The following is a 144,179-nucleotide window of genomic DNA, read 5'->3' as shown; positions in this document are numbered from 1 at the left end:
GTGTTCTCATTATAGTCCTCCGGTCGTTCCGTGAGACAGTCAGCAAGGAATGTCGGGAAGTGGACACTCCTCGTCTCGTCGGCTGTGTAAATACCCACCCGAGTCGCAAGCTCTATCACGTTGCATTCCCGGCTCACTCCTCCCAGTCTGAAAGCAAAGGCTGTCCTGTCATTGAGTACCTTCCTAGGATCATAGGAAACTGTAGCGTAGAACTCCAGCAAAAACTCCCGATACACAGGCTCCTGGATCCTGAACAAACGCGCCCATCCCTGACACACAAACAATTCCACACCACTCGTGTCCGAGTGTGTGTATTGCAAAAATTCCTGGATCAATGCATCAAGTCCTGTCCTGGTAGCCAACTCCCAGTCGAATGAGGGTGCAATATCAATCTCCTTGGTGAGAAGCAAGCTTAAGTTGGTGACCTAACGCGACCGGGTAGCATCGTTCAGCGTTTGTGGAAATTGTAAAAAACGATGGTCGGTCACATCCTCGGGAGGGTTGGTTCTTTGTGTCCTTCGAGCCATAATTTGTGTGTTGGATTTAACAAGAAACACAAAAAAATCGAGGATCTTGGAGGCTTCTTCCGTCCACAGCGTATGCGATAAAGGAGATGGGTTTGAAAATAACAGCGAAGTCAAAGGGTCAAGATATATTTACCTGGTCGCTTATGTACGTGGGGCGTAACACAAGGGTACGCGGGGCGTACCTCAACCCCCTGAAATGTTCATTCGCGAACCGGGCACATTACGCATGGCGTAAAATAACTTACGCGGGGCGTAACGTTTAAATGAAAATTTCCTTCTTTCTTTTAATTTGAATTTCCTTTTCTTTTTAAACATTTAATCTAGGGACTTAAAACTTATTTATTTATTCCTTTTTAATTTCTTAAGCTAATGATGACTTCACGATGAGTGATAAAAAAAAAGGAGATGTCATAATCACTTATCTTTGTCAAGATCAAACAACAATGGTTGATCAAAAACCTTTGCATGCAAGAATTGGTTTGCGAAAACACCCACTTTCGGGACCCGTTAGAATATTTCCTTTGTTTTCCTTGCACCTTTAACTAAAAGCGGAACAAGAAGTGACCTAACTAGTCAAGAACAGCAAGAGCTCGGTCTTCCACTTAACCACCACAATACGCCTTGCTATACTACGCCTCATGGATTGAGTTGGACAAATCAACAAAGTAGTAGGCTAAGCAGGTCAAGAATTCCCTAGTCGCTTTCATTCCCGAAACCCATGCAAAAAGTAACGTCAAGCAATGTGTACAATCCCAAATTCCTGCAAAATAAAAACAAGAACCTTCCCGACAAGTGAAATGATATCATCGAAAATCAAATAAAAACTAAAAACTAACTAAAAACACATAACGAATAATCAAATAAAATAAATTAATGACAAGCCGTTCCCCGGCAACGGCGCCAAAAACTTGATGTGCACAAAAGTACCCACTAATTTTAATATTTATAACCTAACAAACTTAGACTATCTATGCACTTATAGGCAGTGTACCTAGTCAGATTACAGTATAGCTTAGGTAAGTCGGGTGTCGATCACAGGGAACAGTGGATTAATTTAATATATTTGATTATAGGTTACAGGTCACACGAAAAGAATTAAGAAATAGTTTAATAAATCTCAAACTAACAATTAATTAACAACTCTCGATAAACTAATAGGAAAGCAAATCTCTTCAGGTACTTTGGTTTAGATAAATTACACCTTAATATCATAGACAATTGCATACACAAATTCATTTATTCAATGTTCACCGATTCCTAAAATGATTAGATTCATGTTCACTATAACTAATCCTTTAGCAAACAAGTCAATTCAAACAGTGATCAGTTGATTAAACTAACATGCTTCCTAGTATTCAGTTCGTATCAAGCAAGACTTGTAAATATAGTTAACTAATGTAAACATTTAATTAACCTCTTGTTGATGGTCATCAAACAAGGCTCACACATTAACTTACTTTATTCTCAAATTAATCCTAGTTTCACATTCGTTATTTCTAGTCTTATATTCTCGATGGTCATCAATAATCATAAGAGACAAGCAAATCAAGCAGATGTTCGAGCAACTTAATTCACTTAACAATTAACAGAAAATAATCATCATTAACACATGAGGATTTTTAAAGAAGCTTAGCAAGATAAATTAAACACAAATAAACTATTTAATATAGCAATTAGTCTAATAATCAAAGCTTCATTCAATCATAAACACAAAGTAAAAGGTTTTTACACCCAAATCAGAAACTAAATACAAAAAAGTACCACAATGGAATGCTAAACATGGTCACGTCAACAATCCATATGATTACCGACATGTATCCGCTCTCCAACCCTTCCGATCTCTGCTCCCATTAGCTTAACGGCCTTCCGGCCGCCTTCTAGACCCTCAAAACAGCTTAACAGAAGTTAATTGTCGACTAAATTAGGTTAGAAGTCGAATCCCCCCTCCTGGTTAGCTAAAAATCGACATTTATAGTCTTTGTGGCCGACCTAAGTACGCTGGGCGTACTTAGGATTACGCAGCGCGTACTCAAGATAACCACGCGATCAAGTCTATCCGGTGCAAAGGTGTACGCGGCGCGTACTATTACCTTACGTGGGGTGTAAGTCGCTTTCTCAGCATTCTTTTCTTTCTTTTAGCTTCGAAGTCCGGTTTCCGCTTCAGTCTTTTCTTTTGTGCTTTATCGACAACAAATAGCTGCAAAACATAATTCAAAGTATTATGAGTACTTTTTAGTTCTAAAATAGAATAAATAAGGCCAAATTATTAAGATAAAGTGTATAAAAATATATATAAAAATACACATATCAATCTTCTTGTCTCACTTAATGATATCAGCCAAGAAATACCCTTAAGGATTCAACGTGATCATCCGATCGAAAACATCATTGGTCAGTTGGGCGACGACGTTAAAACCAAAAGTCAGAGTGGAGATGTCAATACCTGTCTTTACTCTTGCTTTATCTCTCAAAAAGAGCCCAAGAATGTTGAAATGGCTCTGAATGAGCCCAGCTGGGTAGATGCAATGCATGAAGAATTACATCAATTTGAAAAACTCGGGGTTTGGAAGTTGGTTGAGTTGCCAAAGGGCAAAAAGTCTCTTAACACACAATGGGTCTATCGAAACAAGCAGGATGATTTAGGTGTTATAGTGCGAAATAAAGTTAGATTAGTGGTTCGCGGGTTTCGACAAGTCGAGGGTCTTGATTACACTGAAGTTTATGCTCCAGTAGCTCGCTTAGAGGCTATTCGTATCTTCCTTGCATATGCCTCTTACTTGAACTTCACTGTTTACCAAATGGACGTCAAGACTGCCTTCTTGTATGGAAAGGTGAAGGAAGAAATCTATGTTGATCAGCCTCCTGTGTTCGTTGACTCTAAGTTTCCTAATCATGACTACAAGTTGGACAAGGCATTGTATGGGTTACATCAAGCTCCTCGACCATGGTGTGCAACCCTAACAAAGCATTTGCTCGAGCATGGATACTCTCGTGGCACTATCAATTAAACTTTGTTTATCAAGCATGTCGGTACTGATCAGATTCTGGTTCAAATCTATGTTGACGACATTATCTTTGGGTCGACCAGTCCACAGCTTTGCAAGGAATTCGAAGGTGTTATGAGAAAGAGGTTCGAAATGAGTTCATTGGGGGAAATGACCCATTTTTTGGGGCTTCAGGTCAAACAAAATTCAACCGGAATACTGCTACATCAAGCCAAGTATGTGGAAGATATTCTTGACAAGTTCGTGTTTCACGACGCTAAATCTGCATCGACGCCAATGGCTGAAAGACCTCTTATGACTCCAGATCCTGATGGCGAATCCGTAGATCAGATACACTACAGATCGATGATCGGATCGTTGATGTATCTTACTGCAAGCCGACCTGACATCATGTTTGCAGTTTGTCAATGCACACATTGTTAGGCTAATCCTAAACTTTCACATCTTATTGCTGTCAAAAGAACTTTCTGGTATATCAAAGGTAGCCCAAAATTGGGTCTTTGGTATCCGAAGAATTCTGAATTTGATTTATGTGCTTTTTCTGATAGTAATTGTGGAGGCTGTGAGGTTGATAGGAAATCTACTTCAGGAGGGTGTCAATATCTTGGTGATAGACTAGTGTCATGGCAGTGCAAAAAGCAACACGCTGTCTCAACCTCATAAGCGGAGGCGGAATACGTTGCTGCATTTGCCTGTTGCTCTCAAGTTATCTGGATCAGCCCTCAGCTATTGGACTACGATTTGAATTACATAGAAACCCCCATTTACTATGATAATGAGGCCGCAAATTGAAATTGCCAAAAATCCAGTCCAACATTCTAAAACCAAGCACATCGATATTAAAATTCATTTCATCAGAGATTGTTATGAACGTTCACTAATCCGGCTGCAACAGGTTCCCACTGCTAATAATGTTGCGGATTTGTTCACTAAGCCTTTTAACAAATCTCGTTTCGATGTGCTTGTGGGGTTTCTGAAAATGATTCATTTTGAGGATTAAGTTTTTCTGTTTTATTTTTTCTTTTCTTTTCTTAATTCTTCTAAATTTTTAAATTTATTTTTGTTAATAGTAGGTAGGTTAGTTTAAATTTGCGCATTTTATTTTCTTTTATTTTTATTCTCACCCATGCACAAATTTAGGGGGAGAAATAATCAAAAATCCAAAAACAATAAGAATTTCAAAAATCCAAAAACAATAAAAGTTTCAAAAATCCAAAAACAATAAAGAAATCCAAAAAATTAAAAATATTGTTGATAGTTTTGTTTGCAGGTGTTGTGACGGGAAATGATATTAGCAAGTGATAACGGGCAATCTAAATCCATGTAACGTACCTAAATTGAATTGTCTACGCTCTGTGCTCGATGCGCTGGTAGGCACAAAAGATTATAAATGGACTTGGCTAGGGAGAGTTGAACTTAAGTAATTCAAGGACTTTAAAACATTGACCTAGTTAGATCCGTTTAGCCTGACATTACGATGCTCGGATAGGTTGAGTAGGGAGATATACACGGGAATCTACTGGTCTCACTAACGAACTCGTATCTAGAACTCTGGATTCACTTTTCCTTGATGTGCGAATTCTGTCCTTAATTCTGATTTTGATGGGGTGACCGGGCAATTCCGATAAACTAGGTCTGTAGAAGATTATTTTCTTGCTTTCTGTCTGTTAGTCATATGTTGCCTCCTATGCGTGGTTGAAAGATCTGACCTGGACTACGACATATGCAATTCTATCTCTCTGCATCTTCTCTCTATGCAATTCTTTCTATCTGTTAGCCATATATTGTCTCCTCCGCGTAAGTCATAATCCAACCTGGTACACAGTATATGCATCATTATCTTCTCAACCCCACTAAAACTTTAGTTAGTCATATGTTTCATCCTCTACGTGATTATAAGAGATCTGACCTGGATGTATAGTATATGCACTCTAAATCTATTTTCTCTCCTAATAATTGTCTGCTCACCCGGTGTAAGGAGTATTCTGGAAGTCCTTGATGGTTGGAGCATGTCAGGAAGCGGGAAACACGTTCTAGTACAATTAAAATTTGAACACATACAGATTGTCTGTAGATCTCACTGCTCAATTTAGGTGGACAACAATATCCCTGGTTGTAGTCAGTTAAATGGCCACAAGCAAATTTATTTAAGAATATGGGCTAAAAATGTCATGTTATTAGTAAATTGTCCAAATTCCGTCATAAATGTTTTGTGCTTAAGTGGACCACAATACTGGCGATCAATCAAATGAAGACGTGAAAATAAGGGTACCGACAAGTGGAATAGGGTTGTCCAACAACTTTGATCCCAGTGTCATAAATTTATTATCAATAATTAAATTCTTGTGTTTTGTTGTAACTCATTTGATTTTATTTAATCTTATTTTTATTTTTATTTTTATTTTTATTTTTATTTTTTCATTTTATTTTATTAATTGTGAAAATTTAACTGTTAATTTTTAATTTTTAAACTTTGCAAATTAATTTTATTTTATTTTACTTTATTTTATTTTATTTTTAATTTTAATCCTCAAAAAGGTTTGTTTTTGAAATTTTTTGAAAAACATGGACTTTGTCTTACACTGTGTGGCCAGCAGGTAAAGGGTTCTTGGGTATTTAAGGAGTTTACAGCCGGAATCCTCCTCACTTTTTGATTTTTGGCCGCAAACTCCTCTCTCTCTCTCTCTCTCTCTCTCTCTCTCTCTCTCTCTTTTCGATATTTTTTTCTTGTTTGTAGTGAAATTGCTCGGATAGCTTCAAAGGTATCATGATTTCGATCGTGAATATGTGTTTCTTTCAGTGATTGAACGGTTTTTGAGCCTAAAATCAACGAAAAAGGGTTCGTCAGAGTTTACGGCCCAAGCTTACGGTTGTATGGAGCTTACGACCATAAACTCAGTTTGCTGCCACAGGCATGCGGTCATGAATTTACGGCCGTAAACTCGCGTTGACCGTAAACTTTCCGTTGACCGTGAACTCCCCATTGACTTGAAATTTAATTTAAAAAAAATTGATAATTCACTCTTGGGCTGAAAATTAAATTATTTAAAATATTATTTGCTCAAGTTTCTCTCTTGTCTTACTTGGTGTGTTTTAGTGTAAATAAAATGGCAGCATTGAAATTTGCAAATATGCACAACCTGGCTATGGTTCTTGATGATCCTTCGTTGGCACATGGGGACTTCAAATCGATGATTCACAGATTACGAGAATGCTGTCTGGCCTCTGCCATCACTATGAACACTGTTGTCTACCAGAAAATCATTCGGGAATTCTAGTAGACTGCCAAAATGACAAGGGACGATGATGGAGCTGTGACTGTGAATGAGAACGTTCAAGGATGCAAGATTGTTATTAATGAGACCTTTGTAAGAGAGACCCTGCTGATCAATGACCTTCTGAGCTTCACCATGGAGATTGGTATTGAATATGCTCAGAGGATATTAAGGAAGATGGGGTACGAAGGTGATTCTCCACCAACAATGAAGAAACTTCTGCCGCCCTATTGGAGATTTCTAGCCCACGTGTTCGTGAGCTACATCTCTGGCAGAAGGTCCGGTGCAGATATGATATCCCTGAGAAACAATGGCTCTATTGTTTCTCTCGCTGCGGGGATTGGCTTCAACTTTTCTAGGTTTATCCTGGACGAGTTTGTAGTCAACATTAATGCCACCACTCGGGATACCTTCTTAATGTACCCACGGTTTGTTCAGCTCTTCATAAATAAATAATTTCCCGACTTGGTGAAGGAGGGAGAAACTCTCGATATGAAGTCCTTGGGTCCATACCCCATTGGGCTCATTAAACAAAATCGCAAGCGGATGGTGATATTTCAAAGGTTGTATCCTTTGGTTATGTTCGGACGATTTGCGGAACCGAATGAAGCCACCGAGTCACATGGATCTTCAGATAAGATATCATCGGAGCACACTTCGTTAGAAAAGGTGATATCAGAAGGAGATGTGATCACCGTGTCAGATCAAGAAGGAGAAGAGACTGTTTCTCCTTCTGTGTCAGTAGCAGAGGAGCATGACCTACAAACAGTTCAAGTTGAAGGAGATTACAATGAAGGGTCTTCCAAGAGTACTACTGGGCCTACTCAATATGAAGACCTTGATCTCACAGGTTTCGATAGAGATGAGATTCCAACTAATTTTGGAACTAATGATGATTTTTTTTCAAACGTCAACCTCAACTCGCTGCTAGATAATCTCAGTGACGTTGCTCACATGGCAACGGAGAGTAGGGATACGGAAGACGCGCTCGAATCAACACCCATAACTACAGAACAAGTGGTTGTTTCTTCAATTCCAATGGTGACAGTATCAGGGATTCCTCCCCTTGATGTTGCCTCGCCTACATCTGAACCACTTCAGGGTGATTTTTAAACAGACCAGACTTCGCAGCCTCCATCCAAAAGAAGACGACAGGATCATAGGTTCGGGCATCTGGACTCTAGTTTGTCTTAGGGCTTTCCATTTACTCCAACTACCACTCCTGCTATGGTAACTACAGAACCTTTACGTGAAGGCCCTAGCACATTCTTTGAAGCCGATGGCTGCTCTGTTCCACCAGGATTCTCTCCGCCAAGAACAGATCTCGATGCGGCCTCTGTACGTTTGGCCTAGCATCTTGCTCAGGAACAAGCTGTCGCACCTTCGTCAAAGGGCAAAGGAATTGCTTTAGAAGAAGGTCAGTCAAGAGAAGATGACTCCGTGATTGGCGAGCTTCAGAAAAGAGTGAATGTGCTGGATCTGAAAAATATTGAGCTCAACATTCGTGTTGAAGATCTCTTGAGTGAGAATACAAATTTGAAGATTCAAGTTTCTGATCTCCAAGAAGATAAAGCAATAAAGTCCAGGCAAATCTCTGAGCTCTAATATCATTTCAACCTTCTGACCTCCAATTACTTTAATCTCAAGAAAAAGCTTGAAGAAGACTTTGGTGATAAGTATAAGACATCTGCAGATGAGCATAAAATCGATCTTCACTCTCAGGCTCATCCTATTGCCATGCCAACTACTCAGACTTCTTAAGTGGTGAATCATTTTGAAGAAGAGCCTGCTCATGCTCCACATGTTGTAGAGATTATTCGAGATAAACAAGACAAAGCCGCCAAGAAGGGACCACTCTTGTTCAAGAGGAGTTCCGACAAGAATGCACAAGGAAATCATTCCACAATCACTATTCTGGATCTCGAAGCCGTAAGGTTTAGAGACACATATGGTGATCGGTTAGGAATCGTATCTTGGGGTTTTCATGATCCCCTGAAAATATGGATTGTTCATAGAAAGAGCGGAAATATGGAGCTTTACAAAGATTGTCATGATTTTAAGTCTTGGACCAGGGTGGATCTTTTAGAGCTATCTTAATCTCCGTTTTCAAACCCAATGGATAATCAGCAAGCAACTAACTTCAAGCACTTTCAGGAAGATCAAGTAAAGAAGGGTTTTCCAGCTATGAAGACTGCTGAATCTATAATAATGGATCATCCTAACGTCATTGATCCCAAAACTGGTAATCCACTCCAGGTCGTGATGTGGCCTGCTGCAAATCAGGTCAAACAAATTACCATGCTTCAAGATTACCCAGATGGATCCTTAAGCTTTATGCTCTACTGGGTATTTGATGAAACCACAGCATCTGCTGTCATCAAACTAAAGGATTCCTTTTAAGAGGAAGCATCAACTTTGGCCCTATTTTTGGTTTGGGGGGAGATGTTTTTCGTTTAGTTGCTTGCTTTTTCTTGCCACCAGTCAAGACTGGTTTGACCATATCTGAGGGTTGTTCAACAGAGACTAGGGTAGACTGTGTTGGGTCATACACAATCAAAGTCTCTAAATGATATTTCAAGAAAACAAAATCAGTTGGTAGAGTGGCCAACATGTGTTGTGGCAGTCTAATTATGGTCCCAAAAGCTGATTGGTTCGAAAGTCTATAAGTTTTTATAGCGTTAAAGGAGAGAAATACCTATTTCGGTTCTGTGTTGATCGGAATTGGCTCTTGTCTCTCTCAGTAGAGTTGCTGAAGTGTAAGAGCCCGGAACCTCGGACTATAAATTTCTTGTGGATTTCTCTTCATGGAAAACTTCTGAAAGTCTTACCAGAGGACCTCAGTCAAATCTATTGCATTCGTCCTTCCTGAGAAGATGTTGTAAACCACATAGAGCCAGTCTTTGCTAATTGTATCAGTACCTCCATGTTTGCCTAAAAGACCTCGAAGAATGAGGTGCATGAGTATTGTCTAAAGGCCAGGAACAACTAATTTCTTGAATTTATTGGCCTTAAACTCCTCTCTATACCCGATTTCACTAAGAAATGTCTGGAACTCTTCAGTCTTTGGTTCTTACACTGTAAAACCCTTGGGGTTTTCTAGTATTCCAATCACCTTGAGGAAGGTTTTCTTTGACACAAGAACAATGCGATTGCCTGTGATTTTTGTTTCCAAAACTCCATCTTGGATCTTAATCCTCTCAAAGTCAGTATGAATGATTTGAAGAGAAATTTGGGGATTTGGGATTTTAGTGAGACGGATGGAGATGGTGTGGTGTGAGATGAACTCAATCATCACTCGAATGGATTCATCATAATCCATTCGACCAAGTGAGAATAGTTTAGTGGTTTCACAAATAATAGGTTCAGTTAACGAAGATAAGGCAGAACCTTTTGAGGATTTCTTTTTTGGGACTGATTTTGGAGTTTCTGGGGCATTTTGTAAGGACGCCATTGTTGCAGGTATAAAGTCCAAAGAATAGGTTTGCAGAGAGAGTATTAGAGAAGATGAAGACTAGAGAGTAAAAAGCAACAATTAGGATTTGAAATCTTTATATAGTTTGGAAATTTGGGTCGGGTTGTGAAAAAGCATAATGATTATACCTGATTGGTAGATGGATCGCGTTTAATGTGTTGCCAAAAATGGCATGCGTTTGACCTACAAGGAAGAAAGATGCAATGGCAATGCGTGCGAAATTGAAAACCATCTTTTCCGTTTGAGATGGTGTGCACTTTATCGAGACGTGTGCAAAAAGCATGATTCTTTAGGAATTAAGGATAATCATTAGAAAAAGAACCGTTAAGTCATTTAAGAAAATATTTTGAAAAAAAACTTTAATGAATAACCTTTGAACATCTCTTGAAACGGGTGATCTCGGAATAAGGAAATTATGAGATAGATTGTCATACGGTGCTTCAAGGACAAAATGAGAACACTTTTACATGATATAGAGATCGAGATTGCATAGAATCAAACTTAATACCAGATGTAAAATGTATGAAGATCTTAGACGTCATTTTTTAAACAGATTTGAGATTCCAAGACATAAAGAGTCAGAGCTTGGACAGAGGTCAGAGGTAAATGAAAATTACCGTTTCGGATTGGAATTCCAAGGTGAACTTCATAACACACTTTGAGATAGATTTTGAGGTGACATCAATGAAAAATGCCAATGCGACTATATTGGTCATGAACTTCAAAAGATATGGAAAGGTGTACAACTTAAAACTAAAATAAGAGGTTAGACGAAAAGACATGTAAAATGATCCTATTTATTCCAGCAGGAAATGATTCTAAGATGAAAAAGATTTTGACTTCAGAATTAATTCACTTTCTGGTGTTCCCATCAGAGAGTACAAGCTTCTTGGAAGAATTGAGGATCAAGATCCATCATACCCATATTGTTCTAAATCCACGCATGCAAACCAAAATATATGGTCTAGCTATCAGATAATCACTAAAAGTCTGAAGCTTGCTTCTATGCATGGCCTTTTTGGGCTCAAAAGGCCATAAATACTTCTTTAGCACTTGCAATAGGACTCCAAGGGCATAAAGTTTGCACCTTTATGTCTTCACGGACTCTCAAGGCACTAGATCTGGAACAGTAACTCATGGATCAATCGTTAATCACAAGTTAGCAAATCTTGAACCAAAAACCCTCAAAAGAGGTCATAAGTAGATCTAAGGAGAGAATGATCAAGTTTGAGGCTTTATTACCAGAAAATGTAGCTAAAGGAATGAACCTTATGGATCGACAGTCTTTCTCTTGATTCCTCCAACTTCTTCTTCTTCTTTCACAAACTTCAAAAGGAACAAATAACACTCAAAAGTGGCTCACAAACTCAAAAAGCACTCTAGGGTTTCGTTTTTAAGGGTTTGGGACAAGGAGGCTACAAATGAGGCTAAGGGGTGGGGATTAAGGTGTTTAAATAGGTGGAAAACCCTGAAATTATTATTTCACCCTGACTGAGCTACTCGCCGAGTCAAGGACTTGACTTACCGAGTAGACAGCTTAAACTCCACGCACAGTCTGCCTTCTACTTGACGAGTTAGGGCTACCAACTCATCAAGTCCTTCTCTCAGAATAAATAAATAATTAAATGAAATGTGTACCAGGGAACTGGGTGTTACAATTCTGCCCCACTTGTCTTAGACTTCATCCTCGAAGTCTGCTGCATCTGAAAATAACTTCGGGCTGTGCTCCCTCATCCCCTCCTCGTGCTCCCAAGTCCACTCCAAGCCCTTGTGGTGCTACCACTGTACCTTCACTAGCTTAACCCTCTTGTTTCTTAGCTCCTACGTCTTGCGATCCAGAATCTCCACCAGTCTCTCAATGTAATTAAGGCTGTCATCAACCTGAATATCCTCTAAGGGCACAACTGTCGTGTCATCCACTAATCACTTCCATAGATGGGAAACATGGAAGGTGTTGTGGATCTGTCTGAGCTCAGCGGAAGATCCAGTCTGTATGCTACCTTGCCCACCCGGGCTATGAATCTAAAGGGGCCGATATACCTAAGGCCCAACTTTCCCCGTTTCTGGAACCGTATGACACCCTTCCAAGGCGACACCCTCAGGAGGACAATGTTGCTCACTTGGAACTCTAAGTCCCAATGCCTCTTGTCGATGTAGCTCTTCTGCTGACTCTGAGCAGTCTAAAGCCTGCTCCGGACCTGCTGGATCTGCTCTGTGCTCTTGAGTACTACTTTAGTACTCCCCATAACTCTCTAACCAATCTCACCCTAACAGATTGGGGTCATACACTTCCTCCCGTAGAGCATCTCAAAGGGAGGTCAGTCTATGCTGGCATGGTAACTGTTGTTATACAAAAATTCTGCTAACGGAAGATACGTATCGCAACTACCACCGAAATCTAACATGTATGCACGTAGCATATCCTCGAGAGTCTGTATCGTCATCTCACTCTATCCATCTGTCTGAGGGTGGAATGCGGTGCTGAAGTAGAGACGAGTACCCATCTCCTCATGAAACCGCTTCCCAACCCTGGAAGTGAAACGAATCTCTCGGTCTGACACCACCGAGACAGGCACCCCATGTCATACCACTATCTCACGCACATAAATCTCAGCCAACTTATCGGCCGATATGCTCTCCTAGATCGGGATAAATGAGTGCTCTTGGTCAACCGATCCACGATGACCCATATCAAATCTACTCCACATGCGGTCCTGGGAAACTTGATAATGAAATCCATGGTGATATCCTCCCATACCCACACAGGAATGTCTAGCGGTCGCATCTTGTCGTACGGTCTTTAGTGCTCGGCCTTGACTTTCCTCCAGGTCAAGCACCTCTCAACATACCGTGCTACGTCCCGATTTATGCAGGGGCAACGGTAATTAGGGCAAACATCTCGGTACATCTTCGTCGCCTCGGGATAGATGGAGAACCTCGACTTATGGGCCTCATCTATTAGAACCTGCCGTACTCCACCCCAGTATAGAACCCAGACCCTCCCATGTAGGTTCACAACCCTCGGTTGTCATAATAAAATGAGTTCACTCTTCCCACAATCCTCTCGCACTTCGGGCACTCCTCCTTCACACCCTCAACGTGTGCCTCCCTAATCTGCTCCAATAGTGGAGTGATCATAGTCATCCTCAGACATAAATCTCTGATCGGAACCGCCACCACCTTGTGGATCAGGGCGTCAGCCACCACATTGGCCATGCCCAGGTGGTAAAAGATCTCACGATCATAATCCTTTACCACATCTAACCCCCAACACTGCCTCATGTTTAGATTCGGCTGATCCATGAGGTACCTCAAAATCTTGTGGTCCATGTAAATGGTACAACGGACCCCATAGAGGTAGTGTCGCCAAATCTTGAGGGTGAATACCATAGCTCCCAACTCTAAACCATGCGTCGGATATTTAGCCTCGTGACGTTTCAGCTGCCTCGAGGCATAAGCGATCACATGACCCCGTTGTATTAACATTGCTCCCATGCCTGTGATCGAAGCATCACAATACACTACGAAGTCATCTACACCATCTGGCAGAGTGAGAATCAGTGTGTAACATCCCGAAATATCAAGAGTAGAGTTGAAGGGCTAAAAGAGTAAATTGGGAAAGAGCGACTCGGCGACTCCATGGGTGGACTCGGCGAGTAGAGTCGCGACTTGGTCGCGTGTTAAGTAGCCGACTCGGCGAGTCAGTAATATGGACTCGGCGAGTAGGCGCTGAATAGAGAAAACCCTAATTCTCGGGGTTGAGCCCTATATAAAGAACATAACATCCATTCCCCCAGCCTCTTTACTCATCCTCAAGTCCAGAAACCCTAACCTTCGTATGTGAGTGGATCATGTTGCATTTCGAAGCTTGGAGAAGCAATTGTTGAGGAAATCGTGAAGAAGAAGAGGCTTGGAGCAAGGGGCTTTACTTGGATTCGAGTTCCATTGCAGTTGGGGCGTTCTTTTGAGGTAATATCTCGTCCTTGGGCTGTTACTCTTATGGATTCATTATTTTGGGGTTTGTGGGGAGCTTATCTTGGTATGTTTTGGAGTTTGGAAGTTAGATCTGAGGTTGCTACCTCAGATCTGGAGTGGTGATGGTCCTAATGTGCATAAAGTCCTTGTGTTGAGTGTTGGGTGAAGCTATCATGTCCCAAACTTTAGCCCTAATGTGCAAAATGCATAGATCTCTTTGGATTCATGTAAAGTTTGCCACTTTACGTGATGGATGGGTAGTAGGAGTCTAGATCTATGTTTTGGATCAATTGCATGGCCTGGAATGTTTATGTATGGATTCAGACCGATGGTACTCGGCGAGTCACATGGGTGGACTCGACGAGTTGCTTGAAGATGAGCTGCAACTCGATGAGTTGGAAGAACAATCGGCAAGTTGGATGAAGATGGCCTGGAACTCGGCGAGTTGTATGAACAACTCGGCGAGTAGGTTGAAGATAGCCTTAGACTCGGCGAGTCTTGTCGAAGAGTCCCAATATTTTCTGGTTGAGTCGAGAATCGGCGAGTCAAGGGATGATTCGGTGAGTTGTGGGCGAGTGGACTCAGAGTTGTTCGACTCGACGAGTCTTGGGGTGACTCGGCGTGTTAGGTCGCGGATTAAGGGAAGTTCTGAGTATGGGGACTCGGTGAGTCATTGGGTTGACTCGGCGAGTAGAGTCAGTCAGGGGTTGACTTTGACCTTGTCCAAAGGTTGACCAGTTGTCTTTCAGGGGTATTTTGGTAATTAAGGGTATTTATTGAGTTGAGTGTGTTGGTGTTCAGTGGAGGAGTTCGTGTCGGAGCTTGGAGCAGCGGGATCTTATCCTTTCAGTCGGCAGTTTCGAGGTGAGTTATCCTCACTATATCAACAGGGTCTAAGGCACCAAGGCTGGCCCTTATCGGATTGAGATCCGGGTAGTTGTTGTTATGTTGTTGCTGTGATATGTTTGCATCCTGAGAGCTAGGATGGTATATGTTAGAGACCTAATTAAGATCGGTATCCTGAGAGATAAGGAGATGCTATGCTAGTGACCTGTTAGGTCGGTATCCTGGTTAGGATGATGATATGTTATGTGATCTGTTTGATCTTCTTGTTGACTGTGAATTGCTATATGATTGTATGTATATGTGCACATGGTTGTTTGGAATGGAGTTGGGTTGAGGCGGGTCCTGCTTTGTGCTGTAGGCCAAGATACCCAGGGCGGACGGGTTGTTCCGAAGGCCCAGCGAGCGGTCCAGATAGGCTGTAGGCCCCAAGAGGGCGGACCAGACGTGCCGAGGCTTGGAGAGTGGACCAGGCAGACTGAAGGCCCGGTGTGGGCAGACCAGTCATACTGTAGACTCAGAGAGTGGACCAGGTGGATTGAAGGCCCGGTGCGAGCGGACCAATCACACTGTAGACTCGAGGTTTATGGCTAGACTCAAAGGGTGGACCAGGTGGACTGTAGGCCGGTGCGGCGGACCAGTCACACAGTACACCCGAAGTGCATGGCTGTTCTGTGATCAGATATGTTGTGGCATGTTATGCGTGTATGGTGTATGTGGTTGGTATTTTGGGGATATCTCACTAAGCTTTCGGGCTTACAGTTGTGGTTTTATGTTTTTCAGGTTCTTCCGGAGACCGTGGCAAGGCGAAGGCATGATCGTACCTCTCCTCATGATTTTGTAGTAATGTGATTCTAGGAATACGTTAAATGTTTTGTATTGAAAACCTTTTTGTAAGGATTTAATGGAATAGAGCTGTTTTTTGAAAAACTTAAAAGTTGTTGTATTTTTCGGTCGTTACAAGTTGGTATCAGAGCCTTGGTTTGAGTGAATTGGAGGAACATTCGTGTGACTCCAGTCTCAAATCAAGGAGAGTTTTCAAAAGAGTATTTAAAATGGTTTTCAAAATGAGTATGGGAGGACGCGAAGGTACGATCAGCTGGAGCCAGTAAGTAACCTCAAAATACCATGCATGTTATTTGTTTTTGAGATTTGATAGAACAGCATGCTAGTGATAGGCTAGGGATCTTCAGGATTTCATGATAATGTTGCCTGATTTGTGATGCTTATAGCCTAGGGTTCGTTATGGGAGATTTTCAGTGTTCCTCTAGTGGTGAGGGTTGAGCGTTGTTATGCATGTTTCTCTAGGGTGTTGTGGTAGTACTTCATACAAATATGGGTAGGTGTGGAAGGTAGTATGGCCCGTACTACTGAAAGCAAAGGACCCATACGCGTATTAGGGAAACCATGATCTCTAGGGTTGGGTTGAGAGAGTTGGATCCCAAGATAGTGGGAAGAGTCTGAGATTTTGTGTGGTGTTTTTCAGTATGGAGATTCCGAGGCATGATGAGGGTGGATCCGGATCAGGATCGGGAGCAGAAGAGGGAGTTCCGAGCGGGTCAGTACCGCCCGAGGTTATCAGTCAGATGAGCACGTGTGAGTTGGATGTGAGGATTCGTGAGATCCTGCGTGATGAGATTGATGAGTTGTTCCGGGCTGAGTTGCCGGAGCTGTTTGGGTCGACCAAGACCGACATGGTTGAGTATTTTGATGAGAGCTATGCAGCTCTCACAGAGACAGTTGCCGCGACGGCTACAGCGGCTGTAGCGGCGGCAGGGGGAGGAGCTGGTCGGGGCTTTCAGTATCGGGACTTCGATAATACGAAGCCTCCCACCTTCGATGGAGTTCAGGACCCGGTCGTCGCTATGAGATGGTTATCAGACATGGAGGGGTGTTTCTTCACGTGTTCATGTCCTGCTGATCAGAGGGTGAGGTGTGCTCTGAACCTGTTGAGGCTCGGGGCGAAGGATTGGTGGAGATTGACCACGGGGTCATATTCGGATGCGCAGAGGGCTGCGGTTTCATGGGATCAGTTCAGAGAAATGTTCAACACTCGTTATGTTCCGCAAGTTGAGAGGGAGAGATTGGCTTAGGAGTTCCTTGAGCTGAAGCAGGGTTCGGAGTCGGTGACTGAGATCACCAGGATGTTCACTGAGAGGGCGATGTTTTGCCCAGAGTTCACCTCGGAGCAGGCTCAGATGTCTCGATATCTGAGCATGCTCAAGAGGGACATCAGACAGTTTGTGTCTGCGCAGAGGTGCGAGACCTTGTTGGAGTTGCAGGAGGCCGCTAGGCGGCGTGAGTTAGAGATTGAGTTGCAGTTGCGTGAGCTGAGGCAGGCTCCAGTGCAGTCGCAGCCGGCGCCGAAACGGTCCAAGACCGTTGATGTTAGAGTAGGGGATCTGAGAAACCACACTTATGGGAAGTGTGGGAGGGGTCACACCAAAGTTTGTAGGTCCGGTGGTGCATGCCGCAAGTGCGGAAAGGAGGGGAACTATGCGAGGGATTGTCGGCAGTCAGTGCCGGTTCGGGAATTGAGGATTTGTTATCATTGTCATCAGATTGGACATTTGAGGGTCAACTGTCCACAACTTGCTGCAGGACCGGTACAGGCTCTAGCACCGGCCACTTTGAGGATTACATGTGGAGGTCACGGTGGAGCGGAGCCCCCAAGGGCTCAGGGTCGTGCTTATCAGCTTGCGGCAGAGGAGGTCAGAGCAGTGCCGAATGCAGCTGCGGGTATGTTTCTTTCTTGATATCTTGTTATCTTGTGATTATTGTGGTGTATTGTTTATGTAATGGTATCTTTGTGTGGTTTTTGATGTGGTATTTGTCGTTTTGAGGGTTATGGTTTGGTTATGGGTTATTGTTTTGGGAATTTCGTTGGTTATCATCCATGAGAGTTATTAATGGGAACCTGGCATTGGTTTGAAGGCCGGGTAGCATCTGCTTTCTGAGGAGTGGTTAGATGCAGATTGAGTTTCTTTCGAGCGGGTTAATCGATGTTGATGTGAGATCTCGTTAAGGTTGTTTATGCCTGCGGGAAGCAGTCCGCATGTAAGTGTTTTCTTTGTGCAGAGTTGTTCTAGGAGGTCGATGAAGGGGACCGGTGGTTGTTAATCAGTGCTACAAATGGGGGAGAATTGGAGAATTCTCCGGGAGATCGATGAGTATTTCAGGGTGCTTATATGTTGGGATTCAGCAGTGTTCTGTCAGCCCAGAGTATAGGCTGATAGGAGCAAGTGTCGGGCAAGCGGGGCAGGATACAGACCTAGGGCATTTGATTGTGGATGGCTGGGGAGCAAGCCGGGATCGAGCATGTGCGATTGAGACAGAGTTCGTAACCCTTAAAGGGCTAGAACAGTACGCATAGGAGGATTTCCGGGAGTGATAGCTCGGAATGATGAATGCTAGTTGAGCGGTCCGGATAGACTGAAGGCCGGTAGGCGTACCAATCAGGCCGAAGGGTCGGAGAACGGTCCAGCCAAACTGAAGGCACTAAGAGCGGTCCAGATTGGCTGAAGGTTTTGAGAGTGGTCCAGATTGGCTGAAGGCCTGGTGAGGCGGTCCAGTCATGCTGAAGACTCTGCAGGTATTGTTGGATCGGTTCGAGGATATGGATTGTGTATGTTGCAGTGTGATTGCATTAGAAGGTCTGGCCCCGGGTAGTGATCTTGATTAGTTGAGATAGTGCATGGTCTTGAGAGTCCCTGCGATGAGAGTCAGAGTATGTGTGTTGGATGGATAGCTGATACGCTATAAAAGGGTGAGACTTGTCGGAGTGACAATGTGGCCAAGTGGATTCCTTGGTAAAGGAAAAAGAGATGTGTGTAACTCCGAGAGGGAGTGCAAGTTCACGGAAGTGAAAGCGGCAGAGCAGAGTTATAATTAGAGTATTTCGAGTATGGTTATTGAGCAGCGTGTTTGCGAAAGTGGAATAGAAGCTCATCCGGTTTGAGATGTCTGCTGAGGTCGTGGAGGGAATTTCGCAGGTGTAGAGCCAAGAGGCTCGGAAGGGATGCAGGGACAGAGTCTTGGGCTCTCAGTGTGATTCTGATCAGGGTATTGGGTATGTATTAGTGGTTCATCCTGGAGGATGTTTGAGGATATCATCAGTGTATCGAGTTTTCCCAACCTGAGGGTGCTAGAGCTAGTTCAGCATGTGTATGTGATTGCAAGAGGAGAACTCGTGGGAGTTGCTCTAAGATTGAAGAATGGGTCTTTCCGTCAACATGGAATGGATAGAGTGGGATTCGGATCGGGGATCCGATGGTTCATGGTGTTCTAGCGCATATGGGTCGAGTGATTGTTGAGATTTGGAGCAGTGATGCATCATGGGTAATTCTCAGTTGTGGAGTGTGATTATCAGAAGGTACAGCCGGTTCCCGGCTCAACACGGTGGTCAGGACACCGTAAGGAAGGAGAAAACGAGTTTCTGGTTCTATGGTTGTGTTGTGAGAAACCTGGTTGGATTAATGCCAGGTGGTGCTTGACAGGAGTATTTCTAAGAGTTGTGTTTCCGTAGGCTTCGAGGACGAAGCCTAATTTAAGTGGGGGAGAATTGTAACATCCCAAAATATCAAGAGTAGAGTTGAAGGGCTAAAAGAGGAAATTGGGAAAGAGCGACTCGGCGAGTCCATGGGTGGACTCGGCGAGTAGAGTCACGACTTGGTCGCGTGTTAAGTAGCCAACTCGGCGAGTCAGTAAGATGTACTCGGCGTGCAGGCGCTGAGTGGAGAAAACCCTAATTCTCAGGGTTGAGCCCTATATAAAGAACATAACATCCATTCCCCCAGCCTCTTTACTCATCCTCAAGTTCAGAAACCCTAACCTTCGTATGTGAGTGGATCAAGTTGCATTTGGAAGCTTGGAAAAGCAATTGTTGAGGAAATCTTGAAGAAGAAGAGGCTTGGAGCAAGGGGCTTTGCTTGGATTCGAGTTCCATTGCAGTTGGGGCGTTCTTTTGAGGTAATATCTCGTCCTTGGGCTGTTACTCTTATGGATTCATCATTTTGGGGTTTGTGGGGAGCTTATCTTGGTATGTTTTGGAGTTTGGAAGTTAGATCTGAGGTTGCTACCTCAGATCTGGAGTGGTGATGGTCCTAATGTGCATAAAGTCCCTGTGTTGACTGTTGGGTGAAGCTATCATGTCCCAAACCTTAGCCCTAATGTGCAAAATGCATAGATCTCTTTGGATTCACGTAAAGTTTGCCACTTTACGTGATGGATGGGTTGTAGGAGGCTAGATCTATGTTTTGGATCAATTGCATGCCCTGGAATGCTTCTGTATGGATTCAGACCGGTGGTACTCGGCGACTCACATGGGTGGAATCGACGAGTTGCTTGAAGATGAGTTGGAACTCGACGAGTTGGAAGAACAACTCGGCGAGTTGGATGAAGATGGCCTAGAACTCGGCGAGTTGTATGAACAACTCGGCGAGTAGGTTGGAGATAGCCTTAGACTCGGCGAGTCTGTTCTTGGACTCGGCGAGTCTTGTCGAAGAGTCCCAACATTTTTTGGTTGAGTCGAGAATCGGCGAGTCAAGGGACGACTCGGTGAGTTGTAGGCGAGTGGACTCAGAGTTGTTGGACTCGACGAGTCTCGAGGTAACTTGGCGAGTTAGGTCGCGGATTGAGGGAAGTTCTGAGTATGGGGACTCGGCGAGTCATCGGGTTGACTCGGCGAGTAGAGTCAGTCAGGGGTTGACTTTGACCTTGTCCAAAAGTTGACCAGTTGTCTTTCAGGGGTATTTTGGTAATTAAGGGTATTTATTGAGTAGAGTGTGTTGGTGTTCAGTGGAGGAGTTCGTGTCGGAGCTTGGAGCAGCGGGATCTTATCCTTTCAGCCGGCAGTTTCGAGGTGAGTTATCCTCACTATATCAACAGGGTCTAAGGCACCAAGGCCGTCCCTTATCGGCTTGAGATCCGGGTAGTTGTTGTTATGTTGTTGCTGTGATATGTTTGCATCCTGAGAGCTAGGATGGTATATGTTAGAGACCTAATTAAGATCGGTATCCTGAGAGATAGGGAGATGCTATGCTAGTGACCTGTTAGGTCGGTATCCTGGTTAGGATGATGATATGTTATGTGATCTGTTTGATCTGCTTGTTGACTGTGAATTGCTATATGATTGTATGTATATGTGCACATGTTTGTTTGGACTGGAGTTGGGTTGAGGCAGGTCCTGCTTTGTGCTGTAGGCCAAGATACCCAGGGTGGACCGGTTGTTCCGAAGGCCCAGCGAGCGGTCCGGATATGCTGTAGGCCCCAAGAGGGCGGACCAGACGTGCCGAGGCTCGGAGAGTGGACCAGGCAGACTGAAGGCCCGGTGTGGGCGGACCAGTCATACTGTAGGCTCAGAGAGTGGACCAGGTGGATTGAAGGCCCGGTTCGGGCGGACCAATCACACTGTAGACTCCAGGTTTATGGCTAGACTAAGAGGGTGGACCAGGTGGACTGTAGGCCGGTGCGGCGGACCAGTCACACAGTAGACCCGAAGTGCATGGCTGTTCTATGATCAGATATGTTGTGGCATGTTATGCGTGTATGGTGTATGTGGTTGGTATTTTGGGGATATCACACTAAGCTTTCGGGCTTATAGTTGTGGTTTTATGTTTTTCAGGTTCTTCCGGAGACCGTGGCAAGGCGAAGGCGTGATCGTACCGCTCCTCATGATTTTGTAGTAATGTGATTCTGGGAATACATTAAATGTTTTGTATTGAAAACCTTTTTGTAAGGAATTAATGGAATCGAGCTGTTTTTGAAAAAATTAAAATTTGTTGTATTTTTCGGTCGTTACACAGTGCCTCGCACAACTGCTGCCTGAGCGTCTCAAAGGCTGCTTGTTGTTCAGGTCCCCAACGAAAAACCACCGACTTCTTGGTCAGTCGGGTCAACAGAATTGCAATCTTGGAGAAGTCCTAAATAAATCTTATGTAATACCCTAAAAGACCCAGGAAACTCTGAATCTCAGTTGGAGACCTCGGAATCTCCCACGGCGTCACGGCCTCTATCTTGGCTGAATCGACCAGAATACCCTTCTGGTTGACCAGATGCCCAAGGAACTACACCTCGGGCAACCAAAACTCACACTTGGAGAACTTTGCGAAAAGTCTCTCCCTCCTCAGTGTCTCCAGCACCTCTCTCATGTGCTCCTCATGCTGCTCCTGAGTCTTGGAGTAAACCAAGATATCATCAATGAAAACTATTACAGACCGATCCAACATTGGTTTGCACATGCGGTTCATGAGGTCCATGAGCGCGGATGGAGCACTGGTGAGCCCAAAATACATCACCACAAACACATAATGACCATAGCGAGTGCTAAAAGATGTCTTATGCACATCATCCTCCTTGACTTGCATCTGGTGATACCCTGACCGTAGATCAATCTTGGAGAACCAAGATGCTCCTCGATGCTGGTCAAATAAATCATCTATCCTCGAAAGTGGGTAACGGTTCTTCACTGTTACCTTATTCAGCTCCCAATAGTCTATGCACATGCGATGTGACCCGTCCTTCTTCTTCACAGACAGGATGGGGGCTCCCCGTGGTGAAATGCTAGGCCTAATAAAACCCTAGTCTAGTAGCTCCTGCAACTGCATAGAAAAATCCTGCATCTCGAGATGATCCATTCGATATGGTCCCTTGGCTATCGGGGCTGCACCAGGGACTAGGTCAATCCTAAACTCAAGCTACCTCTCCGAAGGTATCCTGGGTAAATCCACCAGGAATACGTCCGGGTACTCTCGCACTGCCGGTACATCATCAATGGTTGCCTTACCCTTATCTCAGGTATCCATGACATAGGCGACATATCCTATGCAACCCTGCTGAATGTGGCGTCTCGCCCTTACTGCTGAACAGAAAATCAGTCCACGTTGTGGCCTCTCGCCCTGGATCACTAAACCTCCTCCATAGGAGTCTAAACCCTCACTAGCTGTTGCCCGCAGTCGATCAGTGCCCCCATTGGGGCTCAACAAATCCATGCCCACTATAATCTTATTCCCATGCAGGGGAATAGGAACCTAGTCTATTGAAAACTGCTAATCGAATAACTGAAGAGTACATCCTCGGTGAACCCTAGCACACCTGACGGTCCCGTCATCTGCTATCTCTACATCAAGTGGGCAATCCAGCTCCCCCAGAGCTCCTACGAATCTCTTTCTAACTGCGAGCGACACAAAAGATCGGGTAGCTCCCGAATCAAACAATACCAAAGTTGATATACCATTCACTAGGAATGATCCTATAATAAAAACATAAGCAATAATCAACATAAATAAAGAGATAAGGAGAAGATACATACTAGTAACAACATCAAGTGTTGCATGTGACTCCTCTGATGTTAGCTGGAAGGCTCTACTCTTCGCCATTAGCGCCTCAGCATGGCCCTGTCGGGCATCTGTAATCCTCAATGTAGCAGGAGCGGATACTACCACCTGTCCTGCTGCTGCCAAGCTCGGACATTGGGACCGCTTGTGGTCCCTTTGTTTGTACTGGAAGCAAATCAGTTTAGATGTGGTAGTGGTGGTGGTGGTGGCTGTAGAGTCCCTGCTCACATGACCCGTTCGGTCGCATTTAAAGTAGCCTGCACTACCCGCCCTCCTAGACCTTCATTCGAGAATCCTTCTTGGGCTTTTTTCCCAAACCCTCCATACCAGATGCCGCATCTGGTTTCCTCTTCCTCTCCATCTCTAAGTCAATGTCTCTCTCTCTCTCTCTAGCTTTGGCATTCATATCCTCCAACGTTTTGCAGCTGGATCGGCTCACAAACTACTGAATGTCACTCCTCAACATCTCATGATATCGGGCCTTCTTCATCCCCTCGTCCGCCACATACTGTGGAATAATAAGGGCCCTCTCCTTAAACTTAGCAGTGATCTCCATCACCGTCTCAGTAGTGTGCTGTAAATCCTAAAACTCCCTAGCAAGCTGCTGCACCTCTATCATAGGTGCAAACTCAGCTCTGAATCTGGCCAAGAAGTCACCCCATGTAATTGCATCCAACGTGGCATCATCCCCAATAGCATGCTTGACCTCCTCCCACCAATCACGTGCCCTGTCCTTCAGAAGACAGGACGCTAGTCTAACCTTGTCCCCCTCGGGACATCTGCTGGTGTGGAATGCGTCGGCGACATCAGCCAAACATCTAGTACATGCAATGGTGTCCCGAGTCCTATGATAGTCGGGAGATCCACATGCTCTAAACTCCCAGAAAGTGAGTGTGCGTGACCCCATCATGGCTGCCACCTCAGTGCGGAAAGCACTCAATCTCTCCTCCATAAGCTCTATGATACCCTCCTTGATCAAACGGACTATCACAAGAGTCTGCTCAATAATATGGCGCGTGATCTCTGAGGAAATGAACTCCCTAGTTTGGTTGTCTAACTATTCAGCCCCAAAGCCTAAGCTTGATCCCTCATCGGCACCTGAACTGCCACCTGCTAGTCTAGGGAGTAAAACCACCGTTCTGAAAAACAACACGTCATAACTAACATTAGAATACTAAACATAACTCGAGGGATCTCATACACTACAAGTTCCCTGGATTCATCTCAGCCTTCATTGGTTCGAGTACGGATCCTCTGCTTTCAGTAGTACGGGCCCATACTATTGGATAAGGTGTCTAAGTCCATAACTATATTTGGTATGTACTTGACCCGAGAGTAGCATGGTCCATTTGGGTTGCATTTCACCAGAACAATCTTCAAGGATGGACTTTTGAGAAGAGGTTATTTATGATTTATTAATATATTATAAGTTCTAATATGTTAATATGAAATCATATTATTTAATTACTATTGATCAAGAATTAATTTGGAATTCATTTTGTGATCAAAAGAGACTAATTAAATAAATGGGGATTGATTGTGTAAATCATTCAATCTTATAAAGTGCGCTTATGATCCATACTTCTCTATGTTGGGCTAAACCCATGTGGTGACCCATGGATACTCCATGGAGGTTCAAACCCATGGAGCCTAAGGAGTAAGGAATGTGGAAGGTCATGAACATTAGGGTTTGCATGGTGTAACCCTAATCATGACACACTATATAAGGACCCATCTAGATAGCAAAATTGGCCACTAAGTGTACACAAAAGAGTGTGTCACACCCCGCTAAAGCGGAAACGCAAGATATGACAGCGATAACGGTTTCATTGCAAAAGATAAAGATACATCACCCTAGCAGTATTTAAAAGTTTACAACCCATAGCTGAAAAAGAAACAAAGTACAAGTTTTTCCAAAATAACATTGTTCAAATATAACTTCATCAATAACTTCAACACGATGCAACATGCTTTATGATGATGAATCTTCATATCCACTTACTAATTATTTCTTGAAAAAGCATGTAAAACGAGCGTCAACTATGAAAATAGTTGGTGAGTTCACAAGTTTATAAAATCGAGCTTGAAATAAGGCTTTTCGTAAATACAAGTACATTGCTTTAATGAGAAAGAAAGTTAATTGCTATTAATGAATAAAGGTTTATTGCTATAACGAGAAACGAGTTTGTATGTGTATGAGCAAACAATAAGTCTCAACCAAACCTATGACTGAAGCCCTATTGAGATCTATGCTTATCGTTCCATACATGAATATGGTATCATGCACTCCAACAATAGGGCGAGTGAGGAGTTGTCAATTCCTAATAGCGCTATCCATAATGACCATTGGCTCAAAGAGTTAATGGTTAGAGATAAGGGAAGGACCTTAGTACGATAAGTTCTCATGTTTCGTGTTGCATAGACATACATAAAGAGACATAACAATACAATAGCAATCATGTTTGATAATAATCAATTTAAATACAACATCCAAACAGTAGTTTTTCTGGACATGCTTTTCCACCACAAAACATAAAAACTGAAAATAAGGGAGTGCGTGAATACTCACAATTTTCGTGTAGGTACAAGTGGTGCCTCGGAATGCACCAACGTCTTACTACTGAGATTCTACGACATCATACAAACACTAGTGAGTTTCCATGTCAAAATCTAATGCTAATATACTAAACTCTACATATAGCGAAATGCCAATTTATGTTTTAGTATTGGATTTTATATTAATTGGTTACACTTTTTCTGAAATGATGAAATTCTACAAGTCGTGCGATTCATTACAACTTTGGAATATTAATTTTCCAGATTTAGTAATATAAATTAAAGGTATTTCTACACATTTAAAGGTGTTTTATATTACAAAAAATGTAACATATTATCAAACAGTTTCGAAAAATTGCCAAACCTTGTATTTTCATTGTAAATACAATAGAGGTTTTCCAGAAAATTTTCCTTGAATTTTTGTTATGGTTAACTAACTTTCAAATTTTTAAGTCTTCGTAACAACATAAATTCACGAAAAATAGCATTCAAGGGATAAAAATTATCAAACTTTTCATTTAACTGTTATTACACAATATTAAGATGGGAAAAATATAAAAATTGGGTTTCCAAGCTGTTTAATTATATTTTATGATTTTTGAGTATTTATTCCAATAAAAATTGACATAAATAGAAAACCGTTTCCAAAATTACCCAAACTTTTTAGTTAACTGTTATTATACATAAATAGGCTAGGAAAAATAGAAAAGATACTTTCTAGTGGGTATTTCTATTTTTTATTTGTTTTATTCCTTTAAATAATCAATAATTGAAGAATAAATATTAAACAGTTAAAATAAATTACCAAAAATTTTGTAACATCATTTAAAGTGTAAATAATATGCGAAAAATACCAAAAGTGGTTTTCATATTGTATATTCCGGTTTTGGGTATTTATGTGTACTTAAGTGTATTGAAGTGTATTTAACTTTAGAAAATAGGAGAAAAAAAGTTTACAGTAGAAACAAATCATCAAAATTTGTATGTAAGCTCCTACTGTACAACATGATGTTCTGGTAAATTTTCATGAATTTTGGATCATCAGAACTATTTTTCCTATTTTTAGGCCATTATAATTACTAAAAATCGGGAAAAACAGCAAGGCATGATGAAAAATTCTGAAATTATTTTTCGGAGTCCCACCGCAGGTAAGGGATGCGAAAATTGTTATATACAATTTTAACACTTTCTAAAGTGGCTTTGTAATTTATTATACCCAAACAAAAAGAAAATCGGAAATCATACCAAACGGCAACAAAAATCAATGAAATTAAATGAGGAGTCATTAGTCACCATAGGGGTCATCCATGAATTCATTCCGGATTTATAGACCTTTGGAAGTATTTTATGTGATTTATTCCCTTGTTTTTGACAATAATTTTAGTAAATCAAAGAAACGATAAAAGTTCTTCAAATTTTCCAGATGTTCATATTTCCTTAATGGGAATCTGCAAAAATTTTGGTTTGAACAGAAAAAAAGTTTTAGATATTTTTGTAGACAAAATCGTTTACATGCACTATTAACAATGTACTTTGATCATCAAGCTCATTAGCTTGGTGTTCATCACATGCATCACGGTTTGAAGACCATGCACGGACATATGTTTGTTATAGTGATGTTTTTAAAATAAATACTTGAATGCATAAGGTGTTTGAACCTTTAAAACTTGCAAAGATCCGAATTTTTAGTGTTTGACATAGGTTTGGTCCTTGGATTTCACCATTAAACAACATGCGTGTTGTTTTTGGTTGAAACCCTACCACCATCATCATCAAACTCGACATTCATGAACATGTTCATGAATGTTCATAAAGAATGGTGTAGAAAGAAGATAAATACAAGAAAAACCTTTTAAAAACAAGAAGAAAAGTAAGGAAAGGTGAGTGATTTTCGTGTATACCTTGAAGAATAGCCTTAGAAGATGAAGATTTGAGTGTGGAGAGGTGTTCTTGTCTGATGATTTTCTTGAGTTAGAGAGAGAGTAAGAGAGTTTGAGTGTTGGAAGGGTGGAGTGAGAGAGAGAGAGTGAAGAGAGAAGTGGAAGAGTGTAGGAAACGATCTTAATGATTGAGTTTTGGGAAGAGAGAGCATGGGGAGAGGGTGGCCATATTTTTGAGTGGATTAATGGCCCTCTCTCTCCAAAACTTCAAATTAAATAAATTCCCTCATCATGTTTATAAAACCCAAGAATTTTTATAAAAATTCTTCTTTATGTAGTTCTTGATTTATTTAAAAATATTTGTTTTTAACTAATAAATTATGATTAATGTATCATAATTTAAATTTCTATTTCATTGATATAATCCATAATTTGATTAATAAAAATTTGATATTAGGAAGTTTATAGCCAAATTTTATAAAGTTTTTAAGCTTTAAGATTTATAAATTTGGATTTTTGGCTCTTTATGGTTTTTGGAATATTTATTGATATTCACCATCATATTGAAATATAATTAGAATATTTTAATTTATTTTTAGGGTTTTACACCCTTTTTCAATTGTAACAAGGTTTTAAGTTTCATTCTAATTATAGTATTGGCATTTCCTATTGTAGTTAAGCAACTTACTAGAATCGTAAGTGTCAGGTATATTAGTCTTAGATCTTAGTTGGATCCTAGTTTATGCAAGATTTTGACCTAATCTATACTACTAGGCCATGACATGTTGTGCATGAATCGTTTTTATAAAGATGCATGAGTCCGGAAATGACCTGAATTGACAGTTGTCACAGTATCCCCCACTAAAAAAGAATTTCGTCCCGAAATTCATTCTATGTCATCGCTTGTCATCGCATGGGAAAAGTTGTGGATACTTTTCTTTCATGAAGTCCTCACGCTCCCAGGTGTACTCCGGCCCGCGTTTTGAGTTCCATCGAACTTTCACAATCGGGATCTTACTCCGCTTAAGTTGTTTAACCTCCCTGTCAAGGATTTCTATCGGTTCCTCAACGAAGTTCAGCTTATCGTTGATCTTAATTTCCTCCAGGGGTATTATCAATGCTTCGTCGGCTAGACATTTCTTAAGATTGGAGACGTGGAATGTGTCATGAACGGCGCTTAACTCTTGGGGCAAGTGGAGTTTATAAGCTACTGGACCAATCCTTTCAATGATTTCAAAGGGTCCAACATATCTCGGGCTTATTTTCCTTTCTTACCAAAACGTACAAGCCCTTTCCAAGGCGACACTTTTAAAAGTACCTTGTCTCCTACTTGGAATTCTAATGGTTTTCGACGATTATCCGCATAACTTTTCTAACGATCTCTGGCAGCTTTAAGCCTATCCTTGATGATAGCAATCTTGTCAGATGTTTCCTGGATAAGTTCGAGTCTAGTCAACTGTCTGTCTCCAAATCCTGTCCAGCATAAGGGCGAACGACACTTGCGTCCATACAATGCTTCGTATGGAGCACATTGGATACTCGTGTGGTAACTGTTATTGTAGGAAAACTCAATTAGAGGCAAATGAGTATCCTAATTTCCTTTGAACTCAATAACACACATTTAAAGCATGTCTTCCAATGTTTGTATTGTTCTCTCCGTTAGCCCATCTGTCTGAGGGTGGTAAGTTGTGCTCAAATCTATCTTGGTTCCTAGTGCCTTTTGTAACATCCACCAAAATCGTGATGTAAAATGACTATCTCTATCAGAAATGATAGATAGGGGTACACCATGCAGAGAAACAATTTTGTCGATGTAGATTTGGGCCAATTTTTCCATCTTGAAATCTTCCCGAATGGGGAGAAAATGAGCAGATTTTGTCAATCGATCCACTATGACCCAAATTGAGTCGTCACCTTTAGCAGTTCTAGGAAGTTTGGTAACAAAATCCATAGATATTTGCTCCCATTTCCATTGAGGAATTTTAGGCTGTTGCAACAAGCCGGATGGTTTTTGATGTTCAGCTTTGACTATTGAGCATGTCAAACACTTCCTAACATACAAGGCAATATCCTTTTTCATCCCAGGCCACCAATAGTACCCTTTAAGATCCTTGTACATCTTATCCGCTCCAGGGTGGATTGAGTATTTAGATCGATGAGACTCCTCTAGTACCATGTCTCTCATATTGTTAACCCTTGGAATCCAGAACCTGTCCTTAAAATAACGAAATCCATCAGGTTTGGTTTCAAATCTCTTTTCCAAACCATGTAAGGTCTCGCCTGGAAGATTTTCCTTGAATAACGCTTTCTCCTGGGCATAAATGATTTGAGATTTCAAGCTTGTCTAAATTACCATTCCCAAAGCTCTCACACGGGAAGGTTTCACTCTTTCTTTCCTACTAAGAGTGTCGGCTACTACATTAGCCTTTCCTGGGTGATATCGTATCTCACAATCATAATCACTAAACAACTCTACCCATCTCCTCTGCCGCATGTTTAACATTTTCTGATCTAGGATATGCTGAAGGCTTTTGTGATCGGTATAAATGGTGCACTTGGTCCCGTACAAATAATGCCTACATATCTTAAGAGCAAAAACTATTGCTCCTAGTACTAGATCATGGGTGGTATAATTCTTCTCATGCGGTTTGAGTTGTCTGGAAGCATATGCAATGACCTTATCTTTTTGCATTAACATACATCCTAATCCTTGATGAGACGCATCACAATACACCACAAAGTTCTCTGATCCTTCTGGTAAAGCCAAAATCGGTGCATTGCACAACTTGTTTTTCAGGATTTGAAACGCCTCTTCATGTTTCTCTTCCCAGAGAAATTTTCTGTCCTTTTGGGTCAAAGATGTTAATGGTTGAGCAATCCTAGAGAAATTCTCAATGAAGCGTCTGTAGTACCCAGCTAATCCTAGGAACTGTCGTATTTCTGTCGGGGTTTTGGGGGGGCTTCCCATTTCTTGATTGCCTCAATCTTAGCTGGATCTACATGAATTCCTGTTTCGCCGATCACATGACCAAGAAAATGTACTTCCCGAATCCAAAATTTACACTTAGTGAACTTGGCATACAATTTATGCTCCTTCAACAGCTCCAACACTAGCTTTAGATGTCTATTGTGATCTTCTTTGGTTTGCGAGTAAACAAGTATGTCACCGATAAATACAATTACAAAAGGCATGAATAAGAAATCATAATGTCCATAACGGGTTCTAAATGTTGTTTAGTGAATGTCCCCTTCGTGAATTCTTAGTTGATGATACCCTGACCGAAGGTCAATTTTTGAGAAGTAGGAAGTGCCCTGCAACTGATCGAACAAGTCATCTATTCGAGGGAGGGGATATCGATTCTTGATTGTCAACTTGTTCAGTTCTCTATAATCAATGCACATTTGGAACGACCCGTCTTTCTTTTTGACGAATAACACTGGGGCTCCCCAAGGTGATGAACTTGGTCGAATAAACCCTTTGTCTAGAAGTTCTTGAAGTTGTCCGGATAGTTCTTGCATCTCGGATGGCGCAAGGCGATATGGTGCTTTTGCTACTGGTGCCGCTCTGGGAATTAAGTCTATCCGAAATTTGACCTGCCTGTGAGGGGGTAAACCGGGCAATTCCTCCGGAAACACTTCGGGATAATTTTGAACCACTGGAATCTCCTTGAGTTGCTTAGCTTCGGGTTCTCTTTCTAGCACGTGGGCCATGAATGCAATACAATTCTTCTTCAGGTACTTGTGAATCTTCATGCTTGATACTATGTTTAAACTTCTGCCTGGCTTCTCACCGTGTATGATAAGGGTTTCTCCATTAGGGAGAGGTACCCTAATGACTTTATCGTAGCAACTAATATCCGCTCTATTTTTGGACAACCAATCTATTCCTACTATCACATCAAAACTACCTAGCTATATAGGAATTAGGTCAATGCTAAAGAGTTTATAAGCTAAATTCAGAGTACAACCAGGACTTATATCATTAGCCCTAATTTCATACCCATCAGCAAGTTCAATAGCATAAGCATTCCTCATCTTTCTCGATTTCAAGCCAATTAACGGTCTAAATGCTAAATGTGACATCCCCAAAATCTCGGCCAGAAAAGACCGATTTTCATTTATGCTTTTAAAATAATTTCAGAGTAAATCCTTTTGATTTGAAAGAGTTGCGGAATTTGTTCCCAAAAACAAAACATGATAAAACAATGTTTACCAAAGCATTTCATAAAAGAAATGTATTTTCATTATATAATCAAAACTCGGGGTGTCATGTTCTGATACAGACCAATAAGCATAAACGATAAGATTACAAGTCATTCAACAAATATATACATATACAGACTTGTAAACAAAACAACTTGAGGGATCATCCATCTTATGCCCTCGCGCCACTTCCTGTAATACAAATAAAACTGAGTGGGTCAGGCTTGGGAGCCTGGTGAGCGTATAGGGTTTTCAACCCACAATAAATAATCATATTTAATTTTCACCAACCAACAATAACCCAATTACCCATTCCCGGTATTCTCACTTTCTGTCCCTAAGACAACTAACATAAGGGACCTAGTCTAAGAATATTTAATCGGGGCGACAACACATGCTTCGGGGGTTCCTCAGCAATATAAGTCAAATAAGGCAACCATGATGGGGATGGAGTACAGCGAATGAACACCCATGTTCATTAACACCTACAGGTGGCGAACCTGCTAATGTTTCCACAAGACTGTCTAGAAAAGTCCGTGGTCGTCATCTAAACTCCGCTAGATGACTGAATCAAACAACAACGAGGCCTCTCATCTGTTTATTACACATCAACTATCTACCCATGTTCTACCCAACATATTAGTAGATAAAAATATACATTTTTATACATGAATAAAAATCTGTATAGCATGCTTTGATCAATACATATTCCACATAACAGATGAGGCACACACACATAACACGTATTTCATAGAAAACAAATCAGATCTATGAGATAGAAGAGAGTGAATATACATTCACACATATAACACAAAATATACACATCACACATATTTTGTATAAAATACTTCATAATTATGCGTTAGAGGAAAGTGACCACACACTCACACCTATAAACAACAATATACTTAATACACACGAACCATACTTGTATTATTATCGTGTTTATGAAAGGTAGTATACACTCACTTGATCAGAAGATGATCGGACAACACTACGACTTGCAGAATTAGAAATCCTCGGAATTAGAAATCCTCAGCACTACGCCTGTACGCGGGGCGTACAGGTCCGAAATCGTCACTGCTTACGTATCCGAAGTGCTCGAGTGCGAGTGTCGACATCCTCGGTGTACGCGGGGCGTACTTCGGATGAGTCCGATGACTCCTCTTCGGATAATGCTGGATTTTCCAATTAAAAATAAATACAAATTATTTAATAAACTTCGGAAATTCATATCTTCTTCATACAAACTCCGTTTTCGACGTTCTTTATATCCACGGGAAGGTGAGACTACACTCTACAACTTCGTTTAGACTTCATCGGCTAATTTTGACTTTATTTTTATTATTTATTTTTAATAGGACGGGATAGAAAAACTTCGTTACAAATTCATAACTTCTTCGTTTGACGTCCGTTCTCACCTAACTTTTTATCGTTTTGCTACCAACAACGAGACCTTCGATCCTTGTTTAGATTGCTTCGGACCGCTCGATCTCAAATCGAGTATTTCAGGCTGCATACCGCTAAGCCGAAACTTCGATAAATCATAACTTCCTCATACGAAGTCAGATTTGGGCGTTCTATATATATATATATATATATATATATATATATATATATATATATATATATATATATATATATATATTCGGAAACCTCGTTTCAACTACTACAACATTATCCAAAGATATCAAGTTAATTTTACACTTAAATTTTGACGCTTATTTTTATTCTTAATTAATCAAACCACACAATTAAGCAATCAAGCACAAAACACATAATACTCAAATAATACAATCTTATTATTTCAAAACGGGTTACAAAGGTTAACCTAGACTATTACATTGCTTAAAATGGCAAGCCTGGAAACACAGGCGTTACACTAAAGAAACAAAACTCCTATCTGCTCCCGCATCGAATATTACTGATGCAAAATGGTTGTTCAGGAGAAACGTACCTGTTATCACCTCAGGGTTCTGATGAGCTTCTTGTGCACCAATCACAAAGGCTACACCTCTTGGCCGTCTAACTTGATTTCCTTGGAAGTTTTGCCTGGCTTGGCCTTGTCCATTGCTACCAGGCCCTTTGTTCAGTTTGGGACATGCCCTACGGATATAATCAGTACCCCGCACTCGTAACATGCCCTTTTTCATCCTTATTCAGCTTACAATACTTCGTGTAATGGCCTGTTTGTTTACAGTTTTGCCATACTAGGCAAGCTCCCTTGTGATGGAAGTTACACTTATTGCACTTCGGAAGCGGTCCTGAGTACTGCTTTCGCTCCTGCACCTCCATGACTTCTTGTTCTTGAGTTTTCACTGGTTCTTGCTCCTGGCTCTTACCATAAAGTTTCTTAAGACTTTCTGCTTCCTCCCTGACTTGCCTCCATACTTCTTCTCTCCCTGATCTGCTGGCTTCCTCTTGCTACTAGAGTTTTCCTTTGTCGATGCTCCCATCCTTATCACATCATTGGTTAGTTGATTTGCTAGACTTACTGCACTCTGAATAGTAGTTGGGTTTGCTGAGGTAACTATTCCCCGAATCTCTGGTGCCAGACCCCAGATGTAACGATCTATCTGTTTCTCCTCACGAGTAACCATGTGAGGTACGAGTTTTGCTAGTTCATGAAATCGGACTGTGTACTTCTCTATTTGTGTTCCAACCATAGAATGGTTCCAGAATTCAGATTCATGCTTCTGAAGTTCATCCTTGGGACAATACTCCTCTATCAGCAGCTTCTTTAGGTCTTCCCAAGTTAGTTGATATGCCGTTGTACGGCCTCGATTTTGCACTAGGGTATTCCACCAGGTCAATGCCCTATCTTGGAGTAAGCAAGATGCATACTCAACTTTGTTGCGCTCGAGGCATTTGCTAATGTGAAGGACCGACTCCATGCTGTCAATCCATTTCAGCAACCCGACTGCACCTTCCTTTCTGTGGAACTCCTTAGGTTTACAAGCAATAAAGGACTTGTAGTTGCATTCTCTTTCATTGTTTCCCCGGTTTCCTCCACTACTTCCTTGGTTAGCATTAAGTCCCGCAGTTAATTGAGTAACAATGTTTGGGATTGCTTCCATGAGTTGTTGGGCTACAACTTGAGCAGCATCGGGTGTTTCGTTCTGTGGGCGCCCGCGATTAGGTCTTCCTGACATGGTTCTATGATACAAGAGTAGAAATACGTATAAATACATAAAATAATGTATAATATTTAGTTCACTACTATTTTGAAAACCATAAGTGTTGTCAAATTAATGGGTTGCAATAATACTGTGCATATAGATTTGAGAAAGAAAAGAAAAGAAAAATCTTTTTATTCAACCATTTACTAAATAAATTCTAGGGTTTGACCTCATAGTAAAAGTTTTCAAACATAAAATAAACTTCTCATCACCATTTGAAATAGTCTTAAAACCAAAACAATACATGAATTCCCAAAATAAAGTTTTAAATGTTTTTCCCAAAAGACACCCAACATGGGTTTTCATTTCATGACAAAATAAAATAAAATACTGAAATCAGAACCAAATGCTAATTGCTATCCCAACAAGAAACATCATCACCACAATCAGTAATAGCCCTCCAAGCACATAATATACGGTCATCGCACGACCTGCCACTCGTCTAGCAGCACTAGCAGTGTCAGTAGCCTCCATCGAATGCTGAAACAGGATTTCCATCCTTGTCAACACTTCATCCAAAACCTCCCGATGCCCAGCTATCATAGCGAGACTGTGACGTAGGCCCGCTGCCATCGACTGCAATCTCTGGGACTCCTCCGGGGTCATACCTGGCTGCCTGACAGGTATCCCTATGACTCGCTGTGGTGGGGGTGCTCTCGGTCCTGCAACGCTGGGTCCTACCCCGCTAGGTCCTGCCGTATCAAGTCCTACTGTGCTGGTGGCTATCCTTCCTGGAATGGGAACACTCTTCCTCTCCGTCCTCCGAATGCGAAGTCCATAAAGTGGCGGCTGTGGCAACACCGATGCAGGTGATGCCTCGCGTTGTTGACTCGGGGCGTTGTCATTGCTGATCTCCACCGAGTTTCCTGTATCTTCCGTGTCCTCCGATGGGTCTTCTTCTACCGAGGCGGGGGGATTACATCGAGGGATAATAGTGACGTAGCCGGACTCGTTGGCTGAGGCGGTAGCGCGAGAAGATGACGATGTTGACATAGTGGACTAAGACATAGTTTCAATGAGATATGAAAGAAATGACAATGCATGCCTATAATATGCAATGCTTACACACACCAAAATTAACCTTTTGAATTTTTTTGAAATAAAGCTTTCTCAAAAATTTTGTTGAACATATTCCCATTATAATTAGTTCAAGCTTTGTATAAATTTTTCCTTAATTAAACATAGGTGATCAGGCTATGTTTAATCGAGGTCCAATGATACAACTCCCGACCTAATTATACTAGTAATATGTTTGATGTAAAAAGAATTTCTTTGTAAGTTTTAGTTATAGGTTGTGTTTTCTTAAAGAAAAACCGATGCTCTCTATAACTTTAGCTCTGATACCACTTATGTCACACCCCGCTAAAGCGGAAACGCAAGATATGACAGCGATAACGGTTTCATTGAAAAAGATAAAAATACACCACCATAGCAATATTTAAAAGTTTACAACCCATAGCTTAAAAAGAAACAAAGTACAAGTTTTTCCAAAATAACATTGTTCAAATATAACTTCATAAATAACTTCAACACGATGCAACATGCTCTATGATGATGAATCTTCATATCCACCTACTAATTATTTCCTGAAAAAGCATGTAAAACGAGCGTCAACTATGAAAATAGTTGGTGAGTTCACAAGTTTATAAAATCGAGCTTGAAATAAGGCTTTTAGTAAATACAAGTACGTTGCTTTAATGAGAAACAAATTTGATTGCTATTAATGAATACAAGTTTATTGCTATAACAAGAAACGAGTTTGTATGTGTATGAGCAAACAATGAGTCTCAACCAAACCTATGACTGAAGCCCTATCGAGATCTATGCTTATCGTTCCATAGATGAATATGGTATCATGCACTCCAGTAATAGGGCGAGTGAGGAGTTGTCAATTCCTAATAGCACTATCCATAATGACCATTGGCTCAAAGTGTTAATGGTTAGAGATAAGGGAAGGGCCTTAGTACGATAAGTGCTCATGTTCCGTGTTGCATAGACATACATAAAGAGACATAACAATACAATAGCAATCATGTTTGATAATAATCAATTTAAATACAACATGCAAACAATAGTTTTTCTGGTCATGCTTTTCCACCCCAAAACATAAAAACTAAAAATAGGGGAGTGTGTGAATACTCACAATATTTCGTGTAGGTACAAGTGGTGCCTCGGAATGCACCAACGTCTTACTACCGGGATTCTACGACATCATACACACACTAGTGAGTTTCCATGTCGAAATCTAATGCTAATATACTAAACTCTACATATAGCGAAATGCCAATTTATGTTTTAGTATTGGATTTTATATTAATTGGTTACACTTTTTCTGAAATGATGAAATTCTACAAGTCATGAGATTAATTACAACTTTGGAATATTAATTTTCCAGATTTAGTAATATAAATTAAAGGTATTTCTACACATTTAAAGGTGTTTTATATTCCTAAAAATGTAAAATATTATCAAACAGTTTCCAAAATTCCCAAACCTTGTATTTTCATTGTAAATACAATAGAGGTTTTCCAGAAAATTTTCCTTGAATTTTTGATATGGTTAACTATTTTTCAAATTTTTAAGTCTTCGTAAAAACATAAATTCACGAAAAATAGAATTCAAGGGATCAAAATTCTCAAACTTTTCATTTAACTGTTATTACACAATATTAAGCTGGGAAAAATATAAAAATGGGTTTCCAAGCTGTTTAATTATATTTTATTATTTTTGAGCATTTATTCCAATAAAAATTGAAATAAATAGAAAACAGTTTCCAAAATTACCCAAACTTTTTATTTAACTATTATTATACATAAAGTGGCTAGGAAAATTATAAAAGATATTTTTCAGTGGGTATTTCTATTTTTTATTTGTTTTATTCCTCTAAATAATCATTAATTGAAGTATAATATTAAACAGTTAAAATAAATTAACAAAATTTTTTTAACATCATTTACAGTGTAATTAATCTGGGAAAAATACCAAAAGTGGTTTTCATATTGTAAATTCCGGTTTTGGGTATTTATGTGTATTTAAGTGTATTTAACTTTAGAAAATAGGAGAAAAATAGTTTACAGTATAGAAAAATCATCAAAATTTGTATGTACGCTCCTACTGTACAAAATAATGTTCTGGTAAATTTTCATAAATTTTAGATAATCATAACTAGTTTTCCTATTTTTAGCCCATTATAATTACTAAAAATCGGGAAAAACAGTAAGGCATGATGAAAAATTCTGAAATTATTTTTAGGAGTCACCCACGAAAGCTAAGCGCTGTGAAAATTGTTAGATACAATTTTAACACTTTATAAAGTGACTTTGTAATTTATTATACCCAAACAAAAAGAAATTCAGAAATCATACCAAACAGCAACAAAAATTGATGAAATTTAATGAGGGGTCATTAGTCACCATAGGGGTCATCCATGAGTTTATTCCGGATTTATAGACCTATGGAAGTATTTTATGTGATTTATTCCCTTGTTTTCTTCCAATAATTTTAATAAATCAAAGAAATGATAAAAGCTCTTGAAATTTTTTTGATGTTCATATTTCCTTAATGGGAATCAGGAAAAATTTTGGTTTGAACAGAAAATAACTTTTAGATATTTTTATAGACAAAATCGTTTACATGCACTATTAACTATGTACTTTGATCATCAAGCACATTAGCTTGGTGTTCATCACATGCATCACGGTTTGAAGACCATGCATGGACATATGTTTGTTATAGTGATGTTTTTAAAATAAATACTTGAATGCATAAGGTGTTTGAACCTTTAAAACTTGCAAAGATCCAATTTTTTAGTGTTTGACATAGGTTTGGTCCTTGGATTTCACCATTAAACAACATGCATGTTGTTTTTGGGTGAAACCCTACCACCACCATCATCAAACTCGACATTCATGAACATGTTCATGAATGTTCATAAAGAATGGTGTAGAAAGAAGAGAAATACAAGAAAAACCTTTTAAAAACAAGAAGAAAAGTAAGGAAAGGTGAGTGATTTTTGTGTATACCTTGAAGAGTAGCCTTAGAAGATGAAGATTTGAGTGTGGAGAGGTGTTCTTGGCTGATGATTTTCGTGAGTTAGAGAGAGTAAGAGAGTTTGAGTGTTGGAAGGGTGGAGTGTGAGAGAGAGAGTGAAGAGAGAAGTGGAAGAGTGTAGGAAATGATCTTAATGATTGAGTTTTGGGAAGAGAGAGCATGGGGAGAGGGTGGCTGGATTTTTGAGTGGATTAATGGCCCTCTCTCTCCAAAAATTCAAATTAAATAAATTCCCTCTTCATTTTTATAAAACCCAAGAATTTTTATAAAAATTCTTCTTTATGTAGTTCTTGATTTATTTAAAAATCTTTGTTTTTAACTAATAAATTATGATTAATGTATAATAATTTAAATTTCTATTTCATTGATATAATCCATAATTTGATTAATAAAAATTTGATATTAGGAAGTTTATAGCCAAATTTTATAAAGTTTTTAAGCTTTAAGATTTATAAATTTGGATTTTTGGCTCTTTAGGGTTTTTGGAATATTGCTTGATATTCACCATCATATTGAAATATAATTAGAATATTTTAATTTGTTTTTAGTGTTTTACACCCTTTTTCAATTGTAACAAGGTTTTAAGTTTCATTCTAATTATAGTATTGGTATTTCCTATTGTAGTTAAGCAACTTACTAGAATCGTAAGTGTCAGGTATATTAGTCCTAGATCTTAGTTGGATCCTAGTTTATGCAAGATTTTGACCTAATCTATACTACTAGGCCATGGCATGTTGTGCATGAATGGTTTTTATAAAGATGCATGAGTCCGAAAATGACCTGAATTGACAGTTGTCACAGTATCCCCCACTAAAAAAGAATTTCATCCCGAAATTCATTCTATGTCATTGCTTGTCATCGCATGGGAAAAGTTGTGGATACTTTTCTTTCATGAAGTCCTCATGCTCCCAGGTGTACTCCGGCTCGCGTTTTGAGTTCCATCGAACTTTCACAATCGGGATCTTACTCCGCTTAAGTTGTTTAACCTCCCTGTCAAGGATTTCTATCGGTTCCTCAACGAAGTTCAGCTTATCGTTGATCTTAATTTCCTCCAGGGGTATTATCAATGCTTCGTCGGCTAGACATTTCTTAAGATTGGAGACATTTCTTAAGATTACAGAAAACATAGATCCAAGGCATCTAGAGTTGCATGTAGACCATAGGTGTGTTAGAATGCTCAAAACCCTTCTGTGATATCAGAGCCTAGACTCTCTTTCCATTATACTGGATGCTACTTGTTTTTCAAAAGTTAGAAAATCTGCCAATTATGTTTCCACATGCCCACCACGACATGGCAGCTTTTACCATGACGTGGTGATGCATCTGTGAGCAGAATTTTGAGATTTGGCTAGCAATTGGATTATGGTCATTATCCTAAACTGTTTTTGGAACTATGAAACCTATTTTTTGATATGGTAATGATCATGCTTGTCCAATTAAAATATAATTGTCAAAGTTTCATGTTTTGTAATAATTTATATGATTAAGCTAATTACATGAAATTTGTTTGATTTGAATTGTCTTGTTCATATGAGTTTAATTGTATCTTCTATGAATTATTCTATTATTGTATTAGTTAAATAATGTTTTAAATGTTTTTAATGGACTCCATAACTTGTCCTCAAGTTATGGATGTTATGGAACTTGAAAGGTTTTTCTATTAAATATGTCATTAAACTCATATGTTATGGACTTGATGAGTTTTGATAAGTTTCAAAACTTGCCCTCAAGTTTTGGAATTTGTAAAGTCTCACTAAATGAAACTTTAATTTCAAACCTTAGAATTTTAAAAGTTAAAATTCAACCCTTATACTATTATAATATTATAGGTTTAATATTTATATATGTATAAGACAAGTCGGTTTTACCGTTAGTAGGCCTCATTCAAGAAGCCGGTCTATAAGGGGTATAAGGTTATTGCCTATAAAATGGCGATTTAATGGGTGTCCACTCTCACCCATCGCTTCCTTGACTGGTGGAGGGTCGTTAGCCGAACGGGTAAGATAAAGACTAAAATTCTCATTAAAAGTATAATGATAACTATAAAGTAACTAAACCTTTTATAAATTCCCAATCTTAGTTACATTAGGAAAATGTTAAATTGATGCTTATCCATGAAATTACACTTTGCACCTTACCAAGTCGTTGATGGAGCGTGTGTGGTTAACCGACACATTAACTTGGACTAGTAAGGGTGGCAAATGGTAGCTTAATGTCTATCATAAGGTCAATGGAGCGTGTGTGGTTAACCGGCACATTGATTAAGGTGATAATTGACATTGAGAATGCCATGTACAAGCCATTGAATTGTTCAATGAATCTCAAAGGATCTAGGGGTTTCAAATCTAATTAAAAGATAATTAACAAATTTCGTTTTCATGGTGGAAATTGGTAAATTGTCATTTACCTACCTTCAAATATTTTGCGAGTTGGATTACGACATCCCTCTTCCAAATTGTAAAATATTGTGTTGGGTCCTGGCCTTAATAATTCATTTTTGGTGTTATATTAAGGACTTTTTAACTAATCTAAACTTTTTCTTTCTTCCTTTTTAGATGTCTTCCAAAACTGCTTTGGGCTCAAATCCTACCGGCTCCTTCTCTCTCATGAACCTTTATAGCAGAGTCATCTTTGATGGGACTAATTTCAATGATTGGATTAGGAACATCAGGATGGTCACTCGCTACGAGGACACAGAATGTATCCTCGACAAGGAGGTTAAGGAAATCGATGAGTGTGCTGCTACTCCTCAGGAGATTGCTGATTTCAGGGCACATGAGAAACATGCCACCAAGGTAGCTTGTATCATGCTTGCCGCTAAGTCTCCTAAACTCCAAGAGTCCTATGAGGACTTCTACCCTTTTGAGATGCACCAGGACCTGATGGAAAGATAACCATCAGAATGCGCATCAAGAGCCATATGAAATCATTTGATCCATGATTACAACAAATATGAAGGATGGTGAACCCATCATGGGCCACTTGTAGAAAATGCAAAGATTTGTGGACCGTCTGCTCAAATTAAATGTGAACTTTGATGAGTGGCACACCCCAAAACCAGAACGGTGGAAACGTTCTGCGGCGAAGGAGGTCATGTACAGTATCACAACAATGCATAATAGTAAACAAGCAACAACATGATCCAGTGCATTAATAATATAATTTAATACTAGTGTGTTTTGTATATAGTTTATAAGACACCAAAATGAATAATCAAAATAAGGATGAGTCTTGAAAGCTCCATCTTCTCAAAACCTGGTCATCAGTACCTGTCTACTGGTGACCTGAGAATACAAGTTATTTTGAATGAGTAGATCAACATTAAAGTTAGTGAGTTCATAAGTATTTTGGTGTCATTGCTTGTATGAAAGTGTTTGTAAATGTTTGTAAGTGTTTGTAGTAAATGTTTGTATCTCCTAGAAAATCCTATATTTTCTACTAAAAAGTAGCCTTCTACCAAGGCCCAAATGTTCTATATGTTGTTTGTTTGTAAAAGTGTGTATCTTTCCCATGTATGACTATCATTACCAAAATATAGTTTACATTACCATTTATGTGAGAAGATCACAATGTGAATGAAATGGGAAAATAACGATGTACTGTAGTATTGTATATAAGTAACTATTGATGTACTAACTACCTTAAACCAGTTTGTTAATTAAGGTAAAATGTGATGAGGTTGTAACCATACTTGATTGACTAGTAAAACACCACGATCAAAGACGTCAAAATGGTATGACATTCGTCACCCGTAGACCTGTAGGTCCCACTGTAGCTAGCAAGGTGTAGGACGGTCAGTCGCGTATAGATCTATACACAAACTCATGCTCTCCCTCCAAGAGACTCTGGTTACAAAACGTGGCACAACAATAGATTGCCATGTCATGAAGTAGTGGCTCACATTAATGCTATAGTATTCTAGTGTTTGTATAGTATGCTCTAGTGTATTATATGTTCTCTCTGCTCTAGTGTATAAGTTCTCTCTGTTCTAGAGTATAGTATGTTCTCTTTGTATAGTGTAGTGTATGTTCTCTTAGTTTCTCATTATAGAATGTTCTTTTTGTTTCTCATAATAGCGAGTTTGTATTGACTCATGAATGAACTGACTCTTGTATGTTTCATTGTACTAGAAATAGTGAGGAGTGAACTTCTAAACTATACCTGTTATAGTTTACTAAAAATGTTGTTTGAATGACTATGTGTGTTTGTACACCTTTGCGACCCAAAGGTGCTGAACTGATGTAAGAACTTTTATATCTATACACGTATACATAATATATAACTAAGATTCAAACGACACTCAGACAAATAACCGGATACCCTAAGTCCACAACCAAACAAGGAACAGGAAATAAAGTGATTTATCAATCCTAAGCCATTTCAACCTTACTTATATAACTATATCTATATAGACATGATTTTGACAATATATAAGTTTAAAAGAGTTTAATAAAAATTTTAACATATAAAAGAGTTTTAAGCATTTGAATGGTAACAGATGACTTGATGTCATTTTATAAAATGTTTTGAAGAGTTTGGTTGATAAAATAGTTTGAAGAATAAGAAAATCCACTTGTTTGATAGTTATTAATCACATGTTATTGATATAATAACTATAATGTTATTAACTTGTATCCCCCCCCCCCATAAAAGCATTTAAAATCATTTAAAAGGTAGATTAAGGGGTATGAAGTCACCTACAATGAGTGAGATGTATGTAAGATCGGTTGTAGGATGCTAAGTGTCAAGTGAAGACTCGAGCACACACGGATCCTATTTAGCATATAATGACACATATATGTATACAATTAGTGTATATACAACTAACTATGTAAGGAAACCACCTTAGGGACTAGAAAACACTTAGATTGAAGTGTTTAAATCACATATGATTGAATCAAAGGGGTCTATGGCCACACTATGGTGTGTACGACCAAGATGTGAACGGACAATGGAGTGTACAACCAAGATGTGTATGGACAATGGAGCGTACGACCGTACACTCATTGAAGAACATGAAAATGAGGTGTTTTAAGGTCCTATATAGCATCAAGGAAGTGTTCTTGGTCCCATGCTTAGCTTTAACGAAAGTTTAAGGACAACTATGAACATCAACAAGGGTTTACGACCCTATGAGGTGTGTACGGTTGTACACCCTTCATGTTCTTGCTATGATGGTCAATTTTAAGATGAATATCAAGTGTTTCTAGTAGATAACAAGCATATGAAGTAGTTACACACTATTTGGAAGCTTGATGAGGGTTCACGACCACCAAGAACTAGTGTGTGTTCTTGGTGAAAGATGAATATCTAACCAAAGATGAAATTCAAGGAATGAAAACATGGATCCTTCATTAGTTAAAGCTATGTAGCAACTAATCAAAGTAGGAAAAACTTACATCTTTGAAGATCTAGGTGAGAAACTTGATGATAGTTGAGAGAGAATCTGAATTCTTCACTTGGAAGTGTGAAAAGTGTTGAATAATGACTAAGTATCATTTATATAGGTGAGAGTTCACGACCATAGATGGGTGTATGGCCGTACACCCATGTGTACGACTGTACACTCCTCTTGAAGGAGTGTTTGGCCCGAATGCAATACTATGACTTAAGATAAATCATCCCTAAACCCAAACCTTGATTGTAATAGGCTTAGAACACTCAAATAGACTCTAAACGATGCTAAAAGATATTGAAAATGAGTCTGACTTTGATTGAATTGAATGGTTGTACAAGATAGAAATTTTGGGTTGTCACAATGAGGAGCTGGCTATAGATATTATTCTACACTCCTTACCTCCATGTTATGATCAGTTTCACATGACTTATCATATGAACAAGGAGGAAGTCACTTTGAGCAAGCTTTAGGGCCTTTTGAGGACTGTTGAAAGTGGTCTCAAAGGTAAATCTATTGTAACCACTCCTACTGCTAATGCCCCTGTTCTGGCAATTGGGAAAGTTAAGGGGAAGAAGAGGAAGGCTCCTTCCAAGAACCGCTAGGGAAAGTCTCTTGGTGGATCCTCTTCAAGTGGAACCAAAGGAGGTTCTGCTACTCCCTCGACCATCCCAAAGGAAGCAGAGTGTTTCTATTGCCATAAAAAGGGGCACTGGAAGTAAAGCTTCCCCAAGTACTTGCAGGATGTTCAGGATGGGAAGGTCAAACCCACCCATGCAGGTATTTACACTATTGTATCTAAAAACCCATCACATACTAGCTCGTAGGTGCTTAACACAGGTTGTGGATTTCACATTTGTTCTGATGTGCAGGGCCTAAAAAGAAGTAAGGATGTGGAGCACGGGAAATATTATTTCCTTTCATGGTTTGTACAAACAAGGTTTCACATTTTCGTTTAATAATGAAATTGGTGCAATAAATGCTTATTATAATGGTGTTTTTTTATTTTATTTTAGAGAATTACCTTCTAATGGTATATATGAAACTGTGATGGTTGCAGACAACTTAGGAAATAATGTGTTGGATATCGATTCTTCTAATGATTTGGATAAGGCATCCTTGTGGTATTGTCGTCTTGGACATGTCAACAAGAAGCTTATAGGCCAACTCCAGAAGGCTCGAGTTTTCGATTCATTCGACTTAATGTCGGATGACACTCGCGAGTCTTGTTTTCTTGGAAAAATGACTAAGTCACCCTTCACTGGTTCTTGTGAAAGGGGTGAGGGTTTGTTGGATTGCTTATGGGCCCTTCAGAACTGCCATAAGGGATCCTAACCTCTTCTATGTGACTTTTATTGATGATTACATCATATATGGCTTTATCTACTTAATCAAGCGTAAGTCAGAAAACTTTGAGAAATTCAAAGAGTTTAATCAAGAAATGGAGAAGCAGCTGGGCTGGAAGATAAAGATGCTCCGATCCGATCAGGGTGGTGAGTATCTTAGTATGAATTCCTGGACTATCTTAAGGAGTGTGGAATTGTTTCACAGTTGACGCCACCTAGGACACTACAACTTAATGGTGTGGCTGAGAGGCGCAACCGAACCTTGTTAGACATGGTTCGTTCCATGATGAGTCGAGCTTCATTACCAATCTCATCTTGGGGTATGCCTTGGAGACTGCCGCACATATCCTTAGTCGATTCTTAACTAAAAAGGTTGCCAAAACACCTCACCAGATGTGGACCGGGAAGGCTCCCTCGTTAGCACACATCACGGTTTGGGGTTGCGAGGCTTTCGTGAGGCGCGGGACTCACGACAAGCTCGAACCACTAAGTGAGTAGTGTATTTTCATCGGCTACCCGCAAATATCCTTTGGATATCTCTTCTACAGACCGAGTGACAATTTTGTCTTCATTGCGAGGAGAGGAGTTTTCTGCGAGAGGGAACTTATATTCCAAGGGGATAGTGAGAGGCAAATTGACCTTGAAGAACTTCAAGAGTTAACCGATGAAGGAACCACAAGCACTAGTGGTCAACCTGAGGAGGAAACTCCTGTTGAGCCGAATGATGAGTCTGTACCTCTGAGGCATTCTAGTAGAGTTAGTGTTCCACCTATGTTATATGGTTTTCATATAACATCTGAGGGTGATACATTTATTAGTGATAGCACACTGATAAATTTGGATGAACCTAAAAACTACAAGGAAGCCATGGCAGGCCCTCAGTCTTCTAAATGGATAGATACGATGGACAATGAGATTCAATCCATGTATGACAATCAAGTTTGGAACTTGGTTGACAATGTATCGGGTCGTAAGACATTCGGGTGTAAATGGATCTTCAAGAAGAAGACCAACATGGATGGGAAGATACACACTTATAAGACGCGACTGGTTGCAAAGGGCTTTACTCAAACTCCGGGAGTTGACTATGATAAGACCTTCTTGCCAGTAGCAAAGATTAAGTCTATTAGGGTTATGCTAGCCATTGTTGCGTTTCATGACTATGAAATATGGCAAATGATGTCAAAACCGCTTTCCTTAATGGGAAGTTAGATGTGGATGTTCACATGAGTCATCCAAAGGGTTTTATTGATGCTAAGTACCGTAATAGAGTTTAAGCTTGAGAAATCCATTTATGGATTGAAACAAGCATCTCGCAGATGGAATCTATTCTTCGATGAGAAAGTCAAAGAGTTTGGCTTTGTGAGAAGTGAGGATGAGTCCTGTGTATATTTCAGAGCTAGTGGGAGTATAGTTAGATTTTTGGTACTGTATGTGGATGACATACTACTCATAGGAAATGACATTCTAACCTTGCAGGAGGTGAAATCCTGGCTTGGGAAGTGTCTCGCTTTGAAGGACCTTGGGGAAGCTACCTATATCCTAGGGATAAGGATATTGAGAAACATGATTAAGAGACTAAATTGGACTTAGTCAATGTATGTACTTGGACAAAGTGTTGAAGAGGTTCAACATGCATAATTCCAAGAAAGGTGAATTACCGATCTAAAGTAATGCCAAACTGAATAAGGCTCAGAGTCCGAGTACAGAGGCTGAGATAGCTAAGATGAGTCGATTACCATATGCTTCCGCTGTTGGCTCGATCATTTATGTTATGAATTGTACTCGTCCTGATTTGGCTTTGCTTTGAGCATGGTCAGCAGATATCAAGAGAATCCTGGCAAGGCTCACTAGACTGTGGTGTAAAACATTCTCAAGTACCTACGAAGGAAAAAGGACTAGGTCCTTACACTTGGTGGGAGTGATGACTTGAGAGTGGTTGGCTATAGTGACGCCAGCTTTCAGATCGACATGGATAATTTCCTCTCTTAGTTGAGCTGGGTCTTTAACCTAAATAGAGGAGCAATAACTTGGAAATGTTCCAAGCAGGAGACTATAGCTGATTCAACGTGAGAATCAGAGTGCATAGCAGCAAGCGAAGCAACGAAGGAGGCGATATGGCTGAAGAACTTCATCGGAGACCTTGGATTTTTACCAATTATAAAGGAGCCTGTGGAGATTTTCTATGACAACGATATTGCGGTTGCCTTAGCCAAGGAACCAAGGGATCATGGCAGGTCCAAACACATCGACAGGAAATATCACTTCATAAGACACAAGATAGTAGAAGGACTCCTAGTGGCAAAGTGGGTATTAACAGATGAGAATCCGACAGATCCCCTCATGAAGGGACTGAGTTGGGTTACGCATTTACAGCATGCGAGGCACATTAGGCTGAGGGATGATATTAGTGTTAATTATTAGATAGTTGATTTGAAACTCTTAATAGATAAAATGTAATGGACATTTCATGCTTAAATAAAAGGTGTTTTTGTTTTATTTACTAGTATGGTACTGTCTCATGTCAATTGTTTTACTATTGTTTCTTTTTGCATGTTTTGACTTACAGAATAATTGGATTATTCAAACCATCCACAATCGATCATACTTTGGAAGTAGGTATTGAGGCAAGGCTATCATGAATATGGCTTGTAGATTGTCATAAATGGTTAGACATTGCGATGACATTCATGAGTGCTCATAAGGTCAGCGTATTGGATTCAACCCACGCTTACTTGTACCACTTCATGGAATTTATCTCGAGTGATCGTGAGACGGTAATATCATATAAATCTTCAAACCTAGATATATGAGTTGTTGACTATGAATTGGTCATACATTGATAGTGCGAAAACGCATCGGTAACTCGATGTTGTAAAACGTGCTGTTGTGTATGGTTTGGTGAATAGTTAGTACAACCATATATTGTCAAAGTTTATTTGTTCCTTTTAGTCCTTGGAGGATTAAAAGTGATATCTTGCTCCCCTCGATGATTTTGTTTTGGATTATGTGTCGGGCCCGGACAGAACTAAATTGATGTGTTCGATTAAGTTATATGTCAAATGAATCAGAAATTGGGAAACAAACTGCTGGACAATAAGATTGATTGTGTTCCATGTGTTTGTCTGGCTGATATCTTGAGAACAGAGGATTCTATGATCACTTATATAAAATGGTACGTCTAAGTTCGATAAAGATATTTAAGAGACACGATTGCTAGTTGGATCCTGAAGTTTTACTTACAACTATACTTTTTAGACTTATCCAAGTGGGAGACTATTGGATAAGGTTTCTAAGTCCATAAGTATATTTGGTATGTACTTGACCCAAGAGTAGCATGGTCCATTTGGGTTGCATTTTACCGGAACAATTTGTAAGGATAGGCTTTTGAGAAGAGGTTATTTATGATTTATTAATATATTATATGTTCTAATATATTAATATGAAATCATATTATTTAATTAGTATTGATCAATAATTAAGTTGGAATTAATTTTGTGATCAAAAGAGACTAATAAAATAGATGGGGATTGATTGCGTAAGTCATTCATTCTTATAAAGTGCACTTATAATCCATAGTTCTTTATGTTGGGCTAAACCCATGTGGTGACCCATGGATACTCCATGGAGGTTAAAACCCATGGAACCTAAGGAATGTGGAAGGTCATGAACATTAGGGTCTTCATGGTGTAACCCTAATGATGACACGCTATATAAGGACCCATCTAGCTTGCGAAATCCACCACTAAGTGTACACACAAGAGTGCTAGCCGAAATTTGAGTGCAAGTAATCTCTCCTAGTTCTTCCATTTGTTAGTGGTGATTTGTGGTTCCATTTGAGGCATTCACATTATTGGTGCTAGGTTCTTAAAGCTTCAAGGTTTCCAACCACACTAAAAGGTATGTCATATAACTAGAATTGTGTAGTATAGATACTCCATCGTATGCTAGTTAGGATGATGCTTTGGAATCTTGAATGTTTGCATGTATACTAGAGAAAACATAGATCCAAGGCATCTAGGGTGGCATGTACACCATAAGAGTGTTAGAATGCTCAAAACCCTTCACATACTACATTCCACATCTATCCATGCTTTCCTCAAGAACTGCCTTGACTCCTCCATGTCCCTTCTACTACTACTGCTTCACGTGCTACTCTCAGCCTAGGCTTGCCCTAGGGTAGTCACCATCCCACTCTCTGCCATCGGCAGCATAAGAAGTCCATGCTTTCTTCCCCTAACTAGCTCACGACTACTATCACATATCACTCAAACTAGATAATTCTTCGAATGAGAGACCCTACCCTATGACGGTTGGAATCAAACAAGAGCTGCGAAATAGAGCTAGACCTAACCTTCTAAAATTATTTAGTCCTTGCAATATGTAACTTTGCATATTCGTTTACTAGTTCGTAAAGGACAACTAGAACTCCTAAAATCACAAAGCAAGCAACATTCGAGCATTGACTACACATAATCAAGCATATACTTTTCAGGCTATCCCAGACTAGTTTGTACTAGCATGTAGTTCTTATAGAGATGATACACATATAATATACACATAAGGCATCCATCCTAGATCATTAGTCCTAATCTAGCATGCAGTTCTCATAAAGCTTATAATCATATCATAACATAAACTTGTATGGGTAATTTGGGAGTACTTACTTGAGTTCGGCTGATTGCATGCACCACACCCTTTTCTCTTTTCAAATTTCTTTTGTCTTTTCAAATTCTTTTCTCTTTTCTAAAAAATCTTTTTATAAAAATGATTTCCTTTTGAAAATTTTCATACCAAGTTCTTAGTTTTAGTTCAGACACACCCAAGAGTGTGCCCGCATCCCTCAAACCAAGGCTCTAGTACCAACTTCAAACGTCCCAAAACTACAACCCAAAAATTTCATTTTTAAATCATTGTTAAAACCATAATATCATCGCCTTAGTATAAAATCATAAACCATGTGTATCAAAATATCATAATTTATGTCAACATCCCAAAATCTCATATTAAAAATCAGAGTAAGTCTCCCAGGCTAAAGACTGCGTTGTGTGCCATGCGATCATCCCGAGCCCTTCCCTTTGCTAGTGGAAGTACTTGAAACCAAAACTGAAAACTGTATGCACGAAGCTTAGTGAGCTCCCCCAAACTACCATATACCATACAATAACTTACAACTAGGAGATACGGGCCCCACCCACTCCCATGGATATTCGGCCCTTAACCACACTCCGATGTCTAGGAGATTCGGGCCCCACCCACTTTCCACTTTCGAGAAGATTCGGGCCCAGCCCTCACTCTGTTTTCTAGGAGATTTGGGCCTCATCCACACTCCGCTGTCTAGGAGATTCGGGCCCCGCCCACACTCTGCTACTAACATGCATACAAGTATCACACAAACAACAAGTATATCTATCAAGAAATCACATAACTATCCTCAAATAATACTGTGAGATTCAAGCCCTGCCCACACTCGACTGCTAGAAGATTCGGGCCCCGCCCACACTCAGCTATTAACATATCACATATACGGGCCGACGTTGGTTCCTTTGACCTGTTCCTACTGAAAAGGAGCTCACCTTGCAAGACTGACTACTGAATACTCGAGTGAGGAATCCCTGTCCGCTACTCCGGCAACTCTCCAGCTATGATTTCCATAACAACACTTAATCAAAATCTGATAATCCTTCTTAGGGAAAAATGACCATTTTATCCCTGGTCAAAGTCAACATCCTGGTCAAAGTCAAAGTCAAGGTCAGCTCCTAGTCAACCCCAACTCATCGAGTCATCTTCCAACTCAGCAAGTTCATGAATAACTTAGACACATGGTCAACTAAGTCAACTCGTTGAGTCCCTAAATAGACTCGTCGAGTTCTTCCTATTATAAAGATCGGGACAACCCGCTTCAACTCGTCGAGTCCTTTCCTAGACTCGCTGAGTTCCCCTGTCTGTGTGAGCTATCTTAATAGAGTAAGCCCTTATCTTATGGATCCAAGGTCCTTGGTTCCTTTGCTCGCTGGAATGGCCTTTCTAAGGGTAAAGTTTCCAACTTTACCCATTCATAACTCTTGTTAAAGGGTTTAGACAAAATCCTAATTCCTTTAGGACATGGATCTTGTTCAAAGAGCCTTAGAATCTAAATCCACGCATGCAAACCTAAATCTAGGGTCTAGCTGCCAGATAATCACTAAATGTCACGAGCTTACTTCCATGTATGGCCTTTTTGGGCTCAAAAGGCCATAAATACTTCTTTAGCACTTGCATGAGGACTCCAAGGGCATAAAGTTTGCACCTTTATGTCCTCACAACCTCTCAAGGCACTAGATCTAGAAGAGCAACTCATGGATCAATCCTTACCCACAAGTTAGCAAATCATGAACAAAAAACCCTCAAAAGAGGTCATAAATAGATCTAAGGAGACAATGATCAAGTTTGAGGCTTTATTACAAGAAAATGTAGCTAAAGGAACGAAACTTCTGGATCTACAGTGTTTCTCTTGATTCCTCCAACTTCTTCTTCTTCCACAAGCTTCAAAAGGCACAAATAACACTCAAAAGTGGCTCACACACACTCAAAAAGCAATCTAGGGTTTCGTAGCAGGCTGCAAATGAGGCTAAGGCATGGGATTAAGGTGTTTAAATAGGGTGCAAAACCATGAAATTAGGGTTTCACCCTGACTGAGCTAGTCGCCGAGTAGACAACTTAAACTCCACATATAGTTAGCCTTCCACTTGACGAGTTAGGGCTACCAAATCTTCCAATCCTTCTCTCAAAATAAATAAATAATTAAATTAAATGTGTACCAGGGAACTGGGTGTTACACTTGAAGGAGGAAACTCTCATTTGTTGGATACCAGATTTCGAGACTCTATGTACTTTCGAGGTATCAGAATATTTGCTTAAACCGCCAAAAGGTGAGAAATAGTTGGATTGGCCTGATATCTGGAACACGAGCATGTAGAGAACATGATGTCCGGATGACTTGCTATTAGGTAGAGTAGTGATCCAATCATTCCCGTATACTTCTTTTCATCGACAGTAACACCAGATGGGTCCGGGAAGATCTTGTGTCCAAAACCCATAGGAACCTTTGTAGAGGCACAGGTGTCCATTAAATATTACTTAAGAAGCTCGGAAATGTATTTTTCTTGGTGAATAAAGATTCATCTATTGGTTTGATTTACTTGGATACCGTGGGAGAAAGTTAATTCACGATTCATGCTCATTTTGAATCGACTAACCATTAACATGGAAAAATCAGCAACCATTAATGAATCCTTGGATCCAAAAATGATATCGTCAATGTAGTTGGACTAGTATTAGAAGTTTTCCATTTATCTTCAGAATATGGTAGGATCGATAATTCCTCTTTGAAAATCGAAAAGCTTGAGAAAGTCGGTGAGAGTCTCGTACCAGGCGCAATGAGCTTGCTTGAGGCCATAAACAACTTTTCGGAGTTTGTAGCAATAGTTCGGATAAGAAAGACTGACAAAACCGAGAGGATGTTGGAGATACAATTCACTATCTAGTTCACCATTAAGAAAAGAACTTTTGAAATCCATTTGGTAAGCTTTAAAGCCTTTATGAGATGCATAAGCAAGAAAGATTCTGATGTCTTGAAGACGAGCAACATGAACAAAGGTCTCGTCATAATCAAGTCCTTCAATCTGAGTGAATCCTTTTGCCACCAATCTTGCTTTGTTTTGGATGATAACTCCAGTGTCGTCTAACTTTTTTCGAAAAAAACCCGTCTCGTACAAACAATAGGGTGATCCTGAGGAGGAAGGACGAGAGTCCACACTTCAATTCTATCAAATTCTGCTTACTCTTCTTTCATGGATGTAATCGAGTCAACATGTTCTAATGCTTCCTAGATGGATTTTGGTTGAATCATTAAGATAAATGTCAAGAAATGACATTCATTTTGGATGTTAGTAGCATAACGAGTTTGAACACCAGCATTGAGATTTCCTATGACCTAGTTTGGAGGATGAACCTTTATCCAGATATGTAATCTCGGAATCTCTTGTGCGGTGGATGATCCGACATCAACAATGGAATTATGTTACTCCCCCTAAAGAATTTGAATTTTGAGGATGATGCTCCCCCTGAACTTTTGAACCAGATATATCTACGTTATCTTCGTTCGGAAAGTCAAAAAAGTTGGCATCTGCTTCGTTGTTGTTCAGAATAGGATTGAATTTGGGGGAATTGATCTGTCACATCTTTGAATCCTTCAACATTTGATTCAAGAGAGGTAAGACTATTCTCCCCCTCAACTTGAGAAGTTTAAATCGGATCGGAATCAAATGGAGGAAAAGTGGGAGTCGTACCAGAAACATTTTGGGAAATTGGAGCGCCGGTTGGTGAGCATGGTATTGATCGAGATTCCAAATATATATTTGTTTTTGAAGGTACGAATAGGGTTTCAAGTTTAAATTCATGGACAATTTGGGAATTCGAACATCTTGGAGATGGAGAATCAGACTCCATCATATGGGTTGTTACATTGGTTGAGCCAGAATTCCGAACATAGTTGTCATCGAAGGTGACATCAAAACTTTCTTCAAGAACACGAGTCCGACAATTTAGAACTCGGTATGATTTGGATTTTGCTAAGTATCCTAGAAAGATTGCTTCATCTACTTTGGGTTGAAACTTCGTGTAATGACCGATTTCAAATCGCTTCATTATTCGGGATCGTGGCCCGATCATCAATTGTGATGAGGCTTAGGGCCATGGGGAATAAAGGTTTGGACCCATTTGGATGTGGGTGGTGTTGGTTATGTGGTGATAGGGTTCAGTTTGCGTTTTAGAGCTGAAGGGTATCGGTAAAGGAGTTGGTTCGGGCCTTTTGTGAATTTTGTATTTTAGATCTGAAGGTTTTCAGACTAAATAAAGTTGATAGAAGTACAGGGATTATCGTTACCTTTATGTGGATATAAAGAACATCGAAACGGATAAGGGATGCAAAAGTTATGATCATTTGAAGTTAGAAGGATTTGGACCAAACTCAGTACGCATGGCGGACAATGGTGGTACGCATGGCGTACACAGGAATTTGGATGCGGGAGCATTTGGGAACGCCTTGTGTTCCCCAAGGGAATGTGTTGCGTTCGTCAAGCCATATTAAAAGCCTAATTTAGGGTCTTGGACCCTATTTATTGACCATAACTCACCTCCAACCTTCATTTCTTTCAGCCTCTATCCTCTCTAACCCTAAGAACGAAACCCTAGCCTCCATTAGAGTATTTCTTGAGCTTTATTGTGGTTTAAGTGCGTTTTGGTGCTTGAGGAAGAAGAAGGAGTTTCTTGAAGAGTCATTGATTGGCTTGCAGCTTTTGGAACCAAGCTTTATTCAGATAAATTTGGCCTTTGGAGGTGTAAATTCGTAACCTTTATGGTTTTCTCACATGGATTTACTTGGGTCTTGAGTTGTTATGTTTTGTAGCTTGAAGAAGAAGAAACTTTGTAATCAAGCCTTAGTTAGAGTTGAGCTTCTAGATCCAGATTCTTCATTACAATTGCAAGCCACTAAAGGTATAAAGTTCTCATCTTGATGTTTCTTTATCATAAGGTCTAAGTTAGGGCTTGAATTCTGTATGTTATGGTCTTGTGAGGCTCTTTGTGAGTTTGGGTCACTCCAAGAGCCTAGTATTGTAGATCTTGCCTTTTCTGAGTTGGACTTGATATAAAGTTGGAGTCTTGATGCATTAACTCTTCTCATGCCTGAGTTATTGGTCACTTTGTGGATTTTAAGTGCTTGAAATGATGATTGGACCTTTTTGAGCCATGCAAAGGCTTAAAGCCTTTGACTTTATGGATTAAGTCTCTAAGGTTATGCTATTATGAATTTTAGACGTCATGGCTTAAGGTATTAAGAACTTAGCGTGAATTTTTGGTCAAAGGTCGGGAACGCCGCAGGCTCATCTTAGGAACACAGTGCGTTCCGGCAAGCAGTCCCAATCCTCGGTCAGGCGAAGAACGCCCAACGCTCCTCCAGGGAACGCGACGTGTTCTTCTAACGATTCCGATATTTCTATATCTTCTGTTTGTGATAAACAGGACATGTCATGGGAGAAAGTACCTTGCGTTGATGACAAAGGTCGACCCAGTTTCAAAATGGACTGGTTTCCAAAGAGCAACTGATCCCGCTCTGTGCTGGAGCAGCTATGGAGGCATATCATCAGACTTCGGTTTGTTGGTAATGGCTGCTCCTGGCATATGATTGGGGACATCTCTCAACTATACAACACTCAGAACATTATTTGAGAGTATGTGTCCGTTACGGGAAGGAAGAAAGGAAGAGATCACAAATGGGGTTAGTGCTTAATGATATGAAGAATTTCGGATCTGTTATGAGATTATGCGTGCTGTTCTCAGACCTTCTGGATGCAGATTCAATCGGTGAATTATGGTTTACGTTTTCTTCTCTATACTCCTATGTTTTTCTTAAGCTGATTCGCTTTAAAGACTAATTTTTGTTTTAGGATAGTTTAAATTTGCGCATTTACTTTCGTTTCTCTCCTATGCACAGATTTAGGGGGAGAAATAAAAACAAAACAAAAAATTAGAAAATTAAAAAAATTAAAAAAATTGTTGGTTATGAAATGTGCTGCTTGAGGGAGATGTTCTGGGAAGTGATATTATCAAGTGATAACAGGCAATCTCAGTCTGCATAATGTACCCGAAGTTGAAGGGTCTATGCTCTGGTTTGATGCGTCGGTAGGCACGGAAAATTTTAAATGGACTTGACTAGGGAGAGTTGAACTTAGGAAATTTATAGACTTGACAAATCTTGACCTGGTTAGATCCATTCAACCTGACAATACGACGCTCAGATAGGTTGAGCAGGGAGATATATATGGGAATCTACTCGTCACATTAAATGAACCCGTACTTGGAACTGTGGTTTAACTTTTCCTCGATGTGCGGATTCTGTCCTTACTTCTGGTTGGATGGGGCGACTAGTAAATTCCGATAAATTAGGTCTGTAGAATATCATTTTCTTTCCTTCCGTCTGTTAGTCATATATTGTCTCCTTTGCATGACTTCCAATCCGACCTGGTACACAACATATGCAACTCTATTTCTCTGCAGGCTATATATATATATATATATATATATATATATATATATATATATATATATATATATATATGAAATACTTCTTATCTGTTAGCCATATGCTGTCTCCTTTGCGCGACTTCTAATCCGACCTGGTACACAGCATATGCAACCTTCTTCTTCTCAACCCCTCTGAAGTAATTAGCAATAGAATTCTGAATCTCTTCTCTCTCTGAATGGTTGTCTGCTCACCCGGTGTAAGGAGAACTCTATATGTTCTTGATGGCCGGGGCATATCAGGAAGCGGGAAACATGTTCCAGTACACTTAACATTGAACTCACACAAATTGTCTATAGATCTTGCTGCTCAATTTAGGTGGACAACAATATCCCTGGTCGTCGTCAGATGAATGGTCCTTAAGATATAATATCTAAGAAATTAGGATAAGATATAATTTTTTTAGGAACTTACATTCACCTGTCTTGTAAGAAATAGTATGTCCTAAATTTGTCACAATTTTTCGTGTTTAAGTGGACCACAATACCGACGATCGACCAGACAAAGATGTGAATATGGAAGGTACCGACAAGTGGATAAAAGTTGTCTAAAAACTTTGATCCCAAATCACTCTTAAAGTTAGATATCATTTTTGTTTTTGTTAAATTTATCATAGTTTCTTCTAATTTAAATATTAGGGGAGAATTAATATATATATATATATATATATATATATATATATATATATATATATATAATAAAAAATGAAAAACAAAAAAATTAAAAATTAAAAATTAAAAATAGTGTTAATTCTGTTTTATTTCTTGTTTAGAAAAATCAAAAATCCAAAAATATTTTTGTTTTTGTTTTAATTTGTGTGCTAAGTTTTCTTTTAGTTTTGTTTTGTCTTGAAAAGTGATTTTAGGTATAGATAAGACTCATGAAGTTTGTGTTGAAGATTTCTGAGCCAAAGGCTTCGTCCGTGAGCATCGAAGAATTCTCATTCGAAGGAGCAAGAAATGAAGATTATTCTTTCGACATTCAATCTTTCAACCCTAGAAGCAAGGTGAAGCTGAAATTGAAGAATATGTGACGGATTGCATTGAAGCCTCCTCAATTAATCTGTTGCTATCTTTGTACCTGCTGAAGTGAGCCAAAAGATTATTTCTCTTCAAAGATTCTCAAGCTGAAAGCACTATCTTTCAAGAATCAGTACGTCAAGCCTCCTCACCCAATGTGTGTTCAATGCCAAATTCTGAAGAAAACCTCAAGTGCTCAAGATGAAGTCATTCATTGAAGATTCATATGTTCATCTTGATGCTGTGAAGAAATCGAAGGTTAAAGCTGAAGCCAAGCTCTCATTGAAGATTGACAAGAAGGGCCAGCTACTTTTTAGGGGGAGCTTGTTGGGTCAATTAAGAAAAGAAAGCTATAAACCAAGGGGGAGATTGTTGGGTCAAAACATGGTTTTTACTTTACTTTTCTGGGCAATTGTAATTTTCTGTAATATTTATGAGTTTATGGTCATGTTTACGGCTGAGTTTACGGCCGTAAACACCTTACGGACATAAACTCATTTACGGCCCATGTGTTATCCGGCCCATATTCTAAGTATAAATATAGGTATTAGGGTGTGAGGAATAGATTGATGAACCAGAAGGATTTTACGGCCAGAGAGAAAGGAGCGTTTGTGTGTGTGAATCTTGTGTAAGGAATTTAATTCATATTATCAATACATTGAGATTCATCATCTTCTTCTTCTCCTTCTCTTCTATTTTTATCTGACATCATCCGTTTGATTGGGATTCCGCACCATCAAACGGATCTGATTAATACACGGGCAAATTGGGGACTTACAATTTATTGCATAGTATGATGATTGTTTGTGTGATAATTATCATCGTTCACATATTTCTTGATGATCATGTGATTTATGTATGTTATTATGTGGTAGTGGTAGGGTGAAATAGACCTAGTAATCGGTTGAAAAAGACCAGAGGGTAGGTCAGGCACCGAGATATGCTAGACAATATGTTTGTGTTGTTATTATGTGGTAGTGGTAGGGGTGAAATAGTCTTCGTAACCGGTTGAAATAGACTGAAGGGTAGGTCAAACACACAGATATGCTCGACAGGGTAGGTCGGGCACCCAAATATGCCTAACAATATGTTTCTGTTGTATGTGGTATGGTGGGGGAACTCACTAAGCTTTGTGCTTACGATTTTCAGTTTGTGTTTCGGGTACTACGGTTTTCAAACAAGGGAGCTTCGGATGATTGTAGGGCACGCACCACATGTTTTTTCATTTTAGAATTTACTCTGATTTGAAATAGTACTCATATACTTTCTTTGTTAAACTTGTATGGATAATGTTTGGAGCAGTACTTTTATTTGATTAAAAAAGAAACTTTATGTTCTTATTTTTGGGACGTGAAACTTCATAAGTTGATCACGGTTGTTTTTGATAAAGCAACGACAGCCAAATACATGTAGGAATAACTTACTCGGCTTGCGACCATCCATGGCTTCGTACGGTGTCATGTTCAGGCATCGATTGATGATGCTTCGATGTTGAGTGAAGCAGGTAGTGGATACAGCTTCAGCCCATAGATAAAGTGGAATATTTGCAAAGTTGAGCATCGATCAAGCAGCTTCAACAGAGTTATGTTTCTTTTTTCAACCACATCATTTTGTTGAGGGGTGTAGGGATCAAATAAATTGTGGTCAATTCCTTTGTCGGAGAGGAATTTCTCAATGGTGACATAAGTGACAACTGGGCCATTATCGCTTCGGATTCATCTCACATGTAGTTTAGCGAGAACTTCAATTCTTTTGATAAAGTTGATAAGTTCTGAGGTTGTCTCATATTTCAGCCTAAGGAAGAAGACACAAGTCAACCTTGTAAAATCATCAACAATCACAAGAATATACTTCTTGTGATGTAGACTTTCTACATTGGAGGGTCCACAAAGATCAATATGAAGGAGTTCTAATGGTTCTGAAATTGATTTTTCAATAATAACCGGACGACCTTTCTTGGATTGCTTCCCACAATCACATGCAAGACAAAAATGATCATTTAAAACTTGAGTGGCAGACCTCCGACTATTTCACTGGAAACAAGATCATTCATATATCAGAATTTTAAATGAGCAAGCCTCCCGATGCCATAACCGAATGGCCTTGGAGAGTAGACAGAGTTGAGGCTTGCCAATGATCATGTTGATTTCTATCACACCCCAAAACCGGAACGGCGGAAACGTTCTGGGGTGGATGGTGTCATGTCAAGTATCACAACACATGCATTATAGTAATCAAAGTACAACAAAACATTGCATTAATAGTAATAGTTTTACATAGTTTACATAACAGTACAACAAAGTAATACAGGTAATAATATAAGTGCAACTTGGCACAAAATAGTCTTCAACCGAAGCTCCTGGATTGTACCTGTCTAATGCTGACCTGAGAATACAAGTTATTTGAAAAGCGAGTATCAGCATTTTTACATATGCTAGTGAGGTCATAAGCATTTAGTGGCATTTTATTCAAATAACTTTAATAAAAGTGGTAGTTTTAGTGTATCTATTACATTAGTGTCTTTTCCAGAAAATCCTATATTTTCTTTAATAAAAAAGCAGTCTTCTACCAAGACTGGACGGAGTTATATGGTAAAAAGGTAGTTTTCCCTTTGATAAGATTAAAACTTAATCTTGAAGATCGATTAGATCTTAAACAGGTAAAATAAAGATTAAACAGCAAGAACACGAAAACAATAAACAACTCAAGAATGAATCAAACGTGTCGAATGATTATAAAACAACCCTCAGAAGAGCTCGACAAAGAACATCAACTATAGAGGGTTAGAAGGTTTACAAGAATGATAAAGAAAATCAAAGCTATCGTAATTCTCTCTATTGTATTCTAGATCGTTTTCTAAATCCTTAACCTAATATGCATGCAAGCATATTCTTATATAGTAAACCTAACAGCTCATGGTTGGACAGGCCCAAAACAGGAGTACAAAATAATTGGACTATTAGCCGAGCCCAATGACGCAATACTAAACGAATCTGCAACCCAACAATCTCCCCCTTTGCGTCAATTGGAGCGAGATCTTCACTTCTTGCTTGGGCCAGTAGCAGCGGCAGGTACCTTCTTCTTTACAGTCTGAAACAGACGAGAGATAAGAGCAAGTATCGTTTGTCTGAATCTGATGTACCATTGAATCATATCATTGAAGTATTTGATATCATCCGCTGCATTCTCTTTACACCGATGGATGATCGACAGCACATGCTCTAGACAAGCAGTGGTATAAAGATGTTTATCCGCTAAGGCAAAGAGACATTTATGTCCTTCTGCTCTAGTGAACATGACCGAATTACGCCTCGGGTCAATCTTGCCCATCTTCATCTGATTGAGATCACTGGCCGATCCAACAAGAGATATCTTCGGTTTCTTCTTGAAGACTGTGGCTTCATTCGTCAAAAGGATGTTATGCAGAACGATCCAATCATGAGGGTTGAGGTTCAGTAGATCTGCTAAGGATATAAGATGTTCAGTTCTTGCAGACCCTCTGATCGCCCTGAACCAAACTTTGATGAATCTCCCTTCGGTATATGGCTTCAGAACCCGAACATTAACGATCTTCTGAGCGCTCCATGTTTGGTACTGTGGTTGAGCGGCCCTCAGATAGAATTCGATTAACTCCCTATCAACCTCAGGATTAGGATGAGGGACTTCAAAAATGTTGGAGAAGGCGTGGAAGATAAACGCCTTTCGAGTAAAGGGCATATCAAACTGCGAATCAACAAAATTGTAGCAGTCGAAGGATATCACCGGTTCGAGCCATATGATGCTTGGAGTATCTATGGCCTCCTTTATCATTCTTTCCCGAGTCCAAGCAGGGAAAAGAGTCTTCCTGCTCTCGAGGAGATCGTGGGCTTCTTTCTTCTTGCGTTCGGCTTCTTCAGCTTCTCGCGCCACACGAATATTGTCATTTTCAACATTGCGACTATTTTTGCATTTCACCAAGTCAGCAATGGTTTCTTTATCATCTTCATCCTCTTCCTCAGCTATATTCTTTCCTTTATCCTTCACACCCAAACCCGAAGTTTGACCAGTAGGAGGTGGTTCGGTTGTGTGAGTAGCTTTTGAGGAAGGAGGTGGTTTCGATCCGGACTTCACTTCTCCCCCTTGTTTCGGAGTGGACACGAAACTAGGTAAACCTTCAATTTTGTTGAGAAGGTCCAGGGCAGGAGCAAGTTTTTCAGCAAGGGTTCGCCTCACCGAATGATTAAGAAGCAGATCGTGTGCTTCCAGGATGTTGGATAGGGCAGGGTGTACATCCAAAACACATGTTTTTATAACCTCCCATTCGGATCGAAGAGGTTCAACCTGTTGCTGAGAATTTGAAAGCTGAGCGCTCTTGACCTTAAGGGCGGTGGTTTTACTTGCAAGAACGTCCATTAACGAGTTTTCGGCAGCGAGATCCTCTTGAAGTTTAGCGAGGCGCTCGTCAATGGAGGCACGAAGGGCCGAGTTGTCGTCACTGATGGATTGGCGAAGGGTAGCGAACGACTTCAACTCCGTTGAGACGAACGTGGCCAATTGTTGAACGATTGGTTCCAACATTGTCTTTGTAGCATCAGCACTCTCCTGTAAGGACTTCAACAGGGAAGAGGCTTCAGAGAATAGTTTTTCGACTTTTTCGGTCGCTGCCTCACATGCTTTTGTAGAGGCGTCTATTGCTGCAGTGACAGAGGCGACAGAATCATGATGAGCCCTGGAGAAGGCATCAACAATCTTCTGAAGAGCGGCTTCAGAGAGAGAGGACTAAGTGTTGGAGGATGAAGCAAGAAGCAAGTCAACCTTCTCACTTAGCTCCTTAAGATGCTTCTTTGTTACTGGAGCATCGTCCTCGTCGTCACTTTGAACCTGAAACGGACTAAAGTAGACCGAATCGAAGGTCATATTTTCCCCGCCAAGGAAAGGGTTATCTCCATCAGAGGCATGACCTGGAGATGTTGGGGGTGGTGAAGCTGGGGGTGTTGTGGTATGTGTAGGTTCAGGTTTAGTGTTGGTACGGGTAGTTTCGGGTGGTGGTTGAGTGTGAGTAGGTTTGGTTGTATGCTGGGTTTCGGTTACAGGTGGTGGTTCGGTTGCATCAGGATGAACCCCCGTATCAGATACGTTGGTTGTAACCTTTGCAGTTGTTGTTGTGGTATCAGTGAAAATGGGTGGTGGTATAGGGAAAGAAGTTTTAGGAATGGTGGTAGAGGGGTTTATGGTGGGAATGGAAGTAGGGATTGTTTGAGTGGGAGAGGGAATTGGTGAGACATGGATTTCCATGTTTGGGGTAGGTGATCGGGGTGGGGTGTTGCCTCTTGGAGGGGTTTCGCCTCTTTGAGAGTCGTCCGAATCCGAACTCTCACCTTCTGAGTCACTAGAAGAGGAAGCGATTATAAGCTTTCGCTTTGGTTGAGTCTTTCGCCTCTTTGGCTGCTGGGACTGTCCAGCTTTGGTGTGTTTCCTCTTCCTGGGAGAAGGACCTTTAGCCCCTTTGGTCACTTGCTTCCCTTTATCTGCCTTTTTGCCTCTATGAACAGGCTTCTCAGCGTCGTGGATGGACTTGAGCATTTCTTGTGTGAGTTCCCTCGATCCAGACGCCTTGAACTCCTTAATAGTCCTGATGATCCTGCTGTCAAATGGAACATTGCCGTACATGGTCTCCGGAATTGAGCCAATGAATGAGAACTTGGATGCATCTGAGACGATAATCTTCGTGGTATGAAAAGTACCGATCGAAGACATCGATGCACCGGCAGCAGTGGGAACATCAAATTTATCCATTGCCCACTTGGTGATGAGAGTCCAGAACCCTGCATACGACACCTCAGAATGTCGTGAAAAAGAAGAGAGGCTTTGGATGAGTTGTTGCTAGAGAACCAACCCATAGTCCAGATTGACACCGTTGTAGACGCCATACATAATCGACAAGAAGAGTCGACTAGAACCGTCGGATCCTGAGCTCCGTTCAGACAAGACTTTGAAGAGGACAGTGAACATGTCGTTCCACTGTGGCGGCAAGCAGGATTTTTTAAACTTCACGACGGAGGTGAGGACCTCCGTGTACCCCATATTGTAAAACATGTTGTAAAGATGCCCAATCGGAATCGTCTCCGGATTAATCCTTGAAGGGTCAGCAGCAAACCCTAGCAGTGTACCAAATCGTTGCCTTGAAATCGAGGTCTTGTGATCAGAAACCTCGAAGAACACCCTATCAACTGCTTTATCGTAATGTGCAGTCGCATACACCTGTGATAGGATCTCCATGGGCACAGTTTCAACCCTAGAAAGTGCAGGAGCGATTTGTGAGTACTTCAGGCACTCGATGACCGGAAACATGTAGGAATTGTACACCTGAGGGGTTAGGTCAGTCACCAAACACTGTTGAGGGCGAATGGGAAGGATGTGTGAGGTGGCATGGACTGATGATGATTCTGCCATTGTTGAAGTTAGGAAGAAGAAGATGAACAGTAAAGGCGTTAGAAAATTTTTCTCTCTTAGGAAATCGGATGCAGTAAAGAGGTAAATGGGAGTGGAGACTGCCTTTTATAGTGTGGGAAAGGAGAGAGAAAAATCTGTTTAAATCTTCTATGGAAATACGAAAAGGTTTTCGAGAATGACAGATGCGTGACAGTTAAGGCATGCAATGATCACGTAGGAGAGAGTGTGTCAGATTCCTCGGAACACGCCGCCCAACAAGCGCTGTTTCAGAAGAAACCGTTTCAAATCCACACGCGCCTGTTTAGTGCCAGAGAGGAACCGCTTAAAATTCTCCCACGCGTCCACGACGTCAGTTATGGAATGGGCGTTTCAAATTCGCATGTGTCCCTTTTTACCGCCGTTTGAAATTCAATCCATTTATCTCCCGCTTGAGTTAGCAATGCTTTCATCTTATCCATGTAACAGCATCTTTTTGAAGGATACTCCCACGTGGATGATTTTTTACCACAGCTTTTAATTAACCTCCAATCTTAGTAAAACAACCTGTAATTATTAGTACTAGATTTTTGGAAAATCAAAGATTTTCGTGCTAAGAGTGTAAAAAGAAAAGAAATAAAGCAACTCTTTTTAGGAATAAATGTGATGTCAATAATGACACGAAACAAATGATCCCGGGCACGAATCTCTTCCTTCAAGATCAAGAGAGACCTTAACGTGTTGATGTGGTTTCCCGTTGAATGACGATCAAACACTTATTAATAAATGTTGAAAGGCTTCTTTTAATTTGGCTACTTAAGGCTGGCTTTCGCTTTGATGCAACAATTCTAATCTTGAAATAAGAAAGAAAGTGAACAAAGTACTTGTGAGACCGGTGTAGTCTGTTGAACAAGTAGGTAGGAATTAATTTTATATTGGCTTGGAAAATATAAAATCTCAACAAAAAAAAAATAAAAACTGGATCCCAAGGGAAGAATTGTTATGGTGTTTAACAATTTCATAGGAATCACACAAAATAAAAATTTGAGATTTCATCAAGATACATCTGTCAATTCGTTGGTGAAAACTTGAGCACATTAATTGTTCACCGTTAATTCAAATTTTGTGTTGAATTTTGGGTTTCACTCAGCTCGTAGTGGCACGAAACTGAGATCATTAACACATTTGTTGTGTTACCATAAACCTCAGTGGTAAGTTCTGAGAGTCTCAAGGGTTACGTTGATGAAACGAATGTAATGGAGAAATGTAATGGAGATTGTAACACCCCAAAGTTTGGAAAGCCAAGAAAAGAAAGAAAACCTCAAGTTTAGGGGAGACTCGGCGAGTCCATGGAGGGACTCGGCGAGTCCGAGCGGGATCCGGGTTGTGGTGAAAGCGACCGACTCGGCGAGTCGGCCAAGGAGACTCGACGAGTTGGGTCTGATCGAGGAAAACCCTAAATCCGGGACTTGGAGCCTATTTAAGCGTCTCATTCTCTTTCCTAGGGTTCCTTTACTGCCTCTCTACCCCAGAACACCAAACCCTAGCCGCCATATCCGTTTTTGAGCTAGATCTTGCCTTGAAGAATGCACTAAAGCTTGGAGGAGGAAGAAAGACCTTGGAGGTGCAAGAAGGGACTGTAGATCTGGGATTGTGGAGTCATTTCAGACCAATTGGAGGTAATAAGCTGTTGCTTGGACTCCCTTTGCATCTAGATCTATTCTTATGTGTGAGTTTTGGTCATTGTTGGTATGATAAGTAACCAATTCGAGTTGGAGGTTCAGATCTGAGGTTGCTACCTCAGATCCATGTTGGTTTTGGTCTTGAATCCCCTAAAGTATCAGCCCTTGGTATGTTGAAGAAGCATGTTTGCCATAAACCCTAGTTTAGTATGTTTTGAGCATAGATCTCTCAATCTACACGTAAAGTTTGCCACTTTACGTGGGGAATAGGCCCTAGAAGTATGGATCTATGAGTTGGAAGTTCTGTTTGGCTCGAAAAGCCACTGCATGGATTGAGGACTGGATAGACTCGGCGAGTCCTTCGAGTGGACTCGGCGAGTAGGTTGAAGATGAGGAGGAACTCGACAAGTAGGATGAACAGCTCGTCGAGTCGTTTGAAGTTAGGCATGGACTCGGCGAGTTGGACGAGCAACTCGACGAGTTGGTTGAAGATTGTCTTGGACTCGGCGAGTCTGTTCTTGGACTCGGCGAGTCAGATCGCGAAACCCTAAACCCTTTGAGTTGAGACTCGAATCAGTGAGTCGGGTGGTGACTCAGCGAGTTGGACAGGACAGGACTTGGAACTAGTTGGACTCGGCGAGTCATAGACTGACTCGGCGAGTCGGGTCGCGAATAAGAAAGACCCTGAGCTTATGAACTCGGCGAGTCTTTAGGAAGACTCGGCGAGTAGGGTTGACCTGGAAGGTTGACTTTGACCAGAGTTGATTTAGTTGACTGTCAGACTAATTGTTATATGTATATTGATAGCTCGGAGAGCTAGAGGAGCAGCGGTTCAGGGGATTGTCGAGTAGCAGCCAGAGGTTTATCAGCAGGGCTCAGCAGTTCAGGTGAGTTTCCTTCCAGTAGGAACGGGTCTAAGGCCACAATGCCAGCCCGTTTAGCTAGCAGTACTTTTCGGATGTTGATCTGATGCAGTAGTTAGTATGTTTGATGCCTTCGTGGCTCAGACAGGATTTATGTGTTATGTGTTCCGGGCTACGGCCCGATGTAGTACGCAGTATATGTGAGTTTATGCCAGTTGATATGTTATGATATGCTTCGGACTTCGGTCCGATGGAGGGGACAAGGTCCCAGTCAGTCAGCTTCGGACTTCGGTCCGATGGAGGGGGGCAAGGCCCCAGTCAGTTAGCTTCGGACTTCGGTCCGATGTCAGCTTCGGACTTCGGTTCGATGTAGGGGGCAAGGCCCCAGTCAGTCAGCTTCGGACTTCGGTCCGATGTCAGCTTCGGACTTCGGTTCGATGTAGTGGGCAAGGCCCCAGTCAGTTAGCTTCGGACTTCGGTCCGATGTCAGCTTCGGACTTCAGTTCGATGTAGGGGGCAAGGCCCCAGTTAGTCCGGACTTCGGTCCGATGCAGTGGGCAAGGCCCAATATGTGCTTTATATGTTTTTGTGTGGTATGTGGTAGAATGGGGGAGCTCACTAAGCTTCGTGCTTACGGTTTTCAGTTTTGGTTTCAGGTACTCGGTTTTTAAAAGAGGAGCTCGGGAAGATTGCAGAGCACACACCATAGTCAGTTAGCCTGGGAATGTTTGACTCTGATGATGATATTATGTTTTAAATTTAATACTCGAAAGTTATGTTTGATTTATGATACGTTTTATAAATCCAGTTTTAGTAATGTTTTAAAAGAAATTTTTAGTCGTGATTTTTGGGTCGTTTCAAGTTGGTATCAGAGCCTTCGTTTGAGGGATTTGGACATGCTCTTGAGCGTGTCTGGACTCAAACTGAGGGGTCTGTATAAAGGTTTTCAAAAATGAAAACACAGTTTTGTAAAAAGAGAGTTTTGAGAAAGAAAACGGTTTTTAGAAAAGTAAAAAAAAGAATTCAGAAAGAAAGAACTTTGAAAAGAGAAAAGGGTGTGGTGCATGCAATCAGCGCGAGCTCAAGTAAGTACTCCCAATTTACCCATACGAGTTATGTTGTGATTATCAGTATCAGCTTCAGTTTCAGTTTCAGTTTCAGTTCCAGCTTTAGTAGAACAGCATGCTAGAATAGGACTAAGGATCTAGGATGATGCCTTATGTGCCTGCTTTATGTGTTCAGCTTTATGAGAATTGCATGCTAGTATTGAGTAGACAGCAGTAGGATAGCCTGTTTAGGTTATGCCTGGTAGCGCGATCTTATCATTGTATGCTAGTGTAGTTTCTTGTTATGAGAATAGTTTTGCCTGAGTATGTTTCCCTTATCCGAATGCTGCTTGCTTTGTGCTTTGTGGGACTCTGAGTGATAGGAGTTAGCCATTAGGTGAATACATCACATCACATGTGATCAGGGTTGAATAATCTCAGAGTGCTGGATTTGGCCCTACTGCACAGCTCTTGTCTGAGTCCAACCGTTATAAGGACGAGTCTTTTACTTGAAGGATTATCTGAGCCTCGTCACATGTGATGGTATTCAGGTGGTGACTAATTGCCATTACTAGGAGGCCTTCAGCAGCTGAGGACTGTTGGGTAGAGTCAGAGGTTCCCTAGGGCAAGCCTAGGATGAGAGTAGCAGAGATCAGTAGAAGAGTAAAGGGGACTTGGTGGAGTTGAGGTAACTCTTGAGGAAAGTACGGATAGATGTGGAAGGTAGTAGTGGCCCATACTACTGAAAGTAGAGGATCCGTACTCGATTCAAGAGGGGCCAAGACGAAACTAGGAAATGGTGTGGTGAGTGAGAAATCCCTCAGTTGTAGTGTGTAAATTGATCAGGAATTGTTATATTTTCAGCATGGTGACGTTGCGCGAGATACCAGTTAGCAGTTCAGGTGTCGAGGAGGGGTCTGGCTTGGGCTTCAGAGCCGGGCAGCTTGATGATCAGATGAGGGATTTCATTTCCGCAGAGATTACGCGCAACATCATTGATCAGACTCCAGTGATTTTCGATTCAGTTAGAGAGGCCATTGTGGAGCTCATGGACAGTCATCTTGAGGCCTTTAAGGCCGGGATAGTTTCAGGGCAGTTTGGGGCTCGTCTAGGCCCCGAATCTTATGGAGTTCAGGGATCCATCATGGGGGGAGATCCCATTTCTAGTTTCTGCCATCAGGGGACAGGAGTGAGTCGGGCATCCTGTCTTCAAGAGAGACCTTTGGATGATTGGATAGTTGAGGAAGTTTCGCGAGCCATTCGCGAGGATCTGCCCGACATGGTCGTGAGGATCACTGATAGATTGATCGAGAGGCTCCAGGATCAGACAGTTGTTGCCCAGTCGGCGGGCAGGGAATCGGAAAGGAAGAGGAAAGTGGATGAGACTCATGTAGCCTCAGGTTCGGGTAAGAGGCCCAAGGGTTCGGATTTGAGGGCGAGGAACTATCAGAGCCGCAGTCGATGCGGGAAGTGCGGAAGGACGCACATGGGTGTGTGTAGGCGTAGAAGTGGTGGCGATGCTGGGTGTTTCAAGTGCGGCCAGATTGGTCATTTTAGCAGAGATTGTGTTGTTACCATCGACCAGGGACTTGATCCATTGTGTTTCCATTGCAGTCAGAGGGGCCACAAGAAGGTCCACTGTCCGAGTTTGTATTCAGCAGGACAGGCGCCAGCTCCTGCCCTTGGGACTCCAAGTACCGATAGTGGTTGTCGAGGCCGGGCAAGGGCGCCTACGGCTCGGAGCCGAGTTTTCCGGTAGGTTTCAGCAGAGATTCGAGCAGCATTGAGTAATGAAGGTATGTAACTTTTGCTTTTCTGTCAGCCTATGTCATGATTATATTGTTATGGTTCTGCATCAATTTGTGGTATAAGTGTTGTGTTATAGTGTGGCTTGCTTGTGATTATGTTATATGCCATTTGCATACCTCGGATAATTGGTTGGTAGTTAGGGGATGTGCTCTTATGGAGAAGGTTTTGGAGGATGTAGTAACTGTAGCATGGTTGAGAGAGATTTGGTTCGTTTCGCTAGTTCGGAGTGGTTAGTGATTGGGATGGATTGGTTAAATTCCTACCTGGCGGGATTGGGTTCCCCAGTAGATGTTCTGGAATGGTAGTGAAGATCAGGATCTCTTTTGAGTGTGAAGCAGCAAGGGGTAAGCAGGATCGAAGTGGTGGAGAACCCTCCGAGTATACATGGATAAGAGTCTCGTAGACTCAGAATGAGTGCGCGGCCTCTAAGAAGAAATGGTAGTAGCTTAGTGATGGATGGATTGAGAATTTTAGAATTGGGAGTTCGATAACTTTTCCCAGCAGTTAGTTCATGTAATCGAGATGGTTAGAAGCTGATTGGGAATCCAGGATTGGAGGACCACCTGTCGGACGCATGAGAGTCGGAATGAGGATCCTGAGAACGGGTAACAAGAGATGTTCTCGTATTGGTAGCCAGTGTCTGAGGCAGCATGCAGGTTGCGTAAATTCAGGAGTTGGGAGGCTGGAAACTTCCCAACAATAGCTTCTTGTATCCGGATTAGTAGACGGTTGGTTTGGGAACCAAGCCGAAGAATTCCTCGACGAAGCGCTAAGAATATCAAGGATATAAGATGTGGAGGTTGATGCAGTATTCGAAGACTAAGGGCTGTTTTTGAGAAATCTGGATGAGGAATCACTAGCAGTCAGATAGCAGTAGTAGTGTTGTAAGTCTGCGGGGGTAGCCGTAGCATTCACTAGCAGTCAGATAGGAGTAGTAGTGTTGTAAGTCTGCGGGGGTATCCGTAGCATTCACTAGTAGTCAGATGGCAGTAGTAGTGTTGTAAGTCTGCGGGGGGTAGCCGTAGCATTCACTAGCAGTCAGATAGTAGTAGTGGTGTTGTAAGTCTGCGGGGGTAGCCGTAGCATCCACTAGCAGCCAGATAGTATTAGAGAGTTGTAAGTCCGCGAGCGTAGTCATAGCCTTTTATCAGATTGGTAGGTAGCATGAGCGCATGTTTGACGCGGGAAAGCAGTAGTACCCACCAGTTCGGGTGCAGCAGTGAGGATATGGGAATCCACGGGTTAGATTTCGGATTTCCCAAATGGATCAGTTATGGCTAAGTCAGCAATTTGGGCTATAGATCGTCACATCAGTTATGAGATCAGACTAGCAGTGGACCGTTGGGGTTCGGGTATGTTGCGGGCTACTGTCAGTCTGGGAGCCATCATGTTGTTAGTCGTGGAATTGATGATGTCAGGAGGTGACGTATGGACCCGATCGGTTACATCGGAAGGTTGCTAGAGCCACAGTGACAGGATAACTAGTGGAAACTAGTCCTAGAGGAAGATTTCGTTCAGAAGTCGTGGAAGTGACTAAGTGAGGAGTCCCTTGACTCGACAGTTGGGTTGGAGTTCAGTGTTTCAGCCAGTTCAGTGTTTCAGGCAGCTCAGTGTTTCAGCCAGTTCAGTGTTTCAGGCAGCTCAATGTTTCAGTCAGTTCAGTGTTTCAGGCAGCTCAGTGTTTCAGTCAGTTCAGTGTTTCAGGCCGTTCAGCGTTTCAGTCGGTTCAGCGTTTCAGGCAGTTTAGTATTTCAGGCATGTTCAGTATTGCGGGCAGTTCAGTGTTTGGAAGGTTTCAGGGTTTTGGGTCAGTATTGTATTTGCGTTGGAATGCAAGTGCTGACGTTATAGTTGGTTGATTTGGAAATGGCAAGTCCCTCTCAGCAGGATCAGTTGAGCCTTTTGCCGAGTATAAGTGATTTGTAAGGATAGCTAGGCAGGTAGCTTTTCATTCAAGAGGGAAGGCTCGAGTTAGTAGGAGATGAGTAATCAGGTGGGATAAAAGCAAGTTGGTTCCAGCAGCATCGTTTCAGTATGAGCGGCAGAATGGATAGAACAGTTATAGATAGTCGAAGTATCTTCAGGAGTTGCTGGAAGAGACTAGGAGTTTTCAATGGAGTGTAGTGACCGGTGGGAGTCCGGTAACTCAGATATCGGGAGATTGGTTAGACCAGAGTAGTCTCAGTGCATCCGGTAGGCGGATGGGAGGCAGCAGGATTTTCAGTCGGAGGAAGTAACGTTGAGGAAATTATGGAAAAGAGAAGGATTCACTATGTTCCAACGGTAATGATCGGCATGGTGAGTGGCTGGAGTGACGGACAAAAGGTTGTTAGATTTTCCAGACAGAGAGTTGGTGGCAGTTCGCAGGCAGTTGACCATAGCAAACTTCGAGGACGAAGTTTAGTTTAAGTGGGGGAGAGTTGTAACACCCCAAAGTTTGGAAAGCCAAGAAAAGAAAGAAAACCTCAAGTTTAGGGGAGACTCGGCGAGTCCATGGAGGGACTCGGCGAGTCCGAGCGGGATCCGGGTTGTGGTGAAAGCGACCGACTCGGCGAGTCGGCCAAGGAGACTCGACGAGTTGGGTCTGATCGAGGAAAACCCTAAATCCGGGACTTGGAGCCTATTTAAGCGTCTCATTCTCTTTCCTAGGGTTCCTTTACTGCCTCTCTACCCCAGAACACCAAACCCTAGCCGCCATATCCGTTTTTGAGCTAGATCTTGCCTTGAAGAATGCACTAAAGCTTGGAGGAGGAAGAAAGACCTTGGAGGTGCAAGAAGGGACTGTAGATCTGGGATTGTGGAGTCATTTCAGACCAATTGGAGGTAATAAGCTGTTGCTTGGACTCCCTTTGCATCTAGATCTATTCTTATGTGTGAGTTTTGGTCATTGTTGGTATGATAAGTAACCAATTCGAGTTGGAGGTTCAGATCTGAGGTTGCTACCTCAGATCCATGTTGGTTTTGGTCTTGAATCCCCTAAAGTATCAGCCCTTGGTATGTTGAAGAAGCATGTTTGCCATAAACCCTAGTTTAGTATGTTTTGAGCATAGATCTCTCAATCTACACGTAAAGTTTGCCACTTTACGTGGGGAATAGGCCCTAGAAGTATGGATCTATGAGTTGGAAGTTTTGTTTGGCTCGAAAAGCCACTGCATGGATTGAGGACTGGATAGACTCGGTGAGTCCTTCTAGTGGACTCGGCAAGTAGCTTGAAGATGAGGAGGAACTCGACGAGTAGGATGAACAGCTCGTCGAGTCGTTTGAAGTTAGGCATGGACTCGGCGAGTTGGACGAGCAACTCGACGAGTTGGTTGAAGATTGTCTTGGACTCGGCGAGTCTGTTCTTGGACTCGGCAAGTCAGATCACGAAACCCTAAACCCTTTGAGTTGAGACTCGAATCAGTGAGTCGGGTGGTGACTCAACGAGTTGGACAGGACAGGACTTGGAACTAGTTGGACTCGTCGAGTCATGGACTGACTCGGCGAGTCGGGTCGCGAATAAGAAAGACCCTGAGCTTATGAACTCGGCGAGTAGGGTTGACCTGGAAGGTTGACTTTGACCAGAGTTGACTTAGTTGACTGTCAGACTAATTGTTATATGTATATTTATAGCTCGGAGAGCTAGAGGAGCAGCGGTTCAAGGGATTGTCGAGTAGCAGCCAGAGGTTTATCAGCAGGGCTCAGCAGTTCAGGTGAGTTTCCTTCCAGTAGGAACGGCTCTAAGGCCACAATGCCGGCCCGTTTAGCTAGCAGTAGTTTTCGGATGTTGATCTGATGCAGTAGTTAGTATGTTTGATGCCTTCGTGGCTCAGACAGGATTTATGTGTTATGTGTTCCGGGCTACGGCCCGATGTAGTACGCAGTATATGTGAGTTTATGCCAGTTGATATGTTATGATATGCTTCGGACTTCGGTCCGATGGAGGGGACAAGGTCCCAGTCAGTCAGCTTCGGACTTCGGTCCGATGGAGGGGGGCAAGGCCCCAGTCAGTTAGCTTCGGACTTCGGTCCGATGTCAGCTTCGGATTTCGGTTCGATGTAGGGGGCAAGGCCCCAGTCAGTCAGCTTCGGACTTCGGTTCGATGTAGGGGGCAAGGCCGCAGTCAGTTAGCTTCGGACTTCGGTCCGATGTCAGCTTCGGACTTCAGTTCGATGTAGGGGGCAAGGCCCCAGTTAGTCCGGACTTCGGTCCGACGCAGTGGGCAAGGCCCAATATGTGCTTTATATGTTTTTGTGTGGTATGTGGAAGAATGGGGGAGCTCACTAAGTTTCATGCTTACGGTTTTCAGTTTTGGTTTCAGGTACTCGGTTTTCAAAAGAGGAGCTCGGGAAGATTGTAGAGCACACACCATAGTCAGTTAGCCTAGGAATGTTTGACTCTGATGATGATATTATGTTTTGAATTTAATACTCGAAAGTTATGTTTGATTTATGATACGTTTTATAAATCCAGTTTTAGTAATGTTTTAAAAGAAATTTTTAGTCGTGATTTTTGGGTCGTTTTAGAGATGGTGTAAGAAATTAAAGTACCTCTGCTGTGAAAATGAGGACCAAGCAGAAAACTCTTATCTCATGTGAGAAGAGAGTGAGGTAGCTCACGATGAGAATAAATGTGAAAGCCTAATTGGGAAGACACGGTTTGTTTATACCAGGTCATTAAGGCTATTATTCAGAATCTTATGAGGCTTGGGACACATACAGCAGCATGCTTCTAGGGACACTTAAGTAATCTAACAATTATATCCCCATAAACGAACGAACACACAAATGAATAAAATTGAAGATAAAAATATTTTTGGAGTTTTTGATATATATAAAAAGAAAAATACAAAAAAATAAAAAAAAAACGCAAGAAAGAGAAAAAAATTAAGACTTAAAAAAAACTTTGGAAAAATTTATAACCGAACCCGAATGTTCGGTTGGTTTCGGTTGAGAAAATTTTTGAAAAACCGAACCCGAGCGTTCGGTTGGTTTCGGTTTTGAAAAATTTTGAAAAACCGAACCCGAGCGTTCGGTTGGTTTCGGTTTTGAAAAATTTTGAAAAACCGAACCCGAGCGTTCGGTTGGTTTCGGTTTAAGAAAATTTTTAAAAACCGAACCCGAGCGTTCGGTTGGTTTCGGTTGAGAAAATTTTTGAAAAACCGAACTCGAGCGTTCGGTTGGTTTCGGTTTTGAAAAATTTTGAAAAAAACCGAACCCGAGCATTCAGTTGGTTTCGGTTTAAGAAAATTTTGAAAAACCGAACCCGAACCTTCGGTAGGTTTCGGTTTTGGAAAATTTTGAGAAACCAAACCCGAACCTTCGGTAGGTTTCGGTTTTGAAAAATTTTTAGAAAACCAAGGAATTTAGGCTTGCAATCAGAAAATACGTTTGACAATAAGATAAACAACTTTATACATGCAATTTACAACCAAGAAAACTACTTTGTGGTGATGAGCGAGTCAGATTATTTAACCGAACCTAAACGTTTGGTCAATTTCGCTTCTTACGTTTGAGGTTGAGAGGTAGTTTGAGGTACTGACTCTGATTCCATCATACCTAGCCCTTGTAAAATTCTGTTGAATGATGCTTCAGGAAGAGCTTTGGTAAAGACGTCAGCCAGTTGATCAGTGGTTCGAACAAAGTGTACTTCAACGTTTCCATCTTCCACATGATCTTTGATAAAGTGATACCTCAGTGCTATGTGTTTGGTTTTGGAGTGTTGCACTGGGTTATGACAGATCCTAATTGCACTTTCAGAGTCACAATATAGTGGGATCTTCTTCATATTGAGTCCATAGTCTCAAAGTTGACTCTGGATCCAAATCACTTGAGAGGTGCAGGATGCATCAGCTATGTATTCAGCTTCGGCAGTAGACAACGACACGCACGTTTGTTTCTTTGATTGCCAGCTAACCAACTTCCCGTCAAGGAATTGACAGCCGCCAGTGGTGCTTTTTCTGTCGAGTCCACATCCTCCAAGGTCTGCATTTGAGTAGGCTTGAACGAGGAAGCCTGAGTTGGAAGGATACCATAGACCTAAGGAGGCAGTTCGCTTGAGATATCGTAGAATGTTCTTCACTGCAAGCATATGAGGTTCGCGTGGGTTTGCCTGAAATCTAGCATAGTAACACACAGAAAACATGATGTCAGGCCTGGTAGCAGTAAGATACAACAGTGAGCCTATCATTTGACGATAGAGCGTGATATCAACAACCGGTTTGTCTAGGGATGGAGTGAGCTTGGTGCCGAATGCCATTGGGACTTTCACTTTGGAATCCCCCATCATGCCAAATTTTGCCAAGAGAGTCTTCGTGTAAGCTTCCTGATTGATAAAGATGCCTTCGGGTCCCTGTCTGATATTTAAACCAAGGAAAAAGTTAATCGGACCCATTGAGCTCATTTCAAATTTAGTCTCCATCAGCTTTCTGAATTCAGCTGTTAGGCTAGGATTCGTTGATCCAAAGATGATATCATCGACATAAATTTGAACGATCATAAGGTGGTTACCTTCCTTTTTGCGAAAGAAGGTTGGGTCAACCGAACCTTGTTTGAATTTGGACATCTTTAAGAATTTAGTCAGCGTTTCATACCAGGCTCTCGGAGCTTGCTTGAGACCATACACAGCTTTATCCAGAATGTAGCAATGATTTGGATATTTTTCGTTCACGAACCTAGGAGGTTGCTCCACATACACTGTTTCTTCGAGTTCTCCATTAAGAAATGCACACTTGACGTCCATTTGGAAAACTTCAAAGTTTTTGTGGGCAGCATAAGCAAGAAATATTCTTACAGATTCCAGCCTAGCTACAGGAGCGAATGTCTCTTTATAATCAATCCCTTCCTCCTGACAATATCCTTTTACTACCCGTCGAGCTTTATTCCTTATAACATTCCCTTCCTTGTCCATTTTGTTCCTAAAGACCCATTTAAGACCAACAACTGAGGCATCTGGAGAAGTTGGAATGAGGCGCCAGACTTTGTTCCTTTCAAATTCGTTCAGTTCATCTTGCATAGCTTGAACCCAATCGGAGTGATTGAGAGCAGTGTTAACTGTCTTCGGTTCAACTTTTGATACGAATGAGTTAAACATGCAAAATTCAACTTTGGAAAATAAGGATGTCTGTTTTGCCTTTAGTTGTGATCGGGTCAGAACCTTTTCAGAGACGTCACCAACCACTTGAGAGACAGGATGGTCTCTTGTCCATTTGGTGAGTGGTGGGTAATGAGGATCAAAGGTAGGATCTAATTCAGCATTTATCATTTCTTCTGGCTCGGACTGGCTTTCGTAGTCGTATGACATATCAGCTTGCTCCCCCTCGATAGATGAGCTTTCTGGAATGCTTTGAGAAACTTGAGGTTCAGAGGTTTCTTGTGGTGCTGGTCTTTCAGGCGTTGATGCACCTTCGGATGGTGAAGTACTTTCGGTTGGTGAAGTGCTTTCGGTTGGCAAAGTGCTTTCGGTTGGCAAAGTGCTTTTCGGTTGGCAAAGTGCTTGGCTCCCCCTCAACATGTGAGGTCGGCTGATTTGATGACGGTTGATCCTCCCCCTCGACTGAAGCATCGTTTGATGGATGTTCGTCAGAATTCGATTCTTCTTCATTCATTCTCCTGGCAGCTTCTTCGATAATTTGCTTCATATGGTCTACCTTGTTGGCTGCTGCGCCTGCTTCTGAGAGAGTGGCTTTCTCTGGTTCATCAAATAGCTCCATAAACTTCTCGAATAGATTAGCGATCGAGACTGTGACTTGGTCAGTTTGAGGAAAGCTTTCCCCAGCAGTGTCTTCTTTGGCCTGTAGCTTTTTGACATACCTATCATCGAAAGTCACGTAATAAGTCTCTTCGATTTTCCTCGAATGCTTGTTTAATACTCTGTATGCTTTGGAAGTGAGAGAGTAGCCCAGAAAGATTCCCTCGTCAGGTTTGACATCGAACTTGTTGCGGTGTTCTTTAGAGTTAAAGATGAAACACCGTGAGCCGAACACATGGAAAAATTTCACATTGGGCTTCCTATTGTTGAGAATCTCATAAGGTGTGAGCGTGAATCGCTTGTTGAGATATGACCTGTTCTGTGTAAAACAAGCAGCAGAAATAGCATCAGCCCAAAAATAAAGAGGTAAGGAAGCGAAACTTAACATGGTTCGGGCAGCTTCACACAAAGATCGGTTTCGTCTTTCGACAATTCTGTTTTGTTGAGGTGTGTAGGGAGCTGAGAAGTTGTGACTTGTTCCCTTTTCTGCCAGAAATTCTTTGAATTCTCTATTTTTGAATTCCAAACCATTGTCGCTCCTGATGTTGCGAACGACCTTCTTCAGCTGTACTTCAATCTGCTTGATGAACACTTTCAGCTTATGAGTCGCTTCAGATTTAAGCTTTAGAAAGAACACCCATGTAAACTGCGAAAAGTCATCAACAATAACAAGAATATACTTGCTACCACCGATGCTTTCGATAGATGATGGACCACACAAATCAATATGAAGTAATTCAAGTGGTTCAACAACTTTAGTGTTTATTATAGATGGGTGACTTTGACGACTCTGCTTCCCCATTTCACATGCAGCACACAAATGATCTCTATCATACTTGAGCAATGGAAGACCTCGAACATGACCTCCAGTGACAAGTTTGTTGATATCTTTAAAGTTGAGATGAGAGAGCCTTCGGTGCCACAACCAGCTTTCATCAGATTGTGCTTTTGATAACAGGCATATAGCTGGGTTTCCTTTGATGGGTTTGAGGTTTAGAGGAAACATTTCACCCTTACGCTCCGATTTGAGAATAACTTTCTTTGTCTTCTTCTCAATAATTTCAGAACCCTCATCGTCAAATGAGACTTTGAGACCGGCACCTCCAACAAGCTGAGATACACAGATGAGGTTGTGTTGTAGTCCTTCCACGTATGCCACCTTCGTATAGTGAAATCACCATTGGTAATCATTCTGTATCCCTTTATGGTGACAAAGGAGTTGTTTTCAAACTTGACGTTGCCACTATTTGTAAGAGATCTGTATTCCCTGAGCTCTTCTTTCCTCCCTGTCATGTGACGCGAGCAGCCACTATCGATGTACCATTCTTCGTCAAACTGCTCGTCACTAATAACCTACAAAAATTAAGCAGATTTAGGAACCCAAAGTTTCTTGGGTCCACGTGAGCCTTTCACAGGTACAGGAATAGTAAGAGAGATGTCAACAAGATATGTTCGTTTTATTAGTGTTGTTTCATCTTTCTTTTTGATGGTGAAAACTTTGATTTTATTAGGATTAGGGGCGTGCGGTTTAGATTCTGGTTTGGATGCTGAAACCTTCTGTTTGCCTTTTTGTTCAGCTGACGAATGAGATTTTTTAGAATGAACAAAATGGACTTTAGAGCGAGATGGAGATGAATTGGAAGAATTAGAAGAATTAGATGAGTGAGATTGAGAGGGCTTAGATTGAGATGACTTCTTGGCTGGAGACTCTAGGTGACCCTTTTGCTTTTGATCATGGGTAGGACTGACCTTAGAGTTTTGATTTCTTTTGATTTCAGAACCGAACCTTTGCTTTCGGTTGGTTTCGTTCTCTGAACCGAACCTTTGCTTTCAGTTGGAGTCGTTCTCTGAACCGAACCTTTGCTTTTTAACAGGATTATTCTCAAACTTTAGGTTCTTGTCTTGATGTGAGAAATATGCATTCTGAGATTGCCAGAATTGTTTCCTTTCAGAGAGATTCTTCCTGTATCTCTGGTTCCTTTGACGTTTCTGATTCCTCATCTGCTTCGGTTGATGATGGATGTTGGCTTTCATTTTCGGTTTCTCTTTGGCTGGTTCACTTTGAACTGAGGAAGTTTCACTTTGAACTGAGGAACTAGAGGGAATGTCTTCTTTTGCCGAACTTCCATTTTCTTGAGGAATGTCTTTCGTACCACTGGTACTTGGCACATCAAAATTATCTGGCTTGTTCAAGGGTTCTGGCACGTATCTCCCTTTACTTTTCCATGAGGTCCTTTCAGATAATCCAACCGTTTCATCAGCATTATCGATTGGAGCTGACCAGAAGAACTCATCGCAGCCATCAGCATTGTCTTCGTTTACAATTGTTGTGAGTTCAGCAGTCTGATGTTCGGTTACTCCTATGACCTTGTACACTTGATTTGGAGTGGTCCTAACTTTTTGATACACAACAACCTTCTCTGCTAGGATCGGGGACTTTTTTTGGGACAATCGAGCGAACTCTACCGAATTTTCTGAAATTAGATTCTTGTGGTTTTCAGGTTCGCTTTTCACAAATTCTGAGCAGTCAACCGTGTCCTCTATAGAAATTTCACTCATATTGTCATCCTCACTGAGCTCAGATGCATTTTCAACATCAATTTTGTTTTCTGAGCTCAAGTTGGAGTTTAAAGAGTCAAATTTTTGTATGGTTTCGATTCTCAGTTTAAGTCTATCATTTTCATCCAAAAGGTTTTTGAGCATGTCCTTATGGTCCTTGGATTTAATGAAAGATTCTATTTTGTCCAGTCCATACATATAAGTCGGATTAACGTCCTCAGATGATATCACACTTTCACAATTATATGCTTCAGCATCAATTTCGTCCTCCTTAAACTCAAGGAATGGCAAAATCATGCGATGAATCTTTTGTCCTATTTCACAATCCAAATGAAGCTGAGTAATATTAGTGTAAAGACGTTTTGCAATCAAACAAAAAACATGTCGCTGTTTTAAAAGCTTTAAATTGTCTCTTTGTAAATAAATGTTTTCATCTTTTATTTTGACTAATTCCGACTCCTTCAATTCGATCCACATGCGTCGTTCCTCACTCTTCGAAGACACCCTGCTTAATTGATCAGTTAGGTTAGAATTGGTGACTCAAGTTTGAGTTAAACTACTATCTAGATGAGAGATTCGAGAATTAACACTTTTTAGTTCTTTTTCATATGAGCATTGTGGAACTTTAAATGAGACAAAAACTGATTGTACCTTCTTGATCAGCTCATCGAGTTCGTTGAACTGTACGCTGAGCGGTTTGGCTGTAAAGCACATATCCTGTTGCTCCTTCGGTTCATTGCTCCCACTATCAGTATTGTATCCCCTCATATGAGATACGTCAGACACCATCAAGCACCTTCCTCCACTGCTTTCCTCTTTTGCCACACAAGCCTTTCCATGAGAAGGCTTCCTCACTTCATCGTCTTCAGAGTCGGTTGACCAAACCTCCACACCACCGAACTCGTCATCAGCAACCGAACCCTGCACAATTAGAGCATTCATAGAAGGGTTAGCAGTAGATTTCTTCTTCCTGTTCTCATCAAGCTTTTTCTGCAGCAAAGCTTCTTCATCCTTATCCTCATCCTTTTCAGCCATCTTCTTGAGGACACAATCCTTTGCATAGTGGTTTTTCCCTCCACAGTAGTAACAGCTTACTCCAGAATCACCCTCTGCCTTCGGTTCCTTCTTAGACTCTTCAACCTTCGGTTCATCTTTAACCTTTTCTGAACTATAACTCCCCTGCCAGTTTCGGTTTTTGTTGCTGGGGAATCTCTTCTTGATGAACCTCTTGGGGTTAGATACCATCATAGCATAATCCTCAGACGTGAGGTCATACTCCTCCAAGTTGAGGTCTTCGTCCTCCATCACAGCTTTACTTTTTGACAGGAGGGCCAGCGAACCTAGGCTGGAGACAACATTCTTCTCCTGCAACACAATCTTCTCTTGAGATTTGAGAATATCCACCAGTTTCGCCAAGGAATATGATTTAAATTGCTCATGGGCTTTAACTGTAGACACCACTGCTCTCCATTCTGATCTTAGACCATTTAAAAACGTAACCTTCTGCTCAATAAGCTTCCTTTCGATGTCATGTTTGATCATCTTGCTGAGAAGATGATTGAAGCGATCGAACGTTTGGGTCACAGTTTCTGCGGCTCCTTGCCTGAATTCTCCTAACTCAGACAAGAGTAAGGTTTGGATAGAGTGTTCAAGATCCTCGTCTGTAGAGTACAATTCACGAAGTCTATCCCAAATTTCCTTTGCCGTTGTGCATGAGCTTACCAACCTGAAAGTGTCGGACTGAAGGGCGAATCTGATCAATCTTAACGCCTTGATATTGCACTGGAATTTATCTTTTTCATCTTGCGCAATATCTTTAACATCCTTCAGGAGATCATTATACTCCTTTTGAGTTTTAATAATCCTTGATGTTGCAGAGTGAGAAAATGGTCCATTAATAATTGCTTCCCAGATGAGGTATCCATCATCCTCAGATCCTATAACATAATCTTCTAAGTGATGCGCCCAGACTTCATAATCATGGGTGTATAGGATGGGAATCTTCGTGGTTGATCCAATGCTGTTGGAAATATTGATGGGATTCGATTGCGACTCGTCCATTATGATCAAATAACCTATTCAAAGATCAGACTTGTAATAAATCAAATTAGGGCAAAACAATAAATATCAAGATACGTCAATAATGAGATGACGGCTTAATAAATATCAGTAATTGCGGAAAACCCTAATTGAAACCTTTTTCATAGAAAAGAAGTGTATCGATTACACAGCCTCCCGCTCTGATACCAATTGATAAGATTAAAACTTAATCTTGAAGATCGATTAGATCTTAAACAAGTAAAATAAAGATTAAACAGCAAGAACACGAAAACAATAAACAACTCAAGAATGAATTAAACGTGTCGAATGATTATAAAACAACCCTCAGAAGAGCTCGACAAAGAACATCAACTGTAGAGGGTTAGAAGGTTTACAGGAACGATAAAGAAAATCAAAGCTATCGTAATTCTCTCTATTGTACTCTAGATCGTTTTCTAAATCCTTAACCTAATATGCATGCAAGCATATTCTTATATAGTAAACCTAACAGCTCACGGTTAAACAGGCCCAAAACCGGAGTACAAAATAATTGGACTATTAGCCGAGCCCAATGACGCAATACTAAACGAATCTGCAACCCAACACCCTTAATCGCTATCATTATCAAAATACAGAATTTGATTTTTAAGAAAGCAGGAGAATTAAGGGAAATAACATATGCCTCAGCAGTGAGGACTGCTGACTAGGGCAAGGAAATCATAAACTCCAGGAGAGTATCGAATGAACCACACGCCTGGCTCAGTCTAACAGAAAGAGACACAGACCCCAAACGGTACCAAATGAAAGGTACATCTAGTAAGGTCAAAAATAGTGAATACAGACCCCAGACAGTATCAACTGAATGATACGTCTAGCAAGGTCTAAAACAGTGAATACAGTGAATGCAATGGATACAATGAATACAGACCCCAGACAGTATCAAATCAATGATACGTCTAGCAAGGTCTAAAACAGCGTGACTCCGAGAGTGGTTTTCCAGCATACAGTGTAAATTGCTGGTGAATTATCATTACCTTAAGGCCATGAATTATAAGGTAACCTGGGATACTCGTAACCATACTAACCGACACTAGAGTACCTGACGCCCTACAAGCGTCTATAAAATATGACATTTGTCACCTCTTGGCTTGGTGGGCCATGGACTGTAGCTAGCAGTCAGAGTGCGGGGGTGTCAATCCTGTATAGATCTATACACACAATGTCCACTCTCCCTACAGGAGACTCTGGTTACCAACTAGATGACGGAGAAAGCCGTGTCCCGAGGATGCATCCCAATTAGTGGGTAGTGGGTTTCATATGTAAGTGCTAAACTAGAGGTAGAGAATCATAACTGGACTGACTAGAGTAAACCTATATGTCTATGCTCATATACATAACATATAACTAATGAATCAAACGACCTTCGGACGACCATCCGATCCCACCAGACCACATCTCAACGAAGAAAAGGAAATACGGCGGACAAGCCTTCCTAAGTCCTTCATTCATTACTTATATGCATCTAAACAAGCACAGACATACATCTAACTATGCTTGAGTGAGTAACAAGTGGATTCATATCGTGAAGTATAAGTGTACAGTGTGGAATAACCGAATCGTGAAGTATAAGTGTACAGTGTTGAATAACCGAATCGTGAAGTATAAGCGTACCAAATGTAAGTGTATCACGAAGTAGAAGCGACAGCAAGTGAAGTAGGAGCGTATCGAGTATAAGTGAAGTAGAAGCGCTACCAAGTATAAGTGAAGTAGAAGTGATATCAAGTATAAATGAAGTAGAAACGTATCACTAAGTAAGAGTGTGAACAAGTATAAGCGTCTAGCAGGTATAAGTGTATCACGAAGTGTAAAATTTATCGAGTAGGAGTTTAAACTTGGTAAAAACAAGCAGCGGCATCTAACAAGTAAAAGTAAAAGTATACGACATGAAAGAGAACTTTGATGAAAACCTTTGGAAAAACCTTTATCCTTAAGAAAATTACAACCGGGTATTCTTCGGTAAAATAAGTTTGTAACCTTTAGAATTTCTTTGGAAACCTTTCATAAACCAGTTTATAATAAACTTTGATAAAGCAGTATAAGTAAGAGCTTGAACAAGTGAAAACATTTTAGAAAACATTTTAGTATCCTACTCGGTAAAACAGTTTACAGTGTGGTAAATCCTTGTGCATGCGGGTTATCAATCACATTTGATTGATATGATAACTGGCATGTTTAACTTGTATTCCCCCTATAAACATGTAAAAACATTTAAAAAGTTCATTCAGGGGTATGAACTCACCTGGTGTAAGTGGATCTGACGAAGGTGCCGGTTGAGTGTCCGGTGTCAAGTAAGGACTTGGACACACTTAGAGACCTATTTAACATATGATAACATATGTTCACATACAATTAGTGTATTTAATACTAATTAAACAAGTATACGCACTCTAAGGAGCGGAAAACACTTTTGTTAAGTGTTTGGGGTGTCCCGGGTAACATTTAAGGGCTCAAATGGAATAGGAATGGAGTTTAATCTTCAAGAGTAAACTCACCTTATGGTGTTTACGGCCCAGGGACAACTCCCCATGAGTTTACAGCCTTAAACTCATGGTGAGGGGTTCTAGGGTGTTTTAAGGGCTCTATCTTGTTCGTGGAATTTTGCTAGGTCCAAATCCGGAAAGTATGAATGGGTTTAGGGCTTTTAAAGGGACCATAGGGGAGTTTACGGCCCATGAACCACCCCTATGGGAGTTCACGACCGTGAACTCCTACACCTTGATTTTATTGAAGTTTTAAGTCCCTATTCCAACCCTAGTAATTTATAATGAGGTATGAGGCCATTCGGGGGGATTAAAACCATCATTTGGCTTGATTTGGAGGTGTTACGGCCTTGGCATATGGTTGGGCCGTAAACTCCTTTTAATCCCTCAATTCCTTGTGTTTGAATGCTCTAAACCCAAAATAGCAAGCCCCTAATTTATGTATTAAGCCTAAGGGTGGTTCGGGAGTGTGTTTGGGGCATTTTTGCAAGGTTTAGAGGTGTTTACGGCCTAAGCATGTTCTTGGGCCGTAAACTCTCTTTTATGCCCTAAAATCTTGTGTTTTGATGACTAAACACTCCAAGACAAATTCCTTAATTGGTTCCTAGGCTCAATGGGACAAGTTCGGGTCATTTTGGCCACATTTAAGGGGTTTACAGCCTAAGGAGGATCTTAGGACGTAAACTCCTCTTTCAGAGCTTCTAAGTCCGATTTTTGGGGTATAATCACAAGCCAAGATGTTTGGAACAAGCTAGGGTAAGTGGACTTACGATTTGGAAGCGTTTGGTTGCGGATTCGAGTCGAAAACGAGCCTAGAGAGAGAGTATAGAGAGAGAGAGAGAGGGTGAAAAAAAAGTTCAAATGGGGTTTACTCCCCCTTATATATGGGTTGGAGTTGGAGCTCAGTGGGGATCTACCCAATACTATCGTTAAACGGGGCTTTTGGTCGCACCCAATTTAGTGGTCGTGATAATAAAAACTAACTTTTTCCAATTAAATGGAAATGCAACTTTAGTGTTTTTATTTACTTTATTACGACTATAACGACATAAAACATAAATAAATAAAACATTTATTTATTTGACGACCTCTTATTAACGGAAGTTTTACACAGTGGAATATTCCGTTAACGGTAACGGGGTAATGTAACAGAATAACTTTGGGTTGTCACATCATCCCCCCGTTGGAGGGAATTTTGTCCCGAAATTTAGGTCTCGGCAAAGAAGTAGGTATGAATGGTAGAGGCAGAAGGGTACTTCCTATTCGGTTTGTCCTCACATTCCCAAGTGAACTCTGGTCTGTGTTTGTCATCCCAACAAACCTTCACCTACGGGATGCGGATTCCGTCTCGTGTAATTAGTGGATTCCGACTGGTGTATCTACGAGGTTATGGTTCTCAATGGTCTCTATCAAGATGAGTGGGATACGAAGAGTGACGTCGGGTAAACACTGATCAAGTCTAAGAAGTGGATCAATCGGGGTGTGAAGCTTGTGGAATATCCAAAAGTAGTAGCGGTCTGAAAAAAGAGTTGGACCAAATCTCCATGAGGATTCTTAGATGGTCCTAAGCTCTCAGAAGGGTAGAGCTATTCAGTACTTAGAACATCGTGTACTTCTATGGCAAGATCATCACTAGCGTGATCGCCATTACGAAGTTCCTAACGTTCTCTCTCTTACTGGTAGTGTAGTCCTTCAGGTTGGTTCTTAGGAAGCTCGGGTTGTCCTTGGTTTCGCGTTTCCTGTCAACTGGTTGTTAGAGGCTTTCTAGATCGTCGGATGGGTTGCGTATCTACGGTTATCTATCTGTTGTAGACTGTCTATCTCAAGCTCGTGCAAAATGAACCTGCACTAATGATTCTTGAGAGACGGAAACCCTCAGGGTCGGGGAGATAGGGTTTCACTAGACGAGTGTTGAAGTATCTCGGGAGGTGGTTCTACTATTTCTGGGCGAGATAGTATTCGTGGAACACCTAATAGTCCAATAAATCTCTAAGACTTTGGTTTATTCTAGTGCAGAAAGCGCATGTTCCTGCATAACCTCTCGACTAACACCAAGGCTGGTGTCAAGTCTATAATCTCTTCGGGATCTGGGTCATGAGGTTTAACGCAACTACTTTCGCACTTTGATCAAGTACTCTTGGTTGCGGAGGTTATCCTGTGGTTTTCGGTATTCTAGTGTTCACTTTGGAGAATGAAGTCTATCGTCTACAGGGCGACGACGATTTCCTCCATGCGAGGGGGCGGAGGATCTTAGGCACTATTTCTCTGTAACGGGGTGGACGAAGTGCCTGAGTAGTGCGAACATCTACTGCAACTACTCTTCCGAAGGTTCTGAGTTTTCTCGGTCTAGGTCAAATCTAGTGAGCATAGGGTTTCATCACTCGGAATTTTAATTTCCTCATCTATTCTTCTCAGAGTTGAACCCATCGCAGCTTTCGGATTTCCAGGATATCCGTTGCGATGCTTAATTCGGGGAATTAAGCGTGAATGGGTGGTCGTAGTCAATGTTCTTGACTCTTACAACTTGGATTTCTTTACCAACCGAGGGTGTTAGCTACTATGTTGGCTCAAGGGAAATGACAACAACTTCGGATTTGTGGTCATTTTAGTAGCTCAGCCTGTAGAGGTTTTCTTGACTCTAGCTCCCGTTCCATGGGATAGGATGAAGGGTCTTTCGAGGGAATCTACTAGGTATGCTTCGGGTGGTTATCATCTTCTGGAATGCATGCAGTGCCTTTCGCTTCGGTTCTTATCTTTCTAAGGAGGGTTGGTTAACAGCGCGTGGTACCCCTCTCCTGGGTACTTCGGAAGGTTTGAGATAAGAGGGACGACTGACGGGTCGTATTAGGTTTGATTATTTATATTATGTTTAGGTTTGGAAGAACCTTTATTTGCCGAAATGGCTTACGGAGAAAGTTCTTTTTACACAGCACTAAGGATTTACACATGGCTGAACGAAGTCAAACCATGATCGATGGAGTCGTCGGAGTTGGCACACTTCGACACGATATAAATTAAAGATCGATAGAGTCATCTGCCGAACAGGCACACAAGTTCTAGGCGTCTCAGGTTTTGTCCTGTGTATCACTGCCGCGGATACTTGGACCGATAGAGTCGATGCGGAACTAGAGAGTCCTAAGTGTTCTGAATAGAGTACCTTTTTCATGAATGGATTCTCACGAGGCATTTCTATAATCGCCTACATATACTAATCATGTATAATTAAGGTGGGGAGGACTGTTGACTAAGCGACTCCGCCCTAAATCCACAACCAAATGAGGAACAGGAAATGAGGCGGCATTCACTCACTCTTGGTCTATCCATCTTAACTATACATGGCCGTAACGTATATGTTTAGCCATTACAGTTTTACCTAATGAATTTTTAAATTTATTACAGTGTTGTGACTTTCGCCTTATTGGAGAAGTATTTACATTTAAAATTAGCCTTTTATGTTCTCGGTTAGTTATCTAGGATCGAGAGACGTACCAAAAATCTACCGAGTTTCTTGATGCTTCTCCCTAAGCAGTAGAGTCAGACTCCTCCTGTGTCCTTGTCTTTTCCTTCGTTTGGGCAGTCCCTTTTGAGGTATCCCTTTTCACCACATACGTGACAAACTATATTGGTTGCCGCATTAGTGGTTGATGTAATAAACTCAACCGGGGTTCTGCAGACACGAGCAGTATGCCCCAACATGTGGCACCTAGCACAATAGAGCTCCCGGCAGACACCATGATGATGATAGCTGCACTAGCTACAATGGGGAAGGTTTCCTAAGTATGGTCTCCTAGGTGTAGGGATGGGAGGGTTGGCAGGGATACTGACTGTCTCAGCTCGTTGCCCTCGGAAGGTCCTTGAGCCGAGGTACTTCCCTCCTCGATCTTGATCTTTCTCTTTAGTGGGTTTGTGTGAGGTTCTTGGGCGGCTGGGTATGCAGAGGTTGGTTGCTGTTGTCCGCTACTAGGATCGGAATTTCTGATAGGGCTTTTACTAACATTGGTGTTGTTAGCATTCAGTTGAGCCATGACAGCTGCTACGGCTGCTGAGACTACAGCTTGGAACGTAGCTTCATCGAATAAGAGAGTAGGTTTCTTGCTTGTGGACTGGTTACGCTTCTTCAGTGGCATGGTTTTTCCTACACGGAAAGGAATACAAGAAAATGAGAGACGATGGCTAACCCTGGACATATCTGTCCCGAATGTATTAGCCATAAATTTTTCCCATGCCTCTGGTACTGGTTGTCTGAGTGTCGACCTACATCCCTATGATGCAATCCTCGTATGCAAGGTAGGAGTATGAGCATCGGAAAGGCCATAAGATGCGAGTCGTTCCTACTACGTTACCTTTATACTAGGAAGGTTTCACTATCCGGCTTGGAAAGATTTGAGAACAGTTCGGAACGAACACCATGGAAAGAGAGGCTTATAAAGACTTATGGCTAAATATCCTCAATAGAGGTGCGGGGATCCGCTCTAATCATGTAACTGGCAACGGGAAACGACGATTTACCTAACACATAGCGTGAGTAGTGTAATCACTAACTCACTATATTGTATTATTTTAAGGGTGTATTAGTGTGACGAACACGAAGAAAAGACACTTCTTGGGTTCCATGTACTGGCTCCCTCTGTCTACCTCGTAGCTTTGACTGGAATCGGCGTTGGTTTCCTTCGGGTAGTTACCTAGGGTTCTCTCCTCGTATGAACATATTGAATTTCTACTCCGCCTTCCTTCTGATTCCGACTCTGGGTGTCATCACTTCATGATGGATGAATGGGAATCTCCGAAGTTTAGGCGAATTTCTCACCGATGTCCCTAAAAGATATAGGCACTTGGTGAATTTAATAGTCTCGACCTAGTTCATTCGTTTCTGAGCTGGAAATCTTCTCAATGAACTTCTTCGGGGTCGGACTCAACTCTTTTGTTAAGCACTGAAGTGGATAGGGTTTTCTATAGGGTTCGTGCGAGAATGGAAATGTCTAAAGAATCCTAAAAGATTATTAACATTTCACTGGATGATCAATATCGAGTCCTGCTACGATTACATAGGGTATACAAATCATATATAGCTTAGATCCGATAGGCCTTCGAATATGTGATACTACTCTATATCCACATCCCAACGAGGAAAAGGAAGTAGAGCGAAACCACACATTCTTCGTCTATGGGATCCTTATTATATATAACCTTGGGAGTATACCCTCTGTAGTTGTAGGTATATCAATAAGGATCTTTTTAGTTCTTCACACAAGGTTAGTTATGGATCCTAAAATACCCCTACGGTATTTTAATTCTTGTTTGTTTCTTATCTTCTGATTATGATTTTGGGATTAGTGTGAATGTTTTAGTGTTCCAAAATACTCCTATAGTATTTTGACTTTATATTTGGCTCTAGCATTCCTAGTTGGTAAGTTTCAGACCTGTTGCAACATCACTATCACTCCCAAGCACACGTTCATCGAATCTCGAATAAATGTAGTTGATCATGTTACATTTATTCCAGCTTACGATTACATAACTGCCCAGGTTTGACGGTAATGCTCAACATCCGAAGACTTTTGTTATTGTTCTTCTTGTGATACTTGTGTTCGAGTGTTTAGGTTCTGGATGTTCTTATACTTTGGTAAAATATGGTTATATTTTATAGTATAATTATTGGTCAGCGTGTTTTATCCCTTTGTATTTATAGGTTGTATATCTTTTATGAACTGATATACTTAGCTCACTATAAACAATGCTCTGATACCAATCTATCACACCCCAAAATCGGAACGGCGGAAATGTTCTGGGGTGGATGACGTCATGTCAAGTATCACAACACATGCATTATAGTAATCAAAGTACAACAAAACATTGCATTAATAGTAATAGTTTTACATAGTTTACATAACAGTACAACAAAGTAATACAGGTAATAATATAAGTGCAGCTTGGCACAAAATAGTCTTCAACCGAAGCTCCTGGATTGTACCTGTCTAATGCTGACCTGAGAATACAAGTTATTTGAAAAGCGAGTATCAGCATTTTTACAAATGTTGGTGGGTTCATAAGCATTTAGTGGCATTTTATTCAAATAACTTTAATAAAAGTGGTAGTTTCAGTGTATCTATTACATTAGTGTCTTTTCCAGAAAATCCTATATTTTCTTTAATAAAAGCAGTCTTCTACCAAGACTGGACGGAGTTATGTGGTAAAAAGGTAGTTTTCCCTTAATCGCTATTATTATCAAAATACAAAATTTGATTTTTAAGAAAGTAGGAGAATTCAGGGAAATAACATATGCCTCAGCAGTGAGGACTGCTGACTAAGGCAAGGAAATCATAAACTCCAGGAGAGTATCGAATGAACGACACACCTGGCTCAGTCTAACAGAAAGAGACACAGACCCCAGACGGTACCAAATGAAAGGTACATCTAGTAAGGTCAAAAACAGTGAACACAGACCCCAGACTATATCAACTGAATGATACGTCTAGCAAGGTCTAAAACAGTGAATACAGTGAATGTAGTGGATACAGTGAATACAGACCCCAGACAGTATCAAATCAATGATACGTCTAGCAAGGTCTAAAACAGTGTGACTCCGAGAATGGTTTTCCAGCATACAGTGTAAATTGCTGGTGAATTATCATTACCTTAAGGCCATGAATTATAAGGTAACCTAGGATACTCGTAACCATACTAACCGACACTAGAGTACCTGACGCCCTACAAGCGTCTATAAAATATGACATTTGTCACCCCTTGGCTTGGTGGGCCGTGGACTATAGCTAGCAGTCAGGGTGCAGGGGTGTCAATCCCGTATAGATCTATACACACAATGTCCGCTCTCCCTACAGGAGACTCTGGTTACCAACTAGACGACGGAGAAGGCTGTGTCCCGAAGATGCATCCCAATTAGTGGGTAGTGGGTTTCATATGTAAGTGTTGAACTAGAGGTAGAGACTCATAACTGGACTGACTAGAGTAAACCTATACGTCTATTCTCATATACATAACATATAACTAATGAATCAAACGACCTTTGGACAGCCATCCGATCCCACCAGACCATATCTCAACGAAGAAAAGGAAATAGGGCGGACAAGCCTTCCTAAGTCCTTCATTCATTACTTATATGCATCTAAACAAGCACATACATACATCTAACTACGCTTGAGTGTGTAACAAGTGGATTCATATTGTGAAGTATAAGTGTACAGTATGGAATAACCGAATCGTGAAGTATAAGTGTACAGTGTGGAATAACCGAATCGTGAAGTATAAGCGTACCAAATGTAAGTGTATCACGAAGTAGAAGCGACAGCAAGTGAAGTAGGAGCGTATCGAGTATAAGTGAAGTAGAAGCGATACCAAGTATAAGTGAAGTAGAAGCGATACCAAGTATAAGTGAAGTAGAAGCGATATCAAGTATAAGTGAAGTAGAAACATATCACTAAGTAAGAGTGGGAACAAGTATAAGCGTCTAGCAGGTATAAGTTTATCACGAAGTGGAAACGTTATCGAGTAGGAGTTTAAACTAGGTAAAAACAAGCAGCGGCATCTAACAAGTAAAAGTAAAAGTAAAAGTATACGACATCAAAAAGAGAACTTTGATGAAAACCTTTTGAAAAACCTTTATCCTTAAGAAAACTACAACCGGGTATTCTTCAGTAAAATAAGTTTGTAACCTTTAGAATTTCTTTGGAAACCTTTCATAAACCAGTTTAGAAAACCATTTATAGTATCCTACTCGGTAAAATAGTTTACAGTGTGGTAAATCCTTATGCATGCGGGTTATCAATCACATGTGATTGATATGATAACTAGCATGGTTAACTTGTATTCCCCCTATAAAACATGTAAAAACATTTAAAAGGTTCATTCAGGGGTATGAACTCACCTGGTGTAAGTGGATCCGACGAAGGTGTCGGTTGAGTGTCCGGTGTCAAGTAAGGAATTGGACACACTTAGAGACCTATTTAACATATGATAACATATATTCACATACAATTAGTATATTTAATACTAATTAAACAAGTATACGCACGCTAAGGAGCGGAAAACACTTTCGTTAAGTGTTTGGGGTGTCCTGGGTAACATTTAAGGGCTCAAATGGCTTAGGAATGGAGTTTACTCTTCAAGAGTAAACTCACCTTATGGTGTTTATGGCCCAGGGACAACTCCCCATGAGTTAACGGTCGTAAACTCATGGTGAGGGGTTCTAGAGTGTTTTAAGGGCTCTATCTTGTTCGTAGAATTTTGCTAGGTCCAAATCCGGAAAGTATGAATGGGTTTAGGGCTTTTATAGGGACCATAGGGGAGTTTACGGCCCATGAACCACCCCTATGGGAGTTCATGGCCGTGAACTCCTACACCTTGATTTTATTGAAGTTCTAAGTCCCTATTAATACCCTAGTAATTTATAATGAGGTATGAGGCCATTCTGGGGGATTAAAACCATCATTTGGCTTGATTTGGAGGTGTTACGGCGTTGGCATATGTCTGGGCCGTAAACTCCTTTTAATCCCTCAATTCCTTGTGTTTGAATGCTCTAAACCCGAAATAGCAAGCCCCCAATTTATGTATTAAGCCTAAGGGTGGTTTAGGATTGTGTTTGGGGCATTTTTGCAAGGTTTAGAGGTGTTTACGGCCTAATCATGTGCTTGGGCCGTAAACTCTCTTTTATGTTCTAAAATATTGTGTTGTGATGATTAAACACTCCTAGACAAATTCCTTAATTGGTTCCTAGGCTCAATGGGACAAGTTAGGGTCATTTTGGCCACATTTAAGGGGTTTACGGCCTAAGGAGGATCTTAGGCCGTAAACTCCTCTTTCACAGCTTCTAAGTCCGATTTTTGGGGTATAATCACAAGCCAAGATATTTGGAACAAGCTAGGGTAAGTGGACTTACGATTTGGAAGCGTTTGGTTGCGGATTCGAGTCGAAAACGAGCCTAGAGAGAGTATAGAGAGAGAGAGGGTGAAAAAAAGTTCAAATGGGGTTTACTCCCCCTTATATATGGGTTGGAGTTGGAGCTCAATGGGGATCTACCCGATACTGTCGTTAAACGGGGCTTTTGGTCGCACCCGATTTAGTGGTCGTGATAATAAAAACTAACTTTTTTCCAATTAAATGGAAATGCAACTTTAGTGTTTTTATTTACTTTATTAAGACTATAACGACATAAAACATAAATAAATAAAACATTTATTTATTTGACGACCTCTTATTAACAGAACTTTTACACAGTGGAATATTCCGTTAACGGTAACGGGGTAATGTAACGGAATAACTTTGGGTTGTCACAATTTCTAGTGGATACGTATTCTTGTCGCGATTCGATTTGATGAGACATTCTTTCCGATTTTATGTCATGACGTAGCTATGCTTTTTTACAGAACTCAACTCTGCGGTTAGACTCGGTGATTTGAGCCACAACAATCAATTATGCTTCAGGTCAGCTACGTACGCCACATTTGAGATAGAGAAATTGCCATTGGTGAGGATTCCATAACCTCGGATCTGAGAATTGGAGTTGTTGCCATACGTCACATATCCAGCATTTGGTGAGAGTTTGAGATCATGCAGAAAGTCTTTATGCCCTGCCATGCGCATGAAACAAGCATTATCAATATACCAAATTGTATCTTGTTCTGAAGCATAGAGTGCCTGCAAAATTAGTGAATTTTGGAGTAATTAGGCTCCGGGTTAGGTTTTGGGACTTTGGCATGGGTTTTGGACTTAGGTTATGACTTTTGAGTACCGTACGCCTCAGAGGGTTTATTCTGAAATACTTTTGGAAAGAAGCAAAAAGCCATTGTCTTTTGATTGATCCAAAAATAATATTCAATAACAGGTTTTTTGGGAACAACTTTTCTCCGACCAACATTTTTTTGGAGTTGTACGAATCACGGTGTCACTTGAATTTACAATTTCTTTTTCAAAACTTTTTACTTTCCACTCAAATTTTTGCTTTGAATCATTTGAAATTTTTTTAGTAATAGTTTTCTTAGCAACTCGTTCTTTGTTTGCTACTTTTGATGGCACATTTGGTTTTGAAAGTTGTTGCGGTTTGAAAATTATACCATCAGTTTTAGCAACGAATACATAGGGAAATGTCCAAGGAGAGTTAGTTTTGGTGGGATGAGTATCAACAGTAATCTTTTCAGAATGGGACTGACAACCTTGATTTGAGCTACCGAGCTAGAAGGATTGGATGGCCTTTTAAGAATCGTAACAGGCGCAAATATATTATGGTTCCTTGTGGAAGGGCTAACACTCTGAGATACTTTCTATTTGGAATTCTCAATGAATCTAGAGTCATGTCTTGACCTAATTTCCTTCTTGAGGGCATTTTTTGGTTCAATTTTAGGATCGATGACATCTTTCCTATTTAACGAAGGTTTCTTCCTGGAGTCAGATGATGACTTGGAAGTTTTGCCAACTGATGGGTTGTTAAACTTAGGCTTGATTGGCACAAGGGTTGTTTTTGAAATCACTTGAGAATTAGAAACGCACGAGCTAAATGAATCATCACTTAAGATTTCCTCAACGTCACTATCTAAAGATGCCCAAACGAAATTTGATCTATTAGAGTCAGGTCCAAGTGTATCAGAGGCGTAGAATCAGGACATTTTACAACTATGGGTTGAAACTCAGGAATCAGAGATTGAAAACGGTTTGAGGTCTCAGGAACGGGTGACAGTGGTGAGACAGGGGTATCCGAATGTTTGAGGTTCAGAATGTCTCCCATAAAAGATAGATTTTGCAACTCCTTCAAGGGACGAGTAGTAGGTTTCGGAAACTCACTTCCGAGACCAGGTGCTTTGGACCAAGAATGACGAAAATTATGAGTCACCCGTTCATTGGCTTCAAGAATATATATGGAATAATGTAAAGCATCAATTTTGGCATCCAGACGTTTGTTATCAGAAACTAAAACAATCTTTTCAGAATAAGTGATTTCACATTTGTCTTTTAAAATGATACATTCATCTTGAGACATTATAAACTCTCTCTCTTTCTTTCTCTCTGTCTCTATCTCTCTAATGATTCTATATTAAGCTTCCTATCCTCAAAACGCATTCTAAGACGAGTCAGTTCACTTTCAATCTTCTCACTCACTTTTATGGTAAACTCATAGGCTTTATGGACGATGGTCATATTTGAGTGGATATGGGTTAGATATGGTTCACAAAGATATAAATCAAAATTATTATCAGTAATCATAGATTTTACCTGTTGAACGATGCTTGTGTCGGGTGGATCGTTGGTTGCCATGTAGCAAAAGTTCGGCTCATCATCTTTATCATCTCCTTATGATCCTGATGACCAGTAGCCTTCATCGCATTCGATCATTTGTCTAGCCATACGACACATGTTTCCTCTAGTGCTCACATTGTCCTCATCTGCAGATGACCAATACCCATCAACATCTCTTGACACAATGGTGATGAATGCTTTTTCACTTGCAGCCATCTCTTGGGCTTGACAGATATAGTACGTAGAATCCATGATCTTTTTTTATGTGTGGCTTCACCCATACAATCTTGGGCAAAGTGATTTCCATCACCACACTTGTGACAAACTATCTTGGGTTTGTCAGACTTTGGATTATCACGGGATTCCGAGGGATGACTTGGTGTAGAAATGTTAGGTTTATAAGCACGTGGTTCTCTAAAGGTTTGTGAAATGGTTGAGGATTACACTGGTGAGAAGCTTGGAAACGGTTATGATATGGTTTGTAAGTGGGATTCCATGGACGCTTGTACTTCATGGACAGTAAAGCAAACTCTTGTTGAAAGCCAAGTTTAGAGTCCATCGCTTTAGGATCGAGGTCTCCATCAAACTGATAGTTGGAACTAGTAGGAACTGTAATGCCTCGTTCTTAAAATATCTATTTATGGGTTCCCGAGATCAAGAGTAAGGGCGTTTCGGTCTTTTATGGGTATTGGGTTTTATTTGAAAGGGTTTTCGGGTCGGGGTGTGTCGCAAGAAACGTAGGTCTTCTCGCCACCTTTATGTGGATATAAAGTTTGTCGGGAACGAACTTAGGATGGAGGAGATGTTGTAAATTGAAAATATTGGCAACAATGGTCCCTAAGGGGGAAGTTTAGCAAAGGGGTCCCATGTATGCCAAGCATGCATGCACATGTTTGGCTGGGTACACCCAGCGTAAGCTGGACGTACACCCATCGTAATGGAGTAAATGAACACGGAGGTCTCTCGGCGTACGCCCAGCGTACGTCTATCATCCAGAAACCCTAAATTTAGGGCCAGCCACTATATAAGGAACATTATGGTTCCAACCCTAGCCTCCATAATCACTCTCTTACCCTCGAAAAACCCTAGATAGCTGTCCCACCTCCATTGTTGGGTGTGTTTGACCTTGGAAAGCTTGTTTTGGCAAAGGAGAGCCAAGAAGAAGAAAGAGGAAGTTGTCAAAGGAGTGGGGTGACTGGATTTCGTATATCTGGAGAGGCATCATCTTTTGGAGCCCTTTTGAGGTAAAAAGTCTCTGGCTTGACAATCTTATTGTATAGATCTATGTATTGTGAAGTTTTGGCACAATTCTTGTCCCAAAAACCTCATCTTGATGCATGATTCGAGCTGGTCGAGATTAGCTGTCCTTTCAGACCTTAGGAGAGGTCTTGAGTAAGAAAAATGAGGTCCCAAGGGCTTTGGTTGTCTCATATGTGATATAGGTAGGTCTTAATGGATTAAGAACTTGGGTTAAAAGCATTATGGACGTCCCAAGTAATAAAGTTTGAGACTTTATGAATCCTAGGCATGTTTGGTCTATGGATCTGAAGTTTGGGCTTAAGAGCTTAAGCCATTAAGATCTTATGTGGAGTTGTAGTTCAGCGAGGTTACGCCCCGCGTAAATAGGAGTACGCCCAGCGTAGTGTGTCTGTGTCCCGATTCCAATCAGCGACGATCGGTGTACGCCCAGCGTACCAAGAAGGGTACGCCCAGCATACTCCCTCTATTGAGTTTTCATTTTGGGCCTTAAGAGATTGGGCTGTTTTTGGGCTATTAGAGCTTAGGCCATGACTGGAAATTATGGATGGAGTAATTTGGACTCACTAATTATTATGGACCTTGGATCTAGGCCTATTTGGTGAGGCGGGCCCAATTTATTAATTGGGCCAATATTGGGTTTTACTTTGGACTTGTGGTCTTTGGGCTACTAGTGGGCTTGAGAGCTTACCTAGTGTTGGGCCTTTCATATTTTTATTGCGGGCCTTAGTCGTGGACTAGATTGAGTTAAGGGTAAATTGGTCAATTTACCCTTGGAAGGATATTGTGCTTGGGCTAATGGTTATTTTGCTGCTTTGGATAGTTCGGGATTTTTGGTGAGATGGTGGTTCGGGCATCTGCTTCTTCAGTTCAGAGTTTCGACAGTTTCAAGGTGAGTTATCCTCACTATATCGACAGGGTCTACGGCACCAAGGCCGACCCTTTATCGGATGGAAATCCGGGTGGTTGTTTGCTATGTTATTTCCTTGTTATGTTTGCATCCTGGTAGTTAGGATGGTATATGTTAGAGACCTGGTTAGGGTCAGTATCCTGGTTTATAGAATGATGCTACGCTAGTGACCGGTTAGGTCGGTATCCTGGTAAGGAGGTGCTATGTATGTGAACTGCTAGATTGGTTGATTAGTTGTGAGCTGTTATATGATTATATGTTTATGTGCACATGGTTATTTGACAGGGTTGGGTTGAGGCGGATCCTGCTTTGTACTGTAGGCCAACATACCCAGGGCGGACCGGTTATCCCGAAGGCCCAACGAGCGGTCCGGATAGACTGTAGGCCCCAAGAGGGCAGACCAGACGTGCCGAGGCTCAAAGAGTGGACCAGGACGACTGACGGCCCAGTACGGGCGGACCAGTCATACTGTAGACTCAGAGAGTGGACCAGGTGGATTGAAGGCCCGGTGCGGGCGGACCAATCACATTGTAGACTCGATGTATATGGCTAGACTCGGAGGGTGGACCAGGTGGACTGTAGGCCCGGTGCGGCTGACCAGTCACACAGTAGACCCGAAGTGCATGGCTGTACTGTTCTGGTTATGATATGATATGTGTATGGTATTGTAGTTGGTATTTTGGGGGTATCTCACTAAGCTTTCGGGCTTACAGTTGTGGTTTAATGTTTCAGGTAATTCAGGAGACCGTGGCAAGGCAAAGGCGTGATCGTACCGCTCCTCATGTTTATGTTTTATGATATAGTTATGGGAATACTCTGCTAATAAATATATTGAAAACCTTTTTGTAATAACTTAATGGAATTGGGTTGTTTTTGAAAAGTTTAAATTGGTTGGAATTTTTAGAGAGATACAAGTTGGTATCAGAGCCTTGGTTTGAGCGAATTGAAGGAACATTCGTGTGAATCCAGTCTCAAATCAATAAGAGAGTTTTCAAAAAAGAATTTAAAATGGTTTTCAAAAATGAGTAAAGGAGGACGCGGAGGTACGATCAGCTGGAGCCAGTAGGTAACCCCAAAATACCGGACAAGTTATTTGCTTATGAGATATGTCAGAACAACATACTAGTACTAGGCTAGGGATCTTCAGGAATTGCATGATAGAGTTGTCTGATTTATGATGCCTGGTAGCCTAGGGTTTCTTTCTTTATGAGATTTCCAGTGTTCCTCTTGGAGCGAGGGTTGAGTGCTTGTTATGCATGTTCATCACTAGGGTGTTGTGGTGATACTTGATATAAATATGGGTAGGTGTGGAAGGTAGTATGGGCCCGTACTACTAAAAGCACAGGACCCATACGTGTATCAAGGAAGTCACAACCCCTAGGGCTGGGTTGGGAATTGGTTCTCAGGTTAGTGAAAAGCAGCTGATGTTTTGCAGTAATTTCAGTATGGTGGTTACGAGGCATGCTGGGAGCGGATCCGGATCAGGATCGAGAGCTGGAGGGGGCGGTCAGAGTGGATCATCACCACCCGAGGTTATCGGTCAGATGAGCATAGACGAGTTGGATGCTAGGATTCGTGAGATCCTGTATGATGAGGTTGCTGCTATGTTCCGGGCCAAGTTGTCGGAACTGTTTGGGTCGATCAAGACCGCCATGGTCGAGTATTTTGATGAGCACTATGCGGCTCTAGCAGAGACAGCAGCCACAGCGGCGGTGGCAGCGGCATGCGGAGGAGCCGGTCGGGGGTTTTCAGTATTGGGACTTCGATAATATGAAGCCCCCTACTTTTGATGGATTTCAGGATCCGATCGTTGCTATGAGATGGTTGTCGGACGTGGACAGGTGTTTCTTCATGTGTTCATGCCCTGCGGATCAGAGAGTGAGGTGTGCTCTGAACCTTATGAGGCTTGGGGCGAAGGATTGGTGGAGGTTGACTTCGGGATCTTATTCTGATGTGCAGCGGGCTGCGGTTACATGGGATCAGTTCTGGGATATGTTCAGTACCCGTTATGTTCCACGGGTTGAAAGGGAGAGGTTGGCTCAAGAGTTTTGGAACTGAACCAGGATTCGGAGTCGGTGACGAAGATCACCAGGATGTTCACTGAGAGGGAAATATTATGTCCTGAGTTTGCTTCGGAGCAGGCTCAGATGTCCCAATATCTGAGTATGCTCAAGAGGGATATCAGGCAGTTTGTGTCTACGTAGAGGTGCATGACCTTACTGGAGTTGCAGGAGGTCGCTCGGCGGCGTGAGTTGGAGATTGAGTTGCAGTTGCAAGAGTAGAGGCTGGCCCCGGGGCAGTCGCAACCGGCGCCGAAACAGTCCAAGACCATTGATTCTAGGTTTGGGGATCAGAGCAATCGCACTTGTTGGAAGTGTGGGAAGGTTCACACCGGAGTTTGTAGGTCCGGTGGTGCGTGCCGCAAGTGCGGGAGAGAGGGGCATTACGCAAGGGATTGCCGCCAGTCAGCCCCGGTGTGGGATATGAGGATTTGTTACCAGTGTCATGAGGTTGGCCACATGAGGGCCAACTGTCCACGACTTGCTGTAGGACCGGTGCAGGCCCCAGCACCGTCTACTTTGAGGATTACGGGTGAAGGTCAGGGTGGAGCGGAGCCCCCGAGGGCTCAGGAGCGCGCTTTTCAGCTTATAGCAGAGGAGGTCAACGCAGAGCCGGATGCAGTTACGGGTATGTTTTCGTTTCATGTTGTCTGGTTATCTTGTTATTTTATGATGTTGTATTTTATTCGCCGTTCTGCGTGTTTCATGGTTGGGTTGAAAGTGATAATAGTCAGGAGTTGTAAGTGGTTAGCATCCAAGGAATCGATAGTTAGAAATTGCTTGTAAGGTCTTATTGTTGGGTATAGCAATTTGGATCTGACGAGGGTTCAGCGGAAAGTCGAACTCCTCTAGAGTTCGTGGGGTGTGATGCCGGAATGTGATTTTGTGGAGGTTGCTCGTTTCAGAGGAAATCAGTTCATCGATAAGAGGAGTATGTTGAGTTTGGATGATTGTTTTATGTCGGTTGAGTCACCGGTGGTTGGAAGTCAGTTTTCTAAGTGGGGAGAATTGGAAAATTCTCAGGAGGATCGACAAGCATTAGAGGTTGATTAGCCGTTGAGATTCTTCAGTATTTCAGTCAGCCAAGAGTGTGGGCTGGTATGAGGAAGTGACAGTCAAGTGGGGGTAGGGAGCAGACCATGGTTACAGGAAAGGTAGTGGTTGATGTGAGGCCTGGGTTTAGGCCATGGAAAGGATTCCGGGATCGGAACAAGAGTTTGGAACCCCTAGAGGGCTAGAACAGTATGTACGGGGAAAGATTCCATGGGAGGGTAGTTTGTAATGATGTATGATAGTTTGAGCGGTCCGGGGAGACTTAAGGCCGGGAGGCGTACCAGTCAAACCAAAGGCTCGGGGAACGGTCCAGACATGCTGAAGGTTCTGAGGACGGTCCAGACAGGCTGAAGCCCGTAGGGCGGTCCAGATAGGCTGAAGGTCTGCTAAGGCGGTCCAGTCATGTTGAAGACTCTGTATGTGTTAATGGATCGGTATGAGGAGAATGAGAGAATATGTCGCCAGGATATGGTAATTGATATGGTCTGGCCCCAAGTATTGATCATGTTAGTGGAAGGCAGTGCATGTACCCGAGAGTCCATGCAAGCAGAATCAGAGTAGGCCGAAGTTCGAGAATAGTAGTTGCTCTATATGGATAGTGTAGAGGGGAGTTTAGCTCAGTGGCACGCGCAGGCGCATAAAAGTTGTTGGGAGGATTCCTAGAAAGGAAAAGGTATGTAGCTCCGGAAGGAGCGTGGGTTCCCCTTTAGGGGAGAAAGTGGAGTAAATGGATGACCGATGTGCCTCAGTCATTAGTAGGAGGTACTGGATTTTACCAGATATGCGGAAGCACCTGCAAGTTGACTGCTCGTTCAGGTAGTGAAAATTTTCAGTCTCCTTGGAAAAGGAGGAGGTTAGTGGCTCCAGATTAGAGATTAGGAACAGAGCAAGGTGAGACAGCAGGTTAACAGACTCAGGAGTAGTTGGGTCGGTGCTGAGGATGGGGTAAATTTCGGACGGAGGCCAAGGACCTAGAGACCGTGATAGATAAGATGCGGTAGTTCGGTTGCAAGAACCTGAGTTGATTGAGAAACCGGAGTCTGCAGTGCAAGAGTTGTTCTGAAGTGTGTGCTACAGTAGGCTTCGAGGGCGAAGCATAATTTAAGTGGGGGAGAATTGTAACGCCCTGTTCTTAAAATATCCATTTATGGGTTCCCGAGATCAAGAGTAAGGGCGTTTCGGTCTTTTATGGGTATTGGGTTTTATTCGAAAAGGGTTTTCGGGTCGGGGTGTGTCGCTAGAAGCGTAGGTCTTCTCGCCACCTTTATGTGGATATAAAGTTCGTCAGGAACGGACTTAGGATGGAGGAGATGTTGTCAATTCAAGATATTGGCAACAATGGTCCCTAAGGGGGAGGTTTAGCAAATGGGTCCCATGCATGCACGTGTTTAGCTGGGTACGCCCACCGTAAGATGGATGTATGCATAGCGTAATGGAGTGAATGAAAGTGGAGGTCTCTCGATGTACGCCCAGCGTACTAGATGTATGCCCAGCGTACGTCTATCATCCAGAAACCCTAAATTTAGGGCCAGCCACTATATAAGGAACATTATGGTTCCAACCCTAGCCTCCATAATCACTCTCTTACCCTTGGAAAACCCTAGATAGCAATCCCACCTCCATTGTTGGGTGTGTTTGTGTAACGCCCGCAGATCCGGGCTAGTCAATTTAGAGGCAATAGGGGTCGAAAACGACTTTTTGACAAAAAGATTATTTAGAATAAATAATCTTAACCAATTTGTAGAATATGTCACAAGGTTTCCGTACATATAAAGAACGCTGAAATCCGAGTTATAACGAAGAAGTTATGACCCGTCGAAGTTTCGCGTCGGAACCGGCACGGCGCCGGGAAGCGTAAATAGTAAATTTATGATATATAGAGATTTAGCCTTAGCGCTCTAAACAAAAGTCGTAGAATATGTTAAACTAAGAACATCGATAAAAAGAACGCCCAAATCTGACTTCGTATGAAGAAGTTATGATTTTTCGAAGTTTCGGATTAGCGGTGTACAGCCCGAAATTCGAATTTTAGATCGATTGATTTTTAGCCGACACAACCTAAACAAGAATCGAAGATCTCGTTATTAGTAGCGTAACGATAAAAATACAGACGAAAATGGACATCGAATAAAGAAGTTATGAGATTTTAACGGACCAATCATGTCCTGGCCTGTTAAAAATATAACTTTAAAAATAAAGTCAAAATTAACCAACGGAGTCTAAACGAAAGTTGTAGAGTATGTCTCCACCTACGCGTGGATATAAATAACGTCAAAAACAGAGTTCGTATGAGCGAGTTACAAATTATAGTAGTATATTTACGTATTAAAATAAAGTATAAATCATGTATACGTACACATATATATACATATGTATATATCATTAGAAAGGTATCGACGATGCGGTCATTATAAGACTAATGTTGAGTTCTTTCGACATTAGTTTAGTGCAAATATCATTAAATCTATTTAAAATAGTATTATAAAGGGGTGTTTAGTTGTTTATATAACTATAAGGTCATTAAGTAATTATGGAGGGTAGTTTTTGTAAATTCAATTACTATAAATAAGAGGCTTGGGCTCTCATATTTCTTGCACCATTCTCTTGATTCAAGAGTCTTTCTCTCCTTATCCCCCGAGCATTTCGGTCCCTCGTGATTCGACTTCTCTTTCTGTAGTTTTAGTATAGTAAGGTGAGCGCTGAAGCGCTGCACGAATCTTTCTTAGAAAGATTCAGCGACGAAGTTCTGCCCCTGCAGAGTCCGAATCCTAGCTAAAATCCCCTTGAAAGTAAGTTATGTTTACCCTATTTTAAATATAGTTTATATTTAAAATTAGTATTGTTATTATAAATTTATAATAAATATTTGGGCTATTATTATGACTTATATAAGTGTCGTTATAATATCTTTTAACTACTCGCGGTACGGGGAATCTGGTTTAAAGGGCCCCATAGGGTTGTTGGATTTCAGAAGTGCTATACGCCAAAATGATCCTGCCCTCCGGTGTTTTATGTCTGGCCCCTGTCTGTACATAGTAGTTGGAAAGTATTGTTTAAACGCTTATATAATAATAATAATAATAATAATAATAATAATAATAATAATAATAATAAGACTAATAATTAGTCACGGTAATATTAGACTAAAATCTAGTGGTGATAATACTAGGTTTCGTCAAAGGAAATTATTTTAAAGTAAACGAAGCGCTGTCCGAGTACCGAGTCACCACCTTCTCAGGTGAGTGCATAGTTACTTTCAGCTTACACATAGATATGAAGTATTTTATATAAATTACGTGCTGTGTGTGTATATTATCTGTATACTTGCTATCTATGTTGGATGAACGTTTTATACATGTTTTCAGTGATTTAAACTGTATATGTATTTTATATCTACAAAATGTGTTGGGTAAAACATGGGTAGATGTATTAGTTGCTGTGTGATAAAATGAAATAATGAGATTCCTCGTTAGAGATGTTCTTGATGATCTAGTCATCTAGCGGAGTATAGATGACGACCACGGACTATTCTAGACAGTCCAGTGGAACACTAACAGGCTCGCAACCTGTAGGTGTTTATTCGAACTTTGTGTTTAACCGAACTGTGTGTTTATTCGAACTGTGTGTTTATTCGAACTGTGTGAACTGTTTGCTCACAAGATATACTCCATCCCAATGATAGTCCTTTGACTAGGTCCCTTGTGTTAGATGTTTTAGGGACGTAATGTGAGGATAACGGGAATGGGTAATTGGGTTGATTGTTTGATGTTTAAAAATAATAATTATATTATTGTGGGTTGAAAACCCTATGTGCTCACCAGGTTTCCCAACCTGACCCACTCAGTTTATTTTTATCACAGGTGTTGATATGAAGTCACAATACACTGAGAGATTTAAAGAGATGTAGATCACTAGTGTAAATAATTGTAAGTTCTGTTTATGCTTATGTTTCTGTATTAACGATGACATCCCAAACGTTTTAAAATGAAATAAATACGTTTCATCGAAAATGTTTTAATAACGTATTTACCATGTTTTTCTAGGAACAAATTCCGCAACATTTTTATAAAATGAAGTACTCTGATTTTTATAAAGCATAAACAAAATCGGTCTTTTCTGGCCGTGAAAATGGGGATGTCACAGTTTGACCTTGGAAAGCTTGTTTTGGCAAAGGAGAGCCAAGAAGAAGAAAGAGGAAGTTGTCAAAGAAGGAGTGGGGTGGCTGGAGCTCGTAGATCTGGAGAGGCATCATCTTTTGGAACCCTTTTGAGGTAAAACGTCTCTTGCTTGACAATCTTATTGTATAGATCTATGTGTTGTGTAGTTTTGACACCATTCTTGTCCCAAAAACCTCATCTTGATGCATGATTCGAGTTGGTCGAGATTAGTTGTCCTTTCAGACCTTAGGAGAGGTCTTGAGTAAGAAAAATGAGGTCCCAAGGGCTTTAGTTGTTTCATATGTGATATAGGTAGGTCTTAATGGATTAATACCTTGGGTTAAGAGCTTTATGGATGTCCCAAGTAATAAAGTTTGGGACTTTATGAATCCTAGGAATATTTGGTCTATGGATCTGAAGTTTGGGCTTAAGAGCTTAAGCCATTAAGATCTTATGTGGATTTTTAGTTCAGCGAGGTTACGCCCCGCATAAATGGGAGTACGGCCAGCGTAGCGGGTCTGTGTCCCGATTCCAATTAGCGAGCATCGGTGTACGCCCAGCGTACTCCCTCTGTTGAGTTTTCATTTTGGGCCTTAAGAGATTGGGCTGTTATTGGGCTATTAGAGCTTGGGTCGTGACTGGAAATTATGGATGGAGTCATTTGGACTCACTAATTATTATGGACCTTGGATCTAGGCCCATTTGGTGAAGTGGGCCCAATTTAGTAAATTGGGCCAATATTGGGTTTTGCTTCGAACTAGTGGTCTTTGGGCCATTAGTGGGCTTGAGAGCTTACCTAGTGTTGGGCCTTTCATATTTTTATTGCGGGCCTTAGTCGTGGACTAGATTGAGTTAAGGGTAAATTGGTCAATTTACCCTTGGAAGGATATTGTGCTTGGGCTAATGGTTATTTTGCTGCTTTGGATAGTTCGGGATTTTTGGTGAGATGGTGGTTCGGGCATCTGCTTCTTCAGTTCAGAGTTTCGGCAGTTTCAAGGTGAGTTATCCTCACTATATCGACAGGGTCTACGGCACCAAGGCCGACCCTTTATCGGATGGAAATCCGGGTGGTTGTTTGTTATGTTATTGCCTTGTTATGTTTGCATCTTGGTAGTTAGGATGGTCTATGTTAGAGACCTGGTTAGGGTTGGTATCATGGTTTATAGAATGATGCTATGCTAGTGACCGCTTAGGTCGGTATCCTGGTAGGGAGGTGCTATGTATGTGAGTTGCTAGATTGGTTCATTAGTTGTGAGTTGTTATATGATCATATGTTTACGTACGCATGGTTGTTTAACTGGGTTGGGTTGAGGTGGGTCCTGCTTTGTGCTGTAGGCCAACATAACCAGGGTAGATCGGTTATCCCGAAGGCCTAGCGAGCGGTCCGGATAGACTGTAGGCCCCAAGAGGGCGGACCATACGTGCCGAGGCTCAAAGAGTGGACCAGGCCGACTGACGGCCCAGTACGGGCGGACCAGTCATACTGTAGACTCAGAGAGTGGACCAGGTGGATTGAAGGCCCGGTGCGGGCGGACCAATCACACTGTAGACTCGATGTACATGGCTAGACTCGGAGGGTGGACCAGGTGGACTGTAGGCCCGGTGCGGCTGACCAGTCACACAGTAGACCCGAAGTGCATGGTTGTACTGTTCTGGTTATGATATGATATGTGTATGGTATTGTGGTTGGTATTTTGGGGGTATCTCACTAAGCTTTCGGGCTTACAGTTGTGGTTTAATGTTTCAGGTACTTTAGGAGACCGTGGCAAGGGAAAGGCGTGATCGTACCGCTCCTCATGTTTATGTTTTATGATATAGTTCTGGGAATACTCTGATAATAAATGTATTGAAAACCTGTTTGTAATAACTTAATGGAATTGGGTTGTTTTTGAAAAGTTTAAATTGGTTGGAATTTTTAGAGCGTTACAGGAACAGGTAAAGCTAGTGGAGTGGTTTGAACAGATGGAATAGGTGGGATAACAACTTTGAAAGAGTCTGAAACAGAGGGGTTCAAGACTTGAGGATCAAAAGAACTGACTAGAGCTAGAGGACCTCCTAATAGTTCTCTCAATGTTTGAGCAACATTTAATTCATATCCTTGTAGCTCATTAAACAACTGGTAAAGCTTCAACTTCTTCAGAGATCCATTACTCTGAAGACAGGATTTTATGTTTCCTTATCATTTACCAAGACTATTGATGAACTTGAGATTGTATTCTAGCGGAGTTCGGACAGTCCCATAAGTTGTCATGTTGTTGATAACGATTCGTTACCTATTGGAAGCCGAGGCAACTGTGTTGAATAATGAAAGTGAACCTCTTAAACTTCGTCTACCGCAACCCTCAAGGATCCGCAGTCAAGCCTTCCTCAACAACCTCATCTGTAGTCATCATCCAACCGCAGTCTTACTTAGTTTAACTTTATCTACTTTTCTGTACTAATCTCTATTGTCCAGTATGCCTTGCATGGCTACTCGTAGAGATTTCATCCAATGTATTTCTTGAGTCTCTATATAGAGAGCTCATTCTTTATCAATTATAACTATCTTCAAGTCTATTAATTAAATCTCTCTATTACACACCTCATATCTCTCCTTACTCTCAAAATCCTCTAGAATATAACTGAATATTATTTCTCTTCGGAGCAAGTCATTCGTGACTTTATCACTAAGCTTGATCTCACTCACTAACTTCATTTGAATGCATTCCATGTTATGAATCAACTTATGTGTATACTTGATATATCACCTGCTGTCAATTATATTTCCTTACATTTCCGCAACTAACTCTCTAATTATCTAACTCGTTAACTTATTATTGTTGAGCTTTTAGATCCTTTGAGATTAACTATTCCACAGCTATACTTGTGCTAATGTTTGTTCAAGTGTGTCTCAATTTTATCTCTCAACAATTGGTATCAGAGCCATAGTGGTTGCTTTTTCAAAAACAAAACTCTGATTTTCAAAGGGCCTTCTATACCACTCAAGCTCATTTCTTAAAAAAAATTAAAAAAAAAACAAGGAAAATGGCACAAGCACTATCTCTGAATGTTTCCAACGGTGTTGGTGGTTAAAATCGAGCTCCAATATTGGTGGAAAATGAATACCATCACTGGTCTCAGAGAATGGAAAGGTACTTAAGGAGACTTGGTAGAGATATATGGTGGTTCGTAGAAGAAGGACCACATGTCCCTGTTCTTACACCTGTTCAAACTGATGGCGCCACAGCCATACTAGGAGGAGGACAACCAGTCATGAGTCGTCCCACCAAAGATGATCTCGATAAAATGGAAAATGATGTTGTTGCTTTTTATGAAATCTCTTATGGAATTTCCCCTGACAACTTTGACATTATCATAAACTGTAAATCAGCAAAAGAGATCTGGGATGTTCTCAAGAATTTGTACGAAGGCTCAGAACAAGCTCAAGATAAGAAGCTCACAACTACACTCAATGAATTCAACAACTTCAAAGCTCATACTGGCGAAAGTTTTGAAGACTCCTTTAAAAGGATCAAGCTGATAGTCACTAAGTTATCGAATGCTGGCACCATCCGCAGTAACCATGAAACAAACCTTCAATTTCTCAACGGTTTGGGAAGACATTGGACTACTGCTAAGATGATAGTTCAAGGGGATATAAAGATTCATTCATTGTCTCACTACAAGCTCTACGGGGAATCGCAAGCACAAGAATCCACCATACTCAAAGACTGTGCTGACTTCGGAGGACCACTTGCTCTTGTTGCACAAGCTCCACATAATCAATCTTACTCTCCCTCGTATGACATTACACCGCAGTCGTACGAATCCGACTCAGAGTATGATGATGAAGAAGAATTTTAGAAGGCTATTGATCTTGTTAGTCAACAGTTCAACCGGCTACCTCCTTCTTCCTTTCGGAAAAATCAACAATTCAACAAACCTCCTTTCCACTGTAACTTCAACCCACAGAATAAACACTCTCGTTATCCCAAAAGTTCTCACCCACAACCACAATCTCAAAATTCTCAACCAAAGGAGGCACCGCAGTCCATTCAAACCGTTGACTCCGGTACTCCCTCAGAAGACAAAAGTGATGTTGTAATATGTCACAAGTGCAACAAAGAGAATCATTTTGCAAAAGATTGCAAAGAAAATGTGGTGAAAGACAGAGAATTCTACCTTAGAATGGCTCAAGATTTGGAGGAAAAGGAAAAGGCTAGGGCATACGTGGCCCATGTCAAAAGAGACCATCAAGTTTGGTCATCCGGAGATGAAGAAGAAACCATCAGCAATATCAAAGGAAAAGGAAAAATATGTATGCTAGAAATTGCTGATGATGATGGGTCTACAAAGCTGGAAAGGAACTACTGCTACATGGCAAAAGATGGAACACTAAGCATCTTTGAAAAAGTAAAACTCATGATTCAAACTCTAAACTATAACATCCATGACTGTCAACCCTTCATATACAATCTTAATGACACATGTGCTGCCATACTTACAAACTACAACAAAGCCTTAGATGAGAAGAACATAGCGTCCCAAGAGATGTTTAATATAAGAGGACGACTGGACAACAAAAGACTCAAAATGGCCATGCTAGAAAAGGATTTAGAGTTAGAAAAAGATGTAAGAATTTTGAGTGAAACACAACTAGAGATAGCTTTGAACCAAAAAGATTTAGCACAAAGTGAGATTGTATGTTTAAATCTATTAATAGAAAAATTGTTCAATGAAAGTGAAGCTATTGAAAATTTGGTTAATAATGGAACTGTGGACAATACATACAATTGGGGTTGGTCCAATGGATATCCTACCGCAAAGGATTCCTTACCCCGGTTTAACAAAAATGGACTGTATCTCCCTCCGGACCGAGAATTTCATTTTCCAGTCAATAACAAGACCTTTCCCGAAGACATCAAAACTCACTTCGGTAGACTTCATAATCTAAGCAATAACTGTGCATTGAGGAAATTATGCCTAGGGTTTCGGGTCACACATGTGATCAAACTCCTATCTGTGGCACAATATATTCAAATTATCAGGCCTTCTCAGTTGTTGATGAAGAAATTGTCATAGAAAGTCCCGAAGTCTCACAGGACTTTTCATCTCTGTCCTCAAACCATAGTATCTTTGACTGTACTCATGAGTCGCAGAAGTCCCACTAAAGTCCCATAGAAGTCACAACTCGGACTTACTCTGTGGTAGTCAAATCATCCATACCACAGTCCACAATCAAAAACTATGTAACTCTTTAGCCAATTCACCATGAATTACCTATAGAGAACTTTGAAGTAGGTCAATGCTCTCAAAACCCTGACTCTTCAAGTTCGGATGAGTCAAGCCCTTGTTTTCAAAAATCTACAAAGGTTTCCAGGAAAACGCAGCTGAACACTAATGACTGTGGTTCTCCAAAAACCTTAGAAAAAAGGCTTTCAAAGAGGAATTTCGATCCCAAGTCACAGATCGACAAACCTTTTCTAAAAATAAAAGACACATCAGATTAACAAAGTCTAAGAGTCCAGAAAAGTTTGTTTTTGCTCACTATTTTTCAAAAAACTCTCCCATCAAGTAAACATGCAAAAAGGAATGTACAGTTTCAACATCCATTCCTACCTCATCTGACACAACCCAAAAGAAAGAAAGGTCTTTTTGAAGCAATGGTTTTCAAATCTATTCCTCAGATGATCCAAAATGGAAGTGTATCTTACCCACTCCATCACTTTTAAAATCACATCAAAATTTCAATAAGTGGAAGGGAGTTTTACCAAAGCCCATAAAAAGGTCCAAAGAATTTACACGTGCTAAATCTTTTTCGAAACAAACTTTTTCAAATTCCAACAGCACCACTGTCAGATTTTACCAACCTCGAACCAGTCACAAGCCTACCTCATCCTTCCGACCGCTGACCAAACAAAGTGTCAAAACAAAAGACAAAATTTCAGCTTGTCAATGTCAATGTAGTTGTCAAAAAGGTTTATCTCATGTCAAATCTAATCCTTTTCAGAAACCTCGTAACTTTTCAAAAAAACGCAACATTCCAAAAACTCACAAACACCCAGGACTAGGATTAAAAGTTGTCACGAAACCAGTCCCTGCAACCTTGATTCATGCATCAATCAGAAACTCATCCTTTGTCCCAGGCTCCAAACTAGTTTGGATGCCTAAACTAATTGTCTAATTCTTAGGCCTTATGAAAAGAGGAACAAGAATAAGAATGGTTAATCGACAGTGCCTGCTCCTTACCCATGACAGGAAGGTTAGAATACCTTCAAGATTTCAGGCCAATTTGCAACAGTGGAAACATCACATATGGGAACAATGCGAATGGGATAATCCGAGGTTATGGTGTTCTTACTACGGGAAACTTCTCCATTCAAAAGGTTGCCTATGTAGAAAACCTTAAACACAATCTCATCGGTGTTGGTCAACTATGTAAAGTAGGCCATCATGTTGAATTTGATGACCAATTTAGCTATGTAATGACAAACGATAGGAGCACTTGTCTGATCAAGTCCAGATCTGAAGGTACTATTTATCCTATGGATGTATCTCTAATCATAGGCAAACCACCGCTATGCTTCCTATCCAAAGCAGTATCTGAAGTCAACTGGCTATCGCACCGCAAGCTAGCTCACCTCAACTTCAGATACATCAACAATTTAGTCACAGGCAAACTAGCCAGAGGTCTTCCAATCCTCAAGTTCAGCAATGATTCTCTTTGTCCTGCATATGAATGTGGAAAGCAATTCAAGGCAAGTCACCCCACGGTGATTAACTCCTCAATTTCTAAACCTTTGGAACTCTTACACATTGCTCTTTGCGGTCCGTCTACCATAGCCAGTCTTCATCAAAAGAAATACATACTGGTTATAGTGGATGACTTCACACGTTTCAGATGGGTCTTCTTTCTTAGACTCAAGTCAGAAACACCGTAGGTGTTGATCAACTTCATCAAGGAAATTGAACTTCAGATCAAGTTACCAGTTAGACATATCCGAAGTGATAATGGAACCGAGTTTACTAACCATCTCTTAAAAATTTTCTTGGTTTCCAAAGGCATAAGTCACAACTTCTTAGCTCCCTACCCACCACAACAAAATGGGGTAGTAGAGCGAAGGAACCGCACTCTAGTAGAAGCTGCCAGATCTATGCTCAACTTCGCCCACCTTCCTCTCTACTTTTGGGCCAAAGCTGTGGCCACAACCTGTTTTGTACAAAACCGAAGAATTATGTGCAAACGTCTCAACAAAACACCGTATGAGGGACTTAACAACCGCAAGTCAAATGTCCGATTCTTTCATATATTTGGGTGTAGATGTTTCGTAATCAACAATAGGGAACACCTTAACAAATTCACACCAAAGTCTGATGAAGGCATCTTTCTTGGCTACTCCACTAACAAGGTTGCTTATCGAGTTCTCATTAGATGCACAAGGCTGATAATTGAAAGCCTTGATGTGAAATTTGATGACTATCACATCCACAACACCGCTCCATCAATCGAAACCACAACAATTCTAGAAAGTCATATTCCTGCCTCTTTGGGTCCGTTAAATCTAATTGAAGTAAACTATGACGATCTCTTCGACCCGGTAGATACATCAAAGTTATACGAAGTTCTTGTGTCCCTGGAAGCTTAGCAACAGCATGCTGACGTATCTGGTCCAACACTGTCCGATGAAGTATCACTAAATACTTCCACCTCACCGGTTGAGGGGGAAAACTCAACTCCGGACAAAACAACAACCATCGAGGTTCCAATACTCGAAGATGCAGCTCCAATCATTGTTCGCAGAGATTTTCAACCATCAAACGCTTCTTCGGATTCGGATGATGAAAACATAGAAAACATTGACACAAGAACAGATTCAAGGATTATCACACTCCCATCGGCAATCCAGGGGGAACCTTTGTAGGTTCAAGGGGAACTCCCGTCTGCACTCCAGGGGGAACCTTCAGCATCTGCCCAAGAAAACTCTGATCCCTCCTTCCCAGTTCAAGACAATTCAGCAGGATGTTCTCAAGTCCAGGGGGAACTGCCATCTCCAACTGCAGAGTCTTCCGATATTGAAGACATTCCCTCCACAGCAGCTGTTGATCATCTACAACCCCGTCTACATGTATGGATGAAAGACCACCCACCAGGTCAAATCATCGGCAACCCATCCGTAGGAATCCAGACTCGATCATCCAAGGACTTATCCGATCACTGTCACTACGCAGCGTTTCTGTCCTCGGTCGAGCCCCGAACGATCAAAGAAGCATTACTAGAACCAAAGTGGATATCTGCAATGTAAGAAGAGCTAGAAGAATTCAAAAGAAACAAAGTATGGCAGCTCGTTCTGAAACCGCAAGGCCACACCATTATTGGTAGTAGATGGGTGTACAAGAATAAATTGGATGAATCTGGTGCGGTCCTCAGAAACAAGGCAAGACTAGTTGCCAAGGGATATAGTCAACTTCAAGGTATTGACTATGATTAAATGTATGCTCCTGTAGCACGAATGGAAGCCATCCGGATTTTTTTAGCATACGCAGCGCACAAGAACATCAAGGTCCTTCAAATGGATGTGAAAAGTGCTTTTCTCAATGGTGAATTAAAAGATGAGGTTTATCTTCAGCAACCTCCGTGCTTCAAAAGTCTTGAATTCCCAGACCACTGCTACAAGCTTGAAAAAGCAGTCTACGGTCTAAAACAAGCCCCAAGAGCGTGGTACAAGACTCTCTCTGAATTTCTTGTCTCGTCCGGATACAAAAGAGGAGTGATTGATCCCACTTTATTTAGAAAAACAAATGGTGATCATCTTATGCTTGTAGAAATATATGTGGATGATATCATCTTCGGCTCAACTGATCAAAAGATGGTGAATGAATTCGCTAAGCTCATGCCCAACAGGTTCCAAATGAGCATGAATAGAGAGATTAACTTCTTCCTAGGACTTCAAGTGAAACAAGTCCCTCAAGGGATATTTATTCATCAGGAGAATTACACCTCTGAACTGTTAAAGAAATATTCAATGGACAACTGTTCTTCAGCTAAGGCCCCCATGGCCTTCGGATATAAGATATCTGTTGATCCCTCTAGTGAATCAGTTGATCATAAGACTTATATAGGTATTATTGACTCATTGATGTACCTCACCGCAAGCCGACCAGATATCATCTTTGCAACAGGTGTATGCGCAAGGTACCAGGCTGACCCGAAAATGTCACACATGACCGCGGCCAAGCAGATTCTATGGTACTTAAAGGGTAGCAAGACTCTTGGCTTATGGTACCCGATAGGGAACGATTTCAGCCTACAGGCATTCACAGATGCGGATCATGCCGGATGTAACATGGATCGTAAAATCACCTTAGGTGGATTTCAATTTTTGGGTGGAACACTCATCAGCTGGTCATCAAGAAAACAAAATTATGTATCATTGTCTATCGTAGAAGCTGAATATATGGCCCCAGCCAGCTGTTGTTCACAAGTCTTATGGATGAAAACACAAATATTGGACTACGGATACAAAATGTTGCGGATACCAATCTATTGTGACTCTAAAAGTGCTATAGCGATTTCTCACAATCCAATTCAGCACTCAAAGACCAAGCATATTGAACTACGGTATCACTTCATCAAAGACCACATGCTGAAAGGTAACATTGAACTAATTTTTGTTCATACTCATGAAGATATTGTTTATGTATTCACAAAGGCACTTGACTCTACAAATCTCAACAGTTTCTTAAAAATGTTAGGAATGATGAATCCGGACCCACAATTCTTTTTGAATTGATAGGTACCGCAGACCATCCTTGGTCTCTGTTGCGGTCCTACCTGAAGATACTTATGATAAATGTTTTTGATATATCCTGTGTACCGCAACCATATATCATACTTATTCTTCAATGGTCCTTATTATTTGTTATTGTGTAACGCCCGTAGATACGGGCTAGTCAATTTAGAGATAATAGGGGGTCGAAAACGGCTTTTCGACAAAAGATTATTTAGAATAAATAATCTTAACCAAGTTGTAGTATATGTTACAAGGTTTCCGTACATCTGTACATATAAAGAACGCCGAAATCCGAGTTATAACGAAGAAGTTATGACCCATCGAAGTTTCACGGCAAAACCGGCACGGCACCGGGAGACGTAAATAGTGAATTTATGATGGATGAATTTTTAGCGTTAGCGATCTAAAAAATAGTTGTATTATATGTTAAACTGAGAATATCTATAAAAATAACGCCCAAATCTGACTTCGTATAAGGAACTTATGATTTTTCGAAGTTTCGGATTAGCAGTGTACAGCCCGATACTCGAATTTTAGTTCGAGCAGTTTTTGGCTTATGCGACCTAAATGAGAGTTGAAGATCTCATTAATATGAACTCAACGGTAAAAAGATAAACGAAAATGGAGTCCGTATGAAGGAGTTACGAATTCTTCGCGGTCATTTAATAGTCTAAACGCCTCCTACTGTTAAATTTGAGATCGGTCGAGAATTAGCCAACGGAGTCTAAATGAAAGTTGTAGATCTTGTTTTTACCTACGTGTGGATATAAATAACGTCGAAAATGGAGTTCGTATGCAAAAGTTATGAATTTTTGAAAATCGGCTGATTTCCACCCTATGTGCGATGCCACGTATCAGCACAAGGCTTTGCCTTGGTGCTCAAGTAGGCTCACGAAGTGAGTGACCCTCCAGCCTCCTATAAATATAGATGCCCCCCTCCATTCATTCTCACACCTCCCTTCACTTCCCTCTCTCTCGAGAACTTCTCTCTAGCCCCGAAACCCCCCAAAAAGCCTAGGGAACCTCCCTAGCACGAGGCGGAAGCCCTGGAGTGCCCGACGGCTCTAAGAAGAAGAGCCTTTCGGCTCGGGAACCCTGCTCCAACGAAGCCCGGTTTTGCGAAAAACCCGCTGTAAGTGAGTTATGCCTACCGTATCTTTAGTATAGCTTATCTTTTAATATAGTAACGTTATTAGGAACTTATAATGAGTATTTGGGCTATTATTATGAGTTATATTGAGTCTTATTTAACGCTTATATAATAATAATAGTCAGACTATTAATTTGTTGCGATTATCGTTAGACTAAACCCTAGTAGTATTGATACTAGGTTTTATCGAAGGAAATTGTTTTGAGAGTATCGAAGCGTTGTCCAAGTGCTGAGTCACCACCATTCAAGTGAGTGCATGGTCCCTTTCATCTAACACATAGATATGAAGTATTCTGTATAATTTATGTGCTATGTGTGCGTACTATCTGAGTACTTGCTGTCTATGCTAGTTGAACGATTTTATACATGTTTTAAAGGATTTAAACTGTATATGTATTTAATATCTACAAAAATGTTGGGGTAAAGCATGGGTGGATGTAATAGATCGAATATAAGTTGGACGATGAGTTGAGAGGTGTTATAGACCACGAGGTGTGTGACAACCTGAAATTTTCCATCCAGTACAGTCAAACACTTCATTAAAAGTCAAACTCATTTCTGCTATCTTTTAGTACAATTAGGAGTTTATTTGAGCGTTCTAAGCCTTGTACACTTAAGGAATAAGTGTCAGGGTTTATCTGCTGGATCTATAGCTCAAAGAACAAGTCTGCAACACCTTGACCAGGAGTTCACGGCCACCACATGGGAGTTTAAGGCCGTAAACTCCATGTGGGCCGTAAACTCCTCCAATAAGGTCAAGTCATGGCCATTTGTTTCATTCCTCTCTTCCATTTGGCCCAAATCCTCTCAAGTATCATCCCGATCTTCGTCCCCTATCTTAAAATCTCGTAAGCTTATTGCCATAACTAGTTGATATATTGCATAAACTATTAATCTTACATGATTTCATCCGTGAAATCATTCCATTTTGTAGATCTTCAAGTTTCACCAAGAACACACACTAGTGTTCTTGGCCAAAACCGACCATTCAAGCTCCTAGATCGTAAGTACTCTTGATCCAACTCATTGTGCACTTGTTTTATCATATTTAGAGCATAGAAAACATAAGAAATCATGGGATTCAAGGGGTTTACGCCGAAGACATGTTCTTGGGCCGTAAACCCCTTTTAAGGGTGCAAATGACACCCTAACACCTTAGTAAGCCTTGGCTAGTGACATAGAACCTTACACCATTGACCTAAGGACTTCATTGCATGAAATGGTACTTCTTACTATGAGCTTATGGCTGTAAACTTATGGGGAAGAGGTCTCAGGGCTGTAAACACCATACAAGGTCTTTTTAGGCCCTCAAACCCACCCAAACACTTCTTTAAGCTTTGGAGCACTTAACCACTTAAGCCCTTAGAGTTTTAAGCCCCTTTTTGGTGACCAATTGAGATTTTACGGCTAGGAGTAAACTCACATGGGCCGTAAACTCCAACAAACATGGTCATTGGACCATAAACTCCCGTATGAGGCCTTGCACTGCTTTGTTGCAACCCGATGGCCTCCTTGCACTTGACCAAAGTGTTATCCTCGCAATAGGATGTTTATACATGTTTAACTAGTGTTATAATCACTAGTTATATATATACATATGTCTTCATATGTTATTAGGATCATTGTGTGTGTCTATGTCTTCACTTGACACCAAGCACTTGTATGATACTTCCTTCCGATCCGCTCACTGCAGGTGAGTTCATACCCATTAATCAATGTTTTAAATGTTTATAAATGGTTTTATGGAGGGGGAATACAAGTTAAGTCATGCTAGTTATCATATCAATCACATGTGATTAATAACCAGCATACCAATGGATTTACTACACTTTTAGCTGTTTTATCAAACATATTACTTCAGATAGCTTTCTATAACTTTTTTACTTGTTTAAAACTCTTTATTATACTATATTATGTTCTGTAAGTTTCCTTTCAAACTCTGTTATACTTTGATATCAAAAGAATTTCTTTCGAAATGCTTTATAAAATGACATCAAGTCATATTTATTTATTTATTGCTCAAAACCCATAAATGTTTTACAAAACTTCTTTTATACTTTTAACTTGTTAAAAGCATGCCTGTATATGTATAGTTATATAAGTAATGCTTGAAGGACTTAGGAAGGCTAACCCGCTTTATTTCCTTTTCCTCGTTAGGATGTGGTCTGGTGGGTATCGGGTATCCGTCCGAAGGTCGTTCAACTATTAGTTATATATCATGTATACATATATAGACATAAAAGTACCCTTAGTCAGTTCAGTACCTTTGGCTAGCAAAGGTATACCTTCGTTATACCTGTACCTTACTAGTAACTATTATAGGTATAGTTAGGACATACTACTTACCATTACAAGTACAAGGAATACACCAGAGTCAGTTCATTCATGAGTCTATACTAAATTCTATATGAAGAGATACACTTACATGGATACACTTACTTGGATACACTTACATGGATACTTTTACATAGATACCTTGTTAAAAGCATGCTTGTATATGTATTGTTATATAAGTAATGTCTAAAGGACTTAGGAAGGTTAACCCGCTTTATTTCCTTTTCCTCGTTGGGATGTGGTCTGGTGGGTATCGGGTATCCGTTCGAAGGTCGTTTAGATATTTAGTTATATATCATGTGTACATATACAGACATAATAGTTCTAATCAATTAGTTTAGTGCCTTTGGGTAGCAAAGGTATACGTTCATATATCCCTAGTAAGCTATTATAGGTATAGTTTGGGCTTATATGATTTGATAATAAATATGGATTTTGACCTAGCAATTCGTTGCGGAAGTCACCTTTAGTTCCAAACGTAGAATAGGGACTACCAATCATATTATTACTTACTTACAGCGGGTCTCGTGAGAAGACTACTTACTTACAGTGGGTCTCGTGAGAAAACTGCTTACTTACAGCGGGTCTCGTGAGAAGACTACTTACTTGCCTACTTTCTTTCACTTAAGTCTTGGTAGAAGACTACTTTCAAAACAGTCTAGTTTTGGTAGAAGACTAACTTTTTATACTAGTAGGAAATATGGGATTTTTTAGGGAAGTCAAACGTTTACACTTTTACTTATAAGACTTTTCATTAATACTTATATAAATAAAGACATTAATTACTTATGAATTCACCAGCTTTAAAGTTGATGCTCGCTTTCAAAATAACTTGTATTCTCAGGTCACAAATAGACAGGTACCGATGCAAGGTTTAGAGAAGATGGAGCAGTCAAGACTCGTCTTTTATTTTGATTATTCATTTTGTTGTCTTATACTATGAAAGAACACACTTGTAATTGAAATTATACTATTAATGCAATGGATGATGGTGTTGCTTGTTTACTACTTTACATTGTTGTGATACACTAAATGACGTCCTCCGCCCCAGAACATTTTCGCCGTTTCGGTTTTGGGGTGTGATAGATTGGTATCAGAGCATTGTTTATAGTGAATTAAATATATCAACCCATAAAAGATATACTAACTATAATTGCAATGGGATTAAAAATACTCTGACCAAGATTTTATACTTTAGATAATAATATATTTGATTGAGTATACGTGCCTGAATTCATACTAAAATCAATGTCACGATGACAAGAACAAAAGTATTACGATTGTTGAATATCACAGGTAAGCTCGGGGATGTATAGTCAGTCTTAGGAGTGGCATAGCCTGATCAACTATGCTGGTCCGAGGAGTGATTAACATATGCCCGAGAATGGTTGTGATATGGCAACAAGTCTAGAAACTTACCAACACTACCACAATGAAATACCATAGGGGTATTTAGTTTTACTATAAGTACTTTATACTTGAGAACTAAAGAAAAAGATGATCTTCATTACTAGGTCAATAGTTTCTAAGTGGATACATTAAGGTTATATGTAACTAGGATGATATAGACTCAGAATCTGTGAAATTTTGCTTTACCCCTGTTCCTCGTGAATTTGTAGTTAAGGTCACTTATTGGAAGGCCTATCCTGTTTGATTACATATAATCGGTATGCAATTTACAAATAGTGACGTAATTAATAAAGATATTCTTATAATTATCTAGTTAATTCGTCTAATAACTACTTCTTGGCTCTAATTCTCGCGTAGATAACATGGCTGGACTCCATCCCCACGGCAACCCATACCTGCCGAACGAAGTCATTGTTGGATGGTTTGGAGAAGAACCAGAGAATGATCATCCGATCCCTTTGAATGATCATCATGATGAAGACCTTTCGGATGGTGCTAAATCCGAACCCGAAGTTCAGAACCTGCCCCAAATAGCTCCCATTCCAAATCCTAACCCTCGTCCGGCTTTTCATGGTCCGACGCCTCTTTGGGTAGAATGCTTGGAAACATGGGGCGAAGATCAAGATCAGCATATGTCGCTTAATGGAGACCGAAGCTTCTAAACGTAAATGAAGGGAGCTCAGTAGACAGAGTTCTACCTATCCTGATCCGTAGAGTCGCCCGAAACGAAATTCAGGGCAGGACAGCTCTACGACGTATCACAGTAGTTGATACCAATGGAGGAATGCATAACATTCGCACCAATCACCTTGAACACACTCACGAGAGATCTGAGAGAAATCATGAAACCCTACTTCAAGCACTGGCTAAATCACGAGCCAAAGCCATAGAACTCCGAGTACGCTAGAGGGTGTACGAATGACACCTGCTTGATGTGGAACATCAACTAGCTGAACTAAGGGTTCACCAGAGGGATGATCATCACTAGTAAGAGATACTTTACTTTCCTTCTTGTTTTAAAGAACCGTTTTCCTGTCTATGTCCTATGTGGCATTTTTATATGAAACTGCCTTGTACATTAGGTACTTTTAGTTAGGCCTTTATGCGGCCAAAACTTTGCCACTCCGGATATGATGTGAGACCTTCTACAAGGTCAATTTTTCCCAAACTTATTACATCTTAAACGTCGATGATATTGACAGTCGCCTAACTTCTGTGTCACTCTTCGTTCAAATACTTTCATCATAGTTTCATAGGAGTCTATCTGAAACCCTCTCTAGTCAAGTTATTGGACTAGGGTAACTTAGCTCAGGAATCATTCCCAATCCTATTCCAAGAGTTGGATCATGTTATTCACCGACCAATGATACTCTGGCTTGAACATCAAACGTCTTGAGACCATTCTACAAACATACTTCCATTCCGTACTAGGACTGCATCATAGGGATGTAGGTCAAACCTTCGTGAACATACTTCCATTCTGTACTAGGACTACATCATAGGGATGTAGGTCAAACCTTCGAGATAATACCCTTACTCTTCAATTGAATGATCGAAGTACATCTAGGGTCAATGGTAGCCGCTAATAGAAATTCTAGTTCATCAAATAGGATTCGTAAGAAGATTATTATTATGACTTTCCTCACTTATACATTCCCGAGTTATATATAACGAAGACCTGGTAGACAATAGAATGTGAGATTTCTAAATTAGTTTCTTTTCCTCGTTGGGATGTGGGACTAGAGTAGAATCACACATTTTATTATCCGCCCATTCTTGATTATATCATAATGTGTATAAGCTAAGTTTTCATGTATAATAACTCATATCTTAGCCATAATCAAAATGATACAGGTTCAACCATACTCGCTCACGAATTCATTCTTTTTTCGTGTAACTCTGTTAAAGGTTGCACTGTTGTGTTTTCTCTGTAACACCTTATGTTCAAATCTAATGCTTGTAGTTTCCATATGATCCCAACATTATTATACAACTTGATTCAACTCGATCCTCACAATACCAATTTCGTGCGCACATCTCTCTCTCTCCGAAATCGTCTTTCTAGCGAGGCCATCATTTCAAAACTCCGAAGCACTCATGCTAGGAGTACCTCATCTTCAGAGACCTCGACAAGATCCCCATTAGAAATCATTTCCCTCTGCCTCGCATAGATGAGTCGGTTGACCGACCGCAAGGAACTATTTACCTTTCAGAAATAGACCTGAGATCCGAATATCACCAGATACGAGTTTCAGGGAAGGATGTCCCGAGGACAATCTTCCAAACTCGATACGGAGACTACGAGTCCGTAGTGATACCCCCCGGATACGACAAATACACCCATAGTATTTATGAACGTGATGAAAAGGGTACGCCATTCTTACTTGGACCGATTCGTCATTGTCCTTGTAAATGACTTATTTATCTACTCTCGTAGTAAGAAAGGGCAAGGAATCATCCGCAACTTAACCTAACCCACAAAATCAGTAATGTACTTTGTACCTTCACATCTTGAACCTGAAAACGTACCTTTCCGTCAGGACTCTCGTAATCCCACTCAACGAAATTGAGATCAACGAGATCCTCGCCTTCGTAGAAGAACCGTAGTGACCACCTACCAAGAGGTCAAGCGGACGAAGCAATGTCGCGCCCCATTAGCGAAGGTTCGCTGGAATGCCAACTGGGGACCTGAATTCGTTCGTGAGCGTGAGAATCAACCAATTAGGAAGTATCCCCACCTCTTGACTCGATCATTCATACCTACTTCCTTACCTAAATTCTAATTTCGGGACGAAATTCCCTTGTAACACCCAGATTTCAAAAAAATAAAATTTTCATTTAAATAATCAATTTAATATTAAAACACTTGCTTAAAATCTTATTTACATTCGAATTTCCAAAACATAGTTTCTTTTTCATTATAATAGAAGACCAGGATCCTCCAAACATAACTCTTTCTTCGGTGTGTACAATCGAACCGTTGCCATCCCACGTTACTGTAAGAACCTGAAACAACATAACGTAAACAACGTAAGCACGAAGCTTAGTGAGTTCCCCAATATACCTTACGCACATACGCCCTCCGGCCCGGACCTTTCGGTCCACGTAACATTGCCTTCCGGCCCGGATCTTTCGATCCACATAACATTGCCTTCCGGCCCGGATCTTTCGGTCCACATACATTGCCTTCCGGCCCGGATCTTTAGATCCACATACATTGCCTTCCGGCCCGGATCTTTAGATCCACATACATTGCCTTCCGGCCCTTACACATATATAACACATAATACAAATACTCTAACACATAAAGCACATATATCATATACCATACCTGACCTTTCTGTCACATAATACATTGCCTTCCGGCCCATATATAAGCATGTATATCACACGTAGCAACTAACTTTCCATTCATAGCATATAAACATAACACACAACATACTTGACCTTCCGGTCACACAATCAAACCCTTCCGGGTGAGGTATAGTGAGAAGACTCACCTCGCGAACACTGGAAAATAGCAACTCCTAAAATCCCTTGCACTTGATCCTCCGAGCTACAAGCTCCCTGTAACATCATATATCCCTTATTTAATACTTCTATCTTCCACGTTAACTGACCCTAAGAATCACACCAGTCAACTCTGGTCAACAGTCCAATGTCAGCTCGACTGGACTCGGCGAGTTCCATGGCGACTCGGCGAGTCTGGTCGTCCTTCAATCCTCTGAGATTCCCCTTCTACTCGTCGAGTATCCTCTTTGACTCGACGAGTCACTCCTGGAAGAATCGCGGGGCCACCCCGACTCCACTCGCCGAGTCTGAAGAACAACTCGGCGAGTCCCAGTGAATCTTCAAGCTACTCGCCGAGTCTGATCATCCGACTCGGCGAGTCCACGCCATGCAGTCGATCCAACTGCTTCCTGAGATACGTTTATTCCCGAAAAACACACCAATGGGACTTCTGGACCTCTAATCATCCTATTACTAGGGTATAAGCTTTTGTATAACAACATAATAATCCATCAAATCACCAAATGGGTTTCATAAACCCTAATTCCATAACACATCAACATAGCAGAGGATAATTCGAAATATTACCTGAATAACACCCTCTCGGTGTCTCCAAACCTCAGAACTCGATCCCCATGCTCTTCCTTTGATCCCCACCTAGCCTCTCCTTGCCTAACAACCTCTTTAAGCTTCCACTAGCCTTCACCCTTGCTCCAGATGCCCACAGCCGTTTAGGTTATCTTCAATCGGCCAAAAGACGAGACATGACGGCCCTAAAGACATTATATACGATCCAGAATCGAAACGGCTAGGGTTTCTGCTGAACAGCGTCGACTCGCCGAGTCCATACCTGGACTCGTCGAGTCCAGTCGCGAACCCACGATCAAATCTGCGACCCTACTCGGCGAGTCTGGCTCCAACTCGCCGAGTCCCTCCTTTAAAACACCCTAAAATGCAATTTAACAATACTTGAGATTTTGGGCTGTTACAATTCTCCCCCACTAGAATTAGACTTCGCCCTCGAAGTCTCGCTCTGAAAATAATTCTGGATGCTGCTCCCGCATCACACGTTTCGGCTTCCCTAGACACTTTCGATCTCTTCCGAGGTTGCCACTGAATCAATACTAGAGGTATCTCCTTGTTCCTCAGAATCTTGATCTTCCGATCTCCGACGGCCACTGGCCTCTCGACGTAACACAGGCTCACATCCACCTAATCGTTCTCTAGTAGAACCTCTGCTGACTCATCCACTATACACCTCTTCAACTGCGACACCTACCAGTGTCATGGATCCGTCCCAATTCCGTCGACAGCTCCAAACGACAGGCCACCCTTCTTACCTTCGCACCTTCACGAAAAGACCCAACATACCGGGGCCCCCCATTTACCCTTCTTCCTAAATCGAAGCACCCGTCAGAAATACGAAGTCGCTGACCTGAATCACATACTCGTAACGGCGTCCGCCTGCATAACTTTCCTGTTAACTCTAGACGATCACTAACTCTCTTTAACCTGCTGAGTCTGCTTGTCAACTAAAGCACGAACTCTGAACTGCTCATCACTCTCTGCAATCGGAAATTACCCAAGATGCACTCTGCTCCAAACCTCAACGATCACTCAACCCATGAGGGTTAGGAAATCCTGAACCACCGGATTCCCGATCCGGAGCCCACTTTGTCCATTCCGGACCGAATGAGAGATCCATTCTCACTCTCAGAGCAACTCTCACAAGTTCTCCCCTTGCCACTACATACACATACTGAACTAGTCCCAACACCCGCAGGTGGAAAGACCCGATACCCTGATGACATCCTCGAACACCTCCCAAGATGAACCACTACATCCACCCTACGCTCTGATCAGATTCACTCTGAGAATTTAAAATTCTCTCTCTCCATGCATCCCTTCTGAGCCTCAACAGACATCCCAACCGGATGGGTTCCTACTCCACTGCCGCGAACACGATGCTCAAAACCATCCTCGAAATACTCTAACTATAACTCTGTCCTGCAGCTTTCACTTTCGTGAACTTGCACCCCTTCGGAGTTACACACCTTCCTCTTTTCCTTTTTCCAAGGAACCCTCCTGGCCATAACGCCACTCCAACCGGTGCCACGGTGCTCGCCCCAGGCGACACCACCCTTTTTGCATAACCGCTATCCACATACTCTGATTCTCATTGCAGGGGCTCTCAATCTTATGCACTCTCTCCACTCATCAAGATCACTACTTCAGCTAAACAAGATCACTAACCCAGGGCCAGACCTTCCCATGCAATCACACTGCAACATACGTGCTCCGCAAATCTCAAACTAATCCAGCAATACCAACAGAGTCTCCAGTATGACTGGACCGACTCTCATAACACATACTAGCCACTCGAGGCTATATCTCTGTGGGTCCGTACACCCAACTCTGCGAACCCTCAGGTTCTAACTCTGGGAACCTTCCGGTTCCAGCTCTAGAAACATGCACAACATAATCCCGTGGGATTAATGCAGTACAACCAACACGTACCTCAAACGTACCAATACTATGATCGCAAAATTCCGTTTACTTACTCAAGCTCGATCCCGACCTCCTCTCAGGCCTCCACAATCAAATGCCCTAGGTCTGTATCTCGCCCTGCATACCCAACACTCGCTCTCGTCGGCCTATACTTTGCGCTGACAAACACTGCTGAATCCCAACAGCTAAGCACCCTTACATATTCATCGATCTCCCGGAAAATTTTCTAGTTCTTCCCCCACTAAAGCACTGACTAACTGCCACCGATCGTCATTAACGACCTTTCAGAACCATCCTGCACAAAGAGAACATTTACCCACTGACTGCTTCCCACAAGCGCAAGCAACCCTCAGCAAAACACACCTCCTCCCTGATCAACCCACTCACAAGATTCTGATCTTTCAATTATCCATTCCACAACTGCAGATGCTACCCGACACTCAACCCAGTGCCGCATCTCCACTATCAACCCTCACGAACGATGACCAAAGGATTCCTCGACAATAACCCATAACCAAACTCACAACCTGCCCAAGGATGAACATCACAACGAAATCCGTACAAGACTACTGACACCAAAATACCAGTTATAACCATACCCAACCATCAGGGAATAACGAATGCCAAAGCGAAAACCTGAAGTACCAATCCATAACCATGCCAGACCCGCGGAACAACGAATACCGCATCGAAATCCATACGAGATACCAGCACAAACCATACGCCCAAACAATGCAAGGCAATTAAGACATCATGAAAGCATCATACCCGCAGCTGTCTCCGGCACTGCTCCGTCTCCCTCTGTCGCACGCAGATAAACACGACCCTGAGCCCTCTGGGGCTCCGCTTCATCCTGTCCTCCTCAAATCCCGAATTGGCACTGACTGCCAACAATCCCGTGCACAGTGCCCCTCCTTTCCGCACTTGCAGCATGCACCACCGGACCCGCAAGCTCCGATGTAACCCCCTTTTTTTTTTACTCGATCATCGACACCTATAGTCTCATGCTTTCCTACTGCATCTCTATACTCCACTTATTACTACTCCTGACAATTCTTACTCTCTTACATACTGCACCCGGTTCTCCCCCACTAGGGTTCGAACCAACACCAATTAGTATACAATCAACCCACGACTATCTTTCACCAGCGAAGTCGTATCTGATCCAGAAAAAGTGCTGTGCAACACCCGATAGTCCCTCCCCTTATGGAGTCAATCAATCCCCTATACTCTGATCCTCTAGCTAACTCTCCAAGAACTTCTTATCACGGCTGCCTCTAATCGCTCCAAATCCCGTACTGATCTAATACTAAGCACCTGCACTGCTCGATAACATATCCGGCTCGCAGACTGCACCGCAGCATCATCGTTCCTCTCATCTCAGCCCATCAACCCGTATCCAACGCCGGATTTGTCCCAAGGACAGGGACTTACTCATAACATAGACGACAACTCTCCGCACTGCAAAACTCGTCTGAACTCTTCACTGCTACCACTATAACCCAACCTGTTATTCTCAATTAGGTGTGGTGTGGTTCTCGACTATCTCAGCCCCAACTGACTGTCTGTTCACGGTAAATCTCTGTCTCGCGGTACACCCGCTACCTGATGCTCTGAGGAAAGTCATTATCAATAACTACCTGCAGGGTGTACTCCCAAACCCAAAACTGAAACACCAGACCTCTCGCATCTCAGCGCAGACACGAACTGTCTGATACTCCCCCTCTTGAGCATACTCGGATTTCGGGACATCTGAGCCTGCTCCGAAGCGAACTCAGGGCAAAACATCGCCCTCTCAATAAACACCCCGGTGCTCTCAGTCACCGACTCCAAATCCTGCCTCAGCTTAAAGAACTTCCGAGCCAATTTCTCCTTTTCATCCCGCGGAACATAGCGAGTACTGAACATCCCTCTGAGTTGATCCCATGAAACCGCAGCCCTCTGCGCATCGGAAAATAACCTCGTGGTCAATCTCCACCAATCCTTCGCCCCGAGCCTCAACAGGTTCAGAGCACACCCCACCCTCTGATCAGCAGGGCGTAAGCTCGTGGAGGAACACCCCTCCATGTCTGATAACCATCTCATAGCAACAATCGAGTCCTGAACTCCATCGAATGCGGGAGGCTTCGCATAATAGAAGTCCCGATACTGAAAACCCCGACTAACCCCTTTCTTTGCCGTTGCTACAGCCGCTGCAACCGCCGCGGCAGCCGTCTCTGCGAAAGCCGCATATCGCTCATCCAACTACTTCAATCATAGTGGTCCTGATCGACCCAAACAATTCTGGCGACTCAGCCCGCAACAATGCAGCAACCTCATCACGCCGGATCTCGCGAATCCTCGCATCCCGCTCGCTCGTGCTCGTCCGATCGATAACCGGATAACAAGATAGCCACAAGCATCACCCACTACGAACCATGGTACTCATCCCATGACATCCTTCCTCAACATGCTTCGGTGTATGGTACCTGAACCATAGCACCACTCCTCAATCTGCTCCAATGTGTAGCACTCGAGCCACAACATCTACCTCAAACTGTTCCGGTGTATGGTGCCCTGACCATAACATCACTCTGTATCCGATCCGATGCATGGTATCCGAACCATAACATCACCCCTCAATCTGTTCCTTAGGACCTTCAGAATGCCCCCTGTATCAAGTATGGGTCCTCTGCTTTCAGTAGTACGGGCCCATATTACCTGCCACATCTACCCATACTTTCCACACGGACCATCCCAGAGTTCCTAAGTAGCTGATAAACCTGCTCTTTCACCCATCTCATCGCGCGTGCTCGCGTTCCAGCGTAATCCTCTACTCTACCAGCGCACTCATTTGGCTAGGTTTATTCCCTAGTCCCTTCCGCCGTCCTCCCACTTCTTTGCTATCAGCTGCTGAAGAGTTCCTAATGATGCCAGCCCTCTACCTCCTGAGTATCGTCATACTCACTTAGTAGCTGACTCCCATCATCGACAACTCCACAAAGCACAAAGCAAGCAGCATTCGAGCATTGAAGCATACATAGGACTCCCCATCTGTGGTAGCTCCACCTTCTCGGCTCATCCTCGGAAGTACTTCTGTACTCCGTAGCTTTACCCCTTGTGCGTTCTAACTAGATACTCTCACTCATCACATACACACAAAAGCATAACGCACATATAACAGCAAACCCTAGACTAAGGCATCACAAATCAGGCCACCCTAGTCCTAAGATGTGAAATACCTAGCCTGTCTCTAGCATGCAATAATATCTCATAAAGTGCATAATAGATATTTCATAATACAAAAGTAAAGGTATTTTGCGAAATCACCGTTTGGCTCTGGCTGATTGTACACACTGCTCTTTCTTGCTTCCTCTTTGAACTCTTATTCACTTTTAGAAAACCATTTATTTGGAAAACTTTTTCTTACTTCCTCAGTTTGAGTCCAGATTTACCCGTAGGCGCGTCCGAATCCCTCAAACCAAGGCTCTGATACCAATTTGTAACACCCAGATTTCAAAAAAATAAAATTTTCATTTAAATAATCAATTTAATATTAAAACACTTGCTTAAAATCTTATTTACATTCGAATTTCCAAAACATAGTTTCTTTTTCATTATAATAGAAGACCAGGATCCTCCAAACATAACTCTTTCTTCGGTGTGTACAATCGAACCGTTGCCATCCCACGTTACTGTAAGAACCTGAAACAACATAACGTAAACAACGTAAGCACGAAGCTTAGTGAGTTCCCCAATATACCTTACGCACATACGCCCTCCGGCCCGGACCTTTCGGTCCACGTAACATTGCCTTCCGGCCCGGATCTTTCGATCCACATAACATTGCCTTCCGGCCCGGATCTTTCGGTCCACATACATTGCCTTCCGGCCCGGATCTTTAGATCCACATACATTGCCTTCCGGCCCGGATCTTTAGATCCACATACATTGCCTTCCGGCCCTTACACATATATAACACATAATACAAATACTCTAACACATAAAGCACATATATCATATACCATACCTGACCTTTCTGTCACATAATACATTGCCTTCCGGCCCATATATAAGCATGTATATCACACGTAGCAACTAACTTTCCATTCATAGCATATAAACATAACACACAACATACTTGACCTTCCGGTCACACAATCAAACCCTTCCGGGTGAGGTATAGTGAGAAGACTCACCTCGCGAACACTGGAAAATAGCAACTCCTAAAATCCCTTGCACTTGATCCTCCGAGCTACAAGCTCCCTGTAACATCATATATCCCTTATTTAATACTTCTATTTTCCACGTTAACTGACCCTAAGAATCACACCAGTCAACTCTGGTCAACAGTCCAATGTCAGCTCGACTGGACTCGGCGAGTTCCATGGCGACTCGGCGAGTCTGGTCGTCCTTCAATCCTCTGAGATTCCCCTTCTACTCGTCGAGTATCCTCTTTGACTCGACGAGTCACTCCTGGAAGAATCGCGGGGCCACCCCGACTCCACTCGCCGAGTCTGAAGAACAACTCGGCGAGTCCCAGTGAATCTTCAAGCTACTCGCCGAGTCTGATCATCCGACTCGGCGAGTCCACGCCATGCAGTCGATCCAACTGCTTCCTGAGATACGTTTATTCCCGAAAAACACACCAATGGGACTTCTGGACCTCTAATCATCCTATTACTAGGGTATAAGCTTTTGTATAACAACATAATAATCCATCAAATCACCAAATGGGTTTCATAAACCCTAATTCCATAACACATCAACATAGCAGAGGATAATTCGAAATATTACCTGAATAACACCCTCTCGGTGTCTCCAAACCTCAGAACTCGATCCCCATGCTCTTCCTTTGATCCCCACCTAGCCTCTCCTTGCCTAACAACCTCTTTAAGCTTCCACTAGCCTTCACCCTTGCTCCAGATGCCCACAGCCGTTTAGGTTATCTTCAATCGGCCAAAAGACGAGACATGACGGCCCTAAAGACATTATATACGATCCAGAATCGAAACGGCTAGGGTTTCTGCTGAACAGCGTCGACTCGCCGAGTCCATACCTGGACTCGTCGAGTCCAGTCGCGAACCCACGATCAAATCTGCGACCCTACTCGGCGAGTCTGGCTCCAACTCGCCGAGTCCCTCCTTTAAAACACCCTAAAATGCAATTTAACAATACTTGAGATTTTGGGCTGTTACATCCCTCTAACAGGGGGATGATGTGACAACCTGAAATTTTCCATCCAGTACAGTCAAACTCATTTCTGCTATCTTTTAGTACAATTAGGAGTTTATTTGAGCGTTCTGAGCCTTGTACACTTAAGGAATAAGTGCCAGGGTTTATCTGCTGGATCTATAGCTCAAAGAACAAGTAAGCAGCACCTTGACCAGGAGTTCACGGCCACCACATGGGAGTTTACGGCCGTAAACTCCATGTGGGCCGTAAACTCCACCTATAAGGTCAAGTCATGGCCATTTGTTTCATTCGTCTCTTCCATTTGGCCCAAATCCTCTCAACTATCATCCCGATCTTCGTCCCCGATCTTCAAATCTCGTAAGCTTATTGCCATAACTAGTTGATATATTGCATAAACTAGTAATCTTATATGATTTCATCCGTGAAATCATTCCATTTTGTAGATCTTCAAGTTTCACCAAGAACACACACTAGTGTTCTTGGCCAAAACCAACCATTCAAGTTCCTAGATCGTAAGTACTCTTGATCCAACTCATTGTGCACTAGTTTTATCATATTTAGAGCATAGAAAACATAAGAAATCATGGGATTCAAGGAGTTTACGCCCAAGACATGTTCTTGGGCCGTAAACCCCTTTTAAGGGTGCAAATGACACCCTAACACCTTAGTAAGCCTTGGCTAGTGACATAGAACCTTACACCATTGACCTAAGGACTTCATTGCATGAAATGGTACTTCTTACCATGAGTTTATGGTCGTAAACTTATGGGGAAGTGGTCCCAGGGCCGTAAACACCATACAAGGTCCTTTTAGGACCTTAACCCCCCCCCCCCCCACCCCAAACACTTGTTTAAGCTTTGGAGCACTTAACCACTTAATCCCTTAGAGATTTAAGCCCCTTTTTGGTGACCAATTGAGAGTTTACAGCCAGGAGTAAACTCCCCTAGACCGTAAACTCCAGCAAACATGGTCATTGGACCATAAACTCCCGTATGAGGCCATGCACTCCTTTGTTGCAACCCGATGGCCTCCAAGCACTTGACCAAAGTGTTATCCTTCCAATAGGATGTTTATACATGTTTAACTAGTGTTATAATCACTAATTATATATATATATATATATATATATATATATATATATATATATATATATACATATGTCTTCATATGTTATAAGGATCATTGTGTGTGTCTAATTCTTCACTTGACACCAAGCACCTGTCTCATACTTCCTTCCGATCCACTCACTGCAGGTGAGTTCATACCCATTAATCAATGTTTTAAATGTTTTTAAATGATTTTATATAAGGGGAATACAAGTTAAGTCATGCTAGTTATTATATCAATCACATGTGATTAATAACCAGCATACCAATGGATTTACTACACTTTTAGCTGTTTTATCAAACATATTACTTCAAATAGCTTTCTATAACTTTTTTACTTGATTAAAACTCTTTATTAAACTATATTATGTTCTGTAAGTTTCCTTTCAAACTCTGTTATACTTTGATATCAAAAGAATTTATTTCAAAATGCTTTATAAAATGACATCAAGTCATTTTTATTTATTTATTGCTCAAAACCCATAAATGTTTTACAAAACTTCTTTTATACTTTTAACTTGTTAAAAGCATGCCTGTATATGTATAGTTATATAAGTAATGATTGAAGGACTTAGGAAGGCTAACCCGCTTTATTTCCCTTTCCTCGTTAGGATGTGGTCTGGTGGGTATCGGGTATCCGTCCGAAGGTCGTTCAACTATTAGTTATATATCATGTATACATATATAGACATAAAAGTACCCTCAGTCAGTTCAGTACCTTTGGCTAGCAAAGGTATACCTTCGTTATACGTGTACCTTACTAGTAACTATTATAGGTATAGTTATGAGATACTACTTACCATTCCAAGTACAAGGAATACACCAGAGTCAGTTCATTCATGAGTCTATACTAAATTCTATATGAAGAGATACACTTACATGGATACACTTACTTGGATACACTTACATGGATACTTTTACATAGATACCTTGTTAAAAGCATGCTTGTATATGTATAGTTATATAAGTAATATTTAAAGGACTTAGGAAGGCTAACCCGCTTTATTTCCTTTTCCTCATTGGGATGTGGTCTGGTGGGTATCGGGTATCCGTCTGAAGTTCGTTTAGATATTTAGTTATATATCATGTGTACATATACGGACATAATAGTTCTAATCAGTTAGTTTAGTGCCTTTGGGTAGCAAAGGTATACGTTCATATATCCCTAGTAAGCTATTATAGGTATAGTTTGGGCTTATATGATTTGGTAATAAATATGGATTTCGACCTAGCGATTCGTTGCGGAAGTCACCTTTAGTTCCAAACGTAGAATAGGGACTACCAATCATATTATTACTTACTTACAGCGGGTCTCGTTAGAAGACTACTTACTTACAGCGGGTCTCAGGAGAAAACTACTTACTTACAGCGGGTCTCGTGAGAAGAATACTTATTTGGTTACTTTCTTTCACTTAAGTCTTGGTAGAAGACTACTTTCAAAATAGTCTAGTTTTGGTAGAAGACTAGCTTTTTATACTAGTAGGAAATATGGGATTTTCTAGGGAATCCAAACGTTTACACTTTTACTTATAAGACTTTTCATTAATACTTATATAAATGACGACATTAAATACTTATGAATTCACCAGCTTTAAAGTTGATGCTCGCTTTCAAAATAACTTGTATTCTCAGGTCACAAATAGACAGGTGCCGATGCAAGGTTTTGAGAAGACGGAGCACTCAAGACTCATCTTTTATTTTGGTTATTCATTTTGCTGTCTTACCCTATGAAAGAACACACTTGTAATTGAAATTATACTATTAATGCAATGGATGATGTTGTTGCTTGTTTACTACTTTACATTGTTGTGATACATTACATGACGTCCTCCACCCCACAACGTTTCCACCGTTCCGATTTTGGGGTTTGACAAGGTGAGGGTGAGAGGTGAACGATGTGAGAAGCTTTTTCCAAAATGATGGCCCCGTCATTCAGCAGAGTATGGATGACAACCACAAACTATTCTAGACAGTCCCGTGGAACACTAGCAGGCTCGCAACCTGTAAGTGTTGTGAACGATGTGTTCACTCGGTGTACTCTAAACCTTGGCGATCATGTAGACTTGATGCCTAAACCCTGGCAATCATGCAGACTTGATTCCTAAACCCTGGCGACTATGTGCCTGATGTATAAATTCTGGCGACCATGCAGACTTAGTGCCTAAACCCCGGTGACGATGGACTTCGTGCCGATTCCTTAGGATGATCCTTAGCAATGTATGAACGAGGAATGGTTGATTCTTAGGGTAGATCCTTAAGAGTAAAGAAGATAATGGGGATGGGTAATTGTGTTGATTGCTTGATTGTTTGAACATAATAATTATATTATTGTGGGTTGAAAACCCTATGTACTCACCAGGTTTCCCAACCTGACCCACTCAGTTTATTTATGTCACAGGTGTTGTTATGAAGTCACATTACATTGAGAGATTAAAGAGATATAGATCACTAGTCTAAATAAATGTAAGTTCAGTTTATGCTTATGTTTCTGTATTGACGATGACATCCCAAACGTTTTAAAATGAATAAAATACGTTTCTTCGAAAATGTTTTGATAACGTATTTATCGTGTTTTTTTTTCTCGGAACAAATTGCGTAACGTTTTTATGAAAAGAAGTACTCTAATTTTTACAAAGCATAAACAAAACCGGTCTTTTCTGGCCGTGAAAAATGGGGATGTCACAGTTGGTATCAGAGCATTAGTTTATGCGAACTAGGAATATGGATTTATTTCTAGACTTAAACTTAGAATGATAAGCGATGATTGTGAGGACTGTGTCTAATAGATTTAGGTAATACACCTGAATAGACACAAGCACTAGCTTATTTTAGGAATGATTCCTAAATTGCTTTTACGTGCTAAATGATTTGTTATGCTATCGTTTGATCGGATCTATGGTCTCTTGCCGACCGGATCTGGAAACCTTATGTGTTTAGGATTCTAAACGTAGGACTATGATATTAGAACTAGCATGTAAATGTTTCAGAGTGATAAGGATGATTTAAACGTCTATCCTAAATAAAGATCTAGATTCACCTTATTTGGTGTATAGATTAAGATGGCAAGGACCCGTAGCGGAAACGTAAACGCAAATGGAAATAGGAACCAACCCCCTCAACCTCCAGTGATACAACAAATACCTGTTGTAGAAGAAGTTGCACCTGAGCCAGTCACCATGGCTGGAGTTCAAGCCATGATTCGGGCTATGCTAGCTGAACAAAGGGAGGAAATGAAACAAATGTTGTACGAAAATAGGGACGAACCTACCATACATGTTGAGCCAACCGAGCCAATTCCCGAACAATCTGAGGAAGGGAACTACAGCCACCAAGTGAGTCAAGTGGGGACTCAAGGCGAACGAAGGGAAGGCCCGGAGAGGAGAAACGACAAGGATGAGCGAATGTACAAGAATTTCTTGGGTGCGAAACCACCGAGTCTCTCAGGAAGCCCGAAGCGGGTTGAGATTATCGATTGGATCTCTAAGATGGAGATGGTGTTTGAGAGCTGCAGCTGTAGCGAGAAACAGAAGACTGTCTTCGCAGTAAGACAACTGAAAACTGGAGTCTTGAGCTGGTGGAAGCTATTGGCAGATACGATGCCACGAGGAGAAGCCCTAAGGATGTCATGGGAAGAGTTCTTGGAACAGTTGAAAATGCAGTACTGCTTAGAGATAGATCTGATAGACCTGAACAACGAGTTTCAGAACCTGAAGAAAGGGAAGATCAGTGTTGATGAGTATGCCACCGCATGCACCGAGAGGATGAAGCTATTTTCCTACTTGGTTCCTACTGAACTCTCAAAGATCGATAGGTTCGCTAACGGACTACCCGCAGACTTTGGCCCAATGGTCAAAATGGCAAGTACCTTGAAAACAGGTGTTAGAGCAGCTAAGAATGTAGAGACCCGGATAAGAGAAAGGGGTCTAGAAAAAGACAAGGCAGGAGAAAAAAGGAAGCATGAAGGATCTTCAAAATCCAACAAAGAAAGGAAATTCTCAAAAACGGAAGAAGGAGGAGGACGTGAATCCAAGTGGTGCGAGAAGTATAAGAAGAAGCACTTCGGGAAATGTGGCGAGGAGGTGACTTGCTACAAATGTGGAAAGACAGGGCATTACACCAACGAGTGTGCGTCCAACAAGAAGGTGTGTTATGGATGTAACAAAGAAGGGCATATTTCTAGGGACTGCCCAAGGAAAAATAAAGCAGCAAGACCAGAAACGCCACTGAGGCCAAGGGCATTTCACATGATCCTCGACGAAGCAGAAAACCATGCGAGGAATCAAGGATGAGGACTTCATATCTGAATATCAAGTTATGTAGTAGCCATAGTATTGTATGATGTAGCCTATTAGAGGCATAGTCTAGGGTGAACTTGAACACCTATGTAATAGTTTCAAGAAATAATAAAAACCTTCGTTTTGTTATCTGATGTGTTAAACTATTATGTAATTTTCTTGTGTGGTGACTTGGGGACTGCGAGACAATACTTGGGACGAGTATGAGTAGGTGTGAAAGGTAGTAGATGCATATACTACCGGAAGCACAAGACTCACACTTGGATCGAGGAAAGTCACAAGGTTACCAAGAAGCTAGTAATTGATTCCGTTTTATTCAAGTATGTCGTTACCATCGTTTCGGTAATGACTAAGAAAATTGTTGATATTCTGACCCTAGTGGTCTTATCGAATTAAGTCCGACTACGCTGAGTATGCTATGTGGTTTAGAAAAACAAGTTCGATGTAGCATCTGACTTAAGATGGAAGATTAGAATAAAAAGCAGCCAGTAGAGGTATCACGAAAAGTGCTTGTAGCAAGAAATGCTCCCTTTTAAAATGTGATTATATCACATTAGAACATTAAGGAAGGTATAGTCTATTTTGGAATTTGACTCTAAGAGACCTGAGTCTAAACATGCATCACATGATGGTAGGTCATAATTTGGAGTCTAACCTAAGATAGAAAGCAGGTGCACGATCAAGTATTGCTTACAGTCAATAAGTCTAAGAGATAGACTTGAAGAAATATAGAAGTTATAATTACTACCTAGGATGAAGAGATGACGTATGGAGTCATTATACGAGCCCTGTTTCGTTGATGATTCCAGGACGTAATCATCCTAAAGGGGAGATAATTGTAACGCCCGTAGATCCGGGCTAGTCAATTTATAGAAAATAGGGGGTCGAAAACGACTTTTCGACAAAAGATTATTTAGAATAAATAATCTTAACCAAGTTGTAGTATATGTTACAAGGTTTCCGTACATATAAAGAATGCCAAAATCCGAGTTATAACGAAGAAGTTATGGCCCATCGAAATTTTACGGCAAAACCGGCATGGCACCGGGAGACGTAAGGGGGAGATAATTGTAACGCCCGTAGATCCGGGCTAGTCAATTTAGAGATAATAGGGGGTCGAAAACAACTTTTCGACAAAAGATTATTTAGAATAAATAATCTTAACCAAGTTGTAGTATATGTTACAAGGTTTCTGTACATATAAAGAATGCCGAAATCCGAGTTATAACGAAGAAGTTATGGCCCATCGAAATTTTACGGCAAAACCGGCACGGCATCGGGAGACGTAAATAGTGAATTTATGATGGATGACTTTTTAGCCTTAGTGATCTAAATCAAAGATTTAGTATATTTTAAACCGAGAACATCCATCAAAATAACGCCCAAATCTGACTTCGTATGAGGAATTTATGATTTTTCGAAGCTTCGGATTAGCAGTGTACAGCCCGAAACTCGAATTTTAGTTCAAGCTGTTTTTGGCTTACTCGACCTAAATGAGAGTTGAAGATCTCATTAATAGGAACTCAATGGTAAAAAGATAAACGAAAACGGAGTCCGTATGAAGGAGTTACAAATTCTTCGTGGTCATTTAACAGTCTAAACGCCTCCTACTGTTAAATTTAAGAATGGTCGAGAATTAGCCGACAGAGTCTAAATGAAAGTTGTAGATCTTGTTTTTACCTACGGATGGATATAAAAAACATCAAAAACGGAGTTTGTATGCAAACGTTATGAATTTTTGAAAATCGGCTGATTTCCATCCTGTGTGCGATGCCACGTGTCAGAACCAGGCTTTGCCTTGGTGCCCAAGTAGGCTCACGGCGTGAGCATCATGAAACTCATGACATGAGTGACCCTCTAGCCTCCCATAAATAGAGATGTCTCCCTCCATTCATTCTCACACGTCCCTCCACTTCCCTCTCTCTCTAGAACTTCTCTCTAGCCCCGAAACCCCCCGAAAAGCCTAGGCAACCTCCCTAGCACGAGGCTGAAGCCCCGGAGTGCCCGACGGCTCCGAGTAGAAGAGTCTTTCGCCTCGGGAACGCTGCTCCAGCGAAGCCCGATTTTGCGAAAACCCTCTGTAATTGAGCTATGCCTACCCTATCTTTAGTATAGCTTATGTTTTAATATAGTCACGTCATTAGGAACTTATAATGAGTATTCGAGATATTATTATCAGTTATATTAAGTGTTATTTAACACTTATATAATAATAATAATAATAATAATAATAATAATAATAATAATAATAATAATAATAATAATAATAATAATAATAGTCAGACTATTAATTTGTCACAGTTATCGTTAGGCTAAACCCTAGTGGTATTGATACTAGGTTTTATCGAAGGAAATTGTTTTGAGAGTATCGAAGCGCTGTCCAAGTGCTGAGTCACCACCTTTCAGGTGAGTGCGTGGTCCCTTTCATCTTACACATAGATATGAAATATTCTATATAAATTATGTGTTATGTGTGCGTATTATCTGAGCACTTGCTGTCTATGCTAGTTGGACGATTTTATACACGTTTTAAAGGATTTAAAATGTATATGTATTTTATATCTACAAAAATGTTGGGGTAAAACATGGGTAGATGTAATAGATGGAATATAAGTTGGACGATGAGTTGAGAGGTGTTATAGACCACGAGGTTAGGGTGAGAGGTGAACGATGTGAGAAGCCTTTTCCCAAACGATGGCCCCGTCATTCGCCGAGTACGGATGACAACCATGGACTATTCTAGACAGTCCCGTGGAACACTAGCAGGCTCGCAACCTGTAAGTGTTGTGAACGATGTGTTCACTCGGTGTACTCTAAACCTTGGCGATCATGCAGACTTGATGCCTAAACCCTGGATCATGCAGACTTGATGCCTAAACCCTGGCGATCATGCAGACTTGATGCCTAAACCCTGGCAACTATGCAGACTTAGTGCCTGATGTATAAATTATGGCGACTATGCAGACTTAATGCCTAAACCCCGGTGACGAAGGACTTCGTGTCGATTCCTTAGGATGATCCTGTTGGATTAGTGTCTATGTCCACAACTATTTCGGTATGTACTTGACCCGATGGTGCATGCTCCTTTTGGGTTGCCTTCACCAAAGCAACTTGACAAGATGAATTATGGAGAGAGAAGATTAATTATGATTTATTAATATATTATGAGAATAATATATTAAAGGAGAAATCATATTGTTTAATTAATATTAGTCAAGAATTAATTGATAATTAATTTTGTGGCTAAAAGAGATTAATTAAACTTAAGGGACTGGAACTGTAAATATAAGAAAATTGCATTTGGGCTATGGATTACCTTGGAATAATAGGTTGGACGAATTCTATGGGGAAACCCATTAGAAATCGTCCAAGGGTTATTCTAAAAGGGTCCATGGGCTGCTTAGGGCTTAAGTAGTCAAATTAGGGTTTCCTAGTTGAAACCCCTTATAGCCTACATGTATATATATAGTACCCTTAAGCCCCAAAACGTCGCTAAGAGTTCCACTAGGGTTTCTACACGTTTTAGGCAGCCTCCTCTCTCCTTATTCTTCATCCTCTTGCTCTTGGTGTTTGTGAGCCATTAGAGGAGTGACACTTGTGAATATAAGCTTTCTAAAGTCATTACAAGGAGGATTTGAGATTGTTATTGCTACATAACAATCAAGGTAAGATCTAAAATCCCTTTCACATGTTAATATGATTAATTATGTGCTAGATTTAGGGTTTAAAGTCTTGGATGAATTGCATGTACAATAGAGAAACCTAGATCCAAGCAATAGGGTTTGCATGAGCACATAGGATGTTCTTGATGGGTTTTGGACATAAGAACATTACCTATGTGCACATACAACCCTATAGCTTGGATCTAGGTTGCACTAATTGAACATGCAACATATCGAAGACTTTCATGGCTAGATCTAATGTAAACTAACACTTAAAACATATGAAAACATATCTAGAATAATACCTTGAGTTACTTGCTTGAAAACCTTCTTCTTCTTGGAGCTTAGCGTCACAAATGTCACTCCTCTAATGGCTTACAAACACCAACTAGCAAGAAGATGATTTGAGAGAGATGAGGAAGAGGGAAATCGGATCTAGGGTTACTCCAATCACAAGGGTGGCCGATTTCCTCAACCCTATGGGTTTATTTATACTATGGGCTCCTAGGGTTTCACCTTAAAACCCTAATTGGATAACTTAGCCTCAAAGCAATCCAAATCCTCCTCTAGATAAGGCCTTGGACGATTTCTAGATGATCCACATCCCTAAAATCGTCCAACCCATATCAATAAGGGTTATCAGCTCAAAATACAACTTTCACACATTTGACAGTTTATACCCCTTTATTCAATTAATCTCTTTAAGTCACCAAATTATTTCCTAATTAATTTATAACTGATATTAATCAAATAATATTATTATTCTTTTAACATATTATTCTTATAATACATTAATAATAATATCTCTTCTCTCTAAATCACCCTATCAAGTTGCTATGGTGAAGGCAACCCAAAAGGACCATGCACAATCGGGTCAAGTACTTACCAAATATAGTTACAGCCTTAGACACTAATCCAACAGTCTCCCACTTGGATAAGTCTAGTAACTATAAATGCAAACACAATCCAATTAGTAATCAGAGCTCTCAAAGACACTGTCAACTCTGATCACATTAGTAACCTGTCCTTTAGATAAGGGATCGTACAGTCCTCTGTTTTGATATCATGCAGACGATTTCATGAGACATTGTCATACTCATTGTCCAGCAACTATTTTCTCTATCTTAAATTTATTTGACATAGAACTTAATTGAACACATCAATTCAGTCCTGACCGGGCCCGGCACATAAGTCAAATCAAATCATCGAGCGGTCGTGATATCGCTTTTACCCTCTTAGGATAAAAGTAACAGATAAACTTCAACTTATATGCATTTACTTATCGACTAACCAACTATACACAACAATGTGTTTTATGACATCAATTTACTGATGCGGTTTCGCATTATCAATGTACAACCAATTAGTAAATAATAAACCATATATCTAGGTTTAAGACCATATGATATTATCGTCTTGCGATCACTCCAAAGTGATTCCAGCAAGCGCGGGTTTATTCCAATGCTCAAAACTGGTTCATTAGCACTCATGAACATTGCAGCAAACCTTTACTATGTCTAATACCATTTAGACAATCTACACACCAATTCATGACAATATTCATTCATACCTACTTCCAACATATGAATGATTGTGGACTGTTTGAATAATTCGATTATTCTTAACAAACTCAATTATTCTGCAAGTCAAAACATGCAAAGTGAAACAATAGCTAAACAATTAACATAAGACAGTAACATTACTTATAAATAATAATCCTTTACTCAATCATCAAATGTCAATTACATTTATCTATTACACGTTTCTAATACTATCTAATCTATACTAATATCATCCTTCAGCCTAATACTCCTAGCATGCTACAAGTGCTTAACCCTGCTCAGTCCCTTCGTAAGCGGATCTGCTGGGTTATCTTCTGATGATATCCTCTTAACCACGAGGTGTCCTTCTTCTACTCGATGTCTAATAAAGTGATATTTTCTGTCGATATGCCGAGATCTACCATGATCCCTCGGTTCCTCGGTCAAGGCAACCGCTCCTTCATTATCACAGAAAATTTCCATGGGCTCCTTTATGGCAGGCACAACTCCAAGATCGCCAATGAAGTTCTTCAACCATATTGCCTCCTTTGACGCTTCGCTCGCTGCAATGTACTCGGATTCGCATGTTGAATCAGCTATAGTTTCCTGTTTGGAACTTTTCCAAGTTACTGCGCCTCCATTAAGGGTAAAGACCCATCCCGACTGCGAACAATAGTTGTCCCTGTCAGTCTGGAAACTGGCGTCACTATACCCTCGCACCTTTAAGTCATCACTCCCTCCGAGGACTAGAAACCATTCCTTGGTCCTCCAAAGGTACTTAAGGATGTTCTTTACCGCAATCCAATGTGCTCTACCAGGATTCCCTTGATATCTACTGACCATGCTCAAAGCAAAGGCCACATCAGGTCGAGTACAAGTCATAGCATACATGATCGAGCCAACTACGGAAGCGTAAGGTACTCGGCTCATCTCAGCTATCTCGGCATCGGTACTCGGACTTTGAGTCTTACTCAACTTAGTATTACTCTGTATCGGTAGTTCTCCCTTCTTCGAGTTTTCCATACTAAAACGTTTTAGTACCTTATCTAAATAAGTATTCTGATTAAGTCCTATTAGTCTCTTACTTCTTTCTCTCGCTATCCTTATTCCCAAAATATAGGAAGCCTCTCCGAGGTATAGCAAAGCACTTCTCGATCCAGGACTTTACCTCCTACAGACTCGGGATGTCGTTTCCTATGAGCAGTATGTTATCGACATACAAAACGAGAAATCTAACTATTCTCCCACAAGCTTTGACATATACACATGATTCATCTTCGCTTCGTACAAATCTAAACTCTTTGACTTTCTCATCAAAGCAAAGATTCCATCTGCGAGACGCTTGCTTAAGTCCATAAATGGACTTCTCAAGCTTGCACACTCTATTTGGATGCTTCGGGTCGACAAAACCCTCTGGCTGATCCATGTAAACATCCTCAGCCAACTTCCCATTAAGGAAAGTGGTCTTGACATCCATTTGCCATATCTCATAATCATGAAATGCAGTAATGGCTAGCATCACCCTAATAGATTTTATCTTCGCAACTAGTGAGAAGGTCTCATCATAGTCAACTCTAGGAGTTTGAGTAAAGCCCTTCGCAACCAATCGCACCTTGTACGTGTGCACATTTCCATCCATGTCGGTCTTCTTCTTGAAGATCCGTTTGCACCCAACCATCTTACGTCCGGGCACATTGTCAACCAAATTCCAAACTTGGTTTTCATACATGGACTGAATCTCGCTATCCATTGCCTCTTTCCATTTTGCAGACTCCGGGCCTGCCATGGCTTCCTTATAGCAATTAGGTTCATCTAGATTTATTAGTGTACTATCACTAATATACGTGTCCCCTTCGGTAGTAATATGAAAACCATACAACTGGGGTTGAACTTTAACTCTTTCGGAACATCTAAGAGGTAATGACTCGTCAAATGGTTCAACCGGAGTTTTCTCCTCGGGTTGAACATCAGCGGTAGAGTTTCCTTCATCACTCGGCTCTTGAATCTCTCCAAGATCGATCTGCCTCCCACTGTCTCCTTGGCTTATGAGTTCTCTCTCTCGGAAAACCCCTCTCCTTGCAACGAAGACAACATTGTCACTCGGTCTATAGAAGAGATATCCAAAGGATTTATGTGGGTAGCCGATGAAAATACATCGCTCACTACGAGGTTCGAGCTTGTC

This window comes from Lactuca sativa, chromosome 7 (genome assembly GCF_002870075.4).
Source record: "Lactuca sativa cultivar Salinas chromosome 7, Lsat_Salinas_v11, whole genome shotgun sequence".
NCBI lineage: Eukaryota > Viridiplantae > Streptophyta > Magnoliopsida > Asterales > Asteraceae > Lactuca > Lactuca sativa.
Note: the sequence above shows the minus strand (reverse complement) of the source record.